The sequence below is a fragment of the Spinacia oleracea genome, chromosome 3 (genome assembly GCF_020520425.1).
Source record: "Spinacia oleracea cultivar Varoflay chromosome 3, BTI_SOV_V1, whole genome shotgun sequence".
Lineage (NCBI taxonomy): Eukaryota > Viridiplantae > Streptophyta > Magnoliopsida > Caryophyllales > Amaranthaceae > Spinacia > Spinacia oleracea.
The window spans coordinates 148,831,700-148,975,878 of NC_079489.1; the positions used below are offsets into that span (position 1 = coordinate 148,831,700).

Consider the following 144,179-nt stretch of genomic DNA (forward strand, 5'->3'; position numbering starts at 1 on the left):
TAAAGAAAAGCGATTTGATTCCAAGCAAGGAACCCAAGCTATGCTGGGTTCCTAAAAACTCTAACTAAATTCATTATGCAGGTCGAAGTGAGGGGGAACAACACATGGTACCTAGACAGTGGTTGTTCCAAGCACATGACAGGAGATAGAAACAGATTTCTCTCACTCACGACCTATGAAGGTGGAACTGTGACTTTTGGCGATAATAAGAAAGGTAACATTATTGGCATTGGTAAGGTCGGTAAGTCAAAGTCTCACTCCATTGATAATGTATTTTTAGTTGAAGGTCTAGGACATAGCTTGTTAAGCATTTCTCAATTCTGTGATAAAGGAAATTATGCAAAGTTCTCTTCGAATAAATGTAAAATTATCAACAGTAACACTGAAGCAGTAATCTTAGAGGGACAAAGAAAAGGAAACACATATGTGGTCAACCTTAACTCTGTTCCTCACTCCAATTTGACCTGTCTCAGTGTTATTGAAGATGATCCATTGTTATGGCATAAAAGATTTGGTCATGCTAGTTTTTCTCTAATGAACAAGCTAAGTTCGAAAAATCTAGTTACAGGTCTTCCAAATACAAAGTTTGCAAAATAGTCAGCCTGTGATGCCTGTATCAGAGGAAAGCAGGTTAGAACATCTTTCAAATCTAAGGGAATAATCAGCACAACAAGACGACTTGAGCTGATCCATATGGACTTATGCGGACCAATGAGAACTCAAAGCAGGAGTGGAAAGAAGTATGTTCTAGTGATTTTGGATGACTTCTCAAGATACACATGGGTAATTTTCCTAGCCAACAAGGAAGAAACATTTGAAGAATTCTTGGCCTTCACATCCAAAGTCCAACGACAAAGCAATCATAAACTGGTCCACATCAGATCAGATCATGGTACAGAATTCCAAAACAAAAGATTTGACGATCTATGTAAAAACTCAGGAATAGATCATAATTTCTCTGCTCCTAGAACACCTCAACAAAACGGAGTGGTAGAAAGAAAGAACCGAACTCTTGAAGACATGACAAGGACGATGCTGATTGCTAGTGGACTCCCCAAAAGTTTCTGGGCTGAAGCTCTAAATACTGCATGCTACATACTTAATCGAGTGCTAATTAGAGCCATCAAAAATAAAACCCCATATGAACTGTACAAAGGAAGAAAACCCTCAATAACACATCTAAGAACCTTTGGATGTAAATGTTTCGTCCACAACAATGGACAGGATCAACTGGGAAAATTTGACGCACGAAGCGATGAAGCCATATTCCTAGGATATGCCACAAATAGCAAAGCATATCGAGTATTCAACAAAAGGACCATGTGTATGGAAGAAAGCATTCATATTATATTTGATGAAACTGACTCCCAAAACTTTGCTACAGGTACAACCACTGATGGAAACTTTGAACTAGGACTTACAAGAGAAACAGAAGACGAAGAAATGAGAAAAACTGCTCAAATAGAAGAACAAGTTCAGAATGACGAAACACCTGAAGAAGGCACAACTGAAGTGGAACAGATACAAGCTGATGATCATACAGAGCCTAATGAACAAGAGGAGTAGCGTACTGAAGAAGTCACAACTCCATTCCAACCAAGACCTTGGAAACATCAAAGTTCACATCCACTTAACCAAATAATCAGTGATCTAGGACGAGGAACAACAACAAGATCACAACTTAAAAACTTTTGTGCTTTCTATGCTTATTTATCCATGATTGAACCTAAAAATTATAAAGAGGCACTAACTGACTCTGATTGGATCATTGCCATGCAGGAGGAACTCAATGAATTCGAAAGGAATAAAGTATGGCACCTTGAGCCCACACCTCTGAACAATCGAGTAATAGGATTAAAGTGGGTATTCCGAAACAAACAAGACGAACATGCAACTATAACCAGGAACAAAGCCAGATTGGTTGTCAAAGGGTACAATCAACAAGAAGGGATAGACTTCGAAGAAACTTTTGCCCCAGTAGCTAGAATGGAAGCAATACGCATACTCATAGCATTTGCCTCATACATGGGTTTCAAACTCTACCAAATGGATGTAAAATGTGCGTTCCTAAACGGATATCTTAAAGAAGAAGTTTATGTGGAACAACCACCTGGATTTGAAGATCCAGAATATCCCTCACATGTGTATAAGCTAGACAAGGCATTGTATGGACTAAAACAAGCCCCAAGAGCCTGGTATGAACGTCTCTCTCACTTTCTCTTAGACAATAAATTCAATCGAGGTAAGGTTGACAGAACCCTGTTTCTTAAATCAAGAGATACAGACACACTAATTGTACAAATATATGTCGATGATATTATATTTGGTGCTACTAATGAGGATCTTTGCAAAGAATTTTCGGACTTGATGCAGCAAGAATTTCAAATGAGCATGATGAGAGAACTAAACTTCTTCCTAGGTCTTCAAATTAAGCAAATATAACAAGGAATCATGATTCACCAACAGAAATATATCAAGGATCTCATAAAGAAGTATGGAATGGAGTCAGCAAAAAGCAATCATACACCCATGGGAACAACCACAAGGCTAGATGAGGATCAAGAAGGTAAAAGCGTAGATCAAACAAGGTACAGAGGTATGATTGGTTCACTACTTTATCTTACAGCAAGCAAGCCAGATATTGCCTTCAGTGTAGGTGTTTGTGCTCGTTTTCAATCTAACCCTAAAGAATCTCATCTTACAGCAGTCAAAAGGATTCTAAGATACTTAAAGGGCACTGACGATTTATGTTTATGGTATCCTAACTATGATCATTTTGACCTCAAAGGGTACACAGATGCTGATTATGCAGGTGATCTAGTTAACAGGAAAAGCACGTCAGGAATGGTCCAGTTCCTTGGAGCATGTGCAGTCTCATGGGCATCTAAGAAACAGAACACAGTTGCTCTATCTACAACAGAAGCCGAATATGTTGCAGCTGCATCATGTTGTTCCCAAATGTTATGGATCAAGCAACAACTAAGGGACTTTGGCATGAAACTAAAGTGTGTTCCCATATTATGTGACAACATAAGTGCCATCTGCATATCCAAAGATCCAGTCCATCATTCAAGAGTGAAACACATACACATTAGACATCATTTTCTCAAAGATTATGTTGAAAAGGAACTGGTAAAACTCGAATTCTGTCCTACTGAGGATCAGGTAGCTGATATCTTGACAAAACCCTTGAATAGGGACAGACACGACAAACTAAGGTTAAAACTTGGTATGATTAAAATTAAGTGATACTCGAGCCAATTTCTTTTCTCTAAACTCAATTGGATGTTTTTTATGTTTTCAAAAAAAAAAAAAAAAAATTCTTTACTATTTTAATTTCTTATTTTTGAATGGACTATCAAATACAATCTTGTTGCAAAACCCAGCTGTGTATTACCACAGTCACGTCTGTGCATCACCAAGGTAATTTGCACTATTTACTAGACTTGTACTTATTTTGCATTTGTGTGGTAAAATAAAAAATGAATGGAAAGCATCTCTGATTCAATGAATCATATGAACCTGGTGCATGCATGACCCTTCACTTTGTTCACTGATACACGCATACCACACTCCAAATCCCAACAAAGAAACCCTTCATATTCCAAATCCTCACTTATAAAATCTTTGGGCATCTGATCAAACTTCTCACACTTCCCGGAATTTTGAATTTCAAACCTCTCAGCATTATCACATCCCTATTTATTCGTCAACTACCTCCTATTTAATCATGACACTGTATCGTCTCACTTTTCCAAATCCCCAAAACCCTCATTCTCCCTCAATTCCGATTATCACCGCCGTCCCTCTTCAAACTTTACCACCACCACCCACCACCACCACCGACTCCATGGCTCCCAAACCTCCAACCAAACAACAAGTTCCGAAATCCGCTACAAAGTTAACAACAAAAAGAAAGTTTTTGGTGAAAAAGGAGCAGCCAGCACCAGTTCAGGGGGAACTTCAATCGCCCATGGAGAAGAAAGTCAAATCTGACGAACCTAGGTATTATTTCTTTCCTAATGATCGCATGCTTCAGGGTTTAAGTGTCGATTTTGCTTGGTGTAAGGAGGTAGGGTTTGTCGAACTTTTGGAATGTTTAGAGTCCCAGGGGTGGACTTTCTTATTTGAGGTCTGTTCAAATACATGCATGTTTCCGGAAGCTATGGGGGAATTCTGTTCGAATTTTACTTATTCAGAAGGTGTCTGTCATTCTATGGTCAATGGGACAAAAATTAGGTTTACAGCTGAAAAATTGGGTTCTTGGTTTAAAGTTCCTGTTTTAGGGGAAGAAGTCTACTATAAGGGGAAGGGTCAAATTGAACTTGCTAGTACCACAATGAAGGATGTCTATTCGTACTTTGGGGGACCAGGGAAAATACCAAAGGCGCTCAATCAATCCTCTCTTACTCCTTTTCAAAAGGTCCTATTCAATGTGGTCCGTCGAGGTCTGGTTCCTCGTGCTGACAAAAGGGCCTTAGCTAGCAGACTTGACCTAATATACATCTACCTCCTTGAAAATCAACATCAAATTAACTTTCCTGCCATCTTTATCGCCCATCTCACCCACTGCATCTCTCAAAACAATTTCATTGGCTATGGGTCTTTACTGACCTTTATAATGCGCAAAGTAGGCGTTGATCTCACCTCTTACACCTCCGAGCCTCTTAGCCAAGCCCATATTCTGTCTCGAGCCTGTCTCAATGGGATTAGTCTCAAGGTTGTTGATGGTGTTGTGTGTGTGGGCAAGATGGGACCAGGTGACCAAGGTCCCCTAGATGATGATGAAGGTGATGAGATAGAGGACGAAGAAGGTGTGTCTGAAGAAGAAGGTGAGACTGCATTTCCCTGTATGGTCAAGGGAGGGACCTCTGAGGGAGAGGCCGTTGATTTGGGACCAAGAGCAAAGTCCCCCCCTCTGGTTCCTGCAAAGTCAAATTCCCTTCAGCATTCTCCTGGTTCTCAACCACAAATCAGGCGCAGTCGCCGTATTGCTAGCTCCTCCAAGACTGTGCCTCCATCCGTCTGCATGGTTGGTGAGACGGATTCGGACCACGATGCGGAAACTCAGTCAGCTCCCTCTCAAGATGGTATCCTCACCAAGGTAATGGACAGGTTGGATCAGTTGCAGAAGGACAATATCGCCATCCATGCTTCACTCCAGTCCCTGCAGGAGCTTATGGTTCAGGTGCAGATGGAAGAACGTCAATTCTTCAATGATCTGACTGAGCGTCTTGCTGACATGATTCAAGAGGTGGAGGTCCATACTGATGCGGATGCTGCAACCGGTCCTGTCTCCCCTCAATCCTGATCCTGCCTCACCCTTGCTACAAAACATGAATCCCCCCTTCCTGTTCCTATAAACAATTTTCTGATGGTTTTTGGTGTGTAAACATTGGTAACTTTGTGTTTTGGTCTGCTGTGCTGGGTTTATCATGGCTAATCTTAATTAGCGCGCTTTTCCTACGTTCTGATGATTTGTTTCCACTAACTTGCAAGATTGGTATTTGTCTTGTTTTTATGCTGCTATTGCCTAGTTTTGCTTGCAGGGGTGCGGTCAAACTCGTTGACCGACTTGAGCTGCGATGAGGTTCCCTGTTTGAGAGGGCAACAGGATTCATTAATTCCCTTTTGCATAATCGTTTTTCACATACCCTTTTTGATCATTCCAAAGGGGGAAGAGCTTACAGATTGGCAACTTGTTTCATTCTGTTTTACTCATACATGGTTCTATCTATGTTTTAATGATCTGACTCTATGATTGGGACTAACCATGTTTTTGCTTTCAAATAAAAGAATGGCTGGATACAAGTTGAAAGGTTGTCATCATCAAAAAGGGGGAAATTGTTGACCCCTGAGTTTTGATGATGACAAGCTTATTTGTGCTTACATTCTACAGTCTAGAATGACAGGTCTATAAGTGAAAGAGCTACTCTCAATATGGATTGACAAATGAAGCAGCCTTGAAGGAAAGAGAGCAAGTCAGATTGATTCGTGAAACAACAATAAAACAAGTTGACAAAGTCAAGGACTACAAATGAAGCTGCAAGAATTAAGCTTCTATGAAGCATTAGGAAGTATATGGTAAATACGAAAAGGTACAAGGTTATTATATCAATCATACTGTTAGGTCTGGGAACAGTAGTCTTAACAAGTCATCACCTAAGTTCTTAGAGTTAGCATAATATACTAGGTGTAAGACCAAATGATTATCCGTATTAAAAGAAGTTTTAATATGATTAAATTAACTCGGAAACAATTAAAGATAATCTTTGGAAAGAGTTCGAGGAGGATTAAAATCTTTAGGTATATGGTAAGTAGAATCCGAATAGGTGTAAAACCTGTTTAAAGATTAAATAGTTTCTTAATGGAATTCTATCTTTAAGAGAGTCCTAATTTGATTAGAATTAGGAGTCTAGGATTCTAGGGTAAATCACAGAATCACTATAAATATACCAAAAGATCATCTCGAGTTTTCTTATCAGACTCATTATCATTAACCGGAGCTTTCAGGTATCACCTTTAAAGTCTTTATTTTTAAGAGTCTGTTCCTGTTCCCAGTTAGAGCAGTATTGGTTGGTAGGTCTTGTATTTTCGTATTTACGTTAAGTTTTTATTTATTCTGTATTTCATTAAAGTTGAATTGATGTATGTTAAGCCTGAGTCAGGCTTACTAGAGCAAGAGTGAAAGATCTCAAGAGAGATCAGTGAGTTGGAACAATTGAGGGATTGTTTCATAGGGAGAAGGGAACAACGAGGGGTTGTTCCTAGTCATCTGTAATCTGAGGTGATTTACAGATTGTGGCCCGAGTAGATTAGGCTTGTAAAGAAACTGAGTTGTTTTGCCTAATTAGTAGAAGTGTTTAAGTCCCCAAAGGGGCCGTGGTTTTTTCCTCTCTATTGGGCCTAAAGAGTTTTTCACGCTAAATTGTGCTTGCTCTATTTTGTTGTTTCTGTTCCTTATCGCATATAATTTCATAAAACTGCAAAAATCAATTCACCCCCCCTCTTGTGGAACTCCACGAAACTAACAGATTACAAAGAGGAATTCTCAAAGGTGAAGAAGAGAGAATTCTTAGATCTAGGGTTTCAACCTCACTTGTGTTTCTCTCTCTTAATGCTGAAAATCTCATTACATTTGGTATTTATAGTGTTAGACATCAAACCAATCTAAGGGACAAGAAAAGGCCACGTCGATTGAACCTTGCGGAGAAGAAAACAGTTTACCCGCAGAGTTCGGTCGAACCTTTAAAGGGTTCGGCCGAACCAAGGTCAGGTTCGGCCGAACTTACCCAAAGTTCGGGCGAACCTCCAAAATCAAAGCTACTGTCTTCAGGTTCGGCAGAACCACCTAAGAGTTCGGCCGAACTTCCAGCAGGTTCGATCGAACTTCCCTTGCTGCATGACAGCTTCTCGTAAAACATTCATAACTCCCTCATTTCTCATCCAAAATGAGCTTATGACCAGGCGTTGGAAAGCTATTGAGCCAAGCTTTCACCTCCAACTTGAATCAACTCAATCTAATGAGTAGATCATGAGATATGTCCATTTGAAGTCAGACCTTCCACTATAACACCCTAACATCCTTCAAGGAAGATTCGAGGCACACATAACAGTGCAAATAATAACTGGTAGATCTCACTGTAGCCGTATGTATATTTTGTAGTATCTCCAACAACACTTAATCGTCAAAATGAAGATTGAAGACACACATGCTTTCTTTAATATAATTACCACACAACATATAAATAATTGGAAATAAATCCAACGTAAAACTCAATTAAATGCATATCTACGTAGAGTTAATTGGTAGCAACAATCACCCTACGACGTGAGACGACACAAGGTATTTTTATTTTTGACATACAAATAGTATACATATTATTTATAAATCTATACTTTTGTTCAACAAAAGTACGTCATAGATCGAAGGAGAAGATCGATGATCGAGGATGCAAAGAGCCAAAGAGCCAAATATCAATTTAGCCATGGTCCTGGTATACAATAACCAACGCAAACGCATGGACTGCAACAACCATCGACAAACGGAGTGCAAGCTTGAAAAGGGCCGTGGCACTTAAGGGCATTGTTAGCAATCTCTCAGATTATGATGGCTGAGAGGGGGTCAGGGAATTCTCAATACGGGTTGAGGTTTTGTGACAACCACCAAAATAGATACCAAAACAAATAAACTTACAAATTTCTTCATATCCATTATTATTATTATTATTATTATTATTATTATAAATCAAATGCCAACAAATTCAAAAAATTTACAAATAGTTAGTGGGAAGCCGAGATACAATCTGGGCCCCCACTCCTCTGGCTATTATAAAACCTATCCTGGTGAAAATATGAGCAGCAGCACGAGCCCCAATGTCCTGAGTCCTAGAAAACTTCTGGATCCGCTTCAGCAACACTACAGCATCCTTATCCAGCTCCCCCCAAAGAAGAGAAAGAGAACGGAAGAAAGCCATAACCAATTGCCCTACAACGTGCTTCGTACTTGACCCGTTTCCGAATAGCCGCATCAGCCACAACCCGAAATACGGATTGGTTACGGATTGGAGTATTATTTTTTTGATGATAAAAATATACAAGTTGTTTTTTGGGTTTGAAGATAAAAGTGCAGATTATGAGCACCCTTTTATAGATGTGTTTGTGTAACGACTTTCGTACTATTTTATTTTATATTATACTAATTAATGTTCCTTGATTTATTAATTCATACACATAACATTATTGGAGCTCTACAGCCGTGGTGAATGCGATGGAACACTAATTAGAAATAGAATATATACTACTTTCGTTTTAAAATGATCTTTACCCTTTCCGTTATGTTTTATTCCGTTTCATAATGTTATTTACATTTTACTTTATTCTAATTTTGAACATTAAAATTTACTACCTTACCTTTCTTACTCCACAATATTAACCACTAGATTTAATGCCCGTGCGATACAGAGGTTAAATTCAACAGTGATCGAGTCTCAGGTTCGGATCAACTTCGGATAGGACGTACCTTATATTCGTTCATTTAGGGATAGAATTTTTGGTTCGAGTTTAATTTGGGCTCGCCTTGTATTTTTGTGTTCTATAGATCGAGTGACTTTCGATTTCACAATCTAATCACTTTATTATTTCTTAGCCTTCGTGCCAAATAAATTAAGATGTTTTAGGTTTATAACTTTGTCTACAAATCACTTAATAAAAGAAAATGTAGGATAACTTTTCATATGTCGAACAGAATTTACATTGTTGATAGCTAGATTACTTTGGTTTACTTGATTCAGATTATTAACGAGTAAATTATATTGGGTTTAGGTTAAATTGGGTTTGTTTTATCTGTGGGTGGTTTTAGGCCTGTCGATTATGGTCTGATTATTAGATTCTAGTTCAGATATAATATGGTCGGATAGATAGAAATTCCGTTGAAGTCGAAGTCCGGTTAATACTTGTCTGGTTAAATCGGATATCGGATATTATCGGTTTCCATTGATTACAACTGTTACCGGGTAAAATCGGTTTTCGGATTGCTATCGAATCGCATGCGAGTTCAGTTTGTTAAAAGTTTTAATTTGGAGGCAAATCGGGTTGCGGATTTCCTAGGATTGCTAGCGATTCAGGTTGAATCTTAGATTAATAGGTTAAATCGATCATATTTGGATCAACATCGGATAGGATCAGGTTGGTTTTGAGATTTCGGATAAACTTTGTTCGGTTGTCGGTTGCTTCATTCCGTTTACCGAGTCCGGTTGTCGGTTGCTTCATTTCGTTTACCGAGTCCAGTCACTTTTTGACAGTCCTACTAGTGTCCAGGTTGCTAATAACTCTGTCTGTACACCTTTGGGGTGAAAGCCCTTTGAAAATCACCTTATTAATTACTCCCTCCGTATTTATTTAAGAGATACACTTGATCAGACACGGGTATTAAGAAGAAGAATTGAATGAAATAAAGTAATAAAACAAGTGGGGTTTGAAAGATATTTTAATAAGTAAAACAAGTGGGGACCATGTCATTTTTAGAGGATGGAGGGTGGGGTGTAGTTCTAAAAGTATTTGTTTAATAGGGTGGTGGGACATAAGATATACTAGATAGATTATTTAATTAGATGGTGGAGTTGATAAGTTACTAAAAATGACAAGTGTATCTCTTAAATAAATACGGTCGGAAAAAACAAGTATATCCCTTAAATAAATACGGAGGAAGTAATTAATTCGGTTCATTTGTTTACCAAAGAAAAATCAGAAACCCCGTGATTTTATTGGGTAATCCCTGCCATTGTACTGGTTACAAACTTACGATCATTCTCCATGCTAATTTAGTGTTCCATCAAGTTCATTCACTTTATATACTTGTATTTTTTTGGTGCAACTCCCCATTAATTTTATATACTTCATATTTGTATTAATTATTAAATAATAAATTTACACGTAAAATACGCCAATTGGAGAATAAAACCCAATTAGAAACAAAATAAATCAAGAATATTAGGATTATAAAAAAAGAAAATAGTATGAAGTAGTTACATGATGTGCTTGTTAGTATATAAAATTTTGTAATTAAAGTTCCTATGAATTATTATCATTGTTTCCTTTAAAACCTTCGTCAGTTAGCTTTGTATTCAACGATTTTTATTGGGCTCAACAAGTCATGAAGCCATTATAGGCGGTAACATGTCCCTACGTGGCATTACTCTCTCTCTATGTTCTCCTTCAATATATTCAGTCAACATCATCAATTCATCACCATCTCGTTGACTTTTTCACCGATTACCGTCACTTAAGCACAACAAAAGTCGTTTGATAGTAAAGACGGGATTATTATAAAATATGTCGTAGGTGGAATTAATAAAAGAAAATCGGCCCAATTAAATACGGAGTACGTACCGGAGTACACGACAAGTGATTGTCAACAATGTATGATTAACGTGGGATAACAATCTAAACAAAGATAACAAATATATTTCTTTTATAACCAACTTGATTTAATAAAAAAGGTTACTTTAATTTTTTTTTTTAAGCAAGTAAAAATAATATTAATCACCAAAACAATTACAACCTAGTCAATTGAACTAGAGACGAACTAACTAGGTTGGACCTTCTCAAAGAAGGGAAGACAATAAATCAAACTACAAACAAGCTAGGCTTACAAAGCCATGAACCACAACTGATCTTTCCTACTAACTTTTTTAGGCATCACAACCATTACTCTACTTCTTACAATGCTATTTAGACTAGACATAACATATTGAATAATGGGAACTGATTGGTTCCAGAAACTATTGTTTCTGATTCTCCAAACTAGGTAGACAAGAGTTGCTACCCCTGCATAAATGACCTTTCTTCTGAACTTGGAATACTTCCTACCAATGTACCTGATAACATTCTGCAAAGTACATACATGCATGCATTTGTATCCCTATCCTCTTTTTGAGCTCATGAGGACAATTATTTGTTAAAATATTAATCTAGAAAAATCTAGATAATACACTTGTAAAAATATAATAGTGAAATGTATTGTATAGAAAATTCTAGAAATATAATTGTAAATTATAATCTAGAATAATCTTAGGAAATATCTAGGAGCTAGCCTAGAAAAATCTAGTAACTAAAATGTCTAGAATTATCTTAAGAAAAATCTAGATGATGAGGGGAGTAGAAAAATCTAGAAACCATAATACAACAACTATAAATAAGTTGTATTTGCATAAGTTTAGGGTGAGCCAATCAAGAGAGCTCCCACAAAAAAAGTGAATGAGGGGTAGAAACAAGAGTTCTACCAAAGATATAAGGGCTCTCGCAAATATTGTTGTAAAATTCTTATTAATGTAATCAATGATGAAAATAAAATTTTGTTATATTATTCGGTTCCATCAAAACTTCCGCGTGCGTCCTCAAATTTCTATCATGGTATTAGAGCCGGAAAGTGATTACGAAAAAAATTGAAGACCGGAGACCCAAGACATGAAGAATTAAAAGATTTGAAGAAAGTAGGGAACATAGCAAGAGAAGAAGAGGTAAGTGCTAAATCTAAATTTTGTTGAAATGGATAACAAAGATGGAAAACTTAAATTAGAAAAAAGAAATTTATGGAAGAAAATGGAGAAAATAAAAGTTGATGATAAAAATAAGGAAGGATGAAAAAAATTGAAGAATAAAATATGTTTTGAGTAAGAAATTATTTGAAGGATGCTAATGACAAGGGCATTAGCAGAGTAGGTTGGTGACAAAAAAATGGGAAAAAAAATATTTACAAAGAGAATTTTGGAGTTTACTAATGACATAGGAGCATTAGCAGTAATGGGTGGTGACATGAGCACCACAACAAAAGAAACATTTGGAGAAACAAGTGCCAATGGAGAAAATGTAGAAGAAAATATTTTGAAGAAAATTTTGAAGTTTGCTAATGACAAGAGCATTAGTGGGATGGTTGGTGACATGTGTTAGGTTATGATACATATGACAATTCATAAATCATGCGGAAAAACCATTTAGCCAGGAATACATATTATTTACACATAATCATATAGCATAGTTTAGATGCATACTCTTTGTTGCGTGCCTTCCCTAGCTGCGCCCGAACCGAACAAGAACAAGTCTTTAGGACTCCAAGTGTCGTCCCTCCGTAGATAGTCCACATCACGTCCGGATCCGCCTTAAGATTGACCAACTAGAATCGCCCTCAAGGTACTAATAATTTTCGGCACTTTTAGGCAAGGAATGTGACTGAATTTTTCTCTCAAAAACTCACTTTGAATACTTGAATACTTGTTATAAATTGTGAACCCAGACCACATATTTATAGGGGTATGGAAAGAGAATTGGAATCCTATTAGGATACGAATTAATTAAATTAGAATCATAATGAAACTCTTATTTAATTAATTTATCAAATAGAATTAGGAATTTAATCATTAAACGAATCCTGTACGTTTTAGGTTTCGTATGTGAACACAAACACCCACGCACGCACAACAGCCCACGAGGGGCGCCATGCGCGCGCGTGCACAGCCCGAGCATCGCAGCCCACGACTGCCGCAGCCTTGGGCGCGCGCTGGGCCTGCCTTGCGGTGGGCCTGGCGCAGCCTTGGGCTGGCGTGTTGTGGCGCGCGTTTCCCTTGCTGGACGTGGGCCTGGCTTCGTGCTGGGCCTTCGTCTAGCAAGCTCGTCCGATGCTAATTCGTACGACGCGCTTCCGATTAATTTTCCGATTCCGGAATTCATTTCCGATACGAACAATATTTAACATTTCCGATTCCGGAATTAATTTCCGTTTCGAACAAATATTTAATATTTCCGTTTCCGGAATTATTTTCCGATTCCGATAATATTTCCGATTCAGACAATATTTCCGTTTCCGGCAATATTTCCGATTCCGGCAATATTTCCATTTTCGATAATATTTTCCGATACGTACCATGTTTCCGTTTCCGGTAACATCTACGACTTGGATAATATTTATATTTCCGATACGATCCATATTTCCGTTTCCGGCAATATCATCGTTTCCGGAGTATTCATTTCTTGCCTGTGACGATCTCAGCTCCCACTGAAACCAAGATCCGTCGATTCTGAATATCCATAGATGGAGTATTTAATGCCATTAAATACTTGATCCGTTTACGTACTATTTGTGTGACCCTACGGGTTCAGTCAAGAGTAAGCTGTGGATTAATATCATTAATTCCACTTGAACTGAAGCGGCCTCTAGCTAGGCATTCAGCTCACTTGATCTCACTGAATTATTAACTTGTTAATTAATACTGAACCGCATTTATTAGACTTATCATTGAATGCATACTTGGACCAAGGGCATTATTTCCTTCAGTCTCCCACTTGTCCTTAGGGACAAGTGTGCATTTCCTAATTCCTTTGTCGCTCGATGCTTGCTCTTGAACATAAGGTAAGAGTTGTCATCCTTATTATGTCCAGAGGTGTTCCTCGGTTTCAGAGTTCAACTGATCAAATAAACAGATAATCATAGCCTATGATTCATCCGAGCACGGCCATGCATTTCACAGTTTCTAGCTCTCCGAGTGGCCTTGTACAACTTTTAAGCATCTTATCCCGATTTGTGGGAGGACAAGTAATCTCAAATCACTCAGGTATTGAGGATTTAGTGTCTAATAATTTTAATGAAATTTACTTATGACAGATTTTCATCTCTTACAGTAAAGTTTCATAGGTCTTGTCCGATACTAGTCTTCACAAAGTAAGTATCTATGCAAATGATTATGACATTGCCATGTCCACATAGTTCAAGAAACAGAACTACTAGTCATCTTGCATTCTAATCGTCTAACGTTTTCTATGCGTCCAATTTTATAGAAAACTCCGACTAGGGACCATTTTCAACCTTTGACATTCAAGTTCACTTGATAGACATTTCTTAGTCACAGGACTGGTCCTAACAGTCTATCTTGAATATATCGTCAAATTGAAAGGACTCATCATTTAATAAACCACAAATTAAATGGAAAAATGAATTCTCTTCATTTATTGTGAATGATTAACCAATAATGTTTTACAAAGATTTAAACTCTAAAACTTTAAAACATTAAACAGAGACATCAAAGCCATTCTCCAATATGCTTGATTCCCATAGCTGCAGTGTGCGAGTTGTGCTTCGCCTGCGGCAGAGGTTTAGTCAATGGATCTGATATGTTGTCATCAGTTCCAATTTTGCTTATCTCGACTTCTTTTCTTTCAACGAACTCTCGTAGAAGGTGAAATCTACGAAGTACATGCTTGACTCTCTGGTGGTGTCTAGGCTCCTTTGCCTGTGCAATAGCTCCGTTATTATCACAATATAGGGCTATTGGTCCTTTAATGGAGGGGACTACACCAAGTTCACCTATGAACTTCCTTAGCCATATAGCTTCCTTTGCTGCTTCATGTGCAGCAATGTACTCCGCTTCAGTTGTAGAATCCGCAATGGTGCTTTGCTTAGCACTTTTCCAGCTTACTGCTCCTCCGTTGAGGCAGAAGACAAACCCAGACTGTGATCTGAAATCATCTTTGTCGGTTTGGAAACTTGCGTCCGTATAGCCTTTAACAATTAATTCATCATCTCCACCATAGACCAGGAAGTCATCTTTGTGCCTTTTCAGGTACTTCAGAATATTCTTGGCAGCAATCCAATGCGCCTCCCCTGGGTCTGACTGGTATCTGCTCGTAGCACTGAGTACGTACGCAACATCCGGGCGTGTACATATCATAGCATACATTATTGAACCAATCAATGATGCATATGGAATCCCATTCATTCGTCTACGCTCATCAAGTGTTTTTGGGCACTGAGTCTTGCTTAGAGTCATTCCATGAGACATGGGTAGGTAGCCTCGCTTGGAGTCCGCCATCTTGAACCTATCAAGCACCTTATTGATATAAGTGCTTTGACTAAGTCCAATCATCCTTTTAGATCTATCTCTGTAAATCTTGATGCCCAGTATGTACTGTGCTTCTCCTAGATCTTTCATCGAAAAACATTTCCCAAGCCAAATCTTGACAGAGTTCAACATAGGAATGTCATTTCCGATAAGTAATATGTCGTCGACATATAATACTAGGAAAGCAATTTTGCTCCCACTGACCTTCTTGTATACACAAGATTCGTCTGCGTTCTTGATGAAACCAAAGTCACTGACTGCTTCATCAAAACGTATATTCCAGCTCCTGGATGCCTGCTTCAATCCGTAGATTGACTTCTTTAGCTTGCATACCTTTTTAGCATTCTTTGGATCCTCAAAACCTTCAGGCTGTGTCATAAACACAGTTTCTGTTAAAACGCCGTTTAAGAAAGCAGTTTTGACATCCATCTGCCATATTTCGTAATCGTAATATGCAACGATTGCTAACATTATCCGAATAGACTTTGGCATTGCAACTGGTGAAGAGGTTTCATCGTAATCCACACCGTGGACTTGCCTGTAACCTTTTGCAACCAATCTAGCTTTGAAAACTTCAAGTTTCCCATCCTTGTCCTTTTTCAGTTTGAAAACCCATTTGCTTCCAATGGCTTGGTAGCCATCTGGCAAATCGACCAAATCCCATACTTGGTTTTCAGACATGGAGTCTAATTCAGATTGCATGGCTTCTTGCCATTGCTTGGAGCTAGGGCTCGTCATAGCTTGTTTGTAAGTCGCAGGTTCATCACTTTCAAAAACGTCATAGCTCTCGTTCGTCAAAATACCTAAGTACCTTTCCGGTTGAGATCTATATCTTTGCGATCTACGCGGGGTAACATTTCTAGATTGACCATGATTCTCACCAGATTCTTCTAAAGATCTCTGAGTTTCATCCTGAATGTCATCTTGAGCATTCTCTAGAGTTTGTTGTTCGACTCGAATTTCTTCGAGGTCTACTTTTCTCCCACTTGTCATTTTGGAAATGTGATCATTCTCCAAAAAGACACCATCTCGAGCAACAAACACCTTGTTCTCAGATGTATTGTAGAAGTAATACCCCTTTGTTTCCTTTGTATAGCCCACAAGGATACATTTGTCAGATTTTGGATGAAGTTTGTCTGAAATTAATCGTTTGACGTATACTTCACATCCCCAAATCTTAAGAAAAGACACATTTGGAGGCTTTCCAAACCATAATTCATATGGAGTCTTTTCGACAGCTTTAGACGGAGCTCTATTTATAGTGAGTGCAGCTGTATTTAGTGCATGTCCCCAAAATTCTAATGGAAGTTTGGCCTGACCCATCATTGACCTGACCATGTCTAGCAAGGTTCTGTTCCTCCGTTCTGACACACCGTTCCATTGTGGTGTTCCAAGAGGAGTCAATTCTGATAGAATTCCACATTCTTTCAGATGGTCACACTAGTGGAAAAAACGCCTATTGTAGCCCCCTTGTTGAGGGGGGCATACATAAGTGAGCCTCAATAACCACCCAGTCAACGCGGGTCAAATATTTTACTAACAGATTGGGGCGGGCTTTTGTGGGGTTCGCTTCTATAGATACTGTTGAAGGGGGCTTTTGATTGCCCGCCTCAATAGACACTAGTCTAAAGGGGCGGGCTTATGTTTGTTCGCTTCAACAGGTCTTCACAATCTACTGCGTTTTAATTCTATCTCCTCCTCATTTCATCTGTTTCATTTCTCTCTCTTCTCTTCGCTCTCCTCTCTCCTCTCTCTCCTGGTTCAAAACTCCTCAAACCCGCTATTTCGTCAACAAATCGGGCTACCTCTCCTCACAGTCGTTGGCTTCCATGGAAGCTTTTCCTCCGCCTTCCATGGAAGAGTTACAAAGCTAGGGTATCTCCGCGACCTCTCTCCCTTGACTCTTCAAACTCGTCGATTTGTCTCCCTCCTCAAGCTAGGGTATATCGATTCGACCGTCATCTACTTAGCATTCTCGAGGAAGACGGCGTCGTTCTCCAAATGAGGTAACTCTTTCATCTCTCTCCATCTCTCCTGCATTCTTCAATTCTTTTAGGTTTTTGATTTTTCATATTATTTTTTATTAACTTTTTTGATTTATAATTTAGGTTTTTGATTATTTTTGTTGATTTTAACGATTTTTTATTTTCTAACGGGAGGTGCGGCTCGGGTTTCGGTAGGTCGTGGGTGGTCGGATGAGGCGACGCAAGCAAGGTGATGGCTTGCTGGTGGCTCTGATCTTGCGGTGGTAAATAGATCTTCTTCTTCTTCTTGGAATTACTCTCATCAGTTCCAATTAATGATTTACAATTGTGGTGAATTTAGGTTTTTTATTTTAGGTTTTTTGTCTCAAATTAGTTGCGGTGGTGGTGGTTTGTAATCTGAATTCGTTAATGAGTTTCTAACATACATTTCCTTTGATTTCTAATTGGAAGAGAGTCAGGCAACTAAACAGGGGATCAAGCCCGTACTATTTAGAACTTTTATGCTTTATCTTAGTGCTAGTTAGTATGTTGTTGGAGAAACTTGTTGTAAGACCATCAGATGGTTGCAGCAATGTCTACATCTGGACAACTTCAATGAATATGTCAGGGCAATCTGAATTTGTAAAACCGATATTTATTACATTCTTATTTTGATGTAAATTTGCGCAGACTATGAAATTATGCAATATGTGCTAAAAGTTGTTCTTTTACTAGTAAATTTGCAGCACTAGATGAGTGTATGGCAGTTATCCCTTTTATTTTTACTTTTGTTGTTCCTGCCTGCTAATGTTTTCTACCTGATGGTCTTGTGTTCATCTTGTTTTTTTTCCTTTTGTCTTGCTATGTACCTTACAGTTGCCCAGATGTCTTTGTCTCATGTTTTCTGTACTCAGCTCTAGTTTTGCATTGTTATGATTGACATAGAGTAATTATATCACAGTTTGTTGTGTGAACTCCGTTAAGGTTAGTTTCAACAATAGCTTCCCTCGTTCTATTTTTCCTAAGATGCTTGCTTGTTGAATTTTTTTTAACATTTTCAGACACAAGTCCTGATTTCCAGTTCCCACCTTTTTATACATGAGTTTTGCACTTGGCTTGGGAGCTATTTGAATCAAAAGCACATAGCAACCGAAGTGTAGGATCTTTAAGACAAATGATTTTATTTTGCAGCTATATATCCAAGTCCTGCAGCATCTAAAGCTGAGTTATATGTAGTCATGACCAGTATGGTTTATTTCAGGATCACAACCATGCTCAATGTGGAATTACAGAGGTATTCTACTAATTATTTAATTTCAGAAAATAGGTTGATGCATTTTTTTGCTTGTATATACATATACTGCTTTCCAATTTCCATCATATGTCTTGTATTCCTGGCTGTCATCTCATGGCTTTCTGAATTAATGTTCTTTTATAATGTTATGTCTGCAAACAAATGGAATGACGACAGTGTAGTAAACTGAAGGATTTGAAGACTGCATTTCTGACAGATGACGCAACAACAATTTGTTTAGAGGTGATTCATCTTCTTGAAATCGAATTCTTTGATTGAACTTATGTAATTTTGGGGAGGTTTTAGTTAATAATGATTTAGCGAACACGATTTTATATATTTGATTGTTTTGGTTAGATTCTGGAGAAAGGAGATCTTCAAGTTGCAGGGAAAGAAAGGGAGGCTCAATTGTCACTTCAGTTTCGTGATATTGCCACCATTGTCATGGAAAACACCATTAATCCTGACACGAAACGCCCTTACTCGATAACTATGATCGAACGTTTGATGCATGACATCCATTTTGCTGTTGATCCTTATAACAGTTCCAAAAAGCAGGTTTAGCACTGTTTTATCTACTGTATTGCTATGCATAATTCTTCTGATTTGTCTTATTTTGGGACATTTGATTAGCTGTATCTTTGATTGTTGCACTTTGTAAATTACAGTATAAAGTTGAGATAAATTATGGTTTTATTGTGTAGTTTAGTTCATAAGTTAATTCTATGCATCGTGAATTACAGGCACTAGATGTTATTCACCGGCTTGTAAAGAAATTTCCCATCAAAAGATCTCCAATGAGACTTCGACTTACTGTTGGTGAGAAGAATTTTTCCACTATATTGGAGAAGCTAGGCACTTGGAATGGTGAGATTGTGACTATGGATGAATCTGGAACTCAATTTTCAGTTGTAAGTTCGCAGATATCTGTGGCTGCTTCTCACTTTCTGTTATGATATGAATTCTTTTTACTTATATTTTTTTACTTTTAAGTACTTGATTATCGTACTTTAACAATTAATAAAGCGTATTCAATGCCTTTTTATGAAGTTGCATAAAAGTATGTCTTTGGTGATATGCAAGGTGATGTTTGGGTTGTTTGATACCTTGTTTTCATTAGGCAAGTGCTTTTTATGTATTATACAACAGTCCTGTGACTCTTTGAGTCTTGGCAATGTTTCTTCAACAGGTCCTATATACAACGGGTGTAGTTTTACAACGAAGATTGGTACCCTAAATTTCATTCATGTCTTTTAACCCATTTGTGAAGTTGACTTTTATTGGATTTGGGGTGACTTTTATGTGATTTTGGTTAACTAAGTCCACTGCATACAGATACACTGGCCTATGGTTTTTGTACGGAAAATTTTGCATCTTCTTACATTGTTATTTTATCTTTCACATTGCCACAGTAGTCTAGGGACTTTGCATGTATATGTCTGCTTCTCCATGATTTATTATGCTTCGCATGGAATTTGGATTTTATCCTTGTCGGACACCTCTTTCCAAAGCTGATACTTTCCTGGCGCAGATAAAACGAAAGTAAAGAGTTTCTAGGATAAAAGACGAGTAAAGAGCTAGAACTTGTCATCTATTCAAGGGTAGATAGCCCAATCACAATGTGAAAGCATGCCCTTGAGGTTATAGGCAGTTTCCTGCAAAACCTTGCTAGTTGCTGGTGGCCGATTTAGAACTCTCGAACATAGGTCTTGGTGACAATGACATTTTGTTTACTTCCCTCTTTCTGAACATGACGTCTCCTGCCAAATCCTACAAGTTTAACGGAGTAGGGAGGATGGCCAACGGCTCTTTTGAAAGCCATGCTTTCAAGGCTTTTAGTAGTTTGAGCCTGTAACTATCCTTCTAGTCCTCGGTGGCTCGTTGATATAAAAAAAATCTAGGTTTCTGGAGACGTAGACATCTTTCTACTTCTTTCTTTTGGAATAACAAACTCTCAATGTACACATTACTTTGCAGTAGAACATATGAACACTGAGACAAACAAGGAGAGAGATGCTAGGTGTAGGATGTGAATAAATTTGGGGCTCTCAAAAATAGAAAATACTCTTTTATTGAGTTCTTCCTCTACAGCCTCCCACACACATGCTCTCCCTCTCTCCAGTATGTTACTAGTTTTCTCTGTTACTTTCTTTTGCTTCAGAATAAGTTGAGCTTCATTTTTTTTTTATCTTTTGATTTTCAGGATGACCAGAAGATGGCAGCAAGGTTGGCTAACACAATGTGCAATTCACTTAAAGGAAGACCTGCCCTGGTATAGTCATACTTCTTTTTATTGCATGATTGCAAATTCTAATTTGTGGGTGGCTATTTTAAAGGTTTTGTTTGGTGCAGGGTCGTATTTTCCAAGGAAAGGAGCCACCTCAATTTGTTGCTATATTTCAGCCTATGGTTGTGCTAAAGGTACTTGCAGGGATCGAGTCGATTGGAATTAGAAAGTCAACACGGCCTTAATTAAGGTTTGTAATGCATGATCTAAAGGGAGCTAAGTGGCCGGATTAGAGAAATTTGTTAGACTAGCTCTCTAGCCTTTTGTCTTTATTTGTTAATATTAGTGTTAATTTGTTAGACTAGCTAGCTAGGTGTTTAAAAATTGTAAACGTACGTACTATATGCTTTTCTCTATTGGGTTAATATAAATGAAGTTAATTTCATGATTTATTAATAAAAATAAGCAGATTCATACATTTGCTATTCTGGTGTTGATTGGTGCGTGTACAGGTTTCAATGCTCAATGGTGTATATATATAGATTTGGTTATTGCCACCTATTTTATATTTTAAAAGAATTTGGAAAAAAAAAATAATGTTGTTGAAGGGGGCTTTTAATGTACGCCTCGACAACATATGAATTTATGGCGCCAATGTACAGGTATTGGCGCAAAAATACAGGTCTGTTGAGGGGGGCATTTAAGAAGTGAGCCTCAACAGAGGTGTCTGTTGAGGCGGGCTTTTGTAAAGCCCCCCACAACAGGTCCTTATTTTTCGCTTTGGTTTTGGCCTGTTGAGGCGGGCTTTTGAAAGCCCCCCACAACAGACTACCTGTTGAGGCGAACAAAGCCCGCCTCAACACCTATGTGAGCTGTTGAAGCCACGTCTGTCGAAGCGGGCCTTGTTCGCCTCAATAAGCCCAAAATGCCCCCCTCAACAGGTATTTTTTCCACTAGTGTCATCAAATTCATAGCTCAGATATTCACCGCCTCTATCAGACCGCAGTGCCTTAATCTTCTTGCCTAATTGATTCTCTACTTCACTCTGAAATTCCTTGAATTTGTCAAAGGATTCAGACTTATGCTTCATTAGGTAGACATAACCATATCTACTGAAGTCATCAGTGAAAGTGATAAAGTAGCTGAAACCACCTCTAGCATTTGTACTCATTGGTCCACATACATCTGTATGGATTAAACCCAATAGTTCATTTGCTCTTTCTCCAACTTTAGAGAAAGGTTGCTTTGTCATTTTTGCCAAGTAAACATGATTCGCATTTACCATAATCCTCTAAGTCAAATGGTTCTAGAATTCCTTCCTTTTGAAGTCTTTCTAAGCGTTTCAAGTTTATATGGCCTAATCGACAATGCCACAGATAGGTGAGATCTGAATCATCCTTTTTGGCCTTTTTGGTATTTATGTTATATACTTGTTTGTCGTGATCTAATAAATAAAGTCCATTGACTAATCTAGCAGATCCATAAAACATCTCTTTAAAATAAAACGAACAACTATTGTCTTTTATTAAAAAGGAAAATCCCTCAGCATCTAAGCAAGAAACTGAAATGATGTTTTTAGTAAGACTTGGAACATGGAAACATTCTTCCAGTTCCAAAACTAGCCCGGAGGGCAACGACAAATAGTAAGTTCCTACAGCTAATGCAGCAATCCGTGCTCCATTTCCCACTCGTAGGTCAACTTTACCCTTGCTTAACTTTCTACTTCTTCTTAGTCCCTGTGGATTGGAACATAAGTGTGAGCCACAACCTGTATCTAATACCCAAGAAGTTGAATTAGCAAGTATACAGTCTATAACGAAAATACCTGAAGATGGAACGACTGTTCCGTTCTTCTGATCTTCCTTTAGCTTTGGACATTCTCTTTTGTAATGGCCTATTCCATCACAATAAAGATAGCTTGATGTGGACTTGTCCTGCTTTGACTTAGCATTGCCCTTGGACTTTCCACCTTTCTTGAACGGTCTCCTTCTAGCCTTGAGTAAATCTTTGGCTTCACAGTCCAGTATTATCTCAGCCTTCCTGACAAGGTGAACAAATTCTGCAACTGTTTCTTCTCTTGGTTCACTTAGGTATAGTTTCTTGAAGCGACCAAACCCACTGTGTAGTGAATTGAGCAAGATAGAGACTGCCATCCTTTCGCTTATTGGTGTTCCTAGTAGAATTAGGCGATCAAAATATGAACGCATAAGATCCACATGGAACCTCAGTGGGACGCCTACCCTCTGTTTAGTGCGAAGGAGCTGAACATGTGTTTCTTGGACCTCCATCCTATAACACCTGTTGGGAGAACTAACCTTTAGACCAGACATTGATTCAATCAACTCATGGACGTTCAGGTCCCTGTCCTCCGTGCTTCCACGACAGATATCCCTCAGATTCTTGATGAGCGTAAAAGGTTCATAGGCTACAAACCTTCTAGCCCAATCATCAGGGATATTGTTCAGCATGAGACTCATAACCTTTTTGAGATCCGCATCCCAGGCGTAAAATCTCTCAGGGGTCATGTCTCTGGCATAGTAGCTTGGCATGGGATGTGACAGTACATACTCAAGTCCATTGAGTTTGACTATTTCAACTAGCTTAGCTTCCCATTCAAGAAAATTTGCCAGGTTCAGCTTGACCATAAGCTCAGAACCTATGATGATGTTTTGATTGTTGTTTGCCATATTAAAAACTACAATTGAAAAGAATAAACAAATAAATAACCATTCACAGTTTCTCTTAATAAACTTAAATTCTAGCATACATGCATAATTCAATGTTTATTAAGCATTTTATTCAAGTTATGTGTTCCGGCAGGTGTGAATAAAATGATTCCAAGATCCTAAAATCATTGAAGAACTAAGCACAGTTTGTCGACTTAATCCTAAAACATCTTAGGTAAGCAAAAGCCTTTTGCTAATAGTCTAGAAACTATTCTTGGTTGATAGGTACGTCTAAGAACTTATTAGGTAAACCTATCGATTTTGCCACGACATAAAAGGACTCCTTACTTATATCGTTGAGTTTCACCAAAATTAACATGTACTCACAATTATTTGTGTACCTTGCCCCTTTAGGACCAATAAGTAACACCTCGCTGAGCGAAAACTATTACTAGATTGATGTAAAGGATATCCAAGCAAGTGTATATTTTGGCATGGCACCTTTTAACTCAATTTTTAAGTTTGGAACTTAAGGCTCTTACTATGTTGGTTAGATTTTAAGTGAACTAAAATCCTTAATCATGCAACATAATCAAGCTCTTGATCTCATGCATTTTAAGACATATTTAAAAGCAATAAATAACTTAAAACATGCATAAGATAAATGTGATCTAGTATGGCCCGACTTCATCTTGAAGCTTTGACTTCAAAGTCCGTCTTGAAAATCTCCATGGGAGGCACCATTTTCTTCAAATAGGATAAGCTATAATTAAAACTAATTACAACTATTTGATGGTACGCAGACCATATTTGAATTGAAAAACGACTTTGGTACTTTAGACCAATTACATTCAAATTAATGGTACGCAGACCATATTTTCTATCCTATTTGGGCCATACTAGTCACTTCATAACCTGCAAAACAGTACATATACAATATATACCATTCACCCATTCATTATCATGAATGGCCCATATAGTTGGTTAGTAAAACACATTATGCATCACGTAAACATTTGCAGCAATTAATCAAGGGCACCAATAATCTACCAATTATTCAGTCCTTATTAATTCTAATCAAGTTGTTTTAACCTTAAGGTTTTGCAGACCTAATCAAGAGTTTATGACTAAAAGGGCTCCCACTTAAACCAATAAATTCATATGCTTTACTAATTTTTAAACATAAAAATGTATTTCTAATCTAACCGGAAACATACAAATTTAATTTAAAATTTAAAGCTCATATAAATTTACAATTGAATCCAAAAGTTTAATTTAATTTCAGTCGTATTTAAATTAATTCATGATTTTAATTTTAGTAAAATAATTAGAATAAATAAAATTTATTATAATTACAATATTCAAAATCAAAATCCAAGAAAATAATTTAAATTATTAATTTTAAAATTAATTAAAATTACGTAAACTGAAATTTTCAAATTAAACATTCAAAACGATCTAATCGCAACGCAAACACCCTACGCATGGCACGCCCATGGGCCACACGCACACAGCCATCGCTGGCCATGTGCGCGCAGCCCATGCGCTGCGTCGCATAGCTGCTGCTTCTACCCTTCGCAAGCCATCGCACGAGCTGGTGCTCGCTGCGCGCGAGCCAGCGCTCGATGCACGCGAGCAAGTGCTCGCTGCGCGCGCGCCAGCGCTCGATGCAAGCGAGCCAGTGCTCGCTTCGTGCACTCGCCAGCGTATGCTGTGCGCGCTCGCTAGCACTCGCTTGGTGCGAGCCAGCGCTCGCTGCGCGCGGCATTGACGCTGGGCGCAGTACTCGTGGCACGCGAGCTTGCGCTCGCTGCGCGCGAGGCAGTGCGCGTTGTGGCGCAGCTCGCTTGCTGCCCACACGCGACTGCCGTGCCTTGCCTTCGCCCATGCCCATTCGTCCATTGCTCATAGCCCACGACACAAGGCAGGGCTGCTGCCTTGTGCTCGTGCACCATGGCCTTGCTCATTGCATTCGTGCCGCATGGGCGACGAGCTCCCTTGCTCGTCGTCGCATGCCCGCACTATACAACACCCCTTAAGGGTAACACGTAGCGTCCATTGCTTTGTGCGTGCAAGTTATATGAACAAATCGCATAAAATTTAAAAATTTATACTTAAAATTAATGACAAATTAATAAATTAATATTAATTTCATAATTTTAGGGCGAAAAATCGAAAATTTATTATTCAATTGATTTCCGATTAACATGGATTCAAGTCTAGGTCATAAAAATTTAAAATTTATCATAAATTTACAATTTTTATGGTGGTTTTTAATCATAGGTATCTAATTAAATTATACGGATATTTCATGAAATGCCCTCGAGTTTTTCCATAATTCACCAAACGCCCATCAAGTTTCAATAATTCATAAAATACCCCTCACAATTCGTACAAATACCCAACATACCCTTACTAATAACGGACCGTTAGTCTGCCGTTAGCCAAGTTTTCAATTCACCCAAATGCCCCTATTCTGAAACTTATTTCACCAAATGCCCCTATTGTGAAACTTATTTCACCAAATGCCCCAAACTTAACTATAGCTATTTTGATGTTTCAGCGACTAGTTTTTGTGTTTGAAAGGTAGTTGTTGGTCACGGTTGACTATAAAAGCCCCTTTGCTGAATTGTTCTTGTAAGTTAGATGTTATTTTGATTTGCTTTGCTAATTTCATAAGATTTTTGTCATGAGTTTTCTTTCAAAATCATCATCTACACCCAATGAGTCCACATATATTAGAGTACCTACCAAATTTTGTTATTGTGCTAGGAAATTTGTCATTCGAAGCTCTGATACAACACTCAATCCACAAAGGTTGTACTACAAGTGTGATCCTTGAAACAATCTGAGATGGTGAAAGGGAGTAGTTGAGCAAAAAAACAAGGGGCAACAACACGAAGGACAATGCGGGGGAAGCTTAGACGAAGGAGAAAGTATTGAAAACAGGCGAAACAGTAAGATGCAAGAAGAATTTAAGCAAATGAAGAAGAAGCTAAAACAACAACAAAAAGTAGTCAAAGTTGTAATACAAATGGGGATATTGATGTTTGTAATTTTACTGTTTGTAATCATGAAGTAAACACAAGTAATGAGAAACAAATTCACATTTCATAAATAATTGATGTTGCATAATCTGCACAAAATACCAAACTGGGAAGCATTTCTGTTTTTAGCTTCACTTACAAAACATCTTTGCACCAACTACATTTAATGTTATTTTGTACTCAATGAATATGTGCAAGATCAAAACAGATGTGCAAAAAACTACCCCAAAAAGCATTAGCAGCTATCCAGAAGAGCTTGTGGAACACCACTTCAACCTCCATTCCTACCACAATAACAAAATTTGTTAGGTACCCTAATATATGTGGACTCATTGGGTGTGGAAGATGATTTTGAAAGAAAACTCATGAATCAAATATTATGAAATTAGCAAAGTAAAGTAAAATAACATCTAAAATACAAGAACCATTCAGCAAAGGTGTTTTTATAGCCAACCATGACCAAGAACCACTTTTCAAACACAAAAACTAGCCGCCGGAACATCAGAATAGCTATATTTAAATTTGGGGCATTTGGTGAAATACGTTTCCTAATAGGGGCATTTGGTGAAATAAGTTTCAGAATAGGGGCATTTGGGTGAATTGGAAACTTGGCTAACGGCGGACTAACGGCCCGTTATTAGTAAGGGTATGTTGGGTATTTGTACGAATTGTGAGGGGTATTTTATGAATTATTGAAACTTGATGGGCGTTTGGTGAATTATGGCAAAACTCGAGGGCATTTCATGAAATTTCCGTAAATTATAATTAATTATGAAAATCAAATTAATTCTAAATTATTAGGGAAGGAATGTGACTGAATTTTTCTCTCAAAAACTCACTTTGAATACTTGAATACTTGTTATAAATTGTGAACCCAGGCCACATATTTATAGGGGTATGGAAAGAGAATTGGAATCCTATTAGGATACGAATTAATTAAATTAGAATCATAATGAAACTCTTATTTAATTAATTTATCAAATAGAATTAGGAATTTAATCATTAAACGAATCCTGTACGTTTTAGGTTTCGTATGTGAACACAAACACCCACGCACGCACAGCAGCCCACGAGGGGCGCCATGCGCGCGCGCACACAGCCCGAGCATCGCAGCCCACGACTGCCGCAGCCTTGGGCGCGAGCTGGGCCTGCCTTGCGGTGGGCCTGGCGCAGCCTTGGGCTGGCGTGTTGTGGCGCGCGTTTCCCTTGCTGGACGTGGGCCTGGCTTCGTGCTGGGCCTTCGTCTAGCAAGCTCGTCCGATGCTAATTCGTACGACGCGCTTCCGATTAATTTTCCGATTCCGGAATTCATTTCCGATACGAACAATATTTAACATTTCCGATTCCGGAATTAATTTCCGTTTCGAACAAATATTTAATATTTCCGTTTCCGGAATTATTTTCCGATTCCGATAATATTTCCGATTCAGACAATATTTCCGTTTCCGGCAATATATCCGATTCCGGCAATATTTCCATTTCCGATAATATTTTCCGATACGTACCATGTTTCCGTTTCCGGTAACATCTACGACTTGGATAATATTTATATTTCCGATACGATCCATATTTCCGTTTCCGGCAATATCATCGTTTCCGGAGTATTCATTTCTTGCCTGTGACGATCTCAGCTCCCACTGAAACCAAGATCCGTCGATTCCGAATATCCATAGATGGAGTATTTAATGCCATTAAATACTTGATCCGTTTACGTACTATTTGTGTGACCCTACGGGTTCAGTCAAGAGTAAGCTGTGGATTAATATCATTAATTCCACTTGAACTGAAGCGGCCTCTAGCTAGGCATTCAGCTCACTTGATCTCACTGAATTATTAACTTGTTAATTAATACTGAACCGCATTTATTAGACTTATCATTGAATGCATACTTGGACCAAGTGCATTATTTCCTTCAACATGAACACCAATAACAAAACAAAATTTGAAGAAAAAATTTAGGAGATGCCTGGTGACATGTGCATCAGTGGGATAGTTGGTAACATGGATACCAACGAGGAGATGATCAAGACTAATAAAAGGTATCAAGAAGATGGAGGTTGCTAACACGGGTGCTATCATTATTGGAACTCAAGCGTTCATGACGATTGGTGGTTGGTGACAAGTGCATCAACGAGATTTTCAAAAGATGAAAGATTTTGAAGCACAAGATTTTTCAAGATTAAGGGGGAGTGTTAAAATATTAATCTAGAAAAATCTAGATAATACACTTGTAAAAATATAATAGTGAAATGTATTGTATAGAAAATTCTAGAAATATAATTGTAAATTATAATCTAGAATAATCTTAGGAAATATCTAGGAGCTAGCCTAAAAAAATCTAGTAACTAAAATGTCTAGAATTATCTTAAGAAAAATCTAGATGATGAGGGGAGTAGAAAAATCTAGAAACCATAATACAACAACTATAAATAAGTTGTATTTGCATAAGTTTAGGGTGAGCCAATCAAGAGAGCTCCCACAAAAAAGAGTGAATGAGGGGTAGAAACAAGAGTTCTACCAAAGATATAAGGGCTCTCGCAAATATTGTTGTAAAATTCTTATTAATGTAATCAATGATGAAAATACACTACTAGTAAAAAAGGGTTTATAGCGACAAACTTTTTCGTCGTTATAAGTCTAAAAAGTCGTCGTTAAAACCTTTAATGATGAACAAAGTTCGTCGTGAGTTTTGTCGTAATAGCTTCCGACTTTATTCGCATTAACGTCAACGTTCGTCGTTAATTTTACACGACGAAATTATTGTTTGTCGTTACTTATAACTTATAACGACGGTTGTCATATTAATAATATAACCTTATTTCACTAATTACGACTAAGTCATAAGTTTGTCGTTATAAGTGGTAGAGTAAAGCTATTTACGACAAAAATTTTAGTTCGTCGTTATATATTTGTCGTTAAAGATAGAAATTCTAGTAGTGATACAATTTTGTTATATTATTCGGTTCCATCAAAACTTCCGCGTGCGTCCTCAAATTTCTATCATTATTGATGTAATAATACTTGAAGAAAAGGTGCTCATGCACTTCATCAGCTTGACCACACAGTAAGCACAGGGGAGAAGAACTAACTCCAATCCTTGCTAGCTTAGCAGTAGTTTGTAATCTATTTTGGACAGCCATCCTACATAAAAACTTATGCCTTGGAGTATTAAGTCTATTCCAGACCATTGTATCCCAATGAACTACAGGTCTAGGGCCTGCAAGCTTAATATACACCCGTTTCACAAAATATTTCACCATACTACATAACTCAGCCTTGGTATAAATCTGCTTCAACTGCTCTTTAGTATCACAAATCTTCTTCCAGTACCAGCTAGCTGAAGCTTTAGGTTGGTATCCCCACCAATCCCCATCCTGGAGATACACTGAGTTGACCCACTTAATCCACACATTATCTTGTTTGGTGGCAAGTGCCAATACATATTTACCCATATTAGCTATACTCCAAAGAATCACATTTCTGAAACCTAACCCCCCAGCCTGTTTATCACAACACAATCTTTCCCAAGCAATGTTACTTAGTTTATTACTGTAGGCTTGACCACCCCACAAGAAGGCTCTATATATTTTAACTATGTCCTGCAGAACACTCTTAGGAAAAATATAGATTTGATACCAATACATGTGTAAGCTAATCAAGACAGAGTTAATCAACTCCACTCTAGCAGCATAAGAAAGATTCCTGCTACTCCAAACTTTAATTATGTCTGTCATTTTGTCAACCAAAACTCCACACTGAGCTGCAGTGATCTTTTTAGAGCAGATAGACATTCCCAGATACTTGAAGGTAAGGAACTCCTAGCAAAACCAGAAACATTCACTACTCTGACCACATCAGCATCAAGCATACCATGGCAACATATTGAAGATATCTGATTGTTAGCCACTAGACCAGAAGAATTAGAGAACAGTTTAAAGGCTTGCAACAAAAGGTAAATAGAAGCACACTCTCCTTTACAACAAAGAATAAGATCATCTGCAAAGTACGGATGTGTGAGATTTACCTCCTTACACCTTGGATGAAAATGAAACTAATTCATATTGCTCATTCTGTGAAGAATCCTGGACAAGTATTCCATGCAAATAACAAATGGAAGAGGAGACTTTAGATCACCATGTCTTAGGCCTCTATTAGACTTGAAAAAACCATGCATTTTACCATTTATCATCAAGGAGAACATTGGAGTGGTGACACACTCCATAACTATCTTCACAAATGAGTCCGGAAAGCCCAATAAGATTAGCATTTCCTGAAGAAAACTTCAATCTACAGTATCATTATGCTAAAATCTTAACAAAAGGGCCTTATTTGTAGTTTCATTTGTTGTCTTTTCTTCTTTGAGAGGGTCCAACCTAGTTGGTTCATCTTTAGTTGAGTTGACTACGTTGTATTTGTTTTGGTGATTAATATAATTTTTACTTGCTTACCAAAAAAAACCTTGGAACTTCAAAGAAGGTAATTTCATACTTAAAGAGGTATGTGCACCAACCACGGACCCACAAGGAAAATTCCGACGCAATTGGACCGGACCATACTTTGTAAAAACCATCATGCCATGTGGAGCAGCCAAATTAGCTGACATTGATGGGGCATAATTTGTGAACCTCACCAACTTGGATCAATTAAATAAATATTATATTAATTAAATTATATCCTGGAGTTAAGGAACATAAAATTTATTCACCATAAAAATCATGTTCAAAGCAAAGCATTCTAAAAAACTATTCAAAAATTACGGTTTTAACTCGTCTTTTGCAAATTAAAAGCACATAATCGAATGATGCGCAACACACAATGCCCACCAATAAGCACCAAAACAAAGTGTTAATAATTTTTGCTGCACCACCACAGAAATATCCTCAACACTTGGGGGGTACAAACGCATAATTCAACTTATTTTGTGCGTTTAAAATTTGGCACCTCTAGAAATACTTTTTTTTTTCTAAACCACTACTACGCACGAACTGATTCCAAATTAAATTTATTTAAGGCAGGTACGTAGGCAATCCAAACCAGGATTTGGTGCAAATAATTTGCAAAAGTATATGCGGTAAAAAGAAAAACTCTCATCTAAAAAAAAAATCAAAGGACAATCTGCATTACAAGACAACTAGACTGAAACGGAAATGTGAATTAAGTTAAGGGCATCTCCCCTCACCAGTACTCGGAAGGCACGCACACCCTCCAGTACATCATCTAAGTCGGAAGGAACGAGCAAAGTGAAAAGCACGACGAATCAACCCCTGGTATAACCAAGCATTGAGGGCAATGCAAAAATTTCCTTACGCTAGAGGGAAAGCACAAGAAATGTCTTACGCCGGATAGCAGGCGCAGAAAAACTCTTACGTCATACTTTTAAGCGCGATAACAAAGTTGCGCATCTTCCTCATCGCAAAAGGTTTTTGCGCATCATCAACAGCGCAAGAAGATTCTTGCGCTGAGAATGACAATCCTTGTATAACCCTGTGGGATGGAACTGAGACTTGTAAAAATCCTATTTCCCAAATTCCACTCTTATATAATTCAGCTTGATTATGGCAACCCAGATTGTACGCAATACTTAGGCTGGACTCATTCTTTTAATTTATAAAAAATATTTTAATTTTCGACCTTTTCTTAAAATTAATATCGTTGACTGCAAAACTTAAGCGCATATTTTCCTATGGTCTATTTCTTGCTTTAAGTCAAATTGCCTCCAAATGACTAAGGCAACTCGAGGTCCACATAGAAGGCCTAATATTTTCGCAAAATTGGAAAACACTAAATCACAAGTAAGGTAAAGTAAAAAAGACTACTATATACGTACATGTCAATAAAAATAAAAACACAAAAATAAAATGTATACATACAAGTTACACCCCCTAGGTGTAAGTAAGGCACGCAGGGAAAAAGGCTACTCCAATCCAGGCTACCATCGGGCAGCAAACCATCACTGCTCGAATCAGGGTGGTGCTAACCCTGGGAGCATTCCGATCCCCTGGGACCCGCAAACTGGGAAAATCCCTGAGGTTGTTACTGGGACTAGCCAAAAGCTGCTGCTGAGGAACTCCTATCTGACCACGTCCACTAGCCGTTGGCAGGTCCCCAAGGCTCAGTCTAGCCGTACTTTGCCGCTATCGAGACTTCCGACTTGTCTCGGCATCCGACCGACGACGCCGGGACGGCTCTATGTCACCGTCATCGCCCCATTAGGAGTCCGCACGGACTACCGAGCCTGAGGTCTCCTTGCCCTATTTTGCAAAACGTGAATAGACAAATCATCACACAATGAATAAAATGGAAGCTAGAATCAAGTTCGGGCACATTACCTGAACCGCGGTTGGGTCGTGGCACGAGAAAGTCGACCGGGCCCTGGACAACGCCGCCTTCACCTGGTTGACCACCCTGATCAATCCATTAACTGTCCTGACTGAGGGCAACAAAAACAATAAACAATGTCAGTATCATAACAAATAGAAAGGGAGTATACCCTATGACTAATAAAAAGAAAAGGAAGACAACATACAGGGGGGAGCATCCTCAGGATAAAGGGCATGCTTATCGTCCCCCTCTGGCACGTCTGGCACGATCTCGAAAATCATCGAGGAGTTCTCGCTCCTATACGAGATCATGCTATCAGGTGGAACCCAACCACCGGGGTAAGTCGGTTCAGGCTGCATGTGAAAAAAGGGTTAGTGAACATGATTTATACTAAAAATGCACATCTAAACAATATATAAGATCAACCGAAACAGAAAATATATAACAAAATATAAATATATGAAAATTTATCTTATACGGTTACTATTCGGGGTAGCAGTTAAGCATAGCAGTGACTATAAATAGCAGCACTAAAAATGGAAATGTGGCTTTTAGGGTTTTTTCAGTAATCACAGGTTGTTCTTTGCATGCTTAGAAAAGCTTAGTCAAGCAGTGTTTGGTTTCATCATCGAACACACCGCTTCGGGCTTAGGGACAAATGTAGGCGTCTACAGTTAGCCCCCACTTTGTTTGAGTCCGGGCAAGACGATAATCAAAGTATTGGTAAACGGAGTGCGTCTGGAAACTTAGTCTAATTAATACCAAATTTAGGCGAGGGTCTCACGAACCCCCGAGTGATAACATTTGACTTAAGTGTCATCACTAGGAATGCCAATAGTTCCCTCACGAGTCATTGGGAATCCATTAGTTGAACTGACTTCTCACAGAGTCATTGAAGACGTTCAGATGGTGAATGGAATTTTTCGAAAATAGATACTTAACTTGATTTTTAAGGACGGAATACAAAATTTTGAAATAAAGAATACGGAATGACAATGGAATACAGATTTTAGGAATACAGAATATGGAATGACAACGGAATACGGGTTTTCAAAATACAGAATACGGAATGACAACGGAATGCTGGTTTTCAGAATACAGAATACGGAATTAGAACGGAATACAGGTTTTCAGAATACAGAATATGGGATACTGAATAAAGACTTTTTGATTGACGAGGAATGAATAAACTTTAAAACGGGAAACAAAATAATGACATTTTTTTTACTGACGAGGAATGAATAAACCTCAAACTGGGAACGAGGATCGGGTAACCTCTAACTGGGCACAAGGATCGACTAACCTCTACTAGCACGAGGATCGGGTAACCTCTACTTGACACGAGGATCGGGTAACCTCTACTAGGCACGAGGATCGGGTAACCTCTACTAGGCACGAGGATCGGGTAACCTCTACTAGGATAACGGGATAATGACATTTTTTTTACTGACGAGGAATGAATAAACCTCAAAACTGGATAGTTTTAGATTTTTTTGGAAAGTTTTGGTAACTTAAATAATCGTTACTTAAAAGGGGTTACAGTTATTTCCAAAATGTCAGTGCTTGTCAGTGGGCTTAGCGAAATAAATTATCATTTTTTGAAAATGATATATTTTTTTAAATACCGTTACTTTTTCGCGGGAAGAAAAATGGAGTAGAATTAACAGTTATTGGCGTGTATAGGGCGAAATGGCCCGATAGTTTTCTACATGAGAATAAATGTGCGCCGCCAGATAATTCTGGCGCGTGTCTTGGTTGCGCTGGAATTTTCCTGCGCTTGTTTTTATGCACTGGAATTTTCCAGCGCATGCCTTCATTATATACGAGCAGCAGCGGCAGTTTTTGCCATTTTTGTTGTTGCTGCTGTTCGTGTTTCATCGAGTTTTCTCTCAACATTTCTTGCTGATTTTTCCTCGGATTTCGTTGTTTGGTTCACCAAAATTGTTCCTAAGTCATCCTATATCAAATATATGTAAGTAATTTTGGTTTTAACTTGAGTTTTGGCTTAATTTTTTAGTAGAATTCGTATGAAATTTCATGCTCGAATTGAATTGGGATTTCTTGATTTTTCCCCAATTTCTTGCAATTGTTTGCTGGTATATGATGTTTATAACATGTATGACTGCCTTATCATGTTAATTTTTGCAAGTATATTGATTTTAGGTAATTTTGAGCATCCTCAAAATTAGCCCCCAAGTGTGCCTATGATTTGATGTTGGACACAATGTAGGTGTTCTTGGTGTGTTGCTTGCGGTTTACATGGTCTATGAGTGATAGCTAATGCGTGAATTTTACATTCGGAGTTCTTTGTGGTCAATTTTTCATGTATGAGTCTACTACTAATTTTGAACTTAGTAGCACGTTCATACTTAGGGAACAAAATTGTTTGATACCACTAGTTTATTTAGGCTCAGAATATCAGAATAGTATGTGCTAATTGCTGGGTTAAGGTATAATCCCTTAAAGTTTTCGTGTTATTGTAAAATTTAGTATGTCAGGTGTTTCTACATCATCCTCTTCTGAGGAAGGGGATATCTCGGACTACGTGGTACAACCACGCATAGTTTCCTCACGCCCGATGAGGCGTGAACCTACTCGTCGAGCCACTCGGGCTTCGCGGAGGACCGCGGGTAGTCCTTCGACTTCTCCGGTAGAGGCTATGAGGGGATAAGTCCGACCCGGAGGAGGAGCCGACTTGGTTGGGCCCTCTTGAGTTCGACGGGGTCGATCTGCACCATAATCTGGGGTATCATGTGGTGTCTCGGGTGCGAGACGGTAGATATGGGCCGGATACTGCTTGTTGGCCCTATGGTGGGTCCGTGTTTTCGGCATGCTTGGATAAGATGGATGAGAGGACGCGGGGGATAGTAGAGGCTTTCCCCCCTGTATCAGATCGTGTGCATTTTCAGGGAAGTGGTGCGCCCTAACACATCCAGGCGGTTCTTGCGATTGATTTTGGAGTGGTGGTGGCATACCACAAACACTTTTAACTTTCCCTAGGGGGAAATGACTATTACTCCTTAGGACTATACTGCCCTTAGCGGTTTGTCCTTTACGGGCACCTCGATTTTTCTTCCTAGGGATGGGGGTTTCCGTCAGATTTTAGATGCATGAGTTTTGAATGATGCTCCTAGGGGTTAGGTTTCCTAGTTTGAGGCTAATGGTTTTGGCAAAGCTAGAACTCGGGGTTAGTTATTCACGCGTGCAAAGACGACCACACAATGCACAAATATCACGTGGTCACACTAGCATGAATATGAACGCGACATGCAAAGTTCTCAACCTAAGGTCGGTCTAAGTTTTGTATGATTCAAGTGGTCGGCTTAGGAGGCAAAAGGTTCCTTGACTGAGAGGCGGATCCGACAACAAAGCAACTCCACCCAAGGGATGTGTTTATTGGTGGACAACCTCTATAAAAGATGTCAGGAACATCAAACAAATGTCAAGGTTCGGTGGGCTCGGATGTGGTCAAACACTTTGGTCAGGAACCGTATGAAGAGTGATCACTCCTTTACCCCCGGGGCTAGCCTGAATGTAGAACACATTCGTATGGGCGAAGGTAGAAATTCATTTTGTACAAACAGTATTTTCGAAAACATGCATGAGATGCCTAGAATCACAATTGTATTTGAATTTTGTATTTGAAAAGCCTACCTTTTGGTGTTCGTTCTCGAAATTTGGGAGCGCTCGTTCGAAGTTCAAGATTTGAGCTAAACTCTCATTCAAACATTGGGCAGAATGGGCAAAGGGCCACTGGAAGCCACTGCGCTAGGAGTAGGCAGCAGCGCCAGATGCAGAACCAGCGCCCAATGCTACTGTTGGCGCCAAACGCTTGAGCGTAGCAGTGGTAGATTGCTCAAAAATTGCTCGTTGTTCGAACTTGGAGTTTAGAAGTCCCCAGTGGAGTCGCCAGATTGTTGGGGGTTTTTTGTAGCTTTTTTAGTAGTGGTATTTTTTGTATTTCGTGTAGCTTGTACATTGAATTTTATATTTAAGTTATGAGAGCTTGATAAATCTTTTTTAAGACTCGCCAAGATCTCTAAGTTGTTCAATTTGTCAAGTTTGTGATCAACTAGATTTGACTTGATGTTCTCAATCCCGCCCCTAAAAGGGGAGCCAAATTCTACGTTCACACAAGTGATGTAATTGAATTTTTAACATAGAAAATCAAAGCTCAAAATATAAGAAAGTGCGCGAAATACCCCTACGGCTTTCAAACATGGAACTTTGACGGAGTCGCCACCAAACATATTAAGGGTCCCGTTTGGAAGGACCAAAGTTGACTCTTTTGGACAAGGCATTGAATCTTGAAACCGAATGTGTGAGATTCGAGCACGAGAACGAACCGCTTATTTTGGTAGGCTTTAGAAACACATTCAAACACAAGACAAGGATTTTTTTGCAAAATCCTAATCATGGCACTAGGTTGGTTGAATCATGCATTTAGAAACATAGAAATTGCTACTTCTATGTGGTCACTTTGCTTTAAAGTTAATTTAAGGAACCTAAGGCCGATTTGTCCAAAAATTGCCTTCGTTAAGCGTAATGTAACCTTTTGTATTTTATTGTATTTAGCATGTTGGGTGATGAAAGCAATAAACAAGTAAAGCATCATCACAAGTACAAAAGGAATTATGGAAATGCGTACAACACCGTTAAGGTGAAAAACCACATCGCCTTGAAAAAGACGAGTAAAGGGTGCGATATTGAAATTGCAAGCATAGAAATTGAAGGTGCGATATTGAAAGTGTGATATTGAAATTGCGGTATTGAAAGTGCGATATTGAAATTGCGGTATTGAAATTGCGGTATTGAAAGTGAGGTATTGAAATTGCGGTATTGAAATTGATGTATTGAAATGACGGTATTGAAATTGCACTATTGTATTTGAAATCCAAACGCGAAGAAACTTCTTAATAATAAGTGTGCCCGACACAGATTCAACTCTCTAAAAATCTTAACTTTAGATGAGTTGCTCATCTTAAAGTGTCATTGATTTTGAATATTGAAATAGAAATTGAACTTGAAAAGGGAGGTTCAACATCAAAGATGAAGAGATCTCATGATAGAAAAATATCATCTTTGACACACTCCATGCTTTGAAATGATCTAATTTAATGAGAGTTTGCTCTCACTTAAATATCATTGAACTTTTGAAAAGATTTGAATTTTGTAAAATTGTATGATGGTTGTTGTAAAGAGGAAACCTTTCAAGTATGAAAGTTCCTCATTTTACTAATCGTTTTCGAAAATAAAGCTTGAAACTTGCATTTTGATATTGAAAATATGCTTAGAAAATCATTTGAGAGGAACTTCAAGAGTGAAATCCTCTCAAGGATTGCACTTTGAACACTTTTCCTAGTTTATCATGAGTGTGCACTCAAATGAAAATATCATGGGAATTGAATCTTGAATTTAGAAGAGTAGAAAAATAAAGAAAGTCATGATGATTTGATTAGGGACTCGGATTTACCTAGTTAGGATTAGGTTAGATTTCCGATTTGTACTCCCAATTGCTTTGATATTTAGAAAATTTGTAGGAAATTTGAAAATTGAAGTTGTGTTTGGAGTTGAGAGGAAAAATGCGTATTAGGACGTTGTATTGAAATTCTCCTCCTCATTTGGTGGAAAATTAAGGGTTTAAATAGAGGATTATCCGACTAAATGCCAAGCCACGTCAGCGCCAGGCGCAGGGGTAGCGCTAGGCGCTGCTGACGTGTCCCAGAAGCCGCCAAACAAGGACGATGACGCCGTCCTTTTTTTTGTATCGGGGCTTGTACTTTCGTACGATTTTGGAGCGTAGTGATTTTATTGGTGATTAAGGCAAGGATTTGCGACTAAAAAACCACTTTTTGTGTTTCGGAATTCGTATTTGCACTCGGTTTTACGGGACGGGGCCCGGCATGCTCGGCTTTGTTGGTCGGCGCCCTTTTTTGGATTGCTTAATGGAATTTTGATTGGAAATGGCCTTGTAAAGACAATGGAGAGGTCCATTGGGTGAGATTGAACTAGGATTTTGAAATTGTATTTTGGAAATTGAATTTTGTACCGAGTTTCGAAATGGGAACGGGCTCGGGAATTGGACTTTGGATTTTGGATTTTGGATTTTTGAATACATCTTAGAAATTGGGACTTCCACATGGAGTTGTTCCAACCACCTAGCTAGGAAAATGGTTTTGTCATCGTCCTTTTAGGGGAGACACGAATTAGGTGTCTACACACACCCATCGTTGTGCTATCCAAGCAGCAGCGTGCACGACAATTGCAACAACAACATCAAGCCGTACCGCAACTCACCACATAGGCATGCCTGGCATGAGAGAGCGTTGCCTCTCCAGCATCCCTCGTTAGCTCGCTAGCACATCGCAAGACCACTGCACGCCAAGCAGCGCCTGCGTTCCATGGCATGAGCGAGCGCTCGCTAGCTCGCCAAGCTCCCTTGCTGGCTTGCCATCGCTGCTGACTGAGGAAGCATCCCTCGCTGGTGCGCGGGATCGCTCGTTGGCAGTGCATGCACGCCCTTCGCTTCGTCTCGACCAGCTCGCACAGCAAGCAGCCCTATGGCCCTTGCTTGTGCGTTGTGTGTTATCGGACAGCAGAACTCGCCCAAAGGCGATATGTTTGCTCGTCCACACAACCCAAAATCCAATTTGTTTCCGAGATAAAAAAAACTATACTAATTATATTTTCATAAATTTAACAATTCCAATCGTCAAAATTACGAAAAACAATTATATAGGGCGATTTATTAAAATTTCAAACAATCCAATTTAAGAAAATTTAAAATCTAGGCTAACAATTATTCAAATTTAAAGAACGATGAACCTCAACAAAAATTTGAATAACTTTTATAAGCCAATCCAAGCATTTAAATCTGTTCTAAACATTTACATTTCAGATTTTTTATCAAATTTGGTTTAGGTGAACGATTAAAATTAACGAATCCAATCAAAATTTTAATCCATGAATTTTTAATATGCCATTTAAACATGAAATCACATTCCCCTTCTCACCTAAATAAATTTTCAGATCTAACCAATTAATAAAATTAATTTTCGATCTAAAATCCATTAATGTAGAATAAATTGAGATTATGAATTATATTCAATATTTCTGAACGAAAAAATTACCATATGATCATAATATGCCAAATAAAAGTAGGAAAAGATTTCAATTAATTATGAGTTGAATTGGTCGAATAATTAATTGAAAAACTTTCCAAAATTAATGATTTAATTCATTAATCAACATAAACGCCCAAAAAACCATACTTCGGGGCCTGTTTTTGAGATTCTATTCTTAGGAGTTGATTTTAAAATGTCGTTCAATCAGATTAGGGTCAGAAAAGTCCAATTTCCGACACTTAACTAATTCATAATTAATTTCTACGACTTATCCTATAATCCAGAAACAATTCGAAAATTCACGAAAAACTAAGAATAAATTCGACAATAATCAAAAACATATAAACATGCTAATAATTAGTTTAAATACATGAATTTCATGATACCACTTTAGGGCTTTAATTTTATATATATATATATATATATATATAGGGACCCCCTCCAATGAGAAGATCCCTAAAATGAGAAGAATGAGAAACAATCTATACCGTCCAAATGAACTAGATCTGACGGGTCACGCTATTAAGGATAGATTAGTAATTTCGTAGCGTTGAATGACCTCCTCCAGAAAGTCAATTTTTCTCTCTCTTCTTTCAGTTATCTATCTCCTCCTGTAAATCCTATGCTACGCGTTTCATCTTCTTCAACTTCCTTGATTCTCCTGGCATTTCTCTTTAGCTTCTTTGCGATCCTCTTCCATTTCTCCAGGTACGTTTTTTATTTTTCATTAAATTTTCTTTCTTCATTCAATTAGTGCGTAGTTGTTCTTCGATTTTTATGATTATTTTGTTGTTGTTCTTCAATTTTTTTGTTCGTGAATTTGATTTGTGTTCAATGAGGTTCTCGATTAATGTTTTGTTCTCTTATTCGTGTTTCTTATCTTACTCGGTTGATATTTTCAACTTATTTTGCTAGAATTTGGGGTTTTCTTTTGATTTTGTGGAATTAGGTTCTTTATTGGCATTCAAGTGATTTATTTGATTGAGTAGTTATGTGAATTAAGTTCATGTTATTCAATCTTTGGAATTATGGTTTTTCTTTTGATTTTCTCGAATGAGCAAGGTGTTTTCTTTTGATTTTCAAGAATTTGGGGCACTACTACAAAACAACCTATTTGGAGACGCTTGAGCCTCAACGCCAAGAGGGGGGGGGGCGTTGGGGGGCAAAAACAATTCCGTGTTTAGGCGACGACGTATGGCGTCGTGCATATTGCCGACAGTTTATTGTCGACGCCATTGGTTGTCGAGATATTTGGCTACGTGTTTAGGCGTCGGCAAAACATGTGCCTTGCACGTGTTTCCAATTTCAAACCCGCGCTTCAAATTTTGTGAAAATTAGATTGAGCGCTATTAATTAAAAAAAAAAAGAAAATTCACGAAACAATAAGCGCTAAAACTCCCTAAAACTCAAAACCGTTCAGTATACACGCACGTATTCTATCTCTCTCTAATTAAACCCTAATTAATTAGGTGACCAGCAAAAAAACCGCGTCGTCATTCTCCTCTCTGCAAATTCGAAGCCGTTTTACTCTGCCATTGATTTTTCAGCAAGGTTTGTCAATTTTATACTTTCTTCTTCTTCTTCTTCTTCTTCTTCTTCTTCTTCTTCTTCTTCTTCTTCTTCGACTTCTTCTTCGACTTCTTAGTTTTTTCGAAACTCGCGTTCGATTTATATGCTGTTCGTTTTCTTCCATTTGAAACCGTTCTATGCTTGAGTAGTTTCTTCTTGGTTTTTCTTCTTGATCTGAATTTTTGATTCTCCTCCTTCTTCTTATCATAATCCAACGAGTCACAGTGGAAAATCGCATCAGGTGCTGATAATTCAAAGGGATTTACGTACGGCTCAATTGTGTGCTGAAATTTCTGAGGTATTTATTGCACGTGTTCTGTTTTCTCAATCGCATCCATTCCCAATTCTTATTGATATTTTCAGTTTGTTGTATCTGACATTAGAATCCTGTAAATTATGTAAAACGGAATTGCAAAGATTTCTCGTTGAATTTCTTGATTTTATTTGTTGGTGTTGTGGATTATTTGTTGCTTGATTTTATTTGGCCCCCTCTATTTGTTGGTGTTGTGGATTATTATGTATCACTATCACATGAAAGCAAAATATGGGTTCTTTTGAATGGTTGCATAAACTGATAATATAGAACAAGTTGGTAGCTGTGTAGTTAGTTATTGATTCTGAAAGGATTTGAAGGTATATTTAGTTGTTTTCCATGAAGTAGTCTGCTATTTTATTAAATAAGTGAAGATCATTCTCGCATATTAAGAAACTTTAAAGCGAATTTGTGTTGTTAAGTTGTGTGTCTTCTGAAGAAGGTGAGCAGTAGCTGTTGTTTGATGATTTTTGTTTGTATTGATTAGATATTTCGGTTTGAAAGGAAAACAACGATTTGTTTGGGAGATTAAGTAATTCTAAGAAAAAAATTGAGCTTAATGTTTTCGTATGAATGTGTGAGGTTTGTTAAATGACTTATTGGGCTATATCCAACTTTGTAGACCTTCTCTGTAAAAGAAAATATCAATTTTAATGTTTCAAAAGGGGAAACTTTTTTGGAGTATCAATTTTTGACCTTCTCTGTAAAAGAAAATATGAATTTTAATGTTTCCGAAAAGACCTTACACTTTTTTATTGGCTGTTAGCGTTTTAAGGTTGTTCTTAGTACTTTTTTGTGGGAGTAGATTTGCTTTTGACATGAATAATGGAGAGTATTATTTGAAAGTGTAGTTGGAGTTATCTGCTTAATATTATTTTAATATTAGGTGACTTTCGAGCAGATTATGCAAAGCGAGGTGTAGTATGTTTTGAAAGTGTTTATAAGAGAGATTACTAAAAGCGTTCATAGGACATAGCCTTTTGTTATTATCTGCAAGTCTGAAAAAACGTGTAAAAACCTGTGAATTCTTTCTTTTTATTGCGAGCTTACTAACTTCCAACAATATAATCCGGTTGAAAGGCTTTTTTTGTCCCTACAAGGGTCCTTTTTTATTATGTTTTGTTTTTTAATTTTTTTTTGTAGACATGGATACTAGTTGGATTGATTTACGAAAAAGGACTGCCGGTTATTATAATGGTTGCATGAAATTTTTAGAGGTTGCTAAGGAGACTCTTTTAGAGGGAATGACTCGATGCCCATGTAATAAATGCAAGTTGAATAACTCATATCCCTTAGAAGAGGTAGGAGGACACATTTTATTTTACGGTTTTTATAAGAACTATAGACAATGGGTTTTCCATTGTAAAGATGAAGAGAGTAATACCATAGAGATCCCTAGTGATCAAGCAAAGGTAGTAGGTCGAGATGATATTGATGGGTTATTAGGAGCAGCTTTCAGGGTTGACAATACTGCACAACCCACCAACGAATCCCAAGACCCATCATTAAGTGAAGCAAATTTTGAAGATGAAGATCCGTATAACATGCATGAAGAGTTAAATTTTGATCTTGAGGAAGATGATGAGTTTCCATCAACCAACACCAATGAAGAAGAGGCGAAATATAAACGACTAAGGGAAGCTTCTGATGAGGGTTTATACGAGGGGCGTACTACTTTCTCAAAATTGTCATTTCTAGTGCACTTGTTTCACCTCAAGTGTATGTTTCATTGGTCAGCTGCGTCATTTAATAAGTTGCTTGAGCTTCTATTAGACGCATTTCCTATTATTATGGAGTTTCCGTCATCGTATTATGAAGGCATGAAGATAATAAAGGATTTGGGATTGAGTTACGAGAAAATCCATGCATGTCCAAATGATTGCATTTTATGTTGGGGTGAATTTGCAGAAAAAAGTGAGTGTCATATCTGTCACACATCAAGGTGGAGAAATGTGAATGGAAATGAGGGTGGTACAAGTGAGAATGTTATAAAAACACGTAAGAAGGGCGTTCCAGCTAAAGTAATGCGGTATTTTCCTCTCATCCCTAGACTAAAGAGGCTTTACATGTCATCTAAAACAGCAGAGGACATGAGATGGCATTTTGACCGCAAGGATGAAAAGATCATAAGTCACCCGGCAGATGGTGAAGCTTGGAAAAAATTTGATCAAAGATATGAGGAATTTGCCAAAGACCCTCGTAGTGTAAGATTGGGTCTAGCAAGTGATGGTTTTAATCCATATCGTTTGATGAATACTAGTTACAGTACATGGCCAGTGATCCTAATTCCTTATAATTTGCCACCATGGCTTTGTATGAAGTAAACGTCATTCATTTTGTCTTTGATCATCCCTGGTAAGTCTGGTCCCGGTATGGATATTGATGTGTACTTGCAACCACTAATCCATGAGCTAAAATTGTTGTGGGAAGGTGTAGATGCCTTTGATGCTCATAGCGGAAAAGTTTCAAAATGCGAGCAGCTTTGCACTCCACTATAAATGACTTTCCAGCATATGCTATGTTGTCGGGTTGGAGTACAAAAGGTTATAAAGCTTTCCCTTCTTGTGCCGATTCTGGTTGTGCGTATAGTTTTGGTGGTAAAATTGTCTACCCTGTAGCTCGAAAATGGTTACCAGCTGATCATCCTTATCGTTCTCAAGCCAACTTATTTGATGGGAAAGAGGAACATGGTTTTGCTCCGGTTCCTTTAAGCGGGACAGAAATTCTAAAGCAACAAGAAAGAGTTAAGTATGTTTATGGAAAGTCAAAAATTGTTCCTAAAAAAAGAGGGAGAGTAGACAATGATGAAATTGAAGAAGATGATGATGGTCAAGATGATGTTGATAAGGTTCTATGGAAAAAGAAAAGTAAACTTTTTGAATTAGAATATTGGGAATATAATCCTCTTAGACATAATTTAGATGTTATGCACATTGAGAAGAATGTATGCGACAATTTCTTAGGAACTCTTTTAGATATGGAGAAGAGTAGAGATGATAAGAATGCTAGATTGGCCCTTCAAGCACGGAACATAAAATCTCATCTTTGGCCTCAATCTCATCCAAATCGTGTTAAGGACTATTTGCCCTCGGCTGCGTACACCATGTCTAAAGAAGAGAAAGAACGATTTTTAAATGTCCTACAAAAGCTTAAAGTTCCTGATGATATGGATCTAATTTGCAAAAGTGTGTGAATATGAAGCAGCGTAAACTTATTAATCTGAAAAGCCATGACAATCATGTCCTTATGCAGGATATCCTTCCTGTTGCTTTAAGGGCATCGAATGCCACAAAAGTTATTGATTTTCTTGATGAATTGTCAGAATTTTTCAAGAAGATATGCTCAACTTCTATTGATAGAAATGAATTAGACACCATTCAGTCAAAGCTTGTGTTGACTCTTTGTAAGATGGAGAAAGAGTTTCTGCCAACATTTTTCACAATCATGGTGCATCTACTAATTCATTTAGTGGATGAGGTCAAACTCGGTGGACCTGTTCACTATAGGTGGATGTATCCATTGAGAGGTCAATATCTTAAACTTTAATATTTTTTTTAATAACTTTAAAATAAGAATACATCACAAAATACTTGTCTTATTCTTTCACGTTCACAATTTTGTTCAATATATTTCAAGGTATTTGGCCTTTTTGAAATCTCATGTAAGCAATAAAGCGCAACCAGAAGGATCTATAGCAGAAGGGTACCTTTTATGGGAGACGATTGCATTTTGTTCGAGATACTTAGAAAGTGTTGAGACCATATTCAACAGACCCAAGAGGAACGAAGATGGTGTTCCAGACATCAATAACTATTTATACCACTCAGGTGGTCATGTAGTTGGGATGAAAGAAAATGTCCGTCTGGATGACAAAAGTTTAAAGCAAGCACATCGCTATGTTTTGCTTCATTCAGATGAGATGAAACCGGTGCTTGAGTAAGTAGCTTTATGGATTAATTTTTTTGACCATATTAATTATTACGATTTTAATAACTCAATTTTCTCAATCTCTAAAGTGCCTTCATACATCAAAAACGGCAAGAGAATCAAGTCGGAGCAGGTCATGAAAATCAATGGATAATCTATGAATTTTCTGATTGGTTGCAAAACCAGGTTATATGCTTCTAAGTCTAGAGTTTCCTTTTTTATTTTATATACCATTTGAGTTTAACTTAGTTTTTTCGAATTATAGGCAAATAACCTAAATGATAGCACAAAAGAAGGGAAATTGAGAAAAGCCTTGGCCGGTGGTTTAAGCAATCGCAGCAAAAGGATGAAAAGCGTTATTATTAATGGCTATAAATTTGACACCGTGGATCGTGAGAGATATCGAAAGACACAAAATTCTGGAATTATGGTAGAAGTTGAAGGCCAAGAGTATTATGGAAAGCTTAAAGAAATATTAGAACTTGATTATTATGGTTCTTTTAAAGTTCTAATGTTCCGTTGTGATTGGGATGATATACGTAGGGGTTTCAAAACATACCCGAGTGGCAGAGTTCGTGTCAATTTCTCGAAGTTGATGCACACTGGTCAAAATCTGGAAGATGATCCATTCATTTTCTCTTCTCAAGCAAAACAAGTTTTTTACATTGAGGATTAGATACAAAAAGATGGTTTCATATTATTAAGACTAAGCCTAGGGACTTGTTTGATATACCCGACGATGATGATAATAATGATGATGAGTAGCTTCTAGGATAATAGTGTTTTGGGTGTATGGAATTCTTTATCAAAGTTTATGTGTATTATTTTCTTTTGGATTTGAGTTATAAACTTTTATTCACGTGTTATATGAGATTTCATTTAGTTATACTCATTTCGGTTATAAGTCATATTTATATTGCATGTTGTATATGGCGTTTTTACATTAACAAAGCATAATAGGTTAGGGTTGATAATTTAAATCTTCTACCATATTGCATATTATTTTGTTTCATAAAATTTTCACTGAATCAAATAATGAACAGGGTACTAGCTATTCAAATATTACTTTTTATGTATTTTTAACAGTAGCCAAATTAGCTATTCAAATACATATACATAATCATATACAGAGATTACAGTAGACTCAGCGAACCAAAAGCAACTAACTAAAGGCTATAACTTAAGAGGAAATCTCAATCATTCCCATACCCAGAATTTTACAGATACTCGATCATCAAACTAAAGGCATACCAAGTAAATCTTAAAACTATAACATCAACAGCTTGCCATAGATTAATCATTAAAAACTCGAGATCAATCAGACTAAGAAATGACTATAACAAAATAACTACAGTGTAAATAAACATGGATGCAAACCTAATCAAACACTATATCATACTGTACAGAGTGAGAAGATTTCAATGGTAACAGAATAAATTTGAAACCCAACAAACTACAAGCACTACAGATCCTGGAACTTGATTATTTCTTAATATATCTCTTTGAATATGACTGCAGAAAGCATCAGAATGTGAAAAGGCTGCACGGGCATCTCAAAATCAATTTCATAGATCGGGTTCTGACAGCTATGCGAACCAGCAAGCTGATTATGTATGAATGGACTTATATGCTTTTGCTTCTCACAGATTTTGTGTTGGTTAAATATATGCATCACATCTTTTCAGATTTTCTTTAATACTTTTTACATTTCTATTTATATATAGGAAGATGAGCATGGAAAAAAAAATGAGCTTATTAGCCCTTTGGGTAAAGTCTCATCGCGGCAAGGACGGGACCTTTCTTCCAGGCACAGTCACTGAAGATTTTGTGGTATAACATTCAAATTTAATAGATTAATTAAGCTACTTTTGTTATGAAAAAGCTAGGTGATTAATAAACCAATATGGGTCTGCTTCTTAATTTTTTTATACTATTATCCTAAATTGTTGTATAGGATGATGCAAAGGCTAAGATGGAAACGTTGAGGACTGTAGATCCTTCTAAATCTGAACAAGAACTTGAAAATGCAGCTTTTGAGGACACTATGCATGGTGGAAAGATTCCCAAACGCCCTGTAGGGTACGGACTTGGAGTTTGAAAGAGCGACGTTTATGGGGTGCATGGTGTGCTAAGGAAGAAAGGGTATGGGAAAGTTCGAGAGAGGACCGTGGTGATGGAAAGTGTGAAAGAAGAAGTGTCAGCTCTCAGCAAGAAAAATGAAAAGCTTGAGAAGGAAAATGAAAAGCTGCAAGCCCAAGTGAAAGAGAATAATTTTCTGCTTATAACTTTTATTGGACAATTTTCTCAACTCGTAGGTCAAGTTCGTACAGGAAATGCTTCTACAGAAGCCCTAAGTTTAGCACAGCAAGTCTTGGGCATGGCACCAAAGGGTATATATTCTAATCTCTTATCATTTGAACTCTTTTTACATGTTATATGTTGCTTGGCAAGACAATTATTTGGATCCTCTGCAGTAGGTCCCTGCATTCATTCACAAACATGCACAAAATTTGTCCTGCATCATAAAGATATATTGTTATTTGTATCCAGAGTACATTCAGTCACAAGAAAGTTTGCTGCGTTGTTCTGAATGATACCTTTATAACAAACTAATAGTACACACACAGCACCTTGTTGTTGTTGTGTAGGCCAGTTGTTGTCTCGACCGCTTGTGCATATATGTTCCTGTTGTGCAGGCTGCCAGGCTTACTACAGGTCTGCAGTTCTGCCTGTAGTGCAGTTGTTGCATTGTGTCTGCTTATCTGCTGCATTGTATCTTTGTTGTTGCTGTGCTCTACTGCTGCAGTGCTGCTTGCTCTGCTGACTGCTTAATCCGCAGTGCTGCTTGCTCTAGTGTTTATTGCTTGCTCTGCTGACTGTTGCGTGCTCTATTGCTGTGTTCTGTTGTGTGCTCTCCTGCTGTACTCTGTTGTGTCCACTGCAGTTTAACTGCCTTTTGTGTTGTTTGGCTATTGTTTTGCATTTGCTTATGTGTAATAAAAACACAGAGTATGTCTTATTACCAAATAAATAAATAAATAATATGTTTATATATAGTTAATAATTGCGCTGTAACTTTATTAGGGGCGGAGGGGCCTCATATGAGCTTTGGTATATTTTGTTTTTACTTATTATTATTCTTTATTTTATTTTGAAGGTTGTCCAACGTGATAAAGGAGCAACAAAAGAATGAACCAGCCTGAGACACTTGAGCTTCATATTAGCTACTACGAACAATCGTCTATAGTAGCTAGCTAGTTATTTTAGTCTTTATTATCTAGTATGAACCATCGTCTACGAACAATCCTAGTTAGTTATTTTAGGATTTTTTTTCCTTTTAATTACCATGAATTTTAGTTTTTCTAGACTTAATTAGTAATATCAATGTACTATGGATTTGTAACGTACTTATTTATACATTCTAGTATGGATTTTAATATTAACTACGTACTTAATTAGCTTATTATATTGGTGATTAATAAAATTTATTATTTGCCAAAAAAATATGTTACGTACATTGTTCGATGAATTGATTATATATATGTACAGGTGAAAAAAGCTTACAAAAAAATTGTGGACACGTCATCGTTTTACATTATTTATGTTTTAAATTTCCTGCCATAACTCTTTGTGATGTCGCGGAAAATCGTCAAGAACAATGTGGATGACAAATGATGTCTAGAATAAGGACCCAAAAGGGCGTCGACAAATTTTTTCAATCCAGGTTTAATTTTATGTTTCTCGGCGCCTAAAAAACCAATACAATGATTTAAGGCGTCGAGAATCACGACGCACACCCTTTTCTGGACATCTAAAGGCGTCGCCATTATCGACGCTGCACTACACAGAAGACGTTGTAAGGCGTAGCAATTCTGGACGCCTTATTCATGACCTGGACAGCGGAGAGCGTCCCCGTTCTCGACGCCCTAAGGCGTCGCGAATTCTCGACGCCCGGCGAACGAATAATCATTGAGTCCTCCTCTTTCCGGACAAGACATACAAAGAGACCTACCAACATTCAAATAATTGGTGAACCTCGGAGAGATATTTAAAATTTATTTCTTTCACTTCTATCTCCCATCTCTCTATTTTTTTTAGTTATTTACTAGAGCAATTATGATTTAGAAGTCGATCCAGGGCAAGTGTTCGGATCTATTACGACATAGACGTGTGGCGCTCAACGGACCTTTTTTTTATTATTCAAAGCCCTTTTTAGGTTTTTATAATATAAAAATGATTTTTTTGTGCAACTTAGATTTAGTATTTTAGAATAATGAATAATACGTCGCGAATTCTCGACTAACGATTCCTCGACGCGGATGGCAGGCGTCGAGGCCTTTTATCTCGACGCCTTTAGGCGTCGCTAATCAGATCAAAAGGCGTCGCCATAACACGGAAATTCTAGTAGTGGGGTTTTCTTTTGATTTTTCTTTTGATTTGCTCGAACTGAGTTGATTAGGGGGAACTATTTTTCTCATTTTGTTTTTGTTTTTCTTGAATTTGATTGTAAATAAATTGTGTTAACAAGTGCATAAATCATGCCCATCCTGGAGGAACTTGAAAAAAAAAATCTAAAGTAAGTTTTTCTAGAGACATGTTACTTTGTCTAACTGTCCTTTAAAAAGCTGCAGACTGTCACAGTTTAAAAATAAATTGGATTCTGCTCATAATTTTAGATGTTCCTAGTTGAAGATGTAGTGCTGTAGAAGATTTATAGTGTGCACTTTTTGTCCTGTGATCTTAGAATTCCCTTCTTCTATTGTAGTTATTATTGTTAAGTATATGATGCCTGATTCTTTCAAATTCATAGATTGAAGACTCAAAGCCAAAGAAAAAGGCAGAAGGTGAAGAGGATGAGGACAGTTAGACATGATGGAATTCTAGGTTCACGGGCAACAAAGTGACTCGGAAAGATGGTTTCGCATTAGCATTACTAGGAGCTTATTAGCAGGCACGAGAATTGGGTTTGCTTGAACTTTTATTCAATTTGAGTCTCTATTTTATACGCGGTCGTAACATTAATGTGATATGTATGAATTTCTTTGCATTGTCGCTGCGTTGTTGTTTGGATTTTGATGTTGATTAGAAAATTGTTGAATTGTATGTATTGATTATTTTTAGTGGAAGCAACAAAACAGGGTTCAGTCTTAGAAGTGCAAGGTAAAAGCTCGGGTTTGGATCAGATCAAGCTAAAGATTTTGTGTTTGTGCAGAATAATCTCAAACTTCAAGCTCTCAGGCATCGGAAAGTGGGCAATCAATCTGGTTCAGTTGTAGACAACGCCTTCTGTGGCTCCTCCACCAGTGTCGAAGAAGCTTGTACTGAAGGACGTGGGAATATCCTCCACAGTTGATGGGAAGGACCAGGCTGCGAAAGCGAAAGGACCTATTCTAGTTGACAAATTTGCCTCAAATAAAGCAGCAATTGATTAAACGGTTGCTCAAGCAGTAATTGCCCCTCCTAAACCTGCAAAAATGCCTTCAGGAAAGTTTAAAGATGAGTACAAGAGGAAGGGTGTTACTGCTGGTGGAGAAAAGATGCGTATGGTTAAAGATGATGATGATATGCATGAACAAACTTCGGAACTTAGTATATCCATCGTTAGTGCTGCATGTCGAAAAGGAAGAAAATGGAGTAAGGCGAGCTCCAAGGCTGCCAGACGTCTAGCAGCTAGAGATGTTCCTCCTGTCAAAGTGGAAATTTTAGAGGTTGGAGAAAAGGGAATGTCGACAGAAGAATTGGCATACAACTTTGCTACAAGTTAAGGTGAAATTCCTTGTTACCTATATTCTTGCTGAAATTGTGTTGGTACCAACATGCAAGTTATGCCTATTAGCTCAATTGGTAGAGCTTTGTGCGATTGCACAATGATGTAGGTTCGAATCCTACATATGCAACGTATTCATCTCTCTCTATCTGTTTGTTTTAATTTCTGGGTATTTTGTATTAGTATTTAGATGATTAGTTGATATTTTTCTGTTTAATTTATAGTTACTTTTTAGTTATTAATTATGGGTTTCTGTTAGATTCTATTTATAATATCGTAGGTGATTTCTCATAATACAAGTATTAGATTTTGAAAAAAAAAATATAAAGTTCTAGTCATAATTTTTTTTTGGGAATCTGGGTTAGTCAGATATGTACTAGAATATGGATATGGATTGGTTAATGATAAAAAGAGGTGGGTACTTTGATTGAAGATTCTAGGGATATTTGAATGAAAATATAATATTTGCTTATTTAGACATAATGAGCAAATTTTTTGAATATTAAGTATTAACAAACCCGAAATTTAAAATTTTAAAAATGAGCAAAAAAATTTGCTCATTTGTAAGTATAATAAATGAGCAAAAATATTTGCTCATTTGTGTAAAGTATAAAAAATGAGCAAAAATATTTGCTCATTTGTGTAAAGTATAAAAAATGAGCAAAAATATTTTCTCATTTGTGTAAACGATAAAAAATGAGCAAAATTTTTGAATGTTAAGTAATCTGAGATTTTAAAATATTTGCTCATTTAGACACGATGAACAAAAGTTTTGAATATTTACAAACCCGAACTTTAAAATTTTATAAAAGAGCAAAAATATTTGCTCATTTGTGTAAAAGATAAAAAATGAGGACATTTTTAGAATGTTAAATAATCTGAGATTCTAAAATATTTGCTCATTTAGACACGATGAGCAAAAGTTTTGAATATTAACAAATCCGAACTTTAAAATTTTATAAATGAGCAAAAATATTTGCTCATTTGTGTAAACGATAAAAAATGAGCAAAAATATTTGCTCATTTGTGTAAAGTATAAGAAATGAGCAAAAATATTTGCTCATTTGTATAAACTATAAGAATGAGGAAAAATATTTGCTCATTTGTGTAAACGATAAAACATGAGCAAATTTTTTGAATGTTAAGTAATTTGAGATTTTAAAATATTTGCTCATTTAGACACGATGAGCAAAAGTTTTGAATATTAACAAACCGGAACTTTAAAATTTTATAAATGATCAAAAATATTTGCTCATTTGTGTAAAGTATAAGAAATGAGCAAAAATATTTGCTCATTTGTGTAAACTATAAGAAATGAGCAAAAATATTTGCTCATTTGTGTAAACGATAAAAAATGAGCAAACATATTTGCTCATTTGTGTAAACTATAAGAAATGAGCAAAAATATTTGCTCATTTGTGTAAATGATAAAAAATGAGCAAAATTTTTGAATGTTAAGTAATCTGAGATTTTAAAATATTTTCTCATTTAGACACGATGAGAAAAGGTTTTGAATATTAACAAACCCGAACTTTTTTTTTTTTTTGGCAAATAAATTTGATTATATTACCAAAGTAAGGATAACACCTAGTCACAAAAACCAACACTAAGTTCCCAACAACCTGGGAACACAGCAACTAAACACAAAGCCAACAGGCACAAGCTAAACTCTACAAGCCACACAAAACAGAATTCTACTTACAACTGACTCTATAGGATCATAGTGATCATTAAACACACTAGAATTCCTCTGAATCCACACAGCATAGACTGTCTCAATGAAGGCAATACTACACAGTTTGGCTCTTTCTTTGGTGCTCCTGCTCTGTACAGCTGCCCATCTAATCTCATCATCCCAGGTCTGAATTGTTCTCTGCATCCCCATTTGAGTAAGAACTCTACTCCAAATATCCTTTGAATATTGACACTCAAAGAACAAATGTGTCAGTTTCTCTTCATGTACCAGACAAAATTCACATTCACCACTAATGTCTATGTCCCAGCTGATCAATCTGTCTTTGGTAGGAAGCCTGTTTTGTAAAGCCAACCAAGTAATGAAGGTCCCTTTAGGACTAGCCTTGCTGTTACAAGTGATTCTTTTCCAATGCACATGACTGGCTCCACTCTGAAGATGCTTATACATTTTACTGATTTTGAACTTGTCATTATGGACAAATTGAGTCACTCCTCCTGCTTGCATTAGAACATCTCTATACTGCCAGATCTTCCTTAATGACCAAGTTAGCCCAGATGGGATGGGCATGGTCCAAAAATCCATCTGCTTCACATAGTAAGTGTGGATCCATTTCACCCACAGTCTGTCTTGTTTCATAGATAAAGCCCAGCAGTGTTTGAGAACAGCAGCTTTATTCCATATTGTTAAGTCCTTTAGATTCCACCCACCACAACTCTTGGGAAGGCACAAGTGATCCCAAGAAACTGGGGCCTTTTTTGAGCCAATATCTGACCCTGTCCACAGAAAGCACCTGCAAATGCTTTGGATTGTCTTCATAACTTTCTTGGGCATTACAAAAATTTGACACCAGTAGAGCTGCATTCCAAACAGAACTGACTTGACCAGCTGTAATCTGCCTGCATAGGACAAGAATCTTGCAGACCAACTCTTAATTCTAGCAGTTGTTCTTTCAATAAGAGGTTTACAATCAGAGAAGCTCAACTTCCTAGTTGTCAAGGGTACCCCTAAATATTTAAAGGGGAAAACACCTTTCTGAATGCCAATTGTGGTAGCAATCTGGTTAGAAGCAACATCAGAAACACCAGCTGTATAGACTTCACTCTTATGGAGATTAGCACTGAGACCAGAAGCCTTTGAGAACTTGGTAAAAGTTCCAAAAAGAGTAATAATAGAAGGCAAATCTGCCCTGGCAAACATGAGAAGGTCATCAGCAAACATCATGTGGGTAATCTTCAATTTCTTACATCTTGGATGATAGTTAAATTCCTTTTGTGAACTCATGGCAGCCAAACATCTTGACAAATACTCCATACCTAGAGCAAAGAGATAGGGTGACATTGGATCCCCTTGCCTCAATCCCTTTTTTGCAGGAATAGGAAGGGTAGGAAATCCATTGACAAGAATAGAGTAGGAGACAGTTCCCAAACATTCCATCACCCACCTAATAAACATGTCAGGGAATCCTAATTCATGCATCATTGACTTCAGGAAGGGCCATTCCAAAGAGTCATAAGCCTTCTTGAGGTCAACTTTTATCATACACCTAGGGGAGATGTATTTCCTTGAATAACATTTCACCAGCTCAGAAGCCAGTAGGATATTATCAGCAATATTCCTACCAGGAATGAAGCCAGCCTGAGAATCATTCACCACTTCACCAATTATTGACTGCATTCTGTGAGTTAAGATTTTTGAAATCAACTTGTAAACAATGGAGCAACATGCTATAGGCCTGAAGTCTTTAATACTGGTAGCATTGTGAATTTTTGGGATTAGAGTAACAGCAGTGTTGTTTGTTTGTTTCAGAAGTTTCCCTGTGGAGAAGAAATCCTGAACAGCCACATAAATGTCATCTTTAATGATGCTCCAAGCTTCTTTGAAAAAGAAACTGTTAAACCCATCTAAACCAGGAGCTTTATTGTTGTCAATCCCTTTCAGTGCCATATCAATCTCAGCAGTTGAAACAGGAAGAACTAAAGATTGAGCTGAAGCTGCAGAAAGTTGTTTACCTTGTCTCACAACTGTAACATCAATACCCTCCAAAGTGTCTGCAGCAGAACCAATAAGACCATGATAGAAAGCTTTGATCTCATCTTTAATCTCTGCAGCAGTGGTAAGCTTCCTCCCATTAGCATCATAAATAACATCAATACTGTTCCTGGCATATCTCTCCTTTACTGCTGTGAAGAAGAACTTTGTATTTGAATCACCAGTTTTCAACCACTGGATTCTTGATTTCTGTTTGAGAGCTCCTTCATGAATACTCAGAAACTTTTTAAGCTTACCAGTGCACTCTTTTTCAGTCAGTTGAAGGTCAATATCACTAGGAGAAGCAGCTAACTGAGATTGAGTGTCATCCAGCTCCCTCCTAATACCATCAATTCTCTCCTCCAGCCTAGCAAATTCTTTCCTATGCAAAGTTTTCAGACCCTGCTTGATGACTTTCAATTTGTGCCACACTTGAAACATAGGAGTTCCATTTACAACAGATCCCCACCCTTCTTGCACAATCTGATGGAACTTAGGGTGCTCAGCCATGTAATTGAAGAACTTAAATGGTCTACTTCCCCTCTGTCTCACCACTTTACAATCCAGCAGAAGAGGGGAGTGATCTGATAAACCTGGGTTCAGATAGTCTACACATACTTCTGGATAACTAGTATGCCAGTTTCCACACCCAAAGGCCCAATCAATTCTGGAATGAATTCTCAAATCACCTTGCCCTTTATTGTTCCAGGAGAAGAAATTTCCACAACTCTTGAGCTCTATCAGCCCTGTTGCATCAATACAAGCATCAAAATCTCTTGTTTCTGTATCAGAAACTTGGCTACCATGGATTCTATCACCTGCATGCAGCACTGAATTGAAGTCACCCATGACAAACCAAGGGTATATCACCCTTGGTCCAATTTGAGTCAAGGTGGTCCAAAGAGGTCTCCTATGATCAATTGTATGCAAGCCATACACAGCAGTGAACTGAGCAGTAAAATTCCCATCCTTTGCAGCTAAATCACCATGAATAACTTGGTCAGATTTTAAGCCCATAGTAAAGGTAACCTCACTATGCCTCCACCCAATCCAGATTCTACCCTTAGGAGAATAGGAATAGTTCATTTCCCACTTCCAGCAACTACCTAGCTTATTCTGAATCTTGCTAGCTTTATTTTCCCTCACTCTAGTTTCTAACAGAGCAATAACACTGATCTTATTGGTTTCCAGCAATCTCCTAACCTCCACCACTTTATTAGGATCATTCAGACCCCTAACATTCCAAGTGCAAACAATCATGGTGGATACCTATCTCCTTCCTCAACCTCTGCATCCTCACCCTCCTCCTCTATAGAAAATCCCTCCACTACATCAACCACTTTTGGAACCTGGGCCAATCCCAAAGGATGATCATAGTGTTTAGACTCTCTCCTTCTCCTGGATACTACTCTCCATCCATCATCTTGAACATCACTCACTTGTGCCTGGTTCAAAGGGGTAGTAGCAATCAAACTTGGAATGATTTCTTCAGGAACAGCAGGTTCAGGTACAGAAACAGCAGCATTCACCACCTTCTTTGGTTTCCAGACCTTAGTCACCTTTTTCTGCACTGGTTGAACATGAGTAGCAGGTTGATATCTTGTTTGACCCTTTTTAACTGAACAATCATGCCCAATTATTTGACATTCCTTACAAAAAGGTGGGAGCCATTCATACTCCACTTTCTGATTGAAGGTTCTACCACAAGAGTCCTGTATTTGAACAACCTTGGTGACAGTTTTAGTAACATCAACTTCAATTAAGAGCCTAGCAAAAGAAATCCTCAATTGCTTAGAGGTACACTCATCAGCAAATAAAGGAACCCCAACAAGGCTCCCAATCCTACTGAGAGAATCCATGCCCCAACAACACAGAGGTAGGTTAGGGAGCTTCACCCACACAGGAATTACCCTGAGAATTTCCTCTTGGAAATTAAAATCTGATGACCATGGCTTAGTGATCATAGGCCTACCAAAGAAAGTGTGAGGTCCAGCAACCAGTACCTCATCTCTATCCCTTTTTGAGCAGAATTTAACCACAAAATAGCCCTCATCATGTAGAAACACATTAGGCTTACCAACATGACCCCATTCCTTATCAATATACCTAATTACTGCCCCAATGGAGGGTTTATCACCAACAACATACATGATCAAAGCACAATCCCAAATAGCAGCCATTTTACTCATATCAACCTTGTCAAGCATAGCAACAGGAGTACCTTCCAAAATTGTGGGAGCAATAAAGGAGAGGGAGTTACCTTTGCCAGTGAGTTGGGGTCCTCGAAATAAGTTCACCCAAGATGATGTAGGGTCAACCCTGGTGTGCTGCTGTTCTAATGGAGGTCTAGTGCCTTCGTCTCCAAGTTCTCCAGAGGTACCACCATGCTCTGTTTCAGAGGAATCAAGATCCCCTTTGCTTGCGAGGGTTTCCGTACCATTTGCCAAACCCAGTACAACATTAACGTTTCTCACCATTTCCTTCACCCTTTCCAGAGAAGAGCCACCCACTCTCCCACCCCCCTGTCCTTCTTCCATACCTCCCACAATCTCGGAGTGAACACCCCTGGTTTCCGATTGGTACGAAGGAGAGTAGTTGATGGCAGCATGGTACGCCGCAATAGCTTCTTGAGTGTGTGGTGAAGGTGGTCCAGCAGAAGGATGCGAGGGGAATGGCGTCCTGATTACCGGCGGCAGTCGGACTTCATCTCCATTGCTGGGTATGGTGTTTCTCAACTGATGTTGGTTCATTGGGCGCAAAGAGGCAGTATGAAGAAGCGCAGAGGCCTCCTCATTGATCTCACGAACTTCTTGTTTCTGATTCTTCTTCTTCCTCGCCATTTTCAATGGTGGGTGTACGATAGCAGAGAACCTTATCGTGCGCTACACCATGGAAAGAGAGAGGAGTTTTAACAAACCCGAACTTTAAAATTTTATAAATGAGGAAAAAATTTGCTCATTTATGTAAACTATAAAAAATGAGCAAAAATATTTGCTCATTTGTGCAAGCTATAAAAAATGAGCAAATTTTTTTAATGTTAAGTAATCTGAGATTTTAAAATATTTGCTCATTTAGACAAAATGAGTAAATGCTTTGAATATTAACAAATTCGAAATTTAAATTTTGCTCATTTGTTTGTAACTACAAAGGTTTAAATTTTTATATGCACTAATCAAACCGATCCTTGATCCTACCAAGAAAAATAGAATAGTTAGTTATTCTTATTTCTTGAAACATACTCCATCTGTATTTATTTAAGGGATAAACTTGCCTTTTCCGGCCGTATTTATTTAAGAGATACACTTGCCATTTTTAGTAACTTATCAACCCCACTATCTAATTAAATAATCTATCTACACCCCATCCCCACCCCTCATCCCCTAAAATGACATGATCTCCACTTGTTTTACTTATTAAAATATCTACCCAACCCCACTTATTTTATTACTTTATTTCATTCAATTCTTTTTCTTAATACCCATACCCGACCAAGTGTATTTCTTAAATAAAGACGAAGGGAGTAATACCTCAAAAAGAACATGAACTGATAAGAACTTAATAATATTAACCCAAAGCTCCAAAAGTAAATAAAACAATAGAAAAAATAAAGATTAACCTACGTGGGATTCTAACCCACATCTTTTGTGCATTTGCACAATGCTCTACCTATTGAGCTAGTAGGCTAGTGTTTTTAAATAGAATCAACAAAAGTAAAGCAAAGCAAAAAAAAGAAATTCGAAAACTTGAGTTAATAGAGTAAATCAAAATTATTAAGTCCTCCAAAATTGAAAGGGAATTTTACCAGCTTAGGACACTTGATTTCTGCGAAAACACTTTTAGAGGTCAGTTCACTGTTGGACTAGGGGGCTGCTTGAAACTTAGAGTACTCAGTCCGAGCAGGTTTCAATTATCCCTCTGGAGTACTTCCTGGTGACATTTACAGGCTAAGCTCACTTATTGAGTTATCACTGCATGTACATAACATTGGTGGAACCATTGGAAAAAGATTTTCCAGGCTTGCAAACCGAACAATTTTGCTGGTACAGTTCCCCAAAAAATTGGGAAGCTATTAAAATTGGAGCAATTAACAATATCAATGGTTCTATTCCAGCATCATTGATGAACAACACAAATCTTATAACAAGGAAAGGAGAACCAATCTTCTCTCTGGTTCCATGTGTTGGTGTATCCTAGATATTATTAAACTTGAATAAGCATGGTAATGAAAAGGTTTGTATTAGTAGAAGGTTATACCTTTTTCCAAACCTGAAATGATGTTGTTAGCACATCAACCTGTGAGAGTCAGAACATCAACCTGTGAGAATCACATATATTGTTAGTACTCAAAATACAAACTGCATCAGCCATCAAACCAGGAGAATAACGAACCAGGAGCAAGAGAATCGCAAATATAACCAAACGCAACACTTGTAAACTACTTGCATATTCATGAAAGGAAAAAAAAACAAATCACAGATTCAGTGAAAATCAACTCAAATCGATTCTTGAATTTATCCAATTCTAGGATATCTAATACAGAACCCTGATTCAAGCAAAATAAAAACGAAACTCAAGTAAAACGCACAAAATTCAATTGAAAACCCAATTAAAGTAAATGACAATTAAAATTAGAATCAAATCACCTAATATAGCTCCTTTTATTTGGAAGCCAATACCCTGCAATCATCGCACTATGTTTTGTGCAACTGCTATTACTTCCAATCAAATGTATATCCTCATGAATTTTGCCATTAAGACCCGGAGGGACAATCTGTCCACTTCTTGTGTACTTGTACTTTATTCAATTGACGCATGAGGTACACCTGTAGCAGGATAGTGAAACCCGAGATACTGCTCTAAATCAGGCTGCTTACTCTCAGCCACAACCTCCCCATGTTCATCCTCATGAAACTTATACACCATAACCCTACCATAACCAGTAAGCTGCCTCACACTCTCAACCACAGTATCACACAAAATCTTAATATCCCCACCAGGCAAAGACTGCAAATGTGAAATTTCCCTCACAACAAGCTTCTGAGACTGAACCGCCCCATCAATCGACAACTTCGGGTCCTCAGTCCTAGCAGGTTCCAGATCAATAACAATCCCCACATCAATCCTATGCAAATTTGCCTAAAAGGCTTCCCAGACACCTTAGAATTAATTCAAATAGGGTTCAAAGGTGTAATTTCCCCTGCCCCAAAAGCCTTCTCTAAAAACAACACACTATTGGACATGAAAAGGGTTCTTACATCAATTCCAATCATCAAAAGTTCAGGCCTACCAGCCTCCATAGAAGGCACGGTATGTGGGTTTAATCCCAACATTTCTCTGGCATTTTCACTGAATGCAAGTAACCTATAACTAGATTCATAATCATACAGACCTAAAAAAACTTTAAATTACTATCCAATTCGAGTTAATCATAATAATTCGAACACACTACGAAAATCAATCACAACACCTACTTAATTGCACCAAAATTTGACAGAAAATCAACTACAATTCGACCTAAGTTCACAAATTATCTACAATTTGAAGAATCAAGTAGAGAAAGATAGAAAAAAACTGAACCAATAAATCATGAAGTGAACATTAAATCTCAACAAACTTGCAATAAAACTCAAAATAAACCTACAATTTACATAAATCAGCAAAGAATCACTCACCAATTGCTATAGAGGAGACGACGCATTGACGATGGAAGCGTAGAGATGGTGGTGGCGCGGTGGTTGCAGCAGGCGAGGACACGGCGGCGAAGACAAGAGAGAATCACGAAGGGAGAGTGAAAATGGAGGAGAGAGAATAAGGAGCTCCTGAGAGAACTCACGAAGAGAGAGAAAAGGGAGCAGAACTCGGGTCAGGAGAGAGAAAATATTTGAATGAGTGGCTTGTAATTTGGTCGAAATTGTTTTGCATTATTTACAATTATGCCATTACTAACGCGGTAGGTAAACGTTTTTCAGCGGTTAGATTTGATCACAATGAATGCACGAGATTGCTTCTCATTCTTCTCATTTTAAACTTCCTTCTCATTTGACTGTGTATATATATATATATATATATATATATATATATATATATATATATATATATATATATATATATATATATATATATATATATATATATATATATATATATATATATATATATATATATATATATATATATATATATATATATATAAATGTTGGCGAAAATGGTGGCAGCTTTTGTCCTCCTTTGTCACAACCATGGATGCAAAAACACTAAGCTTGTGAAATTAATTAGACTTAGATGTTGATTAGACTTTAAAAAATGCAATAGAAGCCATTGTTTAGCTTCTTTTTTCTTAACAAAATTTTTGTTTTTATTAATCGGGATTTAATGTACGGGGTAATTTTAAGGATGCAGTTGGTTGGGGAAGAAGAAAACAAGGATAATTGAGATGAATGGGGAAACACTGATTCACCAAATAAGCAGCAGTCTGTAGAGGAGTAGGAATAGATAAGGGAAGGAAGAAGAGGGAGGGGAAAAAAAGGTGTCACATGTTGCATACGTGTGAAGTCAATGCCAGAAAATGAAGTTAACTACCGGATTCCGAACAAAGGTGGTCTTTGACAAAAAAAATTATGATTTAGGTTTCTTCTTACGATTTCTTTTTTTTAAAGGTGGTTTCTCACAAAAACACTATTTTGAAAGGTGGTTTTTCACAAATTTGCCAAGTTTCAATTGATTCCAAGAAATCTAGCAGTCAAAAGGAAGAATTTGCATAAAATTATTGAAAATCTGAAGAACACAGATCGATGTGGCCAATTAATCGAAATTGGCAAAAAAAAAACCCGGTAGAAATCTATAATGTTGACCCAAATGGTTTTGATGATGACAAGAAAACTTAACTAATAAATGTTTATGTTTCAATGCTAAGAAAACCAGGAGTTCCAGAGTAGGAACAAGAGAAGGCCAAAGCATGCAGACTTGGACAATCAGAGAAACTGATCAAGCAGGCATAAATAAGTTCCTGAGGGGGAACATGGTTCGAGAAGTTCCAGAGGTGGAACAACCAACATGCGAAGCAGCATGGAACATGAAGACAGGAAATAAGAGTTTATTTTCTAGGATTCATGTAAGTATGTAGTAGCATGAAAGGTAATGGAACAAGGTGTCAAAAGGAACTCGTGGAACTTAGAGTCAAAAGCATCTAAGAGTCAGTGAATATGTTGCATATTATTATCGTAATCTATAGGGATTTATTTAGAGTTTTGTTTCTTAATAAATCTCTACTTGGTTAAGTGTTTTAGATAATATGCACTAGTTATTTTAGGATAAGATTTAGTTTTAAATAAAAGATAAGTTTTAACTTAAATCAACTTTAATTAGGATTCTAATTTTAATTGCATCTTTTATTTATTTTTATCTTACTTGCTTTTGAAAAATAAAGAGTCAAATTTTGAAATACGTATAATGAGTTTGTGAGTGTTGGAACTTGTAACGCAGGTTCCTGCACGAACGCAAAATCATGCATTTATTTCACGTTTATGAAAAGGTTTTCAGTAAAATATTTTTGCATAAGAAAATAAATAAAAAGTGAGTTTTGGAAAAATATCTCTTGGATTTTGTTTTGATAAAACGTTGATTTTTCTCCAAGTATTTATTTTCTTTTTGTTTCCTATTTTTACTCTAACTGTTTTACTGTAAACGTGGTATAAGTTGTGCCCAAGACTTTGACTGCTTTCTCCCCAAGTTTCTCCCCAACTAATTGATCATGGGTAAGTGCCTAGAAGTTAGGAAACTTACTATTAGTGGAGGAATAAGTGAGATTATGGTTAAGTCTTGTGCATGCTATAAATAGAGGCTTATATCTTCATTCTAAAGTATCTGACTTGCGTCATTCCATAAGGGTTGGTTGTGGAATAATGTTATAGAAGAATATGTTTTTCATTCCACGTTTTTGAGTCAGTTCCTACGAGTTTCAAGTTCCTACAAGTGACATGTTCCCCTTTGTTCTTTCACGTAATACATACTAGAGGGATACTAATCAACTATCAATCATCTATATTTTGAGAGTTGGTCAAGGGTTGAGGGAACTCTTGTAATGGGGCATTGGTCAAGGGTTTGAGTGAATTCTTGTATCAAGTTTTGGTCAAGAACTTGAGAGAGTTCCTGATGGGTATGGGGCAGGAACTTGAGTAAGTTCCTAATATGTATTTGGGTAGGCTTTGAGTAAAGTCTATGAGAGAGAAGCAGAGAGGCTTTGAGTGAAGCCAAAGAGTCAAGAGAGACTTATAGGGAAGTCAGTGAGAGCGTAGTTGTTTGAGGAACAACTATTGGGAACTTGAGTTCGTAGAGGAACTCAAGTAATGGCTGAGTTCCTTATAGGTTTGTAACATAGTTGTTTCCCTATAGTGAAAAGAGTTTAAGTTGAAATCCCTAGTGGGTCGAGATTTTCTTTCCAGTTGGGCCTTGGAAAGTTTCCTCGTAAAATATCTCTTGCATTGTTTCTCTACTTGCTTATGTTCTTTATAATTCCGCAAAATTTGGCTAGCAACACTAGTAGAAAAATCGTCATGTGCTTCCCTCCAAGGGCGGCTCATTTAATAAATTGGCAGCACTTGAGAGCACAAAAGAATAAAGAAAAAATATATTTTCACAAGTGCGGGCTCACTTAAGAAAATTGGCAGCACTTGAGTTTAAGTGCGGGCTTTAAACTCAAGTGTGGGCTATTTTACGCACGAGCAGCACAAAATATTTCTAAAATTGTTTCCCAAAAAGATTTCATTTCCCGCAACTCCTCCTTCATCTTCTCTGGTCTCTGGTCACTGCTTCCTTGAAACATTTTCTCGCTTCTCTCTCCTTCCCCTCTCTGGTTTCTCATCATTTTCGCGCTTCCCCTCTCTGATTTCTCTGCTCCTCCCCCTCTTTGGTTCTCAATCTGGGCGTGAAATTCAACACCCGCAGCACACACAGCAGGACTAGCCTCGTCGCCGCTATTGTTCCCCCACCGCCGAATTCGTCCAATTCCTTCCGCCGTCGCGGCACACATCTGTCACTCCTCCTTCTCTTATAGGTTTGTAGTTTAAATTTAATTATTTGTTTAGCTTGTTACTGTAATGGCGAATGCCTAATTTGTCAAGATTTTTCGATTGTGTGCTCGTTTTGCTTCCAACTTCTTCTAGATCGAACTAATTCAGGTTTGTTCTTCGATTTTTTATTTCCGATCCTAGTGTTTTTTTGTGTAATTAGTGTTAATTTCTCTTAGATTTTGATTTTTTTAGGATTTTGTTATGATTTTTTAAACTATTTTTTTATTGTTTGAACTCCGATTCTGTTCACTGGTGATATATGTTGGGTTCAGATTGTTTGATTTTGGAATTTGTTGATGGTTTTGGATTTAAATTGGATTTTGTTAACTGTACAAGAACTTTATCTTATCATATTTAAATTTTATGAGTTATGAAATTTATCATAGTGATTGTCTTTTTTTATTAAGTTTTGTTGTGTTGAATTTTGGTGATTTAATGGATGTAGGAAATCTTCTATGTGTATTAGAAAGTCAAAATCTTATCAATTGAGAATTTTGTATGGAGGCAAATGTAACCGATTTTTATGATTTGTTCTTTTGTCATGATATTGGTACTTGACAAATACTAAATTGGTATTTGTTTTACTTCAATCTAGGATGTATGTTAGTAATGTTTTTCTGTATTAGTCTGAAGCTTCAAGAGTTACATTTCCCGTCTTGGGCTTGAGTGGATGATTGCGTTTGATGCTTTGGTTTTAGATGATTCTATCATTTCTATGTCATTGTTTTTTGTGAGTTTTAGTGTCTTGAGCTCCAACGTTGGTTCTACTTTCCATTTGTTTTGAAGCTCCTCTTTTTACAAAAAAAATTATTTACCCAACTGTATCATCCAAGACACATTTCGAGGAAAAATTTATGAATGTCCTCTTGCATTTTTTCAGCCTTGCTTCAGTTGATTGAGGCTCACCAGCTGGCGGCATTGACAGTGAGAGATGAGCAGGAGATGATGATGAGGATCTGGGAACAACAGCAGCAGCAGCAGCAGCAGCAGCAATAACAACATCAGTTTTGAGGTTTCATGATAGAGGCAATGGTGAATACGATGGACTGAGGGAGCGATGGTTGTTGCCGGAGGCATAGCTAGGTTTAACCAGGTGGGGTGTGCATCAGCTGCTACAACAATGTTTTTGTCTCTTGGAGTGACCACATTTGATCCTAACGCATACAATCAGATGAGGTCTGCATCTGCTGCTACATCACCGTTTTGGCTCTTGGACTAACAAAGTTGAGAGGTAATTTTAATTAATTATTGACTTTTCGGCATTTGATGGATTTTTTGTTCTACATTTAGCAATTATACTTTGAAATTGATGTGTAATTAACACTCAGTTATTGATCTAGTTTCTTTTTTATTGTGGCTTTCTTTTTTCTGGTTTTGGTGTGTAAAACTTTGGAATTTTTTGGGTGCATAATATAAAGAAATAGTTTTAATATCAGTCTAATTACAGTGAAGTCAGTCCAATCACAGTGAAGGTGATTTATGTCAGCTGGTTCTTTTAGGAGTTTCTTATTTATGGAGGCTGGTAGGGTCTTTGTGAGGGGTTTGTGTGAGTGCATAGGGGCTATTTTGTGTGTTACAGTGTGAGGATTTGATCTTTAGGTAGGGTATCTCTGGTTTGAGTACATATACAGTTTAGATAAAATTAAGTACAATAAGTTTCATCCTTACAGCTCATGGATCTCAATTACATAAGTATCACTTACCCTATCTATAAGCTTAATTACTATAATCATAAATTTGAAATTATGATTCCTTTATGTTTTCCGACCACTAGCGTCTACATATGTTTGAAGAATGTTGCCCAGCACTTATGAAGCTACTCGTTAAGACTTTTTGTGTAAGTGGCCTTCAAGGCTACCTATGCACGTTTTCATTTGGGATACAATGTGGATGATGTATGTTGTCTTATTACTTCTGTTTTGTGGTTAAAATCTGGTTTCGCATTAGCTTGGCAAGATCACATTGGAGACTTATATCTCACAGTTTCACAAATGGCTAAAGTATTATGATAATTTATACTGATATTATGTTATAATGTGTATTTGGAGGAATCTCTATTTATTAACTAGAGTTTTCATTCAAATTTTTGTCTGTTGATGTTCTTCCTGCACAAGCATTGCATACTACTAGCTTATACAAGCTTTTCAAAGTTATTGTCGTTTGAGTTCTACTCTTTGTTTTATGTCTCAGGCATGTTGCAGGTATCATCTCTGTAGCTTTCTGCTCAGGCCAGCAGGTTATGTTCAGGTCAACTAGGTCCATGGTACTAGTCTCCTGGTGGTCTCCAGATCCATGATATTTCGAACGGAGGTTCGAGATATTCTTCAGGTAATTTATTGACGATTCTATTGGCTTTTATTCAAATTTTTCATCATTTTTCTGATTTTGGTGATGTTGATGTATATGAAATTCGTTGTGGAAATTATTGCAGAAGAATGAAGAAGCAACTCTTAGGTATTATTCTTTGGTCAAAGTATTTGATCAGTTACGTAGTTCAAAGTCTTTCGGATTAGACCTTATATGTTAACTTTAGTATATAATTTTGTATAAGAGTTTCTTTAACAAATATTATATTTGAATATTATGTCTATTTTTATTCTTAAAATAAATCAATTTATTATTTTTCTTTCTTCTTCATTATCCGTATTGTGCACTTTGATCTGCACTTTTGATCGAGACTGTTGTTGCTGCTTACTTCTCTACAACTTTGTGGCTTGTTTTGTTTGGTACTGTGTTCGTTGTCACGCACCACTGTCCTCTAGCCAATTCAAGTCTATCAGTCCTCTAGCCTCTAGTTAACTGATCAGTAGCAGGTCACACTAGTAGAAAAATATTGATTTGCTGCTACGCGCTAGCGCCGTTTATTTGCTAACGCCTCCAATTAAACGATAAATTATTAATTGGCGGCGTTATAACACCACTAATCCATAATAATTATTAATCAGCGGCGTGTAATGATATTTACGCCGCCAAACTCATAAGGTAAAACCCTTGCCTTTCCTTTCCTTTCGTATCCTTCAGTTGTCTTCTTCTTGCTTTTTTTGAGTGTCTGTATCCTTCTCCCTTCTTCTTTCATTCTTCTTCACCACCAATTATCTCCTCTTTAATTGATTTTGACTGATCTCCACCGCCGTCGTCTCAAAACGGTACAGATCGACTCATCTCGACTGCGAATCACAAAACTCTTCACACTCGTCTATGATCTACTGAAATTATGTGAAAATCAGAGCAACTATCTAAAATCGTCGATTCACGGGGTTGGTTCAAGTTTTCGGGTGACTGACACCATTGTTTCAAGTTCTCCGGCCGTCGTGCTTAGTCTAGGTAAGTTTCGCTCCTACTCCTTGAGTCCTTTCTCCTTCTTGCCGTTTTTTCAATTCAATTACGTTATTCTATCTCTTTCATATTTCGATTTACATCTTTCGATTTACATGAATTACTTCTGAATTATTGGATTATTTTTTTTTGTAATTATGTGTTTTAATTTCTAGGGTTTGTGTAATTTTCATTGTTCTTTTGGCATTTGGACGAAATTGTGGTAATTATAGAACTATTTGTCTTTAAAATTCATCTAATTTCGTAATTGCTTTTGTGAAATTAGTTTTTTTCCCCTTGTGAATTTTGTGGTATTGAAACTTTGTGGATCCCAAATTCTATAGGGAAGTTGATATATCTATGAACCTTAATCTTAGAAATACTAGCATTGAATGTCTTCCTAGCGCCATAACAAAATTAGACAACCTGCAAAATTGGACATTATGTGTTGCAGTCAGGTTAAAGAGTTGCCAAGAAATTTTGCTAAATTGGACAACCTCAAGTACTTGGTATTTTTTTTGGGAGCGGTTTGACTGATTTGCCGTCAGGATTTGGGAAATTGACATCTTTGTAGAAGTTAGATAAATTCATGATTGGGAAAGGCAATGGTATAGACTCTCTTCCAGCCTTGAATCTTGTAGGACATTATATCTCTCTGTCCAGTTTTCATACCTTGACCAAGAGTTTCTGTTATATCTTTTAGAGTTTGGTTTCATATTGTATATGTTCAAGTACTTTTTGTTATATCTCCATATGTTACTCAGGGGCCGTGGTCTTAAACTCTTAATTATTAGTTTAGAATTCAGACTTAAATGAATGCTTTCGAAGAACAATGAATGTTTCGCTAGGAACCATACTACTTACCCTCTTCATAGAATTTCCAGCGGCGGCGAATCTGGAGGATGTGGGAGTTCAAACAGTCATTATAGAGTACACAAACTGGTGTTATTTCTGGGTATGATTGGTTTTTTTATAATTCAAGTATAATTTCTTTCATAATAACCCTCTTTTTAATTGAAAGTTTTGTTTTATTGTTGTAATTGCTTGCGTGCGAATTGGACTGATGGGTTGTTTGAACTATGGTGTTCTTGATCAATTGGGTGTAAAATTCAAGTGTAGTTTCATCGGAAAATAGCCCCTTTTTTTTATTGAAGTTTTGTTTTTTAGTTGTAATTGCTTCAAATTTACTTGATGGGTTGTTCGAGTTATAGTGTTCTTGATTGTTTGATTAATTGGGTTTTTAATTTAAGTGTAGTTTCTTTCATGCTATTGTAAGTTCAATGCTAGAATGTAGACAACTAGACAATGATCCGTTTTTTAAGGTTAGATTGTTGCTGCCATTCCTTGATAGAGATCATTGGAAAATAGTTTCTTTGTTTCTTTGTTTTTCTATATACTGCCTACAGAGTATTTAATATTGCAGTTTTTTTTATTATCAATAGTTAGTTGTTGGGACGATAGTTAAAACAACTAGCGAATTTCTACTTCCCTCTTGGCTAATTTTGATTGTCGCCTATCAATCGGTACTACCTATTGTTTAAGACATTTATTTTGATCATTCTATTAATAACTCTATTCGAATAACTCTATTCTTAACAAATTTGATTCTTTGTATGTTTACATTAGGTAGTGCTTTTTTTGGCATAGAGTACATGATATGTTAGGTGATACTTGTCTGTTCCTATACTCAGCGTTTCATCAATAGTACACTTGAGTTTCACTGGGATAAATCTGTTATTATTCAGTACATGTAGTCTGTTAATACAAGGAGACCGTGGTTGATAAGAAACAAGTGATATTTGAAAATTAGGTGGCCCGAACCACTTCTTTTTCCTTAAGTTTCCTACTTTGAGTATAGAGCGTTCTTGCTTACAGGCACTCACCTCTACACAACATTAGGAGACAATGGGAGCTATCATCTGATCGAACTGCACAGTACCCATCTACCATGTTATTGCCAGCTGACCATGATGATCGTGTGGTGCCTTTGCACTCACTTAAATAGTTGGCTGTGTGTTCTCTGAAACTGCTGCAGTGCATGCTTTTTCTTGTCACTAAGTGATACCATGCCGCACACGCCTTTCCTTTCCTAAAATATGTACTGTATTATATTGCAGACATTGCAACATGTTCCTTGCACAAGCTTGGAGAATAGCCCTCAAAAGAATCCAATTATTGATAGAACTAAGTTTAAGGCTGGTCATGGAGCAGGACGCCCAACTCAAAAGATGGTTGGTACCCTATAATGCGAGTTCGTGTTGAAAACATCAGGTATAATCAGGTTAACTTTGGTATACTTAGAAAACTAATGCAGCAAAAATGAATATCTACCTTTTATCTAGTGTAGATTCTAGTTGTAGATTGCAGATGTAATTTCTATGCTGGTATATGTGATGAAAGACAAATTAAGGAGCTTGGTTAATGGGTTTTTAGATTTGAGTTAAGGTAACAACAGTCCTTTTGAGTTAAGGTAACAACAGTCCTAACAGGTGATCTGATTGTGATCCAGGAAGGCTTGAACATAACAGCAACGAAAGATTGGACAAACTTCAGACTGTAAGCTTCAGTGGAGTGTAGTGTGGCCCAGAATGATGATCTTGATGGTAAATAGAGTTTTAATCTCGCAATGCTGCAGGGTACTTACTTAATTACCTAAGGTGGAATATGCATCAAGTCTGACAGACAAATAGGGAGGGCAGCAGACAAAACTTGGTTAGTACAACTTTAATTCTGTATGCTTAAATCAAGTTCAATTTTGTATGATTTTTCATGATTTTTTTTGGTTGACATTCAAATCCTGATTTGATCTTTCTTTTCCTAATATTCTAGAGGTTTACCTCTATTTAACTCCCACTATCCAGAAACTGTGAAATATGTTGTTGAGTTCCATATTAGTTCCATTTTATGATAATAATTGTCTTTGTAATTAACTTAATAACCTTTTTCCCCCTTCTTGTCTCTGTAATTAGTTACCTATACCACACACACCCCCCCCCCCCTCTCCCTCTAAATATAAATATCATTATAGAAGAGAATCCTGACAACTTCCTAATCACCATGGGAAGAAGTATGGCATTCTGTTGATCATCATGTGACCTGACAACTTCCTAATCCTGATAACTTATTGTTCACTCATTTTTACCACATCCCTTTTCTCTAAGCTCCTTCACTTCTTCGTACTCATTTAGATGATTTAAAGTTTATTGTATGTGTCAACTTATTTTATGATATATAGATTATTTTGTTAGGTTTGCACGTCACTAAGTGGAGAGCGTTTCACCAATGAGCAAATTGATGAAATACGAGACAAATGGGAATCATACTTCACCGAACATTGTGTGTAAATAACCTTTCATCGATCTCTTTTTGTGGATGTTTCCTGCTATTGAAGTCATATATAATTGCCTTATTATATTTTTGGTGCAAAATTGTAACGTACGAAGTGTAAAAGACATGGTTACGTTCGACTTCAAACGTAACTATTTAGTTGGTTTATTTTTGTAAACATATGATGGTGGTATTATATGTAAAAATCAAAGTTTATTGGAAGTTATTGGTGGTTGATGATACTTTTGGACATTGTATAAATGTGGCGTGAGTACAGGTTCTACATTTTTTGGCTTATTGAATATAGAAAATAAATTATTTTATAAAACAAAATTACACATTATTCGCGGCATTTTAACTCCTGAAATTTTACAAAGTTTGAGGCGTTTAGGTACAAAACGCCGCCTAACAATACTATTAATTTGAGGCGTTTTTCTACGTATACGCCGCAAATGAATCATTAATTAGAGGCGTTTTTTAACGCCGCAAATCAATCCTATTCATTTGCTGCCACTCTATTTGCTGCTACGCCAAAAACGCCGCAAATGAATATAAAAGTGACGCCTCAAATGAATGTTTTTCTACTAGTGTGATCAGAATAACAAATACAATGATCGACAATAGAAACAAGTAAAACAACCAACACAGTGCTAATCTAAACAAGCAACAAAGTTGCAGATCAGTAAGCATAGCACTAAGCAGGAGCAACAGTGCAGATCAGAATGTAGATTATGGAGAACGAGGGAAAAAGAGTTAGACTTATTGAGTTAGCGTAGAGGACAGTGATGCGTGGCAGTGACCTTTCTGCTTCGCTGCTGATTGTTCAGGTTTGGTAAGAGTTGACTCCGGTTGAATTTTTTCCGATCTGTTGTTTGTTAGTTGTGTCTGATCTTCACTGCCGTGTTGTACAAATTTGCTTTTCTACTGAGTTCATCTAGTCAATTTATTGTTCTACTTCTAGGGTTTTCTGTGCCTACCCTTTAAATCCTTGCAATCTTATATCCCGCAGTGTGATTCAGAAGCATATTTCTGTGAACTCTGTTGTTCAAAAGATTCTTGCCCTGGCATTCATAAATATTATCTTGCTTATGTTACAGTAGTTCATAAGAGCACTAGTGGTATTTATCATTAATATTTTACTAAAGAGTGTACCGTATTTTTGGTGCTGAGATATTTCTTTTCTGTATTACATAGTTGGGGGGCATAGGAGCAAATCTTGCAGTATTGGCCAGTATAGGCTTATCTCCATTTCCACAGAAGCATGCCAAGAGTATCTGGACCAAAGCAAAAAGCTTCCTGAAAGTTTGTGGGAGGATATCCTAGAGGGATCGGGAGCGATAGAGAATGACAAGGGAGGAGAAAAAAGTAGAGAACACTTCGCCTATCACTCATTTAGGCGTTTCTTGGACATGCTTGCCGATGTAGTAAGTACTTACTCTATGTGATGTCATATATTCTTTTCAAATTCTCATCCTCTCTTTGCTTGGAATTGTTCAGTAAAATATTTCTTTTTTTCACATTTTAAAGAAACTAAGAAGATGAACATGGCTACTGTTCCGCAAAATGCAATTTTTATGAATCAAAAGATTTTATAATTAATCACGAGTCTTACAAACATTAAACTAAGTATAATAAACATGTAGTGGTTTAAAATACTTATTTAGGTTCATTAGTTGAAAGTTGGGACCAAACACTAGTAGAAAAAACCCTTATTGCAGCGGGCTTTTAGACCCCTGTTGCAGCGTACATCGTATGCTGCAACTGGGGGGCCTGCAACAAGTCTGAACTTGTTGCAGCGTACAATGTTCGCTGCTAAAAGGGGTTTTTTGCAGCGTACATATGTATGTACGCTGCAACAAGTGCCAAAAAATTGGCAAATTTCAACTTGTTGCAGCGTACAATGTTCGCTGCTAAAAGGGGTTTTTTGCAGCGTACATATGTATGTACGCTGTAACAAGTGCCAAAAAATTGGCAAAAATTTGTACGTTGCAACAAGTCTGGAATTTTGCGAAATTTTTTTCCCTTGTTGCAGCGTACAACATATATGTACGCTGTAACAAAGCACTTTTGGCGGGAAAATTCTAATTTTGTTTAGGGATACCTAGAGTGCCTTGCACCAAATATAGAAACCTGTCAAAACAATAATAGAATAACGCAACCTGTATAACAAATATAAAAACAACAACTGGAGTTTTGTATATATCCCAAAACGAAAAGTGCACATACCGATACATTTAAATATATTTACGTTCCAATTTCAACGTACGCATACATTTTAACATAAAAGATTGTTCTATAACATCTAAACCAACACGATCAAGCGCCCTCAGGTCAATAATAAATACTTGGTGGTAAAAAACTTCGCCCATTGCTCACGAACCACATCAATTTCCTCACTAGCATAAGGCGCAGTCCTCGGAGTATAGACCTTACAAAAACAAAAATTTGATGGAGCATTAGATCGATTAAATGCAAATGAAATGTCACATTTTAACATTCAAGCAACTAATGACAATGTATTAATAGTCTAGAATACGAATCAATTAGTTACTTACCTCATCTAGCCGGCCTTCATAGTCATGTTGTAACGTGACTATCTCTAACATGAACTTCATAACGTAATAGCCACACTCAGTTCTGCCGATTTGTTGAGCACACTGATTAAGAAACATAATACTTTATCTTGCAAGGCCAATAGTTAATAAAAACAAAGCCCTGCCATGCTTCAAACCCCTCGTCTGTTTCAAAGACATCAATAAAGTAATTTTCAGACAAGATCTAAACAAGTCTCCCCATTTCCTATGGAAACTTCCCAACTAGCTAGAAATAGACTTGGTTTGCTACACCAGATTCAATGTAATGTAATCACGCCAAAGCTTTACTTGCCACACAAGTACCATGACAACTTATTGAAGTTATGTGGTGGCACTACACAAAACTTAATGGAGCAGGTTCTCTTTGATGTTAACATTCGATGAGGAAGGTAATCAGGCATTGATACAAAATGGTAGTAATTATAGGGGTTAAAAAACACATGTTCAGAAGATGTTGACTTGCAAACCCAAACCTCAAATGCAACATTCACTTGGTTACAAAAAGAATAAAGGCTACAATTTTTATCTGAAAGTTCAATTCGAGAAATACCTGGTAAACAAATCCTGTGACACTACAACATATACTTATTGCCACACTAAGTGGAAGAAACATCGTCGAAAAACCCTGCTCCAAAAACATAAATCCTAGTTTTGATATGACAGTCGCCATCCTGCAGTTGTCTCAGGATCAGCATTGACCAACAACACCTTAAATTGAGAAAAGGATGTATAGTAGATCATGATTGAGGCATATGCAGACTTTACATTTTTTTTTTACAAGCACAAGGGCAAACTAGGTAAAAAACTGAAGCATGTAAGTGGACAAAGACAGGCAAGAGAAAAAAATAAGCTCTGGAAACATTTATAAATTTTGGAGAGAGATCTTAGGTATACCCAAGGAATGCCAGACTCCAGACCGTATATTATTTCCTCAACAACTTCAGATTGCATCTACAGCAGAAAATTTTAAAAAATGACAATCAAGAAAACTGCTCCTTTCAACAAGATAAACTCTAAAGTTAAATAGGAGGGTAACAAGATTCAAATAAAGATACCAATTCTTGTTCTCTTCGTTGTCGTCTGTAGATACGAAGCCACCCATTCAGGATTACCTGCAAGCAACATAGTCTACAGAAATCAGTATATTTCACGATAACATACATAAAACATACATTATTGACAAGTAAATATGAGATGAATCGCTGCTTAGGCTATGTGGAAGGGACTATGAACAGAACTATCACACAAGCTAATGATAATAGGCAATTGACTATAAGTATCTTTAAGCTCATTTTTCCTCACAACTATAAATCACCTCTAAGTTCAAATGCTCAATCGGAAACCAGCAAATTTCCAGAATATTTATTACTTTATTCTAATTCATGGGCAAACCACAACTGGGGTTTAATTGGAGTTTCTCCATAAAAAATCATATTCCAGGTGTTCACCAATGAACAGTTCAGGTATAGGATTTACCAAGACAAGTGTGACAGCAGTTGAATGACTAGACAGCAGGTTTTAGCTCAAAAATATGACAGACGACCTGTCAGCTAGTATTCCTTTCTTATGAAGTTTTAGGCCAGTCAATTAGAGTTCTGACCACGGTCTAACTAACAAACCTCTCTGCAATAACAGTGCTGATGTTCGATATATGTGATCACCCATATCCCACTCAGGTAGGAACCTCCTCAGTATCAAATCAACCAATGATGTAAATAGTACAATGTAGTATGGTTATGAGGCTTCATGATGCATCAGATACAAATAGGCAGGCTTTGTTATCTTCTCAATATATCAGCATTTATAAATCTCATGAACCATTGCATATTTAAGTGGACCCTATTGTTTATGTCAGTTGGTTTCAAAAGAATATAGCCAGCTTAAAACGGGCAAGATAGAAAAAGGAAAGTATCAAGATGCTGACCATTAAACACTGTTGTATGTAGCATAAGCTTCAATTACAGTTGACAATTGAGAATAAAATACACAGAATTAAAAGAGGTTGTTGAGAAAAGATGCAGGAACTTGAGAAAAAGTGAATTTCATGGTACCAGGCTACCAGCAATTAACAACAAGATTATAGGAAAAAAAATACAAACCAAGAAGTTAAAGAGAATATAGTGTTGCAAGTGCAAGCAGTATAATGCTGCTTCTGCTACAGACCTACAGTATACACTCAGCAAGAAACAATAAACAATCGAAACATATGATTCACTAATGAAAAAACAGACCCATGCTTAAAGCAGCTTACAGACAGATGCTAGATACCAAGGTGACAATCACAATTCATAGGACAAGCAAAAATAAGGAAAACTGGAAGCGTAAATCTCATAACAGCTATCATAAGACAAAAGACACTATTAACACAATTTCTACATTATGTATACTCTATGAATAAAGGACATACTGGCTTGTGCTTTGTTTCTAGCAAAATCATCCTGCACAGTGCACACTAGTAGCAACTCTTCCATCAAAGTAAACCTTCAAGCATCAGTTTCTAAATACCAGTTGGGGATAAAGGGATGTTCGTTCATTACAATATGCACCATTACGTATAAATGTCACAGAAAAGACAACACGAAACAGTTTTAAGGTTCCTAAGCTCGCCATATCGCTTGTCCCTGAATCCCCACCACTGCAGCAATAAACACCAAAGTACAATACATAATTTCCCAACAAGGGCTAGTTGAAACTATATCATGAACTTTAGCTTAGTTTCTAATTGCCTGGATAGCAAACCATTGTCTTTTCCAGTAACTACAGGAACACACCCATGAGTCCATGACCATATTAAATTCTATTTCTGTCACTTAGCTCCAGAAGAATAGTAGTTTAAGGGCCACTAACAAAAATAATATGGAGTATCTTTCAAATACATGGAAACAACTTACTGGAGCAAGAGATAATGCCCTCAACAATCCTAATAAGTAAAACGGAATGGATACTTAAGCATAGAATACTAATGTACACGTTTTATTATTACATTTACTGTACTTATCCAAATTTTATTTATCGTAAAAATGATATGCACTTACTGTACTATTGATTTCAACTTTCAAAAGAGGAAAAGAGAACTTTTATGAAGATAATTAGATATATCAATACCTTATGCAATTGTTGAAATTCGAACAAGCACGATGATAGATTATGCTGGCAGTACGATCATCGCCCCTCTCTTCAACCATATGAGTATCTACCCATCTTCACAATTAACTGCAAATTAAAGAAATAATTGAAAAACAGCCAACAAAATCAAAATAAAAATAAAAGTTGAACAAACGAAAATCAAAAACGAAAATTGAAAATGAAAATCAAAACGAAAATCAAAAACAATAATCAAAACGAAAATCAAAAACGAAAATTGAACCCTAATCTGAAAACGAAAATAAAAACGAAAATAAAAATTGAACAAACCATAGCGAAACCACCGGAACCACGACGCCGAGCAACCACCGGAACCACGACGCGACGGGGGGATGCTGAACCCCCGGCCGACCAAGAATATAACCTTTCAGTGACAGGCCGCGCGAGAACAAAACGGGATGGGGGAGATGAGGCAAGAACAGCGACGCAGGCGAAGACAGACACACCGGCGAAGACAGCGACGCAAGGCTGAGCAACGCTTGAGTTCAACGGCGACGCAGGGCTGGGTTCGACGGCTGAGTTCGACGGCTTGCTTGGATATTTGTTTAAGGGAAAAAGCTTGGAGAGAAGGTACGTACGTTTGAGCGCGGTTTCAAAATATTGTTAAAGGGCAAAACTATTGATGTACGTTATTGCAGCAAAAAATTTTGAAACGCGGACTTGTTGCAGGGGGCAATAGCATGTACGCTGCAATAAAGTCGGGTTGTTGCTGCGGGCTTTTATTTTGTACGCTGCAACAAACACATTTTCTGCGAACAATTAAAATGTACGCTGCGATAACCCTTTAAAGGGTTTGACCCGCGTTGACCGACTGGTTATTGAAGCGTATTTATACATGTACGCTGCAACAAGGGGGCTGCAACAGGGGTTTTTTCTACTAGTGAAAATAAGTCATTTTAGTTAAAATGTAACCTTAATGATCAAACGAGCCTTATATGTGCATAACTTGGCCAAAGTAGGTGAGAATGAGTTTTTGAAACATAAAACTAAGTATATTAAACATGTCAAACGTTTAAAATACTTTTTAGGTTCATTAGTTGAAAGTTGGAAGCGAAATAAGTCATTTTTATTATTAATATGACCCATAATGAACAAACTTAGTCTTAAATATGCATAACTTGATCAAATTAAGTGAAAATTAGTCTTATAAACATGTAAAGGGTTTCAACTACTTATTTATGTTCATTAGTTGTAAGTTGAAATCGAAATGAGTCATTTTAGTCGAAATGTGACTGATAATGAACAAACTAGCCTTAATGTGCATAACTTGACCAAAGTAGGTGAGATTGAGTCTTTGAAATATAAAACATACTCATTTAAGTTCATTAGTTGATAGTTGAGACCGATATAAGCCATTTTAGTATAAATGTGACATATAATGATCAAACGAGCATTAAATGTACATAACTTGACCAAAGTAGGTGAGAATGAGTCTTTGAAACATTAAAAATAAGTATATTAAATATGTAAAGGGTTTAAATTAAAATACTCTTTTGGGTTTATTAGTTGAAAGTTGGGATTGAAATAAGTCATTTTAGTCAAAATGTGACTTATAATGTTCAAACCAGCAACCTTAAATGTGCGTAACTTGAAAATAGTGGGTGATTATGAGTCTTTGAAACATAAATATAAGTGTATTAAACATGTAAATGGTTTAAAATAATAATTTAGGTTCATTAGTTGAAAGTTAGGACCAAAATAAGTCATTTTAGTCAAAATGTGATCTGTAATGATCAAACGAGCCTTAAATGTGTATAACTTGATCAAAGTATATGAGAATGAGTCTTAGACACATTAAACTAAGTCTAATAATCATGTAGGTGTTTAAAACTTATTTAGGTTCATTAATTGAAAGTTGGGAGCAAAAAAAGCGATTTTAGTCGATATGTGACCTATAACAAACAACCAGCCTTATATGTGCATAATTTGACCAAAGTTGGTGAGAATGAGTTTTTGAAACATAAAACTAAGTATATTAAACATGTAAAGGGTTTAAAATATTTATCTAAGTTCATAAGTTGAAAGTTGGGACTGAAATAAGACATTTGAGTAAAAATGTGACCTATAATGATTAAACGAGCATTAAATGTACATAAATTGATCAAAGTACGTGAGAATGAGTCTTAGAAACATTAAACTAAGTCTATTTAAAATTTAAAAGGTTTTGAATGCTTATTTGGTTCATTGGTTGAAAGTTGGAACCGAAATAAGATATTTTAGTCAAAATGTGGCCTATAATGATCAAATGAGCCTTAAATGTGCATAGGTTGACCAAAGTAGGTGAGAGTGAGTATTTGAAACATAAAACTAATTAAGTGTATTAAACATGTAAAGGGTTTAAAATACTTATTTAAGTTCATTAGTTGAAATTTAGGAGCGAAATAAGCCATTTATATTATAACTTAAGTATATTTTTTTTGATGGTCGATCTTTTTAAGGTCGTATTCAACAATCCGAGGGAGCAACCTTTCACCATTGAGAAAATAAATGAAGTCGAGAAAAGTTGGCAAACTTCATTACCAAGGATTGTCTTTGATATTTTCTTGTAGTGAATTGTAGATTATAGATGCTAGATTTTCATATGATTGAAATGTAATCAATTTTTATTTTTACAATTAGATACTATTCAATTTAATTATCTGTATAATTGGATACTAGCTTTTTAATGTGATATATGGAGGTGAAATAGTGGCGTAGTCCAATTGTATATTATATGTAGCAGGGAAATCGATTGTATAACAAATTTCTAGATCAAATGCGGCTCATTTGTATATTAATCTGTGGCGTGGTCCAATTGTAATATGTAGCAGGGAAATCGGTTATACAACAAATCTAGATCAAGTGCGGCTCATTTATAGGCCAAGTGCGGCTCATTTTTATGCTTGTGTTGCCCATTTCTATGTCAAGTGCGGGCTCATTTTCAAATTTGGCAGCACCAAATATGTCAAGTGCGAGCTCATTTTCAATATTGGCATCACCAAATATGTCAAGTGCGGGCTCATTTTCAAAATTGGCAGCACCAAATATATCAAGTGCGGGCTCATATTCTAAAATTGACAGCACAAAATATGTCAAGTGCGGGCTCATTTTCCAAATTGGCAGCACTTGATAGTGCTGCCAATATTTTGGCAGCACTTGAGAAACATCAAGTGCGGGCAGGCCATGTGCTGCACATGTAAAAGCCCGCACTAAACCCCTTAAAATGAGCCCGCACTTAAGGTTTTTTCCTCTAGTGCAAGTTCCATATTACAATTCACCCCCTCTTATAGTGTTCCATCCGAATAACATATAAAAATAGCGGTCAAAACAAAATCAACCGATTGATCTTAGTTCCAATACCATGTAAAATTGATCTTAGTAAATAAATTTCTTTGATTCGTATATCTGAATCATGAATAACAGAGAGAGGAAGGATTTAGAGGATCCCCAATTTGATTTTACTTTTCTGAAACTCTCAAAATGATTGATTATTAGAAGAAGTATATATATACTTCATCCATTCTGAAAATATATATTGATACGAATCTAACATGACTTTATATATCTAAAATTTATTTACGCACGAATCACAAAAGATGACCAAAGTCGTATTGTGAATAGTGTAAAAAACAAATGATACGTCCAAAAAGATGAGTTTTACTTGCAACCTTGAAGCAAAGGAGGACCACAAAGACATTTATTATGTTCAAAATTAGCCCTTCCAAACCCCTTCAACCCACTAGGGACGGGGCCGCAAAGTTGGTTGTAACTCACATCAATACTCTTCAAGCTTTTCGGCAATGAAGGTATAAGATCGGTGAAGTTGTTGTGAGAGATGTTGAATTGCGAGAGAGAAGACAATGACAAGATAGACGGTGGAATAGCCCCTGACAAATGATTTACAGAGAGATCAACTTCCTTGAGCTTCTTCAACTTGAACAGCTCATTAGGAATAGGACCGGTTAAGCTGTTACGCCCAAGATCAAGGTGAAAAAGATACTTGAGTTTGCTAATGGATTTAGGAATAGTCCCTGTGACATTGATGTTATCTGCTAAAACTAAATAGGCGACGAAAGGCAGGTCACCTACCTCAGAAGGTATAGTGCCTGAAAGATCTCCAGATGCGATGAAAACAAGGAAGAGAGGCAGAGAGCCTCAGAAGAAGACTCAAGTATACAAGGATAGGTGATTTTGTAAGTGTCGGCATTGTGATTGTAAAAATCAACTCAGAACTTCAAGAGTTGTTTGTGGATGTCTATTTTTATTGATGTTATAGGATGCCAAACCTTATCTTATCTCTTTTTGCCACTAGTCAAAATCCTTCGCAATTTGTATATTTCATCCGTTTCAGAAATATCGCATCATGTTTGACTTTTACTCCTCTAATCATTATTTTGACTCTTAATATCTCAAATTGTATGCAAATAAAAATTATAAAAAAATAATATCTAGAAAATATGTATCGATACGAGTCTAACATGACTCCAAATGGCTAAAATTTCCTTACGTGCGAATTATAAAAAATGGCAAAAGTCTTAGTGTGAATAGTGTAAAAAACAAATGGTGCGATATTTTCGGAACGGAGGAAGTATTACGGACTACTTGTGTGTCACTTTTTCAAACTCATTTGTTCATATTTAAAATTACATTAAAACTCGTAATAATCAATTAAAAGAAATGATATACAAGTACGTAGTACTTCGTATATGAATAGTGAACAGATGACAGGCTTAAGGGGTGACATTAATTTTTGCTACAAACGTGATAAAGGTCGTAACTTACGACCTTTAAAATATGCCGCATGTGTGACGTGGCATGATGACATGGCGTGTTTTTGAATTGGAAAAACAAGATTTTTAACATCACAAGCTTTTCAGAAAAGCCGATCTACAGTATCTTATTGTATGGCGGCCCAAATGAGAAAGCTTATCCGCCCCATTTAACTCGGAATATGGGCTCAAACGTGTGAAGCCTTTTCTTTTTAAATTTTTTATTCCTTCTTTCTCGCAATTTTGATGGTGCAGGCGTGTGCACGTATCTCTAGGTGCACCGGGATCAAAACGACCAACATTAAAATACAAAATGCGCCTTTTCATTAAATCCCGAGAAAAAAAAAGAACAATTCCCTTGAACAAAAGAACATCCCTTGAACAAAAGAACATTAAAGGCTCTGTTCTTTTCAGCTATGTTTTCGCGTTTTTATTTGATTCGCTGTTATTTTTGCGATATATATATATATATATATTCTTTTGGGGTTTTATGTTTTGAATTCAAACTGTGAAAAGGAGAGAGAAATTAAATTGTGAATTAGGTTTTCTTAAATGGTTTTTAGAGAGAGAAAGTAATGCAAATTCCCAAAAATTCGTTGAATTATCTGCTTCAATATCAAATTAAATTGATTCTTCTTCTTCAAATCTGAATTCTGCAGCTGATAATCAGATTTTGGGAGGTAATTTTTCAATTTTGTAATAATAAATTGTATGTTTTGATGATTTTGATTTTGTAATAATCGTGTTTTTGATGATTTTGATTTTGTAATAATCGTGTTTTGATAAATTTGATGATTTTAATGAATCAAATTATGTAATAACACGCTGATTTCGTTGAAATCATTGATTTTAAAGATTTTGATTATGTAATTACGATTATTTTTCCAGAAAATAACAGTTTAACGTATTTAAAAAACATATGCTCGTATTAAAAGAATACTTTCATTATAGTAGAAAAATAGACCATTTGCGTTTCATAATTTGTTCTTTTATTTTATTGTGTTCTTTTTTTTTCCAATTTCATTTCCGTTTCATAATTTGTTCTTTTTATTTTATTGTGTTCTTTTTCGTGTTACTTTTTATTTATCCTTTGTTCTTTTGATTGCGTTCTTTTTCTGTTATTATACATGTTAACTTATTATTTTTCCAGATATATTATGAATAATATGCTTGATAATTCATAGCAGAATGATGATAATGATGATTCAGAATCATATGTTATTGTGGGACAAAGTACTTGGCTTGTTCTTTTAGTCTCTATATTTGTTCTTTTAGTCTTTTCTTTTGTTCTTTTTATAATATTCTATTAAAATAATAAAATAAAAACACGTGCATAGTTCTCATTATGCACTCTTTAAGAATTTTTCCTTTCTCCTTCTCTGTTCTTCTTTGATTCTACTTCCTATTTTTTCATTTTCTATTTTTCAGCAACTATATATATAATAACTGTACTTATGAATCATAACCATTAGTCATTTTAGAAATACATTTTAGAGAGAGAAAGAGGATAGGATTTATATTCTCTCAACATAAAAGAGATTTTTTGAGAGAGAAAGAGTGAGATGGTGAGTGAAAGAGTAAAAAATACATTTTCTCCTTATTCTCTATTTAAAATTCCTTCTGAATGTTTCTCGTTTGTTGAAAATGAGTGAATTAAGAAAAATACTAGTTCAATTTGGCTAGTTTTCGAAGCAAGAGAATGTCTGGAGAGCGTGATATTTTCCGAGGATTGAGATCAGTTTTTGAAGATTTATTAAAAGATATTGATGCTCATGATAAATGTTGGTCAAGTGTTTAAGGTACGTTTCCTTGTTTTTTCCTCTAATGTTCTTTTCAAATTGTAATGTTTTTTTCACAACTTTACTTTTACTGTGTCATCAACATAGTTTGTTCTTTTATATCAACGTACATAGATTGTTAAAAAAGAACATATAATGGTTTGAAAAGAACAAATTAAAATTATACTTAAAAAAGAACATAGTCTGATTCGTGGTAAAAGAACAAAAATACTTTTTTTTAAATATAGATTTAGTTTTAAGTGCATCAAAAAATCATCGTTTCGTCTTTTTAATTAGAACATAAATCGTTTGAATGGAACAAAACACTTGATAAAAGAACATAAATCTGATGCGTGGGATAAGAACAAAAATACATTTAAATAAAATATAGATCTAATTTTTAATTTTAATTGCATCAAAATATCGTTGTTTTCGTCTTTTTAATTATAACACTAAGTGGTTCGAAAAGAACAAATACAACTAATAAAATAACATAGATTTGTTGTTCTTTTCGTCCCTTTCATTCTGTTCTTTTGTTGGATAAGGAAAACGAAAATGTTGTTCTTTTCATGTGTATTGTTCTTTTTTCTTTTTTTCTGTTGTCGTTTTTTTTTTTTAAATTTTGAGTTTTTGATATTTTCTTTTTCTTTTGATTTTGTTCTTTGTGTTTTGTAAAAAAAGTTGTTGTTCTTTTTTTAATTATTTCGTGTTCTTTTAACTTTTTTAATTTTTTATAATATTATCGATAATATGTTTTCTTTTTGTTTTTCTGTTGTGTTTTTCACATGATGTTCTTTTTGAAAAATAGTTGTTCTTTTTATAGTTTATCACGAGAGAGAATATGTTATTTCCATTTTTTTACTTTTTCTTTAGTTTTTTAACATTAGTGTTCTTTTCAAGTTTTAGTTAATATTCTTTTCGTTTACTCTATTATGTTCTTTTTGTTTAATTTCTTATGTTCTTTTTTCGTTTTTTTTTTATTTTTTGCGTTTTTTTTAATGTTTTTGTGTTTTGGTGCAGGTGCACGTAGATCTACGTGCAGGCCCCTGCACCATCCGCGCGTTGTTCTTTCTCTCTAGGGGTCCTTTCCTCGCTTTTTCACTTTCTCTCTATCTTCTCTCATTATCTCCTCCGTTGTCCCTCTCCCTCATTTCTCTCTCTTGCTTGAAGCTCATGGTTGCAAAATCATCGACAAATAAGAGAACAGTTCTTCCAAACTCTTCTAATGGAGGCGATTTTAACTTTTTTGCGTTTGTTTAAAAAATTTCTAGAGTTTTCTTCTTTTTCTCCTTACTTAGATATTGTTGTAATTTGTTAATTTATGTGGCTTGTATGTTAGTTTCATATTTTTGGGTTGATTTTTCTTCTTATTTATTAATTTCTAGGGTTTATGATTTGTCTTTTTTTGTGTTTTGTTTTTTAAAATTTTGCTGCGATTTGTTGCAATTTTTCTAATTACTAAGGATTTGAAACCTATTTTTTGTTCAGTAATAGTACTAATTTGTTACTGGTACAGAGACATATACTGGAAAATTAATAAGCATGCATAAGGTTTGAGTTGGAGCTTATAGTTTATTATAATAGCTTCTTGTTGATTTCCAGTGTTACATTATTAAGCTGTGAAGAATCACTATCCAGAATGTTGTCATGAGGTTGACAAATGACAAATAATAGCTTATGGGATTATTGTATTCAATTCTTCTTAATTTGTTTTCTATGCTTATAGATATTGCATAAACTTTTATTCGGTTTCCTATGCTCATATGTTTATACCTAGTTATTGTTACCAGTCATTAAAATAATCTTAACTTAAGACCTTTCTTCTCCATTTTCTTTTGATTTGGGGTAGAATATCACAACTCAAGAACCATATATAGTTAGCACCACCGCCCACAAGTGTACAACTATTGGCTGACCAGGAGATGGATGTAGTGTATGCAAAGATTCAATTGAGTTTTGTAACTAATGAGTATATGATAGTATTGGAGTTCATGAGGGTGAAGTGCAAGAGAATAAGCCTGCTTTGTTTGCCACTACTACAAAAATGGGCAAAGAGACCTCAAATAGAAGACCCATTATTTGATAAATGTTCTCTTTGATATGAGAGATCTAATATTAGAGATAACGGGTCTCTAGTATTCGTTTTGGCTCATTAAATTGCATTACGAAAAAGAATAAGAGAGATAAGAGAAGATCGAGACCCCATAATTAAATACACGGGTCTCTTTTAATTGAATACTAGATTAGAGCATCTTCAATGGTAAGCTAATTTGACAATTTTTGTTAGGCAACATAAGATTTCAAGCTATTTTATTGTCTAGCTAATTTGTGCTCCAATGGAGATGCTCTTAGGTCCCGCGCATGCACGGATATTAAAAAATTATTATACTACCATCTTTTTTATAAAATGTTTAACTGAAATATTTATCCCTTAAAGTTAATGCATAGTTAATAAACCATAAATATATTCATTTAATAATCTAATATGAAATTTCATTCCTACTGTGTGTTATATATTTTATATTTTTAATATGATATTTTGACCAAAATATTCAATAGGCTTCATATGTTAATTTTACCTATTTTGAATAAATATATTTTCTATTATTAATATGACGATTTGGCTAAAATATTACCAAAATCTTCTAATACTATATATACTATAATCATATATTTTTTCCCATATATACATAAAGAGTTTATACAAAAGGAAAAAAAATAATTGAGATATTTTTTTAGGAAAGTGACTTTTGGCCAGAAAATATTGCATCAGGAATTGACATGTGTCATTCATGGTGTCTGTTTTAGTATAATGTAATAGACTAATAGACAATGGTCACGAGTCTCATCTGCATTGGGCCCAGCAGCGTGTCTCGCTTATTAAAAAAAAGAAGAGACCCCATAATTGTATACACGGGTCTCTTTTAATTTCCTCGCAAAATAAAAGAAATTTAAGATAAATATTCCGTAGGAATGACTAATAAGCATCCCTTCCACAGTTTTCCATTTCATTTCCATCTCACTTTCTCTTTCTAGCAACCATGGTTTCAACTCTTTTATGGCTTCATCCTCTACCCCTCTTCCCCTCTCCTCCTCACACTTCAATCTTACGAAACTCTAGCACTAGATCAATCTTGTTGTCGAATCGCTGCATCGTAATCGCTACTAGCTAGTCAAACACCAGTTCCTCTCTCTCCTCCAACCAACAGTCACAACTCACAACCTTCCGCCAACTTCCGCCACATATCGCCACCTCTTCGTTGCTTCCCCAATCACTTCCACCGCTTACATTAGCGTGGGTAAGTTTTCTACTATGTGTTTTTAAAATTAGGGTTTTGGTATGAGTTATTAAGTTAGGTTTTCTAATTAGGACAAATGGGTTGTAATTTTGTGTTCATTAAGTAGGGATTTATTAAATGTTGTTATTTCTTTTTTATTTTTGCTAAGCAAGTGAGAATAATATTATTAAGCTCGAAACAAATACAAGCAAAGTTAACTCCAAGGGAAACGAACCAACTAGGTTGGACCCTTTCACCAAGGAGCCATCACACACTACATGCCACCAGGGCTAACACAACAGGACACCAGGGCTAACACACTAGGCACCAGGGCTTACAAACACTACAAAGTCAAAAACCAATGGCTATAACCTCTACTAACATTCTTAGGCAACACAGTCTGGATCATACTCTTTAAAATTTGTTTCATGTTACTAATGGTGTTCTTAACAGTAGGAATTACTTGGTCCCAGTAGCTAGTATTCCTGCATTTCCAGATCAAATAGACAACTGCCACTAGTGCTGCCAAATACACTTATTTTATGAACTTAGAGCTTCTACTCCTATTGATACTTCTAAAAGTTTGATGCAGAGTATTACCAGTTCACTGAAGTCCCATCCAGTTCTTCATTTCCATCAAAAACACCTGTTGCTATAGGGGCACCAGAAGAATAAATGATCATGGTCTTCATCTCCTTGACCACAAATCAGGCATCTTGCAGAGGGACTGATGCCTATTCTTGTAAGCTTGGTTGTAGTTTGTAGCCTAAATTGAATTACACGCCAAACAATGAATCTGTGTTTATGTTGTTAATTTCTTGGATTGTAATGATTACAGATAATTATTTCATTGATATTAAGTTGTGGAAGATTTGAGTTGCACACCAGTGTTTGATGAAATACCCAAATGATTTTTTGTGATATTTCTAGATATCCAACTAACAATCGTGTTGCTCCTCTTTGCTCTAATTCTCTCTGCCAACGTCCTTCTTTTCCTCACCAACAACATTTCACGCTTCGTTTTTCCCTAACTCCAATCTACCGATTTCTCCCATGATTGAAATTAAGGGTTTCCATATGAATTATTTGGGTTGTCAATTCATTTAGTCGAATTGTGAAAATTTAGGCATGAGAAAGATAATTAAGACGAAAAGGATTGCGGCACACAGGTGAATGGTGCTAACTGAAAAATCTGGAAGGCTTGAGTAATTGCCTATGTTTAGGGTTGAAGAGATTTACATAATGAAGGTGGTTTTTTTGGAACTGCCGAATTTGCATAAGGTTTGGTAATGATTCAACTCAAGTTTCATAACTTGATTGAATGGTTTTTACCAGGTTTATATACTTGGTTAAGTTAGTGTAGATGCAATAAGTGTTGAGATAGTAATTAATTAGGGAAGTTGGAGTATTTCTGTAACTGTCAAAGTATTCATGACAGTAATTAGGAACAATGAAGTAATTCTGTAACTGTCAAGATATTGATGATAGGAAGTTTATTGGTACTAGGAGTTGAACATTTACTTCATAATCAATGAACTATGCATAGGTTACTAAGTGCTTGATTGCCTAGGATATTTCTTGTATAAATACTCTTTGAGAATAATAATATGTGGAGTTTTGAGCCTTTACAAATCTTTACATGGTATCAAGAGCAGGTTAGATTTTGGAATCTATTTATAAACATCCCCCTGCCGGTGGGTTTTGAAAATCAAATTCACCGGCGGGATTCATAAACAATACCCAAAATTATAGTTTTTTTCCCGATTATTATACTTCCGCTGTGTTTATTTACGTTTCATTATAAAGTTTGATTTCTATTTTTCCATTAGAAGAAAGAGGGATTTCTATTTGGTTCGTTTGTTGGGGTAATTTTATGGAAGTATTAGTTGTACTTCGATGTTTAAAGGTTTGCGGATTTGTGCGACGTTCATGGTTCTGTGGTTGAGTTCGGTATTCAAGAAATTAAGAGCATTTGCTTGGGTTCTTGTTATGTTTTGATATTGGAGTACTATTAAAAATCCACTAAAGTTGTCATGATTTTTACGGTTTTTCATGTGTCGTATGACATGGACGGTTTTCCATGTGTCGTAAGACATGGACGGTTTTCCATGTGTCGTAAGACATGAACGGTTTTTCATGTGTCGTAAGACATGGACGGTTCTCCTTGTGTCGTGAGACAGGGTTAATTTGGTTCTCCTTGTACCATGAGACAAGGTTCATATTAGTGTTTTTTTTTCTCTTGTACGAAACGACAGGACTCCTTGAAACGACAGCAACGCTAGGACTCCTTGACACAACAAGACAGGCATATGAAGTATATTTTTTATTTCTCCAATCGCAACGTTCGTTGAACTACCGTTCCGATTGCGGGAGGGTATTGAGGATAACGTAGATTGAGGATAACGTAGTTACCCTAGATGATATAATATCGTGGGTTTGTTGTGATATGAAATGGCTCATGGGTTTGTTGTTAAGCTTAGATATGCATCACCCTAAAGCTATTAAGTTGTTTTGTGAAGTCAATCCGCTCTTCACTCACACGGCCGCTGCGTAACTGAGAGTGGTAGTATCTCTCTCCTATGAGGTCACTTTCTCTCTCTAAATTTGTGGGAGGTTTCTCTCTCTAGAAGTTGAGAAGATTCATTCAAATGGAAGCTTTGGATCATGGAAAAGCTAAAATCCAGTTTTTTTCATAAACGCACCAAGCACATTTAAGTTGTTTTGTCATTTTATACGAGATGCTTTAACAGAAGATTTGGTTGCACCGTCACCGTTATATGTTCCAACATCGACACAGTTGGCGGATATTTTCACAAAGGCACTTCGAAAGACACAGTTTGATCTACTTCTTTCCAAGTTGGGTATTTTTGAACCCCATGCCCCAACTTGAGGGGGGGTGTTGAGATAGTAATTAATTAGGGAAGTTGGAGTATTTCTGTAACTGTCAAAGTATTCATGACAGTAATTAGGAACAATGAAGTAATTATGTAACTGTCAAGATATTGATGATAGGAAGTTTATTGGTACTAGGAGTTGAACATTTACTTCATAATCAATGAATTATGCATAGGTTACTAAGTGCTTGATCGCCTAGGATATTTCTTGTATAAATACTCTTTGAGAATAATAATATGTGGAGTTTTGAGCCTTCACAAATCTTTAGGCATGAGAAAGATAATTAAGACGAAAAGGATTGCGGCACACAGGTGAATGGTGCTAACTGAAAAATCTGGAAGGCTTGAGTAATTGCCTATGTTTAGGGTCGAAGAGATTTACATAATGAAGGTGGTTTTTTTGGAACTGCCGAATTTGCATAAGGTTTGGTAATGATTCAACTCAAGTTTCATAACTTGATTGAATGGTTTTTTCCAGGTTTATATACTTGGTTAAGTTAGTGTAGATGCAATAAGTGAGTTGTGACAACAAAAATTGGTAGGATTTATAATTAGTTCTCTACTGTATTGTTAAATTATATTAGAGTAGGTGCAAATAAGTTAAGTAGGGGTATAATGTTTTTTGAAACTCGTGGGGGTATTTGGTGCGTTTCTGGAAACTTCGGGGGTATTTCATGAAAAAACCGTTACTTTATTCTTTTTTTTTCTTACACACACCAACATTTTAGACATCTCTTACTTTATCCATATTTTATTATACTCACCTACCTTTTGACATACTCATCTTTTTTTTGTCTTAATAGTTATGCAAAATAGTAACTGTAAAGATCATTTGAAAAAAAGAATTAGGACGTACATAAGGCTTACGAAAAAAAATCAAACCAAAGTAAAATGTTCAACAACTAATAACTACGGAGCCAAAGCTTAATTTAGATTTGAACTTGAGAAATATTGTACATATGTCTGATCTTGACCACTGAGCCAAACGCATTTCAAGTTTCAACGAATAAACGTTAATTATGTAAGGTTTTAACCGGATAATCACTTTGGCGGAAAATCCACGTCACATTTGGCGCCAGTTAATCGCCACGTCAGTCCCTAACGGTCAAATTCCAGTCCTTTTTAGCTTCTCACTCTAAAACTCAGATTTGTTAGGCACCATAAACTTACCCTAATTGAAAATGGAATCAAAGCCGTCCGATTCACTCAAAACGCCGGAGAAAACTTCATCGGCAATGAAACCTAAAACTTCCGATCAAATCAGCTCTAGAACTCCGAAGAAGCTTCCACATCCTCCACAAAGAATCAAATATCATCGTCGATCTATTCGATTGCCGGAAAAGTAAGTTCCATTTTAATTTTACTACATCTTTAATTTATGTCGCTGATTTTTTTGTTGATTAAATCTTTTATTTTTTGTCGATTATTTTTGGGGATGAAGGTATGAGATGTTATTGAGGTTTTTCGATGGATTGGATGTTTCGTTGAAATTGCTGCGATTGCGGAATGCAATTCCTGTGTTTAGCAAAATTAGGGTTATGATTGAGAATATGTCAGAGAGGTATACTTTCTTTTCCTTTTTTTCGTATTTTGTTTTATGTATTTTTGGCTTAATTTGTTGGATTATTGAATTAATTGGTTGAGAATTTGAGATGCATCTAAGTTTTGATAATCTTGTCGTCTTTGTTTTCATTTGGTCTGTCAATCTTCCTGTTTGCACTTTTAAAATCCCCAAATAATCACTTTTTCATTGTCATTTTACACCATCCTAATACAAGAGGATTTGTAGTTTGAGCTTAACTAATTTGAACTAACAGAATATGATACAACTCGATTCGTCTCACATCCCGCTCTTACTGAGTTAATGTATGACTCCTTATTGAGGATTGCCTTGTGAATTGCACGTTCGTACAATATATTATCATTACACTTGCATAAAGTACTCAACTTGGAATCAAAATTTGGGCAAAGCCTCTAGTCCATTTGAGTCATGGATACTTATTATGTATTATACTCCCCTTACTCCCTTACTTCCCTTACTTTAAGTCAGAAAGTTGTTTCCTTTTTCATGTACTTGACAATTGACTCATATCTTGTAGGTTTCGTAAGACCACGGACACTGAACACCTATAAAAGTTGCTAGCATGCTATATTGTACCACCTTAATCACTATTCACTATATAAGATCCTTTAGGTCTCACAACCTTTGCCAAAATGGGCGAACTTTTGTCCTCCTAGGATCAACGTTTGAAAGTGAAATCAATTTCTTTTTTAGCCCCTTCCCCAACTTTTTCCAGAGTTCTTACCAATTTGAATAGTTCCATACGGCTTGGATCTCTTAGTAGGCATAGATTACAGCTCATATAATAAGAAATTGATCTGATGGAGACTCCTAAAAAAAGTAGGAAATAAACTAAACTACCAATTAGACAAAGAAAACAAGTACCACCTCCATTTCATTTTGATGTTCTTATTTGGAATTTGGGAGAGTCAGAAAAAGCGAGTAGAGTATAATTGAAAAAACAGGTGAGCTGAGTTAATGGATTTAAATAGGACCGATTGGTGGGGACTTTGGGGGTGAAATGGAAACAAAAATAAGGTCTTAAAAGAAAAACTCTCAATTGGAAACATAGTTATAAAATTTGGAGGTAGTATTATCCTTCTCTAATGTTTAATCTTAATATTGTGTGCCTCTGTATACCAATTACGTTATAAATTTATGACCCCTTGACTTTTACCTCCTATATTTCCTTACTATCGGAAGACAGTTATTGCAGAAGGTCCTCAAACTTTTGAGTATTAAATATGATATTTATTTGTTATCTCCCCATAATCTATAGCAACAACAACAATGAACCTTTATGGATTTGCAGCTTCAATGCTCACTCGTAAAGATCTGCAGAAAAATTGTTTCACAAACATCTAGTAGTATTGGTAGTAATTTCATGATTTGGATGATAATTTAGGAGGTTCACTCATCAACATTTGGCGCAATTGAAGTTTCTTTTGCCAGAGGAGATTGGAATAAAAAAGGTCTTGATGGCTGACGGGGAAACTCGCTGCATGAAACATGATCTTCACCTCACAATGACTGTCAACGGGATGACCCGAGCAGACAAAAGGAAGAGAGGAAGTGAACTCCCCTGTTTGAGGGATCACTTCATTTCAAAGCTTTTGGGTTTTGTAGGAAATCATCCTGAGGTATGTCTATCAATTTACCGTTTTTTAACTAAAAAGTTAGCTTTAGCCAATCGGAAAGAAGTTGCATCAATAAGTTTAATCTAAATCAAAAGATATCAAATCTTAATAATTTTAATGATTCACACCAAGAGTTAGATCCTCCAATCTTTTCATCTGTCTTTGAGTATATATGTTTAATGTTTTCATGATGCTTTTCCACGGTTCTTCTAACAATCCTTTTAAATTTCGAGAAATTAAAATGAATTGGTATTGGAGTTGAGAGGGTAAAGGGAGCAGGATATTCTTTCAAGAGATCAAATACTTTTGAGTCCAAACTCCAAAAACCAATCCAGTTTAGGCAATGCGTTGTTCAGGTTCTGTGCATACCTGTAAGGCTGTCATTTTCTTTTCATATGGAAAGGAAGATTTTATAACTTACCTGGTCTGATATGCATTTGAAAGGCAATACAAGGCTCTAACTTTAAGTTGTCAGAGGCCTTAGAAGTGGATTCTTGTAAAACCAATGTTAATCTTAGAATGAATAATGTTTATGTGTGCACATTTCAGGTTATGCGTACATTTTATATTAAAATCTGCTTCTGGACTTCCATACACCTAACAAATATCATTAGAGTCGAGCTTCCTAGTTAATTTACGTATGTATTTGATCATTGATTATAGTGCATATTCATTTCTGAATAATCAAATCACATTTGTTGTGTGGATATAGGGGACTGATATACCCGAGGAAAAACTACCTGAGCCATTCAACCAGCAAAAGAATGATCTGCTGTTAAATACCTTCAAACAATCAAATTCATGTTCTCAAAAGCAGAAATACTCTGGCGTAGCTGTAGAACTAGAGGCAGCACAGGCATCCCATTTTTCTCCATCTTTCCGGAAGCATTTTTCAAGCGGAGGCTCAGACAGTAATAAGTCATGGAAAAGTCTCCAGAGTCCATCAGAGTCCTCACACCAATTACAATCAATTTCTGTTTTAAATCCATCTGTTGACAGAGATGAGTTGGCATCTGTTGCTCATGAAGCCGAGACTGTACCGTATAGGCTACGTGCTAGTCAAATAAAGCGCAAATCTATTGTTGACAGTGAAACTTTTTCAGCACATAGTGGTAAGAAGAAGCAGGGAACACCGTTAAAATCTGCTGGTACTCCGATCAAGCCAGCCACACCAAGTTTGCAAACACCTAAGAGGTTTAGGTCGAATGCTGATATCAACTCAGCATGTAAAGCATCTGACCGACCCACTTGTGCTAGGTCACTTCAATTTGAGGGCTCTTCAAGAAATATAAATATTGATCTTCAAGATGATGAAGTTGAATGCTCTAGTATTGTTGACATTCTTCCTGAGAACCTTTTACAATCGGTATTGATGTGTTTATTTGTTTTTACTGCATATATCTAGTATGAATTTCCGTAGCCTATGAAGTTTGAAGATGCTGATTTCTTGCTGTTCAAACATTCTCGAATCTGCTAACTGATCTTACATTTGACCATCTGATTCTGCTTTTATGCATATATCTAGTATGAATTTCCGTAGCCTATGAAGTTTGAAGATGCTGATTTCTTGCTGTTCAAACATTCTCGAATCTGCTAACTGATCTTACATTTGACCATCTGATTCTGCTTTTATGCAGATAAAGGAGAAAGAAAAAAGAGCCGTGGAGCTGGCAAAGCGGAAGCAGATGATTAAGTGCCTCCCAAAGCTCTTTGACAGAATTTATATATTGTTTCGGAATCCCAAGATTTCAGCTGTTAGAAAAGAGGCACTAATTCGTGAGCTGACTGAATGTCACTTGGACATTACTGATGAAAGTGAGCGTCAGACTTCTAAGTTCCGAATTACATAAACTGTAAATTTAGAATGGAAATATACTGAATCAAACTGTATTACAGGCGAAGTTGAGGAGCAGCTAAAACTACTGCAAGAAATTATCCCTGATTGGATAATCTGTAAGTTTTCACCTTCTGGAAACATACTTTACAGGTGAGAGATAACTTATTCCTATCTGTATTTTCTTCGAGTTATGCTTCCTTTTCTTGTCACCATCATAACTTCCTTGCACATGGTTGTCATGCACTTGCAGAATCAATAAGACATTAGATCCAAAAACGCTGCGCCTGACGCTTGATAAAGCTATATGACCGGTGAGTCGTGACCATATGACTTGGTCTGCTATTTTCGTAATTCACGGTAAATATTGAATATGAAGTCACCTTCTCAGAACTATCGGTAGCTGAACCTTAGAATGCATCTGGCTTTGAAAATCATAGCCTGCTAAGATTGTTACGCCTTTTGTACACATGGGATATTTTATAGTAAATGATTTTGTTGGAAAATCTTTATTATTACAAAGAACTGGTTCTCTCAAGTCTCAACAGGGGTGTAAACAATCCAAGGACCGAGGGGCGGGGCCCTTGCTATTCCTTTCTTGTTCAACCGCATTTTGTCAGCAGAGACATGAAAGCAGTGAAAAATCAAGCTCAATCTGGGATTTTGGGTAAACTTCAACAAGTCATCCCAGTTCGTGACTTCGAAATTCAATATGTGCAGGGTTCTTACAAGCACAGGACCACAAATGTTAGTGCTCAGTCTCTTAGAAAAAGTAGAGTACTGGATATTGATGTGTAATTGGTATTTCTGAAATCATGCATTTTTGTAATCTTTGCATATAAATGTATCTAGCCGTTGCGAACATGGTATAATGTTACGTCCAAGGTAGAACCAAAATATTGAATTGTATGAACATCCTTGAGAGCGTAGAAGTAAAATGTTATTAGACACAAGGTACTTTCAATTTACTTTCTTTCACAAGAAAGAAGACTGGGTTCACTTTAGTAGCATCAGTTGATGAGTGTGAAACTTTTGAACTTTCAATTTTACAATCCTCTATTGGACTAAAGCTCATTCTAATCAGCTTACTAAACAGTGTAAAGGTTTAAAAAAGTTTACTCTCAAGTTTTCAAAGTTTGACCCAAAAAATTATAATGGAACAATCTTTTAAGAATGGAGGAGTATGCTCACTCCAGCAGTGGTTATGTCTGACTGCTATGACTAATATAGAACATGAATTTATTGCTATTGAGTTGGGAGGTTACGAGGCAAAATGGTTGAGGAATGTGCTTGCAGATATTCCACTGCGGGGGAAGCCTGCTCCTTCAGTTGCAATAGTTTTACAATCGACCATGCCTAAAATGGAATGAGAGACATATTCGTTTGAGGCATAAGGCCGTCAAAATTTTTTTTTGTTGTCAAATAGAGTAATATCACCAGACTATGTAAAGTCTGAAATGAATAAGCGGATCCGTAAACGAAAGACCTATAATAAAAGCTAATTTTGGAAACATTGGAAGGGATGGGCTTATAATCCATTGGATGAATTGTAAAGCAAATTCTTTTCTGCAAATCCAAAAGGTTAACACGGGTTGAGCTACAACTTTACAAAATAAGACTAGAGACGCAATTTCGGATCTTAAGAGTTAGTTATGGTACAATTAATTACTACACAATCTTCATTTACTCAAACGCAAAAATTAAATTTGGTACAGGTCTTACATTCAAGAAGTGTACAGGTTCCGCAATCAATGAACGAGAAACTATTCTCAATGATGAAATAGAGGTGATGTAACAAGGGCTCCAGGAATGAAATGACAATCGTAGTTAGTTTGAACATTACAGATTTGCAGTTCTATAAAGATATAATGGTGCATTTTACATATAATCCCCCTTGTGCATAACCACGGCTTGTCTGCCTGAAGCTGCGATGTTTTAGATGGGATTATAATCATTAATTAATCAACATGCAACAACCTACAATGGAGATCACTCTTCTCATGTATGTATCCAGTGGTGAACTATTGCGTCCGCGTTCTGCTACTCTCTGCAGCTCTAACTTGCGAAAAATACGGATGTGCCTGCCACAAAAAACACACATAACAGATGTTAGTTAGCATTGCATGGAAATATATTTTCTAAACCCAATTTAGATGTCAAAGAATACATCAAACTCATATATGCGTATGCTACCTAAGTTGCGTTTATAATGAGCACTCATGTCACTCATCAAACTCGTATATGTTAATTTTTTTAAAAGAAAAGGTAACGAGTTCTTTGCTTGATCAGTTAATACCATTGGCTAAATCAAACTCAAAATATATGCAGAATGATTTGCTGAGTTTTATGAGCTCATCTCTTTTAGATATCAGAGAATACCAAAAGCTCATGAAATAATAAGATGTGGGACAATAATGGATGAATATTTCCATTCTAGGGAAGACTTCTAGCCTCTTTTGAGGGTAGCTTTTTACATCTCATATTAGTACTAATTGAGGGTCAAGCAATTTCACCCAGCTCGAGCTCAAATATAAAATCACCAGATTAATCATGTTTGTCAATAAACTATGTCCATTTGAAAACTGAAACTAGAGCACCGAAATATGAAAATCCAGACAAAAGTCAGGCTGGGAGCCTGGAAGATATTTAATAAAATGAGACAAGAGAATGCAAATAAAATGTGACAAATATGAGAATTGTTAAAAGTTTCAAGGAGCTAGGCTTGGTCCTATTTACAAGCAAAGTCGGGTCCCCAATACATGCATGCCGATTCTTGCACTTCTCATACTCCCTGGGTTCTTTTTATGTACCCATTTAACGTAGAGTCGTGTTTCTAAAAGAGGTGAGTGTAAGAAAAGAGGAAAAGTAAGATAAATGTAGTAAAAAATGGGACGGGTGTAAGAAAAATGTGGATAAAGTGAGAGAGAGTGAGAGAACATGTGCAAATATTGAGGTAAAGGGGCAAGATAGTAAAATGTGTTTGCCAAAAGTTAGATAAATGTGGGTACATAAAAAATAACCAAATAAAAAAATAAAAAATAAAAAACAGAGGGAGTATTACTTTATGTCACTTAGATAGCTATTGAATGAAAAAATTCTTCCACGAAGATTAAAGCAAAGAAAATGTACAAGCGTCGCAAAATATTGATACAAAGAGCTACAACTGAGGAAAGAAGCTAGAAATTAATACGTCTACACATAAACAGTGCTTTATTTCTCATTTCAAGGACAAAAAAGAACATTATATATGATAGTTTGTTACAGCAAATATTATAGAAAATTACCATTGCTTCTTTTGCAGTAAGCCTGTCTTGGTGGTCATAGCGAAGAAGCTTATCAAGAAAGTCGATAGCCTGTGAAAGCATAATAGATTGGGTCACTCATAGGAAACATCAGAACAACTACAAGTACAAAGAATTCTAGTTTTATGAGAATGAACCATTGATTAATACTCCAGAAGTATTTTATTTAAGCATTACCTCCGGGGAAACCAAATGCTGGTTATCTTGATTGACAAATCTTGACCATGGCTTCCTGCTGTGCCTGCAGTAATAAGAATTAATAATATATTAATCAGATAACCAACATATACACTAAAATTTTAACAAGCACCAAATGCGAAAAGTCCCCCGCAAAACTTACCTCCCAACAAGAGCATCAAGTTGAGGATCAAGCTCCAAATTATATTTGTTCAAATAAGCATTCAATTCATCTGTTCCAAGTACCTACAAATTACCAGAAGAAATTCCAAATCACTGGTGATTTTGACAAGAATAAGGGTCTGGTCTCAACCTCTAACCCAACAATGGGGAATCGATTTTCATCGCCTGTTGAATTGAAGAGGGTTTCCCTCTTCTCCCTTCCATTCGGGGGCCTACTTTAACTTGGCTTTCATCAAAGTAAAAACTATTTTAGACGTCCCTTCACCCCTCTGCCAGTCTTGCTACTAGAAAGGAAATTTTTTGAATTTAAGGGAGAGACTGGAAGTATTGCACATCTAATCACTGGTGTAATAATGATGAATAGAAGCTGTCTGATGTTATCCACAGATTAGTTTTCTACACTCACGCACACAAAAATCGGCACACACACACACAAACAATAGGTATTCAGACTTCAGCCAATAAGTTCCAACCTGAATCTAACCATTTGATGAAATATTTTACTGACGTCAACAAACGGATTGAAAACCTTAACCAAAACCATCTATTTTCAAGTTCAGTTTCGGTAGAATGGTCATAACAGGTCAACCTTTATCACATACAGAATAAACTTAGAAACAGGGGTGGAATTATACATGGAAAATGGAATCTTAGTTTACAGACAAGTAAGATTACACAAGCTCCCAATAGGAAAGACTTAATGGTAAGTGGCTACTGCATTTTATCCAGTGAAAAATATCTCCTATCACTACTTTCGCAACATTTCAATGCAGTCTCCCTGCCCTTCTTTCCTTGCTGAACCAGTTCCCACGGCGATTGAAATTTCAAAGGTACAGTAATGCCAAAAGAAACAGAACTAGCTTCATGAAACAGAATTATGAACCATCAAATTCATTTTGTGTGGCATAAGAAGCATACCTTTGCAATTTTTACAAGTTGATCATGATTGTCATGACCATAAAAGAATGGCTCTTTCCGGAATATCTATATAAAAAAAAGGAGTCGTACTGAGTAATTCATGTCTAAGATACAGTTTAGAAATGAAAAATGAGAACTACTACTCACCATTCCAGCAAACATACAACCAAGACTCCACATGTCCAATGAATAGTCATAGTCTTGTAAATCAACAAGAAGTTCTGGCCCCTTGAAGTATCTGCAAGTAAGTTACGAGACATCAAAATAACTGAAATTCATAATTCTAGTCTGTGTCGAATAGAAATTCAGCTACAGACAAAGTGAAACTTAACTTGACCAATAAAAATTTCTCCCTGTAAAGCTGCAATATTCAAAGCAATATCTACAGGGTCTTAACAGAAATTTGAATTCAAACTGTCTTAATCATGGAAGCATCACACTTGAAAATTTCAGCCGACTTTAACAGAAAAATGTGTATATTGTATAAAATACAACACACGGAAGACAAAGCCACGCATGGGTAAGCAGGTGTTTCACCCAAAAGGACAACCAATTGGTCCATTATCATTACCCCATTGCCTCAAAGAGGCTCTCGCAAGAAGCGGGGTAAGGGGGGGTCCGACGTACGCAAACTTACCCCTGCAATTGTAGAGAGGTTGTTTCCAATTGACCCAAAAGCGATAACGGGACGGCAACGAGACGACCATCTTCTACTTCATGGAAAGGAAGCGAAGAGGTTTTAAGAGCCATTTTGGTCCGTACAAAAAATTGGTCACCAATTGGTCCGTACAAAAAATTCCTTCTCCAAAAAAAAACTGATCATTATCAAATTTGAGTACCATCTACCACTTATGACTTATTACAATTAAAACTACCAAATTGTCCTCCCCTTAAGCCCTAGTTTCTTATAAGGTGTTTAGTTGGAGTGCCATGAGTTCAGATAACCCATGCTTAGACTGTCTTTACTATATATACTAAAACAGAAAAACGTTAAGCATGAAGTTGATAAGAAAGCCCAATTAGAACCAGTGAATCCCACCTTCATCTTTTCAATTTGCAAGCTAGCTTATAGATACTTTCATCAGTCTTCAAAAAATCAGGAACTTCTCAAGGCAATCTTCAATGAAACAGACCTAAAAGCCTCAACCTCTCTTTCCCCTAACTTCCAAACCACCTCCACAATCGCCAGGCACACCAGTCAGTACCTCAACAAAAAGCACCAGTGACCCTCCCCAAGCTTCTGTTCTGAAACACCATAGCACATCTGAGTAAAAGAAAGAGAATGAGATGGAGATTTGTGGTGGTTTCACAATCCGGCGTAGGGCATGCTGGTGCCATCTCAGCCAGGGGAAAGAACTAGGAGTCCCTCTCTCTTCCCATCTTTGTAGATATCATCATTAAGGTTGGGTGAAGAGAGGAAAAGTGGCAAAGAAACAGTGGCAGTAGTGTGGGACACAGGGAGAGAGGGGGGGGGGGGTCGAGGAATGACTTTCAATTTTAGGCAACCAAACACATGAATAATAGTATGGGTTTCGAGGAATGACTCATCCCCAACCCATGAGTTTCATACCTAACTCCATACCCCATAACTAAGATGAACCAGTTCTAACAAATAAACTGCACCAGCCACCAGCCAGGGCCTTGATGCACCATCATTCAAGGCACGGCTTTTCTGTCCGACACAACAAGTGAGAAGTGCAATAAGCTCAGCTAGCAAATATGTTTTAGAAAATGGATTTTAAGAAGAACCAAAACAAACGAGGTTCGAAGAAATTCTTATACGTGGAAGATAGTTAGATACACAAAAAAACTGTTAATATTGTCCTGTTACAAAACCGGAAATTCCATTTGGCCAATGGGTTAAGGATAATTATTTGTAAGTGGTCTCGTACAGTAAAAGCAAGCACTAACCTTGAAGCCACACGAACATTGTATTCCTTGCCAGGATGGTAGAATTCGGCCAGACCCCAATCTATCAAACGGAGTTTCCTCAAGTCATGGTCTATCATGACATTGTGAGGCTTGACATCTCGGTGCATTATTCCTTGTGAATGGCAGAAATCTAAGGCCTGTGAAATAACATAGAGACTACATTAGCACATGCAAAGGTGAACTAATTCAAGCATTGCAAACCAAATGCTAGCTATTCAAGGAATAGTAAAAATGTGACAGAGCTATTTATTTAAGTAATTTATGCATATAAGACAGTTAAGGAGCACCCTATGCATATTGGATAGAAGTAAACATAGAGGATTAAATCTCTCGACGTGTTCAATGTTCTCTAATTTGCAAATGCTACTTACCTAACTAATCTCAAGCATTTTTTAATATAGGAACAGATAAACCATTTAAGTAAACATGGAAAGGAAAAAAAAGAAAGGAAACAAGAATGGGAAACTCATTCATATGTTTGGTTAAGAGGTAGCGTAACAGAAATAAATGCAATAGAGCATTCTCGTATTCACCGACCATCTCTCGGTCTCTTCTCTTCCCTTCCCTTCCAAGTTCCACCCACCCATCATAAAACAATGCCGTCATTATCATACCATCTCTCTTTATTGTGCCATCATCTACTTTGTCTACCGCCATCATCTTTGCCGCAAACATGACTTCTCACCTTCAGTTGTCTCTTTCTTTAGAAGTCCACCAGATCTGGACATTTTATGACTTGAAGCAACCGCCGAATTTCCGAGCTTAGGGCTTCGATGACCAAACTTAATCACCAATTTATTGACTGTGGTGGCCATTTTATGCCATATTATTTGTTAGAAATGGTGTTAACAGTGATGGCTCTGTATCACAATGTATATGAAGAGGGGTCCATGGAGCTTAGATCTGGTGTGGTGGTGGTATTAAATGGTCGTCTCCCTTGGGTATTTGTGAGTGTTAGTGCCTAAATGGTGGGGCTACGGTGGTTGTGTGTTTTTGGCGGTGGAGGGTTGGTGGGTGGGGGGTTGACACTTGACAGTAGTGTTGATAGTGGTGCTCAGAAGTTGAAGAGAAGGTTAGACAGAAATGGGGTAACCCTGAACTCTCAAGACCCAAGGTGGAGAGGGGAAACACGATATAGGGGACGTGGGGAACTCCAAAAAGAAAATAGGGGAAAGGAAATTTAAAAATAGGCTACCAAACAAACACTAAAGGAAATAGAGTTTTAGATAGCTTTTCCCTTTGTTGCTCCCCCTCACCAAACAGCACCTGAGTTAAATAGTGAATAAAGAAACAGAAACCAGGTACCATATACATTATCTTTCATGACATTTGACTTCCTAAGATTTCTTATTCTGCATTAGGCAACTTGCACCATTTTATGGCCTGTAAAATAGTGAGGGAAACCATGATGCAGAGACATGTCATTGTCAACCTAACACCAGCATACCATGTACATTCTCCTCTTTTTTTATTAACTACTAAACTCACCAGGTAATAACATCTATCCCCGTGTCCTAACTAAGGACTTGTCCTAAATCTTCCCAATATTTGTACATCACATTATGGTGCATAAAAAACACAAGGAAATGACGTAATCAAGCACATTGTACCTGCAGATTATCAACATATCTACAGTCCCATGTCCAAAATCAACGTGAGTCCAAACCGCAGAACATCGTGTTCCTTTCTGTCCTAGACATTGTGACAATTACACCTTGTAACAGTCATACAAGCTACGAAACACCATATTTATGCAATTCACGTCCCAAAATGACACCAATCTTCCACTTCCGTAAAAGTACCAAATAATTAAGAATCGACGACATAAACAATTTGTTCCACCAGAAAAGATAACCCCTACTCTGACCACCTCCCGCGATTAAAATAATCACTCTCAACGTTCTGAGGGAAGTTTAAATGGGATAGCAACCAACTTCGATCTCATTATTCTCAACTTGAACACATCTAACATTATGAGCAGCTGAGTATCAGATGTCAGCAAGCTAAGAGTAGCCCCCTCCCCCCTCCCTCACACACACACACCTCCAGGAGAGATCCCAGAAAGCGCAGAATTATAATACTAGTATTTGATCAATAAAAAATAAAATGTAGAATTTGGAAGATTAGCATTTACGGGAGTGGAAGTTGGAGTCTCATATTATTTGACCTAGGTATCTCATTACAATATTTTTTGAACATAGAATTATTCAGTTTCTGATAAACATAGGATTGATTTTAGCAATATTCTAAAATTCAACAAATATGATTTCTTTGACAAATCCCGTAGATTAGTAGATAATAATAAGAATTTCAGACGATCTTGCCCCATCTTCCCTAAGTTCCGGTATTCCACCTCATATGTTCAACCCCTTTGCTACCACCAATCACCATCATCACCTGGTTTATAATGAATTCTTCTGTGGGGTCAAAGAAATAAGGAGGTCCAGTTGATGGGAAGATAAGTACATATTAACCTTCTTTGGTGGGGTCAAAAAACATACTCTTATAACTCTCCTTTCAGCATTAAATAACATAGCTGACAACGGTTTTCATCAAAGACGATTACAAAGCAACAGGCACAACACAATAAACATGTATGAGGATAACATACAAAATGCACACAGTTACCTTCAGAAGCTCATAGATGTAGTAACGTATGTCATAATCAGAAAGTGTCGGATATAGAACTTTGAAATCTGTACTGTTAACAAACTCGAACACTAAACTTGGTGTTTTGGAATGCTGATCTCTGACAATATCAAGCAGCTTTATGATGTTTGGTCCCCCACACAAGTTCTGAAGAATTTTTATCTCTCTTTTGATCTGTAAAAACAAAAGTATTCACTCAGAATGCGCTTTAAAAAGACGCTTGCATCAAATAGCCCAACAACGGCAACAAGAGAGCACAATTATCAGGAATAATGTCAGCAACGACGTACCCATGAACAGGACATATAATCAATTCATTTACAAAGGAAAAATACCCTACAGTACAGACTATCTTACATTATCCCTCGGGACGGGGCATCTGTATCATCCCTCGTTCACCTAGAGGGCCAAAAATACCTAGTTCTCGAAGCTAAAATCTCTTGAGGCTTAGGAGACGATGCCCAACTAGAAAATATTTTTAGTTGCATCTCCAATGTGCTAAAACGCTTAAACCAGACAAAGAAAACGGGGGAGGGGGGGGGGGGGATTTACGCAAGCGAAACTAAAGTAATTCTCTTGTAACAACTGTTTTCAAAATCCCGTTGTAAATACAACTGAGGTTGATTGGTGAAATACATGATATGACAAACAATGAATTTCAGGAACTAAGTACAGTTTCATAACTCATTGTCAAGAAAGACACATAGCAACTGCTTGTAATAAAGAAAGCTCACCTTTTTCTTCTTCACAGGTTTCAGGATCTTGATAACACATCGTTCACTACTATTGACGTTTATTCCTTCAAAAACTTCACTGTACTTTCCCCTTCCAATCTTCCGCACAACTTCATAATCATCTTGATCCCTAAGAAATTAACCATGACAAGATTTGATGATACACTTGAAACTTGCTAATCTCAGAATATAAGCAATAAGAGATGCAGCAATTCCCGATAGCTGGAACTAAAAAGACAAAAATAAATTAAAAAATCTAGAGGTTACACTAGCCAGATCAAGAGAAGAGAGTATAAAAATTGACTTTGCTTAAGTATCAGAAAAGTAAAATAGGAAACGGAACAGGGCAATCTACCACTCTCCATCTAACAAAATCAGAACAGCCTTATGGAACCTAAAGTCAAGATCTGCCAAAGCACAGTAAGAAGCTAAAAATTAATCTCAAAACTATCAGAGTATTATGCTCCAAACAACAATAATAGAATGAGAATGAACTAAGCGGCTACATAGAGACGTTGTGACAAACAATAATCCCTGGACCCCGCAAGCTAAGAAAGTAGTCTACATCAACACTCAAAGAAGAGCATTTCAAGCGAGCCAAAAAATTAAAAATACCTAAGACTGGCATGACTTAAAACCAAAACAAATATACTAATAATATTCCCATATTCCTTTTCGACATATCCACGAAAAAACTTCTTGTTAAATTGGAAACTTAACCTGCTCAAATCTCTTCCACTCACACTCTCTCTCCATATCCCATTTGATGTGGGCCTTTTCACCCACTAACTACACCCTCCGTCCCTTAAAGTTTCCCCAATTTCCTTTTTGGTTTATCCCTTTGAGTTTTCCTCATACTATAAATGGTCATAAGTACTCTCACACCCACTATATTTGGTCCCACCACTATTTTCTCTCATCAACTCCACTCAACCAAAAATATAAAAAGTGACTTTACCCTAATGGGAACAAACAAAGAGGGACTGAGGGAGTATCTTTCAATCAGTTTACGCATTCTTATTTCCCAATGTCTAAAACCCTAGCCTACTAATGTCTAAAACCCTTCATGCATGCCAAAACCTACCAGGAATTATTATTTTTGGACGGAGGGAATAAGAACATGATGAAATATGATATAGAGGCACTATACTACATACCTCGACCAATTGCACTGAACTGGAATAATAAATCCAGTTCCAGTTCCTCTCCTACCCACAACTGCAAACTTTTGCTTTTCACAAATCCTTCCAAGTATATTTGGGTAATTAGAGATCCAAGATATACTCAAAACACCAAGTTCAAGTTCAAACCAGCAGGATAACAACCAATTACTTTCCTCACTTTCACAGGAACACAGCAAACAACATCCAGAAACACCACCCAACACCAGTAATCTCTCTTTGTCTGAAGCAAATTGCTATACCTTCTGTAAAAAGTTTGATGTCTAACTTAGAACACTACATTCAGACATAACCAGGTCTTTCCGAACAAAATAAGCTAAACTAACCTTAAAAGGTTGGACATCACATCCCAAGATCTCACGCATAGCAGAGCCAGTGCTAAGAGAAAAAATAACAAGAAGAAAATAGGTAAACACATCATGTTACTTCTACCTCTCTTCAATGCAAAGAAAGTACAAACGAACAAAAATCAAGCTCTCAAGGAAAAAACAGGGACAGTCATTTCCCATGCATTTATCTCTCGTAGAACACTCAAATCTTGGCTTATCTAACAATATATCTATTTGGAGTATTGTTTAGTTTAAGCAAGGCTTTATTTCACACCTTGTATCTCCACGTCATTTCAGCAACGCAATCTTAACCAAAGTACATGAAATATTCTTCAATTGCATGCATAACTAGGCCACTTCATATTGCCCGCATTTCAAAGTTCAAACCCTCCATCTTTGTTTCACTCATCTAAAACCCTTTGGGCACCGATAACCCCAAAGTTCGAACATAGCCTTAACGATCCCCTTATTTTATACAATGCGGCACGAAAAACTTTAGAGAGCACCACAACAAACATTGTAAACACATCCATCAAAATAAGAACACAAAACAATGTCTCGATACAAATCAGCATCAACTAGATAATGTGACGTGTCACTAGCTGATGTCCTAATGGCTAATGCAAGCCTTCGCATTCCTACGCGCCTCTGATAAAGTAAGCATACCCCACTCTCCTCTAGAAGCCTTCCTAAAACCTCTATTTGTTACTCTATCATAAATCTTTTCTCAAACATAAAAATCATAACTAAATCCTTCAGTCACTGTAGGATCTATAAGACACTTCCGAATCTCCCTAGAATTGAATAAATACCAACTAACTCAGCCTTTGACCTGCGGAGGCAAGTGGTGGCTTAAGAGTGAAATAAATTTCAAGGGCATGCAGGATAGACAAAAAATCTAAGGACTCCATTATCATCTCACAACCATGTCTACCTGATGACATTTTCCAACGAGAATAAGAAAAAACTAAGGAATTCAAATTATCATTTCACACACCGAGTCTCCAAGAACCAAGCCTCCTTTCCTCTTAAGGATGACACACCCTAACAACTACACACAATTACACTCTATACCTTCTACGACCATTTCTCCCTTATACCAAGATAACTTTTTGATATTCTTAATCCTATCAACTCCCCATCTTGAGGAAAAAAGGCAAACACGTAAAAACAGGAAATACCACACAAGAGTAATAAAAGGACAAAAGCCATTTTACATCCACCTACCGGATTGATGTTTTCATCAAAACATCCTCAAAGAAAACCCCAAGTATTTAAAGTCTCGGATGACAATTTTCTAAAACAAAGACGTCGTACAAAAAGTGTTTCCCAAAAGGACGCATTTTCCTTCTAATGCCTAACTGCTTAACCAAATCAGAACATGGATAATCACCCCGATCTTTCATGAATTTCTCATTCCTATAAATCCTCTAAATATAGCAACCTGAAAGGAAAAAAAAATACACTAACCAAGTGAGAATAAAGGCCATTAAGACATCCTTAGAGACATCTTCTTCAAAAACCATATTCTGGGTAGAAAGAGACCCGAGTATTCCCCATAACAATTGACATCAATCACACTTTAGATACTCAGGAATAAAACCTACAAATATCAATCGACCAGTCTCCACACACGATGTGACAGCAAGTCAGCAACAGTACTCAACCCAATTATAGCTCAGAAAACCACAAGCTGAAAGCTGATCATATCAACTCCTATCACATGGCAATCAAAATTCAGAAAGCCTCGCCTTCAGTTCTTAACAAATACTTATCAAAATCGGCGGCAAAGAAGACGACTTCTTCCAAATTCCAAAATCAATTGAAAACTTCTCCATTCAACATCAATGTAAACCCTAGCTAATTTTCACTTCATCACACCACAATTCTCACTCTTATGCTTCTTTAATTCAAGGATCCAAATAAATCAAATCATATACCAAACTCAACAGATATGAAAAGAAAATCAAAATCCATATATAAGCGATCGGTATGTAAATTAATCCAAAAAAATGAAGTGAAATCAAAATTTTAAGATTCTGTAAAAAGGAAGAAGAAATTACCCCCACTGAACGGTGAGAGATTCGTAATCCCAGTACTCCCGAGGTCGGAGAACATTAACATCGGTGTAAACTCGAGATTTGGACATCGAAGATTTTCCGGCGGCGGAGATCTCGAAATAATCGGGGTTTATGGCGGCGGAGAAGCTATAATTTAGGGTTGAAGAGGAAAGAGGTGGGCGCAGGATGGGAGGTAGCGCCACCGGCGCACGGAGAGCGAGAAGGGCGCAGAGTAAAGGGAGGCGGAAGAAGAGGAGTGAGAGAGAAGATGAAAAAGGGTTAGTAGTGTAAGTGATCTGATATTTCCATGTCATCAGATAAAGCGTAAGATGCTGCCACTGACTGATTTTTAAGTTAACAGATTGACGAATTTCATGGGATTTTTATTACTGTATTATTTTCTTTGATTAATCATTTATTTATTATTTTATTTTATTAATTCTAGTATTAATTTCAGTGTCAAGACATTTGATTTGATGGTGATGTTGATTAGATTAATCTTAGTTTCATTGATTTCAGGTTTGCTTTAAATGGAAGCATCCTTTTAGATTTCTTACTTACTTTGGTTTTCTTCCTCCCTTGCTTTTGGCTGGTTGATCACTTGATCTGTGAAGATTGAGGTGGGCCCTCGTCGAGAAAAGAAGAAATTAGAGAGATGATAAAGATTTCTAAACATGGTTAAATCATTTCCTAAAAACGTCATATGAAATAAATTAATTTTCATACAAAATCAAATAAACACTTTAAAGTTACTTGTATTAAACTATTAAGGTTTACCCCTTCAAAAAAAAAAAAAAAAAAAAAAAAGCTATTAAGGTTTGTTTATTTTTAACTCATTTCGACTTATTTTGACCTTTGTCAAGTTTTAGTTCAACTTGACATGAATGCAAGTAACATTGTTTGTAGTACATATTTAGAGGGTAAAACTATCACTTGACAACCAACAACATTTACTGTCAACCTCTAAATGTTGTTGGTTGATGATGCTCTTCTTTTGGTTTATCAACCGCTTTGGGTTATTTTGTATAATCCATATTTGGAGAACCAACATTGGCCAATGCATTTAAATATTATTAGCTTTTCTTATTATTTTGTTTAATTAAATTTATTTAGATATACTGTAGTGTATGAATAATATAAAATATTTATTAATCTTCCTTCGAAAAACATATTTTTTCCCTTCCGTAAATATTGCACTATGTTGACTTTTACACTATTCACGTTGTGTTTTTGACCATTTTTGTAATATAAACGTGAAAAATATGTACTAATTTAGGATCTTATTAGATTCGTATCAATCTATACCTTCTAAATATATTTTTTTTCGAACTTTTTCCTATGTATAATTCGATAAATAACGAGTTAAAGTCGTGTGTTGGGAAGCGTGAAATCAACATGGTGCAATGTTTAAGGAACGGAGGAAGTATATACATTTTAACTAATAGAAATAATATATTAATAAAATAATACTGTACTTCATTATTCTTTATGTTTATAAATTGCAACTCAATTAAAAACTCAATAGTTGTTAAATACTGCAACTCTACAAGTAATCGAGTATAAGAGACAATTCGAGATGAGTATATGTAAAAAAAATTTGACGCATAAACGGAGAATATTATATTAGAATGTTATCGTTTAAGCTCCCTACAAAAGATTGCCGGGCGAGACCCAAAAACTTGTTGCCCGAGCCTTTTAAAAACACAAACGGCTAAGATAACTAAACCTAGGCTACCAAAAACTTCCCCGCCCTTTAACTTTACAAACCAACGACTAACTTGCATCCAAATAGGGGTGGGGTGGGGTGGGGGGGGGGGGGGGGGGTAAAGAACCTAACCCAACTACTCGCTTGTCTTTGATCCTTGCACATCCTGCTTGTCTTGAATCACACTTTGAGTTCTTGTGGTCACCGTTGTTGGAATTGTGCCGAACATTATTTCTGTTGTCACCATCACCGCTTCTTCCTCTCCGGGTGGCGTTTTTTCCAAATCAATAACTGGTGCTGCTGGTCCATGTGCTGCAGATGACTGTCCCTCTTCCCTTAAACCTCGCCTTGCTTGCTGAAGCTCTGTCTGATACATTAAATCTATAAAAGGAGGAGGACTAAGGAACATCTTGTGTCCCACTGCCATCGTAATCGCATACTGAGCCATTGAATGTGCCAATTTATTATACATACGTGGCAGATGGGATATGGTGAAAGTGCTGAATCGAGTCATCAAACATGCCACATCCTTGAGCACTGGTGCTAGTTCATGGTGGTACTGATCATCCATAGCTCCTAACAGCTTGATTAAAAGGTCTGCATCCGTTTCTACCTCCAAATCTTTCACGTCATAATCCATCGCCATTTGAAGCCCCTCCCTTAGTCCATAAAGTTCCGCAGCCAATGGAGTTACAACATTATATTTGCTAACAAAACCAATAAACCAACTGCCCGTTTCACTCCTGAACACTCCGCAACCACCAGCTATGTCTTTATCCTGCCAGCTTCCATCAATATTCAACTTTAAAGCTCCTTGAGCTGGTGGTCTCCAAGCTGGACTGCGCTGCAAGAAGTTCCCTGGTCCCTTGCCCTGCATAATTCTGTTAGTTTCCATATAGTCTACAAAGAAAGCATTGAAAACAGAGAAGGGCTTGATCATTTTTTGATAAAAAACCGCCCTGTTTCTAGCTTTCCAAATATGCCATATTGCCACAGTGAAGATCACCTTCCATTCCATGCCAATGGATAAATTAAAGGACAACCAATCATACCACCCAAGACTGAAAAAACTGTTGAAATTCATATCTTTTGTAATTTTGAGTCGCTGGAAAATGAGATTCCACATAATACTTGTTTCCCAGCAATCTCTAAACAAATGCAGATGAGTCTCCCTAGACATACAACAACGAACACAAGAAGGAGAAATAGAAGGAATGAAGTGGGATAAAGAGGCTGCCACAGGCAGGATTTGATGAGAGCAATTCCACAGCAGCATTCTATACTTGAATGGAACTTGAATTCTCCATAAAGATTTCCAGGAAATGTTGTTCAGTTGCTGAATTAGAGGATGAGGATGAGACACTAACATGGAATAGGCTGATTTGATATTGAATTTACCATCATCAGAACCTGTCCATCTAATACAGTCACTAGTTTGGGAATAGAGCGCCAAGGGGGTTGCCAAAATATCTTTTAAAAGGGAATGGGGAAGAAGGTGTTTAATTTTTTCCAAATTCCACTTCCCATTCTTAATTAGGTCACAAACATATAAATGAGCCACTGAGTCGGGAATGTCGTTGGTTATCAATTTATAAATCGGGGCTGACCCCACCCAATGATGAAACCAAAAAGAAGTAGTCTTCCCATCCCCAATACGAACAATTATTCCTTTCTCTAATACTCGTCTACCACGAAGGATGTCTCTCCATATGGGTGACTGAGTCGGGCGGGGGACGCAATTGAAAAAGTCACTATTCTTTAGATAACGGTCACGCAATATTTGAACCCACAACTTATTTGGACAAGTTAAAAGTTTCCACCCCAATTTAGCCATAAAAGAAACATTCCATTCTCTAAGCTTTCTAATTCCCAACCCGCCTATCCCGATTGGGGCCGTTATTTTATCCCAAGATATCCGTGCTAAATATCTAGTCCTGTCTACTTTATTCCACAAAAACTTTCTACATGCTTTGTCAATTCTATTTAAAATAGATATTGGTATCACATTTGTTTGCATGTTATAGAGGGGATAGGTATTTAATACTGATTTAACTAGTGTACAACGGCCGGCCATATTCAGCAACTTTGATTGCCATCCTTTAATTCTATCTAAATATCAAGAAGGCCAAAATAATTACTGATTTTTAGTTTGTTCGGACGAATATCTACTCCTAGATACTTCCCAAAACAAGTACTAACACGAAGGCCATGAGGAGTAGCTAACATCTGTCTAATGGTATGACACATTTTTACCGGGAATACTGAAGGAAATAATGCCCTTGGTCCAAGTATGCATTCTATGTTAAGTCTAATAAATGCGGTTCAGTATTAATTAACAAGTTAATAATTCAGTGAGATCAAGTGAGCTGAATGCCTAGCTAGAGGCCGCTTCAGTTCAAGTGGAATTAATGATATTAATCCACAGCTTACTCTTGACTGAACCCGTAGGGTCACACAAATAGTACGTAAACGGATCAAGTATTTAATGGCATTAAATACTCCATCTATGAATATTCGGAACCGACGGATCTTGGTTTCAGTGGGAGCTAAGATCGTCACAGGCAAGAAATGAATACTCCGGAAACGATGATATTGCCGGAAACGGAAATATGGATCGTATCGGAAATATGAATATTATCCAAGTCGTAGATGTTGCCGGAAACGGAAACATGGTACGTATCGGAAAATATTATTGGAAATGGAAATATTACCAGAATCGGAAATATTGCCGGAAACGGAAATATTGTCAGAATCGGAAATATTGCCGGAATCGGAAAATAATTCCGGAAACGGAAATATTAAATATGAAGGAAATAATGCCCTTGGTCCAAGTATGCATTCTATGTTAAGTCTAATAAATGCGGTTCAGTATTAATTAACAAGTTAATAATTCAGTGAGATCAAGTGAGCTGAATGCCTAGCTAGAGGCCGCTTCAGTTCAAGTGGAATTAATGATATTAATCCACAGCTTACTCTTGACTGAACCCGTAGGGTCACACAAATAGTACGTAAACGGATCAAGTATTTAATGGCATTAAATACTCCATCTATGAATATTCGGAACCGACGGATCTTGGTTTCAGTGGGAGCTAAGATCGTCACAGGCAAGAAATGAATACTCCGGAAACGATGATATTGCCGGAAACGGAAATATGGATCGTATCGGAAATATGAATATTATCCAAGTCGTAGATGTTGCCGGAAACGGAAACATGGTACGTATCGGAAAATATTGTTGGAAATGGAAATATTACCAGAATCGGAAATATTGCCGGAAACGGAAATATTGTCAGAATCGGAAATATTACCGGAATCGGAAAATAATTCCGGAAACGGAAATATTAAATATTTGTTCGAAACGGAAATTAATTCCGGAATCGGAAATATTAAATATTGTTCGTATCGGAAATAGATTCCGGAAATGGAAATTTAATCGGAAGCGTATCGTACGAATTAGCATCGGACGAGGCCTGCCGGACGAAGGCCCAGCACGAAGCCAGGCCATCGCCCAGCAAGCACGCACGCCACAGCCCAGCGCGCACAAGGCCGCGCATGCGTGGGCCGCGCTGCGTGGGCTGCTGCTCGCATGCGTGGGCAGCCCTTGTGGCTGCCGTGTGTGTGTGAGTTTGAGCTCATGCGAGATTCCTGAATCTGCAAGAGTCAGTGTATGATTAAATGTCTATTCCTATTGGATAAATTGATTAAGTAGAATTCATGTAGAATTCTAATTCCAATTAATTCGCATCCTACTAGGATTACGATTCCTTTTCCATAACTCTATAAATAAAGGCCTAGGGGTCATAATTTATATACAAGTTTCAAAGTATTCAAAAGTGAGTTTTTTGAGAGAAAATTAAAACCCATCTTGCCCCAAAAGTGCCGAATTTTCTGAGTACCTTAAGGGCGATTCTAGTTGGTCAATCTTAAGGCGGATCCGGACGTGCTGTGGACTTTCTACGGAGGGACGACACTTGGAGTCCTAAAAGACTTGTTCTTGTTCGGTTCGGGCGCAGCTAGGGAAGGCACGCAACAAAGAGTATGCATCTAAACTATGCTAAATGATTATGTGTAAATAATATGTTTCCTGGGTTAATGGTTGTTTCCGCATGATTTATGTAAATGTCATATGTATCATAACCTAACAGTGGTATCACGAGCCCCTTATTATTTTCATAATCTAAATTGCATGAACATGGTTAAATATTACAAATTTGCAAGAATTAAAAGGGGTGATTAATTTTCGTAATTGTTAATTAATTGCAAATTGCGTTTATTTAATTATATGTACGCAGTTTTTCGGCAGTTTCTTCATTACTCATCCGAATTGAGTGATTTTTGTGTCAATTCCGCATGTAAAAGGCATTCTAAAATTTTGACAAAAATAGTATTTTTCTGCCGAACCCAGAATTCTCAAATTCGAAGCCTAACTATGACTTTTCGAAGGTTTTAGTTTTTCGGATGCAAAATTTCGTAAATTTAAGATGTTAAATTAAATATTTGCGATTCTTGTTGATAAATCTTGAATTTTTGATTGACCTACTGCATATGTTTAACAAGTTTGAATGCCTAGTCTTGTTAATTATGCAATCTAATTTGTAATTATGATTAATTTGTTGAAAATTAGAATAATTTAGAATTAATTTGATTTTCATAATTAATTGTAATTTAATTAGAAACCTATGATTAAAAACCACCATAAAAATTGTAAATTTACGATAAATTTTAAATTTTTATGACCTAGACTTGAATCCATATCAATCGGAAATCAATTGGATAATAAATTTTCGATTTTTCGCCCTAAAATTATGAAATTAATATTATTTATTAATTTGTCATTAATTTTAAATATAAATTTTAAATTTTTATGCGATTCGTTCAAATAACTTGCACGCACGAAGCAATGGACGCTTCGTGTTACCCTTAAGGGGTGTTGTATAATGCGGGCATGCGACGACGAGCAAGGGAGCTCGTCGCCCGTGCGGCACGAATGCAATGAGCAAGGGCGTAGTGCACGAGCGCAAGGCAGCAGCCCTGCCTTGTGTCGTGTGCCACGAGCAATGAACGGATGGGCATGGGCGAGGGGCGAGCCAAGGCAGTCGCGTGTGGGCAGCAAGCGAGCTGCGCCACAGCGCGCGCTGCCTCGCACAACAGCGCGCAACCTCGTGCGCAGCGAGCGCAAGCTCGCGTGCCACGAGCGCTGCGCACAGCATCACTCGCGCGCACAGCGCGCGACGTCGCCCGCCCAGCGAGCGATGTCGCGCACCAGCGAGCGATGGCTCGCGCGCGCGCAGCGAGCGATCTCGCGCCCCAGCGAGCGATGGCTCGCGCGCACCAGCGAGCGATCTCGCGCACCAGCGAGCGATGGCTCGCGCGCGCGCAGCGAGCGATCTCGCGCGCCAGCGAGCGATGGCTCGCGCGCACCAGCGAGCGATGCAGCGCCCCAGCGAGCGATGGCTCGCGCGCACCAGCGAGCGATCTCGCGCACCAGCGAGCGCGGTAACGCGCGCGCGCTGCGAGCGATAGCTCGCGTGCGGTGGGCGCTGTGCGGAGGCTTGCGTATGGGACAGCAGCAGCTATGCAACGAGCGCATGGGCTGCGCGCACATGGCCAGCAATGGCTGTGTGCGTACAGCCCATGGGCGTGCAACGCGTAGGATGTTTGCGTTTCGATTAGATCGTTTTTGAATGTTTAATTTGAAAATTTCAGTTCACGTAATTTTAATTGATTTTAAAATTAATAATTTGAATTAATTTCTTGGATTTTAATTTTGAATATTATAATTATAATAAATGGCATTTATTCTAATTATTTTACTAAAATTAAAATCATAAATTAATTTAAATGTGACTGAAATTAAAATTAAATTTTTGGATTCAATTATAAATTTATATGAGCTTTAAATTTTAATTAAATTTGTATGTTTCCGGTTAGACTAGAAATACAATTTTATGTTTAAAATTAGTAAAGCATATGAATTTATTGGTTTGAGTGGGAGTGCTTTTAGTCATAAACTCTTGATTAGGTCTACAAATCCTTAAGGTTAAAACAACTCGATTAGAATTAATAAGGACTGAATAATTGGTAGATTATTGGTGACCTTGATTAATTGCTGCAAATGTTTACGTGATGCATAATGTGTTTTAACTAACCAGCTATGTGGGCCATTCATGATAATGAATGGGTGAATGGTATATATTGTATATGTACTGTTTTGCAGGTTATGAAGTGACTAGTATGGCCCAAATAGGATAGAAAATATGGTCTGCGTACCATTAATTTGAATGTAATTGGTCTAAAGCACCAAAGTTATTTTTCAATTCAAATATGGTCTGCGTACCATCAAATAGTTGTAATTAGTTATAACTTATCCTATTTGAAGAAAATGGTGCCTCCCACGGAGATTTTCAAGACGGACTTTGAAGTCAAAGCTTCAAGATGAAGTCGGGCCATACTAGATCACAAATATCTTATGCATGTTTTAAGTTATTTATTGCTTTAAATATGTCTTAAAATGCATGAGATCAAAAGCTTGATTATGTTGCATGATTAAGGATTTTAGTTCACTTAAAATCTAACCAACATAGTAAGAGCCTTAAGTTCCAAACTTAAAAATTGAGTTAAAAGGTGCCATGCCAAAATATACACTTGCTTGGATATCCTTTACATCAATCTAGTAATAGTTTTCGCTCAGCGAGGTGTTACTTATTGGTCCTAAAGGGGCAAGGTACACAAATAATTGTGAGTACATGTTAGTTTTGGTGAAACTCAACGATATAAGTAAGGAGTCCTTTTATGTCGTGGCAAATTCGATAGGTTTACCTAATAAGTTCTTAGACGTACCTATCAACCAAGAATAGTTTCTAGACTATTAGCAAAAGGCTTTTGCTTACCTAAGATGTTCTAGGATTAAGTCGACAAACTGTGCTTAGTTCTTCAATGATTTTAGGATCTTGGAATCATTTTATTCACACCTGCCGGAACACATAACTTGAATAAAATGCTTAATAAACATTGAATTATGCATGAATGCTAGAATTTAAGTTTATTAAGAGAAACTGTGAATGGTTATTTATTTGTTTATTCTTTTCAATTGTAGTTTTTAATATGGCAAACAACAATTCATTCAACATTCGATCAATTCTCGAAAAGGAGAAGTTGAACGGGAAAAACTTCCTTGACTGGCAAAGGAACTTGCAAATAGTTCTTATGCAGGAAGAAAAGGAGTATGTCCTAGATGAGGCGATGCCCGAAGCTCCAGGCGACGGGATCACTCAGGCAGCCCTCAATCGTTGGATTGATGCCAACAAGGATGTGAAATGTCTAATGCTCGCCACCATGAGTGCGGATCTGCAGAAAACGTTCATCAACTCAGATGCTTTCACAATCATCAGTGAGTTGAAGAACATGTTCCAAGATCTGGCTCGAGTCGAAAGATTCGAGACTCATAGGCAAATTCTTGAGACCAAGCTTAAGAGAGGCGAGCCCGTAAGTCCACATGTTCTCAAAATGATTGGACTCATTGAGAATATGAGTCGGCTGGATCAGCAATTTTCTCAGGAAATGGCTATAGACACCATCCTCCATTCTCTTCATAGCGGGTATGATCAGTTCAAACTGAACTACAGTATGAATAGTCTGGACAAAACGCTCACTGAGCTTCACGGTATGCTGAAGACCGCTGAAAAGACGCTCAAAAGTGATAAGCAGGATGTGCTTATGGTGCGTGGGGGCAAGTTCAAGAAATCTGGAAAGAAGAGGAATGCTAAGAAAGGTGGCAACAAGGCCAGCCCAACTAAGCATACTGGCGCCAAATCTGCAAAGAGGAAGGTCAGTCAACCCACTTCTGAATCCGAATGCTTCTACTGCAAGAAGAAGGGGCATTGGAAGAGAGATTGCTTGAAGCTAAAGGAAGATCAGAAGAACGGAACAGTCGTTCCATCTTCAGGTATTTTCGTTATAGACTGTATACTTGCTAATTCAACTTCTTGGGTATTAGATACAGGTTGTGGCTCACACTTATGTTCCAATCCACAGGGACTAAGAAGAAGTAGAAAGTTAAGCAAGGGAGAAGTCGACCTACGAGTGGGAAATGGAGCACGGATTGCTGCATTAGCCGTAGGAACTTACTATTTGTCGTTGCCCTCCGGGCTAGTTTTGGAACTGGAAGAATGTTTCCATGTTCCAAGTCTTACTAAAAACATCATTTCAGTTTCTTGCTTAGATGCTAAGGGATTTTCCTTTATAATAAAAGACAATAGTTGTTCGTTTTATTTTAAAGAGATGTTTTATGGATCTGCTAGATTAGTCAATGGACTTTATTTATTAGATCACGACAAACAAGTATATAACATAAATACCAAAAAGGCCAAAAAGGATGATTCAGATCTCACCTATCTGTGGCATTGTCGATTAGGCCATATAAACTTGAAACGCTTAGAAAGACTTCAAAGGGAAGGAATTCTAGAACCATTTGACTTAGAGGATTATGGTAAATGCGAATCATGTTTACTTGGCAAAATGACAAAGCAACCTTTCTCTAAAGTTGGAGAAAGAGCAAATGAACTATTGGGTTTAATCCATACAGATGTATGTGGACCAATGAGTACAAATGCTAGAGGTGGTTTCAGCTACTTTATCACTTTCACTGATGACTTCAGTAGGTATGGTTATGTCTACCTAATGAAGCATAAGTCTGAATCCTTTGACAAATTCAAGGAATTTCAGAGTGAAGTAGAGAATCAATTAGGCAAGAAGATCAAGGCACTGCGGTCTGATAGAGGCGGTGAATATCTGAGCTATGAATTTGATGACCATCTGAAAGAATGTGGAATTCTATCAGAATTGACTCCTCCTGGAACACCACAATGGAACGGTGTGTCAGAACGGAGGAACAGAACCTTGCTAGACATGGTCAGGTCAATGATGGGTCAGGCCGAACTTCCATTAGAATTTTGGGGACATGCACTAAATACAGCTGCACTCACTATAAATAGAGCTCCGTCTAAAGCTGTCGAAAAGACTCCATACGAATTATGGTTTGGAAAGCCTCCAAATGTGTCTTTTCTTAAGATTTGGGGATGTGAAGTATACGTCAAACGATTAATTTCAGACAAACTTCATCCAAAATCTGACAAATGTATCCTTGTGGGCTATCCAAAGGAAACAAAGGGGTATTACTTCTACAATACATCTGAGAACAAAGTGTTTGTTGCTCGAGATGGTGTCTTTTTGGAGAAAGATCACATTTCCAAAATGACAAGTGGGAGAAAAGTAGACCTCGAAGAAATTCGAGTCGAACAACAAACTCTAGAGAATGCTCAAGATGACATTCAGGATGAAACTCAGAGATCTTTAGAAGAATCTGGTGAGAATCATGGTCAATCTAGAAATGTTACCCCGCGTAGATCGCAAAGATATAGATCTCAACCGGAAAGGTACTTAGGTATTTTGACGAACGAGAGCTATGACGTTCTATTACTTGAAAGTGATGAACCTGCGACTTACAAGCAAGCTATGACGAGCCCTAGCTCCAAGCAGTGGCAAGAAGCCATGCAATCTGAATTAGACTCCATGTCTGAAAACCAAGTATGGGATTTGGTCGATTTGCCAGATGGCTACCAAGCCATTGGAAGCAAATGGGTTTTCAAACTGAAAAAGGACAAGGATGGGAAACTTGAAGTTTTCAAAGCTAGATTGGTTGCGAAAGGTTACAGGCAAGTCCACGGTGTGGATTACGATGAAACCTTTTCACCAGTTGCAATGCTAAAGTCTATTCGAATAATATTAGCAATCGCTGCATATTACGATTACGAAATATGGCAGATGGATGTCAAAACTGCTTTCTTAAACGGCGTTTTAACAGAAACTGTGTTTATGACACAGCCTGAAGGTTTTGAGGATCCAAAGAATGCTAAAAAGGTATGCAAGCTAAAGAAGTCAATCTACGGATTGAAGCAGGCATCCAGGAGCTGGAATATACGTTTTGATGAAGCAGTCAGTGACTTTGGTTTCATCAAGAACGCGGACGAATCTTGTGTATACAAGAAGGTCAGTGGGAGCAAAATTGCTTTCCTAGTATTATATGTCGACGGCATATTGCTTATCGGAAATGACATTCCTATGTTGAACTCTGTCAAGATTTGGCTTGGGAAATGTTTTTCGATGAAGGATCTAGGAGAAGCACAGTACATATTGGGCATCAAGATTTACAGAGATAGATCTAAAAAGATGATTGGACTTAGTCAAAGCACTTATATCAATAAGGTGCTTGATAGGTTCAAGATGGCGGACTCCAAGCGAGGCTACCTACCCATGTCTCATGGAATGACTCTAAGCAAGACTCAGTGCCCAAAAACACTTGATGAGCGTAGACGAATGAATGGGATTCCATATGCATCATTGATTGGTTCAATAATGTATGCTATGATATGTACACGCCCGGATGTTGCGTACGCACTCAGTGCTACGAGCAGATACCAGTCAGACCCAGGAGAGGCGCATTGGACTGCTGCCAAGAATATTCTGAAGTACCTGAAAAGGCACAAAGATGACTTCCTGGTCTATGGTGGAGATGATGAATTAATTGTTAAAGGCTATACGGACGCAAGTTTCCAAACCGACAAAGATGATTTCAGATCACAGTCTGGGTTTGTCTTCTGCCTCAACGGAGGAGCAGTAAGCTGGAAAAGTGCTAAGCAAAGCACCATTGCGGATTCTACAACTGAAGCGGAGTACATTGCTGCACATGAAGCAGCAAAGGAAGCTATATGGCTAAGGAAGTTCATAGGAGAACTTGGTGTAGTCCCCTCCATTAAAGGACCAATAGCCCTGTATTGTGATAATAACGGAGCTATTGCACAGGCAAAAGAGCCTAGACACCACCAGAGAGTCAAGCATGTACTTCGTAGATTTCACCTTCTACGAGAGTTCGTTGAAAGAAAAGAAGTCGAGATAAGCAAAATTGGAACTGATGACAACATATCAGATCCATTAACTAAACCTCTGCCGCAAGCGAAGCACAACTCGCACACTGCAGCTATGGGAATCAAGCATATTGGAGAATGGCTTTGATGTCTCTGTTTAATGTTTTAAAGTTTTAGAGTTTAAATCTTTGTAAAACATTATTGGTTAATCATTCACAATAAATGAAAGGAATTCATTTTTCCATTTAATTTGTGGTTTATTAAATGATGAGTCCCTTCAACTTGACGATATATTCAAGATAGACTGTCAGGACCAGTCCTGTGACTAAGAAATGTCTATCAAGTGAACTTGAATGTCAAAGGTTGAAAATGGTCCCTAGTCGGAGTTTTCTATAAAATTGGACGCATAGAAAACGTTAGACGATTAGAATGCAAGATGACTAGTAGTTCTGTTTCTTGAACTATGTGGACATGGCAATGTCATAATCATTTGCATAGATACTTACTTTGGGAAGACTAGTATCGGACAAGACCTATGAAACTTTACTGTAAGAGATGAAAGTCTGTCATAAGTAAATTTCATTAAATTATTAGACACTAAATCCTCAATACCTGAGTGATTTGAGATTACTTGTTTGAGAACTGGTTGCTTTGACGTTGACCAACCGTCGCACCGTAAAAGGAGGCTATAAAGGCAACGCTCAGGTAATCACCTATCAAACGAAGTCTAATCTCAAGATCGCAAGATTGGGATTGTCCTCCCATAAATCGGGATGAGATGCTTAAAAGTTGTACAAGGCCACTCGGAGAGCTAGAAACTGTGAAATGCATGGCCGTGCTCGGATGAATCATAGGCTATGATTATCTGTTTATTTGATCAGTTGAACTCTGAAACCGAGGAACACCTCTGGACATAATAAGGATGACAACTCTTACCTTATGTTCAAGAGCAAGCATCGAGCGACAAAGGAATTAGGAAATGCACACTTGTCCCTAAGGACAAGTGGGAGACTGAAGGAAATAATGCCCTTGGTCCAAGTATGCATTCTATGTTAAGTCTAATAAATGCGGTTCAGTATTAATTAACAAGTTAATAATTCAGTGAGATCAAGTGAGCTGAATGCCTAGCTAGAGGCCGCTTCAGTTCAAGTGGAATTAATGATATTAATCCACAGCTTACTCTTGACTGAACCCGTAGGGTCACACAAATAGTACGTAAACGGATCAAGTATTTAATGGCATTAAATACTCCATCTATGAATATTCGGAACCGACGGATCTTGGTTTCAGTGGGAGCTAAGATCGTCACAGGCAAGAAATGAATACTCCGGAAACGATGATATTGCCGGAAACGGAAATATGGATCGTATCGGAAATATGAATATTATCCAAGTCGTAGATGTTGCCGGAAACGGAAACATGGTACGTATCGGAAAATATTGTTGGAAATGGAAATATTACCAGAATCGGAAATATTGCCGGAAACGGAAATATTGTCAGAATCGGAAATATTACCGGAATCGGAAAATAATTCCGGAAACGGAAATATTAAATATTTGTTCGAAACGGAAATTAATTCCGGAATCGGAAATATTAAATATTGTTCGTATCGGAAATAGATTCCGGAAATGGAAATTTAATCGGAAGCGTATCGTACGAATTAGCATCGGACGAGGCCTGCCGGACGAAGGCCCAGCACGAAGCCAGGCCATCGCCCAGCAAGCACGCACGCCACAGCCCAGCGCGCACAAGGCCGCGCATGCGTGGGCCGCGCTGCGTGGGCTGCTGCTCGCATGCGTGGGCAGCCCTTGTGGCTGCCGTGTGTGTGTGAGTTTGAGCTCATGCGAGATTCCTGAATCTGCAAGAGTCAGTGTATGATTAAATGTCTATTCCTATTGGATAAATTGATTAAGTAGAATTCATGTAGAATTCTAATTCCAATTAATTCGCATCCTACTAGGATTACGATTCCTTTTCCATAACTCTATAAATAAAGGCCTAGGGGTCATAATTTATATACAAGTTTCAAAGTATTCAAAAGTGAGTTTTTTGAGAGAAAATTAAAACCCATCTTGCCCCAAAAGTGCCGAATTTTCTGAGTACCTTAAGGGCGATTCTAGTTGGTCAATCTTAAGGCGGATCCGGACGTGCTGTGGACTTTCTACGGAGGGACGACACTTGGAGTCCTAAAAGACTTGTTCTTGTTCGGTTCGGGCGCAGCTAGGGAAGGCACGCAACAAAGAGTATGCATCTAAACTATGCTAAATGATTATGTGTAAATAATATGTTTCCTGGGTTAATGGTTGTTTCCGCATGATTTATGTAAATGTCATATGTATCATAACCTAACAAAATATTTGTTCGAAACGGAAATTAATTCCGGAATCGGAAATATTAAATATTGTTCGTATCGGAAATAGATTCCGGAACTGGATATTTAATCGGAAGCGTATCGTACGAATTAGCATCGGACGAGGCCTGCCGGACGAAGGCCCAGCACGAAGCCAGGCCATCGCCCAGCAAGCACGCACGCAAGCCCAGCGCGCGCCAAGGCCACGGATGCGTGGGCCTTGCTGCGTGGGCTGCAGCTCGCACGCATGGGCAGTCCTTGTGGCTGCCGTGTGTGTGTGAGTTTGTGCTCATGCATGATTCCTGAATCTGCAAGAGTCAGTGTATGATTAAATATCTATTCCTAATTGGATAAATTAATTAAATAGAATTCATGTAGAATTCTAATTCCAATTAATTCGCATCCTACTAGGATTACGATTCCTTTTCCATAACTCTATAAATAAAGGCCTAGGGGTCATAATTTATATATAAGTTTCAAAGTATTCAAAAGTGAGTTTTTTGAGAGAAAATTAAAACACATCTTGCTCATAAAAGTGCCGAATTTTCTAGTACCTTAAGGGCGATTCTAGTTGGTCAATCTTAAGGCGGATCCGGACGTGCTGTGGACTATCTACGGAGGGACGACACTTGGAGTCCTAAAAGACTTGTTCTTGTTCGGTTCGGGCGCAGCTAGGGAAGGCACGCAACAAAGAGTATGCATCTAATTATGCTATATGATTATGTGTAAATAATATGTTTCCTGGGTTAATGGTTGTTTCCGCATGATTTATGTAAATGTCATATGTATCATAACCTAACAGTGGTATCACGAGCCCCTTATTATTTTCATAATCTAAATTGCATGAACATGGTTAAATATTACAAATTTGCAAGAATTAAAAGGGGTGATTAATTTTCGTAATTGTTAATTAATTGCAAATTGCGTTTATTTAATTATATGTACGCAGTTTTTCGGCAGTTTCTTCATTACTCATCCGAATTGAGTGATTTTTGTGTCAATTCCGCATGTAAAAGGCATTCTAAAATTTTGACAAAAATAGTATTTTTCTGCCGAACCCAGAATTCTCAAATTCGAAGCCTAACTATGACTTTTCGAAGGTTTTAGTTTTTCGGATGCAAAATTTCGTAAATTTAAGATGTTAAATTAAATATTTGCGATTCTTGTTGATAAATCTTGAATTTTTGATTGACCTACTGCATATGTTTAACAAGTTTGAATGCCTAGTCTTGTTAATTATGCAATCTAATTTGTAATTATGATTAATTTGTTGAAAATTAGAATAATTTAGAATTAATTTGATTTTCATAATTAATTGTAATTTAATTAGAAACCTATGATTAAAAACCACCATAAAAATTGTAAATTTACGATAAATTTTAAATTTTTATGACCTAGACTTGAATCCATATCAATCGGAAATCAATTGGATAATAAATTTTCGATTTTTTCGCCCTAAAATTATGAAATTAATATTATTTATTAATTTGTCATTAATTTTAAATATAAATTTTAAATTTTTATGCGATTCGTTCAAATAACTTGCACGCACGAAGCAATGGACGCTTCGTGTTACCCTTAAGGGGTGTTGTATAATGCGGGCATGCGACGACGAGCAAGGGAGCTCGTCGCCCGTGCGGCACGAATGCAATGAGCAAGGGCGTAGTGCACGAGCGCAAGGCAGCAGCCCTGCCTTGTGTCGTGTGCCACGAGCAATGAACGGATGGGCATGGGCGAGGGGCGAGCCAAGGCAGTCGCGTGTGGGCAGCAAGCGAGCTGCGCCACAGCGCGCGCTGCCTCGCACAACAGCGCGCAACCTCGTGCGCAGCGAGCGCAAGCTCGCGTGCCACGAGCGCTGCGCACAGCATCACTCGCGCGCACAGCGCGCGACGTCGCCCGCCCAGCGAGCGATCTCGCGCACCAGCGAGCGATGGCTCGCGCGCGCGCAGCGAGCGATCTCGCGCGCCAGCGAGCGATGGCTCGCGCGCACCAGCGAGCGATGCAGCGCCCCAGCGAGCGATGGCTCGCGCGCACCAGCGAGCGATCTCGCGCACCAGCGAGCGCGGTAACGCGCGCGCGCTGCGAGCGATAGCTCGCGTGCGGTGGGCGCTGTGCGGAGGCTTGCGTATGGGACAGCAGCAGCTATGCAACGAGCGCATGGGCTGCGCGCACATGGCCAGCAATGGCTGTGTGCGTACAGCCCATGGGCGTGCAACGCATAGGATGTTTGCGTTTCGATTAGATCGTTTTTGAATGTTTAATTTGAAAATTTCAGTTCACGTAATTTTAATTGATTTTAAAATTAATAATTTGAATTAATTTCTTGGATTTTAATTTTGAATATTATAATTATAATAAATGGCATTTATTCTAATTATTTTACTAAAATTAAAATCATAAATTAATTTAAATGTGACTGAAATTAAAATTAAATTTTTGGATTCAATTATAAATTTATATGAGCTTTAAATTTTAATTAAATTTGTATGTTTCCGGTTAGACTAGAAATACAATTTTATGTTTAAAATTAGTAAAGCATATGAATTTATTGGTTTGAGTGGGAGTGCTTTTAGTCATAAACTCTTGATTAGGTCTACAAATCCTTAAGGTTAAAACAACTCGATTAGAATTAATAAGGACTGAATAATTGGTAGATTATTGGTGCCCTTGATTAATTGCTGCAAATGTTTACGTGATGTATAATGTGTTTTACTAACCAGCTATGTGGGCCATTCATGATAATGAATGGGTGAATGGTATATATTGTATATGTACTGTTTTGCAGGTTATGAAGTGACTAGTATGGCCCAAATAGGATAGAAAATATGGTCTGCGTACCATTAATTTGAATGTAATTGGTCTAAAGCACCAAAGTTATTTTTCAATTCAAATATGGTCTGCGTACCATCAAATAGTTGTAATTAGTTATAGCTTATCCTATTTGAAGAAAATGGTGCCTCCCACGGAGATTTTCAAAACGGACTTTGAAGTCAAAGCTTCAAGATGAAGTCGGGCCATACTAGATCACAAATATCTTATGCATGTTTTAAGTTATTTATTGTTTTAAATATGTCTTAAAATGCATGAGATCAAAAGCTTGATTATGTTGCATGATTAAGGATTTTAGTTCACTTAAAATCTAACCAACATAGTAAGAGCCTTAAGTTCCAAACTTAAAAATTGAGTTAAAAGGTGCCATGCCAAAATATACACTTGCTTGGATATCCTTTACATCAATCTAGTAATAGTTTTCGCTCAGCGAGGTGTTACTTATTGGTCCTAAAGGGGCAAGGTACACAAATAATTGTGAGTACATGTTAGTTTTGGTGAAACTCAACGATATAAGTAAGGAGTCCTTTTATGTCGTGGCAAAATCGATAGGTTTTCCTAATAAGTTCTTAGACGTACCTATCAACCAAGAGTAGTTTCTAGACTATTAGCAAAAGGCTTTTGCTTACCTAAAATGTTTTAGAATTGAGTCGACAAACTGTGCTTAATTCTTCAATGGTTTTAGGATCTTGGAATCATTTTATTCACACCTGCCGGAACAATAAAATCGAATAAAATGCTAATAACTTGTTTGAATTGCATGGTTGCTTTAATTTCAAGTTATTATTCATGATAAATGTTTAGACTTTGCATGCTTCAATGTATGTTTTAATTATTGTTTATAATTAAATATCTTGCACTGCAATAAATCCTTTTAGAAAGGTAACAGTAAATTTCCTCGATTGGTAGTGAATCCAAGAACGATTCACGGAAATGAGAGAAAGTGAGCAATTTAAAATGTACGTTTCTTATATCGACTTTTATGGTTGTTTTCGAGTATCAAAGTCGAATGGCAAACCGATTGGTGCTTGTGAATTCAAAATACAATGTAGTTTTGAGATCATAAAGCATTGAGCTTAAACGCTCAGCTTTACCAATGGTTAACAACCTAATATCTTTTCCATTTAATTCTCGAATGAGTCTAGTTCCTAGACATTCGAATAGATCGATGCTTAGAGAACTTTAGAAGCTTCTGGTAAGATCATCTAGTTGAAACAGAATATTCAACATAAATTAAAATGGTAAAGAACCTTGTTGGTGACATTGGACATGTCTAACAAAGTATAAAAGTCAACACTAAAGAATTCAATTCTTAAGACTATAAGAAAGGGTACAAGAAATAGGAAAACAAAGGAACAAATGAAAGGAATTTACGATTCCGGTTCTACCTATAAGTTTAAAGAGAAGTGACCTAGCAATCAAACTTCCTTGGTATCATATACCGCTTGAGGTTCTTACTTCGGTAATAACTCAAACAATGGAAGCTAGGATACACTAATGACCTACAAGTGGGAAATGAAGCATGGCAATACTACATTAGTTGTAGGGTCATCTAGTTTGTTTTAAGTCCTTTCAAGGCTGGAACTTAATGGCTATTTTGTTCCATAATCAGCATACCTAAATTTCTGCTTCAAACACAGAAAGACTCACATTCAAGAAAAACAAAAACAATGTTTGTTTGTTTATTTGAATGAAATGGTCAATTACAGGTTGAGTCAATATGCTTGATTAAAACAAACAACTCTTTAAAGAACTTTACTAGGTTCAAATCAACCCCTTGATTTGAGTTCCACTAAATCTTTGGCATTGTTGCTTAGACCATATCAACAAGTTAACATTCAAAAGCTCTATTTTAATGGACTTTTGAAAGTTGATTGATTTCTAGATCAATTTAAGACGACAAGTCTTACTTGTTGAAAGTAACAAAAGATATGAACTATTGTTAAGAACGCCTAGACAATAGAGTTCAAAGCTAAAGAAAGATTTTATGACTTTATTATTTCACATGGATTTGAGTGAATATAGGTTTATTTACTCAAATGTGATATAAGTTTGGCTAGTTCAAAGATTCAGAAGTATAAAATCCACTTGGCAAGAAATCATAAAGATCTAGGTTAGATCATGTTGATGATTACTTGAGACCAAATATGATCATCAATGATTGTGTGTTGTAATTTCACAATCTAGGTCCATAAGATATGGCATATCTAAGTTGGAATGATCGAAGTCGATTAGTACTTGATTCGATCAATGATGAATCATAAAGACTTTTCCTATAATTTCTAAAACAAAATGCTCAACTACCACCAAACTAAACCAAATTCGTCAAAGCTATTGAAAAGTAATTTCAGGATATCTTTTCAATTATATATATATATCTAAAGAGTTGCTAAACTCAGTGGGAGCTTAGTGTTTGTTATTCAACAAACTAAGGCTCAAGTCTAGATATATGTTTCATTGTGATTTATTCAAATGAGACACAAGGGTATTGTTTCTACCACGAATTTTTGAGCACATAATGTTTGTTTGCTCGAAATAATGTCCTTTTGGAGATTCGTTTCCAAAATGACAAGTGGGAGAAAATAGACCTCGAAAGTTTTCGAGGCAAACAACAAACATAAACGGACATTCCGGAGGCTTTTCGAAGTGCTTCAGAAAATCCGAACTTATTCTTTAAGACTTTAGAAGTGGCTTTAAAGAATAGACATCTCTTAGAAGACTTTACAAGTGCTTCAAGGAGAACAGAATATTCAAAGGACTTTAAGTGGCTATTGATATTCTAATGTTTGATGTTCTATACCCGAGTAGGCATAGAATTCAAGTCACTGAAACTATGAGATTCTTCTATTAGATAGTAAAGAAACATAGAGATCAGGTCAATGAAACTATGAGATTCTTCTATTAAATTGTGAAGAAACCTACAACTTGCAGTCAAACTATTATCATGTAGATTAATGAGTTTGTGACTTGTAAGAAAGCTATGACGAAACCTAGATTCCCTAAAATGGTTAGAGGCCATATATAGACTCAAATGTTTTAAATGGTTAGAGGCCATAAAACATACTCAATGTTTTGATGACAAAATTGAAATTATTGTTGATTTGCAAGAATGGGTTCACACCTATTGGTTGCAAGTTTGTTTTAAGGATAAAAACCATCAAACATGGAATTGTGTTCACACACAAAGCTAGATTAATTGCTAAAGGTTACAAGCAAATTCATGGTGTAAATTGTGTTGAAACCTCATGCATAATCGTAATGCTCAAGTCTATAATTCAAGCAATGATTGCATATTGCTACATATAGCAATTGGATGACAAAACGTATTCCTCAATCAAATGTTGGAATAAACTATGTACATGGCATGTCATAGGATTTGTGGATCCAAATAAATGCTTGAAAGAGAAAGCTAGCTTATAAAATCTAAGTACAGATTTAAGCAAGCAATTGGGAGTTGGAACTGTATTTTAGTGAAGCTAATAAGTATTTTAGTTTCATAAAATATACATGATTCTTATAGATGTATAAGAAGTTTAGTGGGAGTACATAAAAACTTATTTGGTCCTATGTGTATCACACACATATCTCTCTATTGTGAAATAACATTCAAATGCTAATGACTTAGATTTGAAATTATTCATCAATGATGGACCATGGCGAAACTTAGTACATATTAAGTATTAAGATCTATTTACAAAGATCTTATAATATTGTTTTAGATTAAGTAATGGCATTTACTAAATCAAACACGAAAGTCTCCATTGGAGATATTCGACCCATATAAATAAATCTAAGTAAAGAATGTTTGAACTATGTATAAGCATTTACTAAGTTAAACATCAAAGAATCTAAATGAGATTCTTAACCTATATTATATGTCAAAGAATTTAGCTGGATCCAGTATCTACTAAAATTGAATGAGCTAAAGTTACATGAATAGAATTCAATTGGGAATTATTCTGCAAAAGAATTTATCATGTATGATATAATATGAGGATCGCCAAAAACGTATCGTATGACTTTAGGCATGACGAACATATACCAATCTCTATTGATCTAAGTGAAGATCAACTAGATTGAGATCAAGAATACTTATGGTACTTGAAAAGGTACACAGGAATAGTTCTTGATTCAAGGAAATAAAGATACGCTAAATATTGATGCTACACGCATAAACACTGGCAAAGGATCAAGCAAGACCCTTTGGAGTTAACCATTGATAAGGACGAGCTATAGAGCATCGTGTTTTGAAATGGCAACATGGATTGGAGACCATGAGTTGTTGCGTGGGAAATTAAAATAATAATTTCTATGTTCTAAGATATAGTTGGAGAGTCTTCCACATATCTATGAACTGCTTGGATAGGTAAATCCAAACAAAGCATCACTAGCAACCTATACAGTTGAAGTAAAAGTAATTATTGCCTAAGAAGCAATAAAACAGGGTTGTTTAAAGTTCTTCACTGAACTTGGGTAGATCACCTATCTGCTGGCTTGATGGTTCTTCATTGAAAAATGCGTAGAACCACTGTTGAAGCAAGAAAAACGTCTGCTAACTTGATGGTTCTTCATTGCAAAGTGAGTAAAACCACCATCAAAGTAAGAAAGACTAGATCACATAATAAACAAACTCGAAAAGATCTTATCATCATATCTCGAAGAACATTCGATGAAAAGGATATTAAGATTGGCAAAGCATGATAACTAAACCTATGCAACAAGTGAGAAGCAACACTCACATTGTAGCACTGGAAATCAAGCATAGCTTTGAATTCCATGAATTGTTTTAGAAGATGGGTTTGAGGCCCATGGTTATAAAACATTGGGGTTGAACGTTTATCATATATGAAATGTATTTTCATATTCCATTTAATCTTGGTTTAGTATTAAATGATGAGTCCCTTCAAATTTGACGATATATTCAAGATAGACTGTCAGGACCAGTCCTGTGACTAAGAAATGTCTATCAAGTGAACTTGAATGTCAAAGGTTGAAAATGGTCCCTGGTCGGAGTTTTCTATAAAATTGGACGCATAGAAAACGTTAGACGATTAGAATGCAAGATGACTAGTAGTTCTGTTTCTTGAACTATGTGGACATGGCAATGTCATAATCATTTGCATAGATACTTACTTTGGGAAGACTAGTATCGGACAAGACCTATGAAACTTTACTGTAAGAGATGAAAGTCTGTCATAAGTAAATTTCATTAAATTATTAGACACTAAATCCTCAATACCTGAGTGATTTGAGATTACTTGTTTGAGAACTGGTTGCTTTGACGTTGACCAACCGTCGCACCGTAAAAGGAGGCTATAAAGGCAACGCTCAGGTAATCACCTATCAAACGAAGTCTAATCTCAAGATCGCAAGATTGGGATTGTCCTCCCATAAATCGGGATGAGATGCTTAAAAGTTGTACAAGGCCACTCGGAGAGCTAGAAACTGTGAAATGCATGGCCGTGCTCGGATGAATCATAGGCTATGATTATCTGTTTATTTGATCAGTTGAACTCTGAAACCGAGGAACACCTCTGGACATAATAAGGATGACAACTCTTACCTTATGTTCAAGAGCAAGCATCGAGCGACAAAGGAATTAGGAAATGCACACTTGTCCCTAAGGACAAGTGGGAGACTGAAGGAAATAATGCCCTTGGTCCAAGTATGCATTCTATGTTAAGTCTAATAAATGCGGTTCAGTATTAATTAACAAGTTAATAATTCAGTGAGATCAAGTGAGCTGAATGCCTAGCTAGAGGCCGCTTCAGTTCAAGTGGAATTAATGATATTAATCCACAGCTTACTCTTGACTGAACCCGTAGGGTCACACAAATAGTACGTAAACGGATCAAGTATTTAATGGCATTAAATACTCCATCTATGAATATTCGGAACCGACGGATCTTGGTTTCAGTGGGAGCTAAGATCGTCACAGGCAAGAAATGAATACTCCGGAAACGATGATATTGCCGGAAACGGAAATATGGATCGTATCGGAAATATGAATATTATCCAAGTCGTAGATGTTGCCGGAAACGGAAACATGGTACGTATCGGAAAATATTATTGGAAATGGAAATATTACCAGAATCGGAAATATTGCCGGAAACGGAAATATTGTCAGAATCGGAAATATTGCCGGAATCGGAAAATAATTCCGGAAACGGAAATATTAAATATTTGTTCGAAACGGAAATTAATTCCGGAATCGGAAATATTAAATATTGTTCGTATCGGAAATAGATTCCGGAACTGGATATTTAATCGGAAGCGTATCGTACGAATTAGCATCGGACGAGGCCTGCCGGACGAAGGCCCAGCACGAAGCCAGGCCATCGCCCAGCAAGCACGCACGCAAGCCCAGCGCGCGCCAAGGCCACGGATGCGTGGGCCTTGCTGCGTGGGCTGCAGCTCGCACGCATGGGCAGTCCTTGTGGCTGCCGTGTGTGTGTGAGTTTGTGCTCATGCATGATTCCTGAATCTGCAAGAGTCAGTGTATGATTAAATATCTATTCCTAATTGGATAAATTAATTAAATAGAATTCATGTAGAATTCTAATTCCAATTAATTCGCATCCTACTAGGATTACGATTCCTTTTCCATAACTCTATAAATAAAGGCCTAGGGGTCATAATTTATATATAAGTTTCAAAGTATTCAAAAGTGAGTTTTTTGAGAGAAAATTAAAACACATCTTGCTCATAAAAGTGCCGAATTTTCTAGTACCTTAAGGGCGATTCTAGTTGGTCAATCTTAAGGCGGATCCGGACGTGCTGTGGACTATCTACGGAGGGACGACACTTGGAGTCCTAAAAGACTTGTTCTTGTTCGGTTCGGGCGCAGCTAGGGAAGGCACGCAACAAAGAGTATGCATCTAATTATGCTATATGATTATGTGTAAATAATATGTTTCCTGGGTTAATGGTTGTTTCCGCATGATTTATGTAAATGTCATATGTATCATAACCTAACAAATACAATACACGACTTTTTCATATTGACTTTTAGGCCTGACCAACTGCTGAACTGGTTAATAGTGCTCATTATATTATTCATATTAGAAGTGGTTGCACTACCAAATAAAAAGACATCGTCCGCATAAAACACATGGGATATGGAAACATTTTTTGAAACTTTAATAGGTTTCCACTGTCCATCTGCCACTTTACTTTCAATTAGCATTGATAATCTATCCAAACATAGAACAAAGAGATATGAGGATAACGGGTCACCTTGACGACTCCCCCTGGAGGGAGAAAACGCATCAGTGATCTCGCCATTCCATAAGACTGAAATCCCTGGGGTTGTAACACAACACATAATAAGCTTAACAAGAGAGTCCGGGAACTGATAACTAATCTAGGTGTCCCTAATAAAGGCCCATTCTAAACTGTCATAGGCTTTGGTTAAATCCAACTTGAGAGCCATAATATTTTTACCTTTTTTTGCCTTATGAAAAATATGAGCCATTTCTTTCACGACTATGACATTGTCTTCTATTCCTCGACCCTTGATAAAACTGGACTGGAGCGGACTGACCAACTTACTCATAAGGGGTCTAAGCCTACTAGTGATGATTTTCGTTATTAACTTATAAATAGTGTTACACAATCCTATGGGCCTCAAATCCACCATTGTTTCTGGGTGATCTGTTTTAGGAATTAAGGTAATGTAAGAGGAATTGATTTCTTGCGGAATTTCAGAGTGATTAAAACATTTGGAGCAGAACTGAACAATACTGTCCTTAATTTCCTCCCAATACCTTTGATAAAAAACAGGTTGGATACCATCTGGGCCTGGACTCTTGATTGGATCCATTTGAAAAAAATTGGACTTGACCTCCATTTCAGTAATGGGCCTAACAATGGACTCTCTCTCCCCAGCAGACATGGTCCTTGAACTCTGAAATTTGGGCTTTAGATAACTTTGTACTTGGGTTGATTGAAACAGGTTTTCAAAAAAAGATTTTGCCATTGTTTTCAAATTAACACTGTCCAACCCATTCCCCATCCTCCCCCTTTAGTGCCAAAATTTTTCCGCGCGTTTTCCTTATTTTTGCTAGTAAATAAAAATACCTTGTATTATAATCCCCAAATTTCCTCTAATTTAGACCGGTTCCTTGGATCAGAGATTATACACGGAAAATAGGAGTAAGTTTAGCGAATAAGATAAGTCAAATTAGTAGAAAATGAGGTAGAGAAATGAGAAAGATGCGAGAGAAACTAGTTTACACTTTACCAAGGATGACCATGGGGTCTTACAGGTGGTCTAAAGCAAGTTAATATTGTCCTCATATGTAGAGGGGAAACTTATTACTCGACAACCAACAGTCAAGGTTGTTGATGCTCTAAAGGTGTGCGTGCCTGATGTTCTACTGTTCTTTCTGGGTTTATAGCCTGCGTAACTTGTACTATCATCATAGCTGCGTAACTTGTACTATCATCATAAAAATTATACAAAATGTTATTAGAGGTAGGATGGGAGAAATGCATATTTTTACACCCCCCCCCCCCTATACTGATATTGCAACCAAAAGATACATGTTACTGTTACCTAAAAATCTACAGAAATGAATTAATTCATACAAGTTTTGGCTGTATTTGCTCAAAATCAAATATCTCAAACATCAGGCGTCTCACATCAGGCTTACCATAAACCGCGTAAGAGAGGCCATGAATAGCTTGACAAACAGATTGTGTGGCAGGATTTCTAAGCCTCCGATTGTGCTCGTAAGCATCTTGAACCTGATCAGAGTATATTATAAAACGGTGAAGGAACTTCTCCCTCAAGTACTTTCCACAGAACTTGTTCATGAGCACACGGCGATGCTTCTCTTCAAGCCATTTTCCAGGAGCATCCAAATGTTTCATTAATAGTCTTTCAGCCATCACTAGATCCTGCAAAAGAAAGAACCAACAACAAGATATCACATCTCTCTCCTTGTGAATCACAATGTATTCTCTTCTTTTATGACTAGACAACGGAATGCAAGAAGGGTTACCTGGATCTTTTGGCCGAGATACTCCAGTCGCTCAAAACAAAACCTAGGATGTTCAAATTTGTGTTTTGATGGGTGCAGGAAACAAAGCTGCAAACATTTTTTAAAAAACGGAAAAGGATCAGATAAGAGGAGTTCCACAACACAAAGTTCAGCTGTAGTTTTTCGCTTAATGAGAAGATAACCTTACATCAACAAATGAAGTGTTTTGTTGTCTTAAACACTAGGTATAGGTACACTTGACTATTTGAGAATCACACTAGATTTAGGGGAGGGGGCGTTTGGTTCGCAAAGGGGAAAGGGAGTGACATAAAGCATAACCCTAGGGAAAGGACAATGGAAAGCAAAACCCTACATTGTCATAAGTTGTTTGTTTTGTAAACCAAAGGGAAACCACCACCCTTTTCCTTCAATATACAACCAACACTACCACCTCCCATCTTTTCCCTCCTCGGCGCCACTACTCTTCCCTCCGCCGCCTCTACTCCCCCATCCCTAGCCGCTGCCCTCCACTCCCCAGCCCTAGCCTTCACGCGCCAGTCGCGCCACAGCCCTCCCCTCTGATGCCCCCCCCCCCATCCTTTGTCTTCATGCGGCGCCGCTGCCCTTTCACCCGTCGACTCTACGCCCCCTGCCTCTTCCACATGGCATTGTTGCCCCTGCCCCTCCTCTCTCCCTCCTCTCCTTTTTCTTTTGGCAAGTGAGGTGATTCCTGGCGAGATAGGGTTTGTTTGTGGGGGTGGTTGGGGTGAATTTTGGGGGTGGGGTTGTTGGTTTCGTGGTGGGAAGGGTGGTTTTGGGGGTGGTAGAGTAGGGTAGTTTTGGCGTGGTCAGGTGGTTTCGGTGGAGGCGAGGGCGGTTTTGAAGAGGTTGAATAGGTTTGGTGGGGCGACAACGGTGGGTCAGATGGTGTTTTGGTAAAGGTGTTGTGGTCAAAGTGGTAGTAAAATTGGTGAAGAGGAGTTTGGGGGTTTTAATGATTCCTTGGGGGTAGGTGGTGAATCCTAGGGGTAAAGGGAATTGAATTGGTCTATCAAACAACATAAAAGGGAATCAAGTTAGTTGATTAGCTTTCCCTTTGATGAAACTCCCTAACCAAACGCCCCCTTAGCTCATTAGTACCATATAGAAGGAATGACTATTATTACAAGTTGGTTGGACTCGACTCACTCAAGTTCTATGCTTAACATGATTGTTGGATTCTATTTCATTTTCAACACAAGGATTTATTTTGGAAAAAGAAAGAGTTAATACTTGTATCAAACATTGTTCTCAAATACAAGTTGCATTGGAGAAAGAGAAAGAAAAGTCACTGAAAACACCATAGCCCATCAAAAGAGAATTAGAAATTTACCTGCAGCCCAAGTCCAAGCTCAATATTCCTAGCTTCAGTGATCTCCGGAATTCTATCGTTCATTGTCAAAGGATAACCCAGTGTTTTCATAACTTGGGGTCTGCTATCAAAATCCCATATGTTACCTCGAAACCGATGCATGCCTGGGGGTACACAAGCTCTGAAAACCCTTGGATGTGCAAAAAGAGCATCTTCAGGAGGCTGTAAGCAGCAAGAAGTTCAAAAATATATTTGCAGCAAGTGTGTGACTATCCTCGACAAATTGAAATCAACAAAATGCATCATCACCATTAGGAAAAATTCGACCATTAGACAGACAAATAATTATCCAGACTTCTTACCCTGATAGCTAAACTTAAGTACCTTGAGCGACTTCATAACTACATAAGTGTCTAAGGCTCCTTTTGTTACGACAGAAAACACCTTCCGGAAAATGATTTTCCCATTTTCCTTTGTTTGTTTTGTTAAGGGTGGAAAACAACTTTCTCTACAGAAAAACCAACTTTCCTTTTGAAAAGAAGGAATGCCACATTTTCCATCCTAATCCCATAAATTTCCTTTTCTCTCCTCTCATTTCCACTTCTATGTTCTTTTTCTTTTTATTTTTTCTTGTAAGTAAACAAACAAAGGAAAATTGTTTTCCATGGAAAATCATTTTCCGTTGAAACAAATTTCCTTTGAAACAAACGGCGCCTAAATGAGCATAAGAGTTATGACTTACCCTATATGTAGCTACGTCTTGCCAGCTGAGTTTTCTGCCTTCAAACTCAGCAGAAACATAATCAACATCTTCAAGTTGCCTTCTTTTCTTCGGCTGGCAGTCTTCATCTTCAGGGTCCATCCCAAACACTTCAAAAAGTACACGATAAACTTCTGGCATCCCATAACACAGGTATATAGCTCCAAAAAGAGCCCAGAACACAGACCTGTATAAAGACCATAAATTAATATACTTGATATGAGCAATCACACACCCTCTAATCAAACGGTTCATATACAAGGATCATAAATATGTAGCTACTTTTTCCCAATTCCTTCTGAAACTGTGTAAATTAAACGTCAGTCTTAATTGGAAATTATGCCTTTCCAAACAAAACAAATGAACTTCCCAAACTCAAATTCAATGGGAATAATGAACCGTAAGGTTGCCAGTTCCTGAACATTCACTAAGCTAAAGCCCCTTAAAAGCTCCATGAACTCAGGCCAGTAAGTCATTTCTTACCATGAGTCCATGACACCATGAGACTTAAGTGCACCATGGAGTCATCAATCTAAGGAAGTAGCTACTTGGAAACATACAAGTCACTTAAAATCTGAATACATGTATTGAAAGGCTCCTTCTCCTACCTTTGTACTCTTTTGGAGATTCACCCTGTCTAAAGACATCATAACTAGCTACAGCCCTTTAAGTTAGAGGACAACTGAAAAAGGGTTATACTCTTGAACATCATGAGTTTTATGCTTATTCTCACTAAATCAAAGTACAACCACTAAATGAGTTACTTCACCTTCACATTCAAACAATTTCAATGGAAAGAAGAAACACTCCTTTAAATGTAGACACCAATCATGAAAAGAGGGTGGCTAAATCAGCACACTAATGCTTAATGTCATGTCAATGCATTCTTCATACATCACACCTATATTGGACAGGGGTATGAGTCCAAGTTTCCGACACTGCTATTTTGTGAAAAGTTGCATGATTTTGGTCCAAAATGAGCGTCAAGTGTCCATTATGTACGAGTGACACGGGTATTTGAGGTAAAATGATTAACATAGCATCACACTAGTGCTGCCAAATTATACAACCCATTCCTTTATTTTACAAAGCCAACAACAATAAAATGAATCTAAACAAATAAAATCCGATCAAATTTTAGCTAGAAAAAGCAAGTCAGAACCAGAACTTACTTTGAAGGAGGCTCCCTCTCAGAGTGCCTCAATCTATCAATATCATCAACAGGGAAAACCAAATTATGCAAACCAGCAACCTTAATCCATTTAGGCAAGAACCTCTTCCCCATCAAAGCAAACACCCTCTCTCTCATCGGCCCAGGCGACTCCCTCGGATACCGCTGCAAAAAGAACTCACACAACGCCAATTCGAGCACGTATTGCCCCACAAAGTTCAACCTAGCATGCCCATATTTCACATGCCTAGCACTCACCCTAGAACAAGAAACATAATAAGGGTGCTGAAATGCCAAATACAACAAAGTATCAAACTGTTTAGCAGGATTATCATCCCCTAAACTATCCGAAGGTTCCAAAGGGTACCCTAAAGCTTGTTTAACCTCAAGCAAGTACTCATCAATCCAAGCTTTATCGACATGGTTAAGCTTAGAGGAGGGTAAACAAGAGCTTAATAGAGGGAATTGTTTAAGGGATAATTGGGGACTATCTAGGAATCTTTGAGCTAATTTAGCATCATCCAAAGGGGGTTTAAGGATGTATTTTCTAGGGGGTGCTTGTTTCTTTGGGGAAATTACCTTTTTGCGCTCAGCTAACTCTTTGAGGAGTCTTTGAGGGCTGGTTTGGGGGAGTTCTTGAGGGTTTAGGGCGGAAACCGCCACTATTCGGCGGTGCCGGAAAGCGGGTTGGGATTTATTGAGAGGGATTTGGAGAGAGAAAGACTGGAAGGAGGATGAGAAGGAGAGATCCCCGCATTTTGGGAGGGGTTTGAAAGGGGATGAGATGTCCATTAGGGGAGGAGATGAGCTTGGAGCTTGAGGATTTTAATGGAGGATTTGATTTGGCGCCATTGAAGAAGTGAGGAGAGAGAAAATAGGAGGGTTTTTAGAGGGTTTTAGGATGAAGTGTGAATTGTGAAGATAAGGTGGATGGATGTCAGAATTCAGAAATGTCGCTGCAATTGCAAATGGGATTATGGGGAGGATGAAGATAGAAGAACATTTGGGCCTAATTTAAATTTTTGTTTGAAGTTCTATTTTGGTGTAAAAAAAAAGAGAGGCTTTCGAGTAATGAACTAATGAGTAATGATATAGAACTTGAGAGTTAAGGCCCAACATTAGGGTGTGTGACCCATAACCGTTTCCAAAAAGTTTCAATCGAGCCTTAGGTTAGTTTCGGTTCAATTTAGTGAGATAGTGGTGAATTTTTTTTTTTTTTTTTTTACTGGGATAGCGGTGACTTTGTTAATTTTCTTGTACATTGTAACTATTCCCTCGTCTCGGAATACTCGCAACGGTTTGACTGGACACGCTTGTCAATGCACAACTTTGACCATCAGTATCTTCAATTATATTTTTATAAAATTTTAATATTTTGAAAATATATATTAAGATGAAGCCAACAATATATTATATGCTAACACTTGTTTTCATATACTATAAATACAATAGAGTCAAAGTGAATTATGTGACTAGTGCAAAAAGTCAAACCATTACGAGTCTTCCGGGACGGAGGGAGTATAAAATAATAAGATGGTATAAGGTTAGTTCAGGAAAAATAAACGTTATTCAAGTATAATCTATACGAATATATTAAAAGGCGTTTTGAAGAACGTATACGTGTCACGTATACATCTCGTTATTACGCCACGTCACCGCTAATTAGAATCATGACACGTCATTTCAACCAAAAAACATCTAACAAGGATCGAACACCAAACCTCTTTGTTAAAAGTTACACTTACCATCTTAACCAACTACAACTTATGTAATATCTTTCCATATAAGTCTATATATTCCTTTTACAAAAAAACAATACCTTGAATAAAAGTGAATACAAAAAAAAGGAATGATTACTTAATTCATAAATGTACAATTATTACTTTTAAGAAAAGGATCCGACTTTGTTTATATTTTTGGATGTGGGGTTTAATCGCGGAGGTTGTTGATCGGTCACTAATCTTATGCTACCACCGTAATTTGATAATAACACCATCTCTACGTGCACATGTTTTTTTTTAAAATCCGAATAAAAGTCAAAACCCGGGGCAACGCCCGGGTTGTAGTCTAAACTAGGTTAGCACCTGTGCAATGCACGGTTTGTTGAAATCTTTTTTTCTCATTTTATGTACATGTAGTATACTCCGTTATTTAACAGAGAATAAATTAATACAACAAAAATTACGAATAACAAAAGTTACATAATGAAAATGTATCATCTTTAACATAGAATAAATTAATGCAATATATACATCCCAAACCTTTAAAATGTATGAACTTGGAGTACTGTGCTTAAGAACAGTGCTCCACGTGCTCCCCTTCTTCTCCGCGTGATTCCTTCTTTTACCTTATCTTTCCCATTTTATTTCCCCCAATTTTCATCTCCTCTTTCAACCTAGCCCTCGTCCTGAAGGAAATAATGCCCTTGGTCCAAGTATGCATTCAATGTTAAGTCTAATAAATGCGGTTCAGTATTAATTAACAAGTTAATAATTCAGTGAGATCAAGTGAGCTGAATGCCTAGCTAGAGGCCGCTTCAGTTCAAGTGGAATTAATGATATTAATCCACAGCTTACTCTTGACTGAACCCGTAGGGTCACACAAATAGTACGTAAACGGATCAAGTATTTAATGGCATTAAATACTCCATCTATGGACATTCGGAATCGACGGATCTTGGTTTCAGTGGGAGCTGAGATCGTCACAGGCAAGTGAATACTCCGGAAACGATGATATTGCCGGAAACGGAAATATGGATCGTATCGGAAATATAAATATTATCCAAGTCGTAGATGTTGCCGGAAACGGAAACACGGTACGTATCGGAAAATATTATCGGAAATGGAAATATTGCCGGAATCGGAAATATTGCCGGAAACGGAAATATTGTCAGAATCGGAAATATTATTGGAATCGGAAAATAATTTCGGAAACGGAAATATTAAATATTTGTTCGAAACGGAGATTAATTCCGGAATCGGAAATATTAAATATTGTTCGTATCGGAAATGAATTTCGGAACCGGGAATTTAATCGGAAGCGTATCGTACGAATAAGCATCGGACGAGGCTTGCCGGACGAAGGCCCAGCACGAAGCCGGGCCATCGCCCAGCAAGCCAAACGCACGCCACACGCCCAGCCAAGGCAGCGCCCAGGCCCACCACAAGGCAGGCCCAGCGCGCGCCAAGGCCACGGCTGTGTGGGCCTCGTGGCGTGGGCTGCTGCTCGCACGCACGCGCATGGGCGGCCCTCGTGACTGCCGTGCGTGTGTGTGTTTGTGTTCATGCACGATTCCTAAAGCTATTAGGATTTGGTATATGATTAAATTTCTATTCCTAAAAGGATAAATTAATTAATTAGAGTTCTTATAGGATTCTAAGTTTAATTAATTCGTATCCTACTAGGATTCCAATTCCCTTTCCATACCTCTATAAATAAGAGCCTAGGGTCATAATTTATAGACATAGGATTGAAGTATTCTAAAGGTAAGTTTTTGAAAGAAAAAACAGCCATATACTTGACGACATTTGGAGTCCTAAAGACTTGTTCTTGTTCGGTTCGGGCGCAGCTAGGGAGGGCACGCTACAAAGTGTATGCTCCTAAATTATGCTAAATGATTATGTGTAAATAATATGTTTCCTGGCATTAAGGTTTTTCCGCATGATTTATGTTTTGTCATATGTATCATAACCTAACAGTGGTATCACGAGCCTCTTATTATTTTCATAATCTAAATTGCATGAACATGGTTAAATTATACAAATTTGCAAGGAATTAAAAGGGGTGATTAATTTTCGTAATTGTTAATTAATTGCAAATTGCGTTTATTTAATTATATGTACGCAGTTTTTCGGCAGAATGTTCGTTACTCAACCAAATCGAGTGATTTTTGTGTCAATTCCGCATGTAAAAGGCATTCTAAAATTTTGACAAAATCAGTAATTTTCGCCGAAACCCAGAATTCCCAAATTCGAAGCCTAACTATGACTTTTCGGAGGTTTTAGTTTTTCGAACGCAAAAGTTTGTAAATTTAAGATGTTAAATTAAATATTTGCGATTCCTGTTGATAAATCTTGAATTTTTGATTGACCTACTGTATATGTTTAACAAGTTTGAATGCCTAGCCTTGTTAATTATGCAATCTAATTTGTAATTATGATTAATTTGTTGAAAATTCGAATAATTTAGAATTGATTTGATTTTCATAATTAATTAATAATTTAATTAGTTACCTATGATTAAAACCACCATAAAAATTGTTAATTTGTGTTAAATTTTAAATTTTTATGACCTAGACTTGAATCCATGTTAATCGGAAATTAATTAATTAATAAATTTTCGATTTTTTGCCCTAAAATTATGAAATTAATATGATTTATTAATTTGTCATTAATTTTGAAAATAAAAGTTTTAATTTTTATGCAATTCGCTCATAAAACTTGCACGCACAAAGCAATGGACGTTACGTGTTACCCTTAAGGGGTGTTGTATAGTGCGGGCATGCGTCGACGAGCAAGGGAGCTCGTCGCCCATGCGGTACGAATGCAGCGAGCAAGGCAATGGTGCGCGAGCACAAGGCAGTGGCCCTGCCTTGTGTCGCGTGCTATGTGCGATGGGCGAATGGGCGAGGGCGAGAAGCAAGGCAGCGAGCAGTCGCGTGTGGGTAGCAAGCGTGCTGCGCCACAACGCGCACTGCCTCGCGCAGCGATCGAAGCCTCGCGCGCAGCGAGCGCTGGCTCGCGTGCGACGAGCGCTACGCTTGCATCGAAGCCTCGCGCGCAGCGAGCGGTGGCTCGCGTGCGACGAGCCCTGGCGCGCGCAGCGAGCAGTGGCTAACGTGCTTCGAGTGATGCCTTGCGATGGTGTGCAGCAGCAGATGCGACGCAGCACAGAGGCTGCGCGCACGTGTCCAGCGATGGCTGCGTGCGTGTGGCCTATGGCTGTACGTTGCGTGGTGATGTGCGTACCTTGTGTTACGATTAAATCGTTTTAAAAATTTTAATTTGAAATTTTCAGTTCATGTAATTTTAATTAATTTTAAAATTAATAATTTAAATTGTTTTCTTGGATTTTAATTTTGAATATTATAATTGTAATAAATTTTATTTATTCTAATTATTTTACTAAAATTAAAATCTTGAATTAATTTAAATTCGACTGAAAATAAATCAAATAAATGGATTCAATGATAAATTTATATGAGCTTTAAATTTTATTTAAATTTGTATGTTTCCGGTTAGACTCGAAATACATTTTTATGTTTAAAATTAGTAAAGCATATGGATTTATTGGTTTAAGTGGGATCCCTTTTTAGTCATAAACTCTTGATTAGGTCTACAAATCCTTAAGGTTAAAACAACTTGATTAGAATTAATAAGGACTGAATAATTTGTAGATTATTGGTGCCCTTGATTAATTGCTGCAAATATTTATGTGATGCATACAATGTGTTTTAACTAACCAATTATGTGGGCCATTCATGATAATGAATGGGTGAATGGTATATATAGTATATGTACTGTTTTGCAGGTTATGAAGTGACTAGTATGGCCCAAATAGGATAGAAATATGGTCTGCGTACCATTCATTTGAATGTAATTGGTCTAAAGCACCAAATTTGTTTTTCAATTTAAAAATGGTCTGCGTACCATCAAATAGTTGTAATTAGTTTTAATTATAGCTTATCCTATTTGGAGAAAATGGCGCCTCCCACGATGAATTTCAAGACGAAGTTTCCATTTTCGAGACGGACTTTGAAGTTGAAGCTTCAAAATGAAGTCGGGCCATACTAGATTACATTTATCTTATGCATGCTTTAAGTTATTTATTGCTTTAAATATGTCTTAATTATGCATGAGATTGTGGCTTCATTATGTTGCATGATTAAGGATTTTAGTTCACTTAAAATCTAACCAACATAGTAAAAGCCTTAAGTTCCAAACTTAAAAAAATTGAGTTAAAAGGTGCCATGCCAAAATATACACTTGCTTGGATATCCTTTACATCAATCTAGTAATAGTTTTAGCTCAGTGAGGTGTTACTTATTGGTCCTAAAGGGGCAAGGTACACAAATAATTGTGAGTACATGTTAGTTTTGGTGAAACTCAACGATATAAGTAAGGAGTCCTT

At 37.1% G+C, this 144,179-nt stretch overlaps 5 protein-coding genes, 3 long non-coding RNA genes and 1 pseudogene across 20 annotated transcripts; 4 read left to right on the plus strand and 5 right to left on the minus strand.

Moving 5' to 3' along the window:
* The first annotated feature begins 18,581 nt into the window (after nt 1-18,581).
* LOC130470567 (uncharacterized) lies at nt 18,582-21,289 on the plus strand. The gene is made up of 6 exons (XM_056840910.1): nt 18,582-18,650; nt 18,828-18,893; nt 19,008-19,208; nt 19,394-19,561; nt 20,854-20,922; nt 21,003-21,289. The coding sequence occupies exons 3-6, from the start codon at nt 19,095-19,097 to the stop codon at nt 21,120-21,122; spliced, it is 471 nt and encodes a 156-aa protein (XP_056696888.1). The 5' UTR covers nt 18,582-18,650; nt 18,828-18,893; nt 19,008-19,094; the 3' UTR covers nt 21,123-21,289.
* Nucleotides 21,290-59,300: 38,011 nt separating this feature from the next.
* On the minus strand, nt 59,301-61,033 carry LOC110804311 (phytochrome B-like; annotated as a pseudogene).
* A 3,035-nt stretch (nt 61,034-64,068) lies between these two features.
* LOC110804322 (uncharacterized) lies at nt 64,069-71,287 on the plus strand. Of its 13 annotated transcripts, XR_008931249.1 has the most exons (8): nt 64,069-64,387; nt 65,284-65,634; nt 66,594-66,731; nt 66,835-66,857; nt 67,556-67,727; nt 69,594-69,989; nt 70,228-70,430; nt 70,954-71,287. It is a non-coding gene; the product is annotated as an uncharacterized lncRNA (long non-coding RNA). The 13 variants fall into 13 exon arrangements; XR_008931244.1 differs by adding an exon at nt 68,594-68,673 and having other exon boundaries at nt 66,594-67,727; XR_008931248.1 differs by adding an exon at nt 68,594-68,673 and having other exon boundaries at nt 66,594-67,727; nt 69,836-69,989.
* Nucleotides 71,288-73,268: 1,981 nt separating this feature from the next.
* On the minus strand, nt 73,269-76,732 carry LOC110777772 (uncharacterized). Its single transcript, XR_008931252.1, has 4 exons — nt 74,695-76,732; nt 74,534-74,590; nt 73,601-74,310; nt 73,269-73,473 (listed from the first exon to the last, which is right to left on the minus strand). It is a non-coding gene; the product is annotated as an uncharacterized lncRNA (long non-coding RNA).
* A 3,565-nt stretch (nt 76,733-80,297) lies between these two features.
* LOC110804312 (polygalacturonase inhibitor 1) lies at nt 80,298-85,138 on the minus strand. Its single transcript, XM_056839793.1, has 2 exons — nt 85,126-85,138; nt 80,298-80,916 (listed from the first exon to the last, which is right to left on the minus strand). The coding sequence occupies exons 1-2, from the start codon at nt 85,136-85,138 to the stop codon at nt 80,420-80,422; spliced, it is 510 nt and encodes a 169-aa protein (XP_056695771.1). The 3' UTR covers nt 80,298-80,419.
* Nucleotides 85,139-86,218: 1,080 nt separating this feature from the next.
* LOC130469776 (uncharacterized) lies at nt 86,219-87,441 on the plus strand. Its single transcript, XR_008930084.1, has 2 exons — nt 86,219-86,608; nt 87,180-87,441. It is a non-coding gene; the product is annotated as an uncharacterized lncRNA (long non-coding RNA).
* A 3,158-nt stretch (nt 87,442-90,599) lies between these two features.
* On the plus strand, nt 90,600-95,481 carry LOC110804321 (CDT1-like protein a, chloroplastic). Its single transcript, XM_022009893.2, has 7 exons — nt 90,600-90,823; nt 90,923-91,042; nt 92,448-92,682; nt 93,392-94,045; nt 94,317-94,494; nt 94,576-94,666; nt 94,767-95,481. Exons 1-7 carry the CDS (start codon nt 90,663-90,665, stop codon nt 94,822-94,824), a joined length of 1,497 nt encoding a protein of 498 aa, XP_021865585.1. The 5' UTR covers nt 90,600-90,662; the 3' UTR covers nt 94,825-95,481.
* A 682-nt stretch (nt 95,482-96,163) lies between these two features.
* LOC110804313 (casein kinase II subunit alpha-2) lies at nt 96,164-108,490 on the minus strand. The gene is made up of 10 exons (XM_022009885.2): nt 107,982-108,490; nt 104,409-104,538; nt 103,654-103,848; nt 101,005-101,162; nt 99,241-99,331; nt 99,094-99,159; nt 98,156-98,238; nt 97,993-98,056; nt 97,798-97,866; nt 96,164-96,594 (listed from the first exon to the last, which is right to left on the minus strand). The coding sequence occupies exons 1-10, from the start codon at nt 108,290-108,292 to the stop codon at nt 96,535-96,537; spliced, it is 1,227 nt and encodes a 408-aa protein (XP_021865577.1). The 5' UTR covers nt 108,293-108,490; the 3' UTR covers nt 96,164-96,534.
* Nucleotides 108,491-134,207: 25,717 nt separating this feature from the next.
* On the minus strand, nt 134,208-139,044 carry LOC110804314 (ribonuclease III domain-containing protein RNC1, chloroplastic). The gene is made up of 5 exons (XM_022009886.2): nt 138,052-139,044; nt 136,862-137,066; nt 136,141-136,341; nt 134,790-134,876; nt 134,208-134,685 (listed from the first exon to the last, which is right to left on the minus strand). The coding sequence occupies exons 1-5, from the start codon at nt 138,840-138,842 to the stop codon at nt 134,368-134,370; spliced, it is 1,602 nt and encodes a 533-aa protein (XP_021865578.2). The 5' UTR covers nt 138,843-139,044; the 3' UTR covers nt 134,208-134,367.
* Nucleotides 139,045-144,179: the final 5,135 nt, after the last annotated feature.

What these genes read in the sequence shown, in the direction of transcription:
- LOC110804314 (XM_022009886.2), bottom strand. Translation starts at nt 138,842, where the DNA reads ATGGACATCTCATCCCCTTTCAAACCCCTCCCAAAATGCGGGGATCTC. An exon ending in GAGAGGGAGCCTCCTTCAAA is followed by an intron (nt 137,067 to 138,051) that starts GTAAGTTCTGGT and finishes GTCTTTATACAG; the next exon opens with GTCTGTGTTCTGGGCTCTTT. An exon ending in AAGACGTAGCTACATATAGG is followed by an intron (nt 136,342 to 136,861) that starts GTAAGTCATAAC and finishes TGCTGCTTACAG; the next exon opens with CCTCCTGAAGATGCTCTTTT.
- LOC110804313 (XM_022009885.2), bottom strand. Translation starts at nt 108,292, where the DNA reads ATGACATGGAAATATCAGATCACTTACACTACTAACCCTTTTTCATCT. An exon ending in ACATCTATGAGCTTCTGAAG is followed by an intron (nt 101,163 to 103,653) that starts GTAACTGTGTGC and finishes GTTATTTCACAG; the next exon opens with GCCTTAGATTTCTGCCATTC. An exon ending in AACTTGTAAAAATTGCAAAG is followed by an intron (nt 98,239 to 99,093) that starts GTATGCTTCTTA and finishes GGTAATTTGTAG; the next exon opens with GTACTTGGAACAGATGAATT.
- LOC130470567 (XM_056840910.1), top strand. Translation starts at nt 19,095, where the DNA reads ATGGAAAACACCATTAATCCTGACACGAAACGCCCTTACTCGATAACT. An exon ending in ATAACAGTTCCAAAAAGCAG is followed by an intron (nt 19,209 to 19,393) that starts GTTTAGCACTGT and finishes CGTGAATTACAG; the next exon opens with GCACTAGATGTTATTCACCG. An exon ending in CTGGAACTCAATTTTCAGTT is followed by an intron (nt 19,562 to 20,853) that starts GTAAGTTCGCAG and finishes TTTGATTTTCAG; the next exon opens with GATGACCAGAAGATGGCAGC.
- LOC110804321 (XM_022009893.2), top strand. Translation starts at nt 90,663, where the DNA reads ATGGAATCAAAGCCGTCCGATTCACTCAAAACGCCGGAGAAAACTTCA. An exon ending in TCTATTCGATTGCCGGAAAA is followed by an intron (nt 90,824 to 90,922) that starts GTAAGTTCCATT and finishes TTGGGGATGAAG; the next exon opens with GTATGAGATGTTATTGAGGT. An exon ending in TTGTAGGAAATCATCCTGAG is followed by an intron (nt 92,683 to 93,391) that starts GTATGTCTATCA and finishes GTGTGGATATAG; the next exon opens with GGGACTGATATACCCGAGGA.